Below are 144179 nucleotides of genomic sequence, written 5' to 3'. Positions count from 1 at the left end.
CCTCCAGAAGAAAGGGGAGCATCCAAGGGGAGCAATGCAGATACAGGTAAGCAACTCTTTTCATGTTCTCTCCACAGGTACTAATGCAGAGAGTGGACTAGATGATACATCTGAGGGAAGGGAACAGAAGGAGACTCTGCCAATGGGAAGGCATGAGATGTCCTGTCCTAGGGATGGGGGTTCCACGACCACCGCTCCCAAGAGAAGGAGGGGGGTGGTAGTGGTCGGGGACACCCTCCTCAGGGGGACTGGAGTCATCTATCTGCCGCTCAGACTGGCAAATCTGCTGCTTGCCAGGAGCTAGGATTCACGATGTGACGGAGAGACTGCTGAGACTCATCAAGCCCTTGAATAGCTACCCCTTCCTGCTTCTCCACGTGGGCACCAATGATACTGCCAAGAATGACCTTGAGTGGATCACTGCAAACTACGTGGCTCTGGGAAGAAGGATAATGGAGTTTGAGGTGCAAGTAGTGTTCTCGTCCATCCTCCCTGTGGAAGGAAAAGGCCTGGGTAGAGACAGTTGAATCATGGAAGTCAACGAATGGCTACACAGGTGATGTCAGAGAGAAGGCTTTGGATTCTTTGACCATGGGATGGTGTTCCAAGAAGGAGGAGTGCTACGCAGAGATGGGCTCCACCTAACAAAGAGAGGGAAAAGCATCTTCGCAAGCACGCTGGCTAAGTGAGGAGGGCTTTAAACTAGGTTCACCAGGGGAAGGAGACCAAAGCCCTGAGGTAAGAGGGGAAGTGAGATACCGGGAGGAAGCATGAGCAGGAGAGCGTGAGGGGAGGGCTCCTCCCTCATACTGAGAAAGAGGGACGATCAGCGAGTTGTCTTAAGTGCCTATACACAAATGCAAGAAGCCTGGGAAACAAGTAGGGAGAACTGGAAGTCCTGGCACAGTCAAGGAATTATGATGTGTTTGGAATAATAGAGACTTGGTTGGATAACTCACATGACTGGAGTACTGTCATGGATGGATATAAACTGTTCAGGAAGGACAGGCAGGGCAGAAAAGGTGGGGGGAGTTGCATTGTATGTAAGAGAGCAGTATGACTGGTCAGAGTTCTGGTATGAACCTGAAGAAAAACCTGAGAGTCTCTGGATTAAGTTTAGAAGTGTGAGCAACAAGGGTGAAGTTGTGGTGGGAGTCTGCTATAGACCACCAGACCAGGGGGATGAGTGGACGAGGCTTTCTTCCGGCAACTCATGGAAGTTACTAGATCGCAGGCCCTGGTTCTCATGGGAGATTTCAATCACCCTGATATCTGCTGGGAGAGCAATACAGTGGTGCACAGACAATCCAGGAAGTTTTTGGAAAGTGTAGGGGACAATTTCCTGGTGCAAGTGCTGGAGGAACCAACTAGGGGCAGAGCTCTTCTAGACCTGCTGCTCACAAACTGGGAAGAATTAGTAGGGGAAGCAAAAGTGGATGGGAACCTGGGAGGCAGTGACCATGAAATGGTCGAGCTCAGGATCCTGACACAAGAAAGAAAGGAGAGCAGCAGAATATGGACCCTGATAAGTCTCAGAAATGCAAACTTTGACTCCCTCAAGGAACCGATGGGCGGGATCCCCTGGGAGAACAACACAAGGGGGAAAGGAGTCCAGAAGAGCTGGCTGTATTTTAAAGAATCCTTATTGAGGTTACAGGGACAAACCATCCCGATGCATAGAAAGAATAGTAAAAATGGCAGGCAACCACTTGGCTTAACAGTGAAATCCTTGCTGATCTTAAACACAAAAAAGAAGCTTACAAGATGTGTAAGATTGGACAAATGACCAGGCAGAGCATAAAAATATTGCTCAGGCATGCAGAAGTGAAATCAGGAAGACCAAATCACACCTGGAGTTGCAGATAGCAAGAGATGTTAAGAGTAACAAGAAGGGTTTCTTCAGGTATGTTAGCAACAAGAAGAAAGTCAAGAAAAGTGTTGGCCCTTACTGAACGAGGGAGGCAACCTAGTGACAGAGGATGTGGAAAAAGCTAATGTACTCAATGCTTTTTTTGCCTCTGTCTTCACGAGCAAGATCAGCTCCCAGACTACTGCACTGGGCAGCATAGCATGGGGAGGAGGTGACCAGCCCTCTGTGGAGAAAGAAGTGGTTTGGGACTGTTTAGAAAAGCTGGACAAGCACAAGTCCATGGGGCCGGATGTGCTGCATCCGAGAGTGCTAAAGGAGTTGGCGGATGTGATTGCAGAGCCATTGGCCATTATCTTTGAAAACTCATGGCGATCAGGGGAGGTCCTGGATGACTGGAAAAAGGCTAATGTAGTGCCCATCTTTAAAAAAGGGAAGAAGGAGGATCCAAGGAACTACAGGCCAATCAGCCTCACCTCAGTCCCTGGAAAAATCATGGAGCAGGTCCTCAAGGAAACAATTCTGAAGCACTTAGAGGAGAGGAAAGTGATCAGGAACAGTCAGCATGGATTCATCAAGGGCAAGTCATGCCTGACGAATCTAGTTGCCTTCTATGATGAGATAACTGGCTCTGTGGATGAGGGGAAAGCAGTGGACGTGTTATTCTTTGACTTTAGCAAAGCTTTTGACACGGTCTCCCACAGTATTCTTGCCACAAGTTAAAGTAGTATGGGTTGGATGAATGGACTATAAGGTGGATAGAAAGCTGGCTAGACGTCAGGCTCCACGGGTAGCGATCAATGGCTCCATGTCTAGTTGGTAGCCAGTATCAAGCAGAGTGCCCCAAGGATCAATCCTGGGGATGGTTTTGTTCAATATCTTCATTAATGATCTGGAGGATGGCATGGATTGCACCCTCAGCATATTTGCAGATGACACTAAACTGGGAGGAGTGGTAGATATGCTGGAGGATAGGGATAGGATACAGAGGGACCTAGACAAATTAGAGGATTGGGCCAAAAGAAATCTGATGAGGTTCAACAAGGACAAGTGCAGAGTCTTGTACTTAGGAAGGAAGAATCCCATGCACCGCTACAGACTAGGGACCGAATGGCTAGGCAGCAGTTCTGCAGAAAAGGACCTAGGGGTTACAGTGGACAAGAAGCTGGATATGAGTCAACAGTTGCCAAGAAGGCCAATGGCATTTTGGGCTGTATAAGTAGGGGCATTGCCAGCAGATCGAGAGACATGATCTTTCCCCTCTATTCAACATTGGTGAGGCCTCATCTGGAGTACTGTGTCCAGTTTTGGGCCCCACACTACAGGAAGGATGTGAAAAAATTGAAAAGCATCCAGCGGAGGGCAACAAAAATGATTAGGGGACTGGAACACATGACTTATGAGGAGAGGTTGAGGGAACTGGGATTGTTTAGTCTGCGGAAGAGAAGAATGAGGTGGGATTTGATAACTGCTTTCAACTACCTGAAAGGGGGTTCCAAAGAGGATGGATCTAGACTGTTCTCAGTGGTAGCAGATGACAGAACAAGGAGTAATGGTCTCAAGTTGCAGTGGGGAGGTTTAGGTTGGATGTTAGGAAAAACTTTTTCATTAAGAGGGTGGTGAAACACTGGAATGCATTACCTAGGGAGGTGGTGGAATCTCCTTCCTTTGAAGTTTTTAAGATCAGGTTTGACAAAGCCCCGACAGGGATGATTTAGTTGGGGATTGGTCCTGCTTTGAGCAGGGGGTTGGACTAGATGACCTCCTAAGGTCCCTTCCAGCCCTGATATTCTATGATTCTAAGAGACCACTGATATTATTTTAAAGGCAATGTATCAGGAACCATTCAGGATAAAGATGAACACTGTACATGTTGGAAGCCTGAAAATCCCCGTTTCTAATGGGAAATCCCTCTTGAGAATCCCAGTACAATAGTTCTTTCTAGTCTTGGTCAGGTCATCTGTAAAACCAGGGGAAGTGCGGGAGGGAATCACATAATTCTGATTACCGTCTTGCTTTCCTCTCTCTCAATTACTTCAAATTCAGTCTGATTGTAGTGGCCTTCATATAAAAACTTTAGAATCAATGCTTTATTCTACCAAAAGTTTGTAATTCTACCTGGCAAATAGTATAGAGCATTAATCTCTAATTTTAGCAATTCATATTGAGAATATTGGCTGTTAAAAATCACGCTGGAATGGAAAGAGAACGTAGAATGGAGAGGAAAGCAAGATAGTGATCATAATCATCTGATTTTCATGTATAGGTGGCATAATTTATTAGTCCCTCTCCTCCATGTTTCTGATGTTATTGAAGCCAATAGGAGCTACGAGCACTTAGCATCTTTGAAAAAAATCACATCACTTATTTAGGTGCCAAAATATGGATTTAAATTGCCAAAAGTTAGGCACCTACATGTGAAAATTTTGGTTATAATTTCTATTTTGCACAGCATTTCATGTGGAAGACTAAAAGATAGACTTATTGCTACTTTTCATTCCTTCCTGTCATGTCACAGGTTACACATAGAACTGGAGAAGAATATATTTCAATATCTGCATAACAGGTGATCTTAACAAACCTACCTCAAAGATTCAGCAGCCCTCAGACACCCAATTGATATTCTAGCCCACACTTCAAACAAGAAGATTTTCAACCATATGTGTTAAATTAGCACAATCAGTTTCTTTTATTCCAGCAAGAATATGCAGACATGCTTTAGCCTCAAAAACATTTGTAAAATACTTAAAATTGAATCAAAAGTATACCTCTAATAAATATTAGAGAGCAATTATTTAAAATTCCTAGCTAAAGGGAATATTTTTTTTTTAAATCTGAATGCTATCCTGGTATTATAACTTAAAATTCAATTATATACTAAAATTGAGATTTACATTGCACAGAAACAATATTTCTTCACATTAGTGCAAAAACTAAAATGCTTTCAAAGGGAGAAGAGATTTGGGAGGAACTTAACTGAGGTATTTAAGAGAAGGGTATAATATGAATTAATGAGGATGACATATGACTTTAAATTTCCATTTCCTCGCTTCTGTCATAAACATAGGCCCTGATTCACCACCACTTTGTATGCTGTATAGTCATTTACACCTGTGTAAATGCTATTAAATCAGAATGGTAGCATTTTGCAGCCACTTTGCACTTAGTTTTTACAATTTTAGGGCCCCTTATAATAAAGGTACAAAAATATTATTCAGCTGTATTCTACTTTGTTATTTTTATGGTGGATACTGAAGAGTTTTTTGTTTTGTTTTTTAAATAAATCCACATTGTAAACTCAGGTCTGTCTTCCCTTGAAGGCCCTGTAGCAACTGGAGAGCTATGAAATGATCACATTACAAGAGACTGACAGCTGAGCAATGGAGACCTTATTTTCAGTTGCTTATGACTTTGCCACACTTTTACCATTTAGACTACGATTTTCAATGCCATATGCCAACTTCAGGTTAAATTTTTCTGGAAAGCTTCAGCTGAAATGATTGAACTATTTCTGAGAATGAGGTAATGGTAACACTTTTTTTGCCCATGCTAAAAAATTGTTTTAACTATTTCACTGAGAAGCTCTAGTGCCTCCATGCTTTGGAACAGAGACTTGAACCATGGTATTGGGTCACCCTGGCATCAGGGATGTGCCTTTTTTAGTCCCTGTGAAAATACACCTAAACTTCACCTAGTTATAATCCTCAAAAGGACTTTGAAGGGATCTCACTTTAAGAAAGAGAATCATTATGAGCAGAAACTGAGCATGGAAAAACCTACAGCACCAGATTATAGTCTTTCAAAAAATTATTAGCATGTGAAAAAAAGAGACTTATAATTGAAATTATTTCTCAGCCCTAACTATGGGACACATTAACAAGTACCCAAAAACCTAAAGGACTAGAATAAATCCTTCATAACCATTCCAGCCTATTAGACAATTAAGTAATTAGAGTCAAAAAATAAAATCCTGCATTAAGTATCTGATAGACTAGGAGAGCCCTTTCAAAACATAGTAGGTCGTTTTTAAGGCAGAATATCATTATGCCCATCTGAATTATATTTTAACGCCATAAGTAATTGCATTTCATGATGGGATTTTTTTTTAAACTTTGTTTTGTTCTCAAAAAACCAGCATGTATGGCCTGATCCTGCAACATTCCATTGGAGCAAAGGCGGGTGAGAGACATGAAGACTGAGCAAATATATATCTTTTTCACTGTAGTTCAAAAGCTTTCTGTGCTGCACTTCCATCATAAAACAAATGGCTGTGCTATGTAAATCCCTAACCATTCATACACGGACATAAAACTCACTTCTTGTAATCAGAGTTGTATTAAGCTGGTTTTAAATTTTCACTGACATAGAGCGGTAACTTTGTGAAAGCGGATAAAGCTTGATGCCTGATATCAGCTATTTTAACACAGGCTTCAGTAGTTACTTCATAACTTGACAATCCACTGGTCACAAAAGTCTAAATTCAAAAGGAGCATGTAGGCACATGAGTCCAACTGAGGGGTAACTGAGAGACCCACTTCAGACCTTTCCTGTTGAAGCTGTTCCACTTTTTATGAAATGCTTCAATATTCATTGAGCCAGAGAGAGTGCAAGATTGACTCTATAGGGACTCCTCTAGGAGGTGGGAGACCTGGGTTCAAGTTTTGTTGGCAAAGGAAGAGTTTGAATCCTGGTCTCATACTTTCTGCAGGAGTGCTCTCACCACTACGCTATTGGATAAAAGAGCAAAAACGCTTCCTCCTTGCTTTAGCTTTTTGCGAGAGGATTCCTGGCTGTGAATCCCAAGTGGAAAGAGGTGCTTCTCTCTGCCAAGTTAGGGGCCTAAATACCTTTGAGGGATGGGACCTAAACCCCACTCCGTTCCTTGGCATTTCCAGCTGGCTACCCTAGGCACGCTACTCAGCATACCAGCTTCTGTAAATTCCTCTTTTAGGTGCCTAACTTACCTCATGCATTGTATAGGAAGCCTGGGAGCCTAATTCAGGGTGGTGAATTCTACTAGCACGAAAGCTTATGCTCAAATAAATTTGTTAGTCTCTAAGGTGCCACAAGTACTCCTTTTCTTCAAGCCTACCTTGTGTATCTAACCCAAATATCCATGGCCCCTTGTGACATATCAGAGTACAATCCAGACTAACGAGTAGCTGTGTCACCCCTGCTCTGTAACTTGGGGTGCCCTTTACAACGCTTTTCTGCTGTAACTTCCAACCTGAACTGCTCACAGACTTCTGCATGTAAATTACTCACAACCTTGTGTGCGCTGCACCCAGTGAGCTACATCTTAGTTCTTACAAGCCTTGAAGACTACCACAGGGTGACTTCACCACACTCCCAGTCCCAGATTTTTCCCAGAAGTGTATGTCCTGTACTGCCCAGCCTTCTCCCAGGCAGTATGAATATATTAAATCACTTATTTCTTTAAGGGGATAATATGCACACAACTCCAAATGGAGTTAGATGACTTGAACACACTGGAGTAGATAAAACAATAAAACAACTTTAAAAAATCTCTCTTCATAATTAATAAGTGAATATTAGTAATGAGGCATAAAAGTCAGAAATGGTTAAGAGAAAAATAAAGGTAAAATGCTTACTGGTGCCTAACTTAAACTACATTAAATTCAAAGCAAAATTTTTTCACCACATGCTCTCATCAGTCTTACTGACCAAACTCTTTAGGTCAGGACTCCTCCCCCAGAGTCCAACGGTTGCTTCCTTTCTCTCCTCTGGTGCAGTAAATGCAATGGGGAGAGAGATAGGGTGCCTTGGAGTGTTCCTCCCTCCTTTTATAGTTTCAGTCCCCCTTTTGAAAAACATTTCCAGCTGAGACCCAAGAGACAAAGGGCACGTCTTCACTGGCAAAGTTAAAGCGCTGCCATGGCATAGCGCTGGGAGAGAGCTCCCCCAGCTCTCTAAAAAACCCACCTCCACAAGGGGAATAGCTCCCAGCACTGGTGCACTGTCTACACTGGCACTTTACAGCCCTGAAACTTTCAGTGCTCCGGGGGTTGTTTTTTCAGTGCTGTAAAGTGCCAGTGTAGACAAGCCCAAAGAGTATATGTGAAACGACATTCCCTGCTGTTTTTTTTTCACCTGTTTGAACTTCCTTTATCTTCCCTTCCTGCTTGATGACTCTGTTTACTGCTTAAATGCAAATTAAGCAGAGCACACATTCCTTCCTTTGTTTAGGACAAACCTGACTTCTGCCTGGGCAAGACTGCAGGATTTGAAACATGTATTAATAACATCATAGAGGGGAATCTTATAACTTCACATACAACATTAATATACATATTTTACCAGGACAATACTGCCCAGCAAAGTATGAGTTTTCAAATGATACCTTAATATATACATATTCTGTACAAATATTACTACAATAGTATGTATGGTGTGAATACAGAGGTCTATTCCATCCTATATTTCTATCCTATACCCCTATATTTCTCCTGCTGTGAGACAGAGAAGAAAGTAAAATGGGGTATGTGAGAATATTCGTTCTCAGGAACCAGAAAGAGGAAAAACAACCATAGTCAGCAATACTTACCAGCTGGCAGAGAGAGACATAGCCACTAGTTGCAAAATAGCCACCTTAGCACGCTGCCAAATGTGAAAGGCCAGGATCCCTTACCCCAAAAGGAGTCTCTAAGGTGCCACAAGTACTCCTTTTCTTTTTGCGAATACAGACTAACACGGCTGCTACTCTGAAACCTGGGAAAACATGTTTCTTTAAGATGGAAACATTTGGAGGAGGTGGTCAGTAGCCTCAACACAGTCCAGGGCAGGGAAAGGTTGTGTTTCTGTGTGTTGTCACTATGACAAACAGTGTTGTCACTATGACAAACACAAAAGCATTAGAAGGGGGAAGGAATAAGGGTCACAGCCAATGAAAATGGGTTCAGCTATTATACTGATCAGTGCAGTATAAAAGCTGATTCTGTAGACAAATAGATACATTCTCCACCATAGCCCAAAGTAAACTCTGTTTTGCCAGGGATGTATGGCTCCGGGATGGGTGAGTGGAGAAGCAACAATTGTTTTATTTGGCATGGTAGTCTCACAAGCTGTTGTCAATAAGGAGTTAATTCTGCTCTGAGTGGCACAAACTCCCACCCAGAGAAAGAGTATAAAATTAGCATGATTAATGGCAGTCTAGTTCTTTTGGGAACCCCACTTCTCAGAAAGAAGTGAGTACTGGAAAGCAATGTAGAAGAGAATCCCTCTTATAGGGCTGAAGCTTTCATTCCCCCATGATCCTTGGAAGTATCAAACCCTGCCTTCTCTATAAGAAAAGGAGTACTTGTGGCACCTTAGAGACTAACAAATTTATTAGAGCATAAGCTTTTGTGAGCTACAGCTCACTTCATCGGATGCATTTGGTGGAAAAAAAAAATTTTTCCACCAAATGCATCCGATGAAGTGAGCGGTAGCTCACGAAAGCTTATGCTCTAATAAATTTGTTAGTCTCTAAGGTGCCACAAGTACTCCTTTTCTTTTTGCGAACACAGACTAACACGGCTGCTACTCTGAAACCTGCCTTCTCTATGACTTCCATGAGACTCTGTCCCCTAGTTGAAGCATGCACTGAGAACTCCAAGAGTAGAACCTCTGCCTTAAGTTTGACCTTAGGCCTGTATCTCTTCTGCCCATGGAAATTAAGGCCATCTCAACATCCATTCCTAGTACAGTGTGTTTGTGTTTTAAGTTTATGTCATTTTGGCAGGTGTTCCCCCCCCCCCTTTTTCTAACCTATTAATCATTTAAACTTGATACTGCGTTTTATTATACCACATTCAATTTCTAAATGCTTTCTAATAGATAGTCCAAGCAAGCCAAAAATACTGCTTTATCAGATTGCCACCAAGTCATTGAGAGCTGTTTTATCTATCATATTACATTAAACCTGTCATAAATATGAACAACAGATCACATCATAAATTCAGTCAGAATAAATATTGTCTAAAAACATTTAGTGTTTTCTCTGATGCATGATGCCAAAACTGATTCATGTAAAAGTACCAAAATGTGCAAAGCAGTATTCAACTGGTGAAGTAAATTTACCATTAGGGTTCCAAGTGAAACACACTTTTTAAAAACACTGTATAATAGAAAGCCAGCTCTTTGACATGGTATATTATAGCAAGTAAGAGAGCTTGGCTAAGCTCCCAGACAAAAAACAAACTATTGGATTTTCCCTCAAATGAGTGCTCTCCCAAATTGTCACTTAATGTTTTAACCTTTCATAGTACCTTTAAAAGAGCTGGGCAAGGGAGGGGGAAATTACAGTACCGACACCCCTATCTTCTCAGTTCAGTGTCATCAGTTTTAAAAATAATCTACGTAACTTGGTCCAAATTCTGCTCACGTCAGTCAAACAAGTCCCAAAGAATTTAACAGAATACTCACAGTAAGGCAAGCAGAATTCAATCTGTTAGACTGTTGATATCAATAAGATGAACAAGATATGTCCTTTTGACCCAGATCCACAAAGAGACAGAAGCATTGTGATGCTGAGCAGTTGCAGCACCTAACTTTTTAAGTGCCAAGAAAATCACAGGAACAACACTGCAATCACCCAAGCCTGAGTTAACAGAGAGGCTGTTGTACAATGCATGGGAGAGACAGGCCCCTCAATCCACAGAGCCAGCATGCCAGGTGAGGAGCCATTAAAGGTAGCCAATGGGAGACACCAACCAAAGGTGTGTGTACGAAGCCCTGCCCCACTCACAGAGCTAGGAGCCTAAGCCTGAGCTGCAGAGAAGCTGCTTATCTCTGCTTGCAATCCACAAACTGGGGGAAGATAAAAGATAGAGGAGTACTTGTGTCACCATAGAGACTAAAGAAAAGGAGTACTTGTGGCACGTAGGAGACTAACACATTTATTTGAGCATAAGCTTTCGAAGCTACAGCTCACTTCATCGGATGCATTCAGTGGAAAATACAGTGGGGAGATTTATATACATACACAGAGAATATGAAACAATGGGTGTTACCATACACACTGTAACCAGAGGGATCACTTAAGGTGAGCTATTACCAGCAGGAGAGCAGGGGGGAGAACCTTTTGTAGTGATAATCAAGGTGGGCCATTTCCAGCAATTGACAAGAACAGCTGAGGAACAGTGGAGGGTGGAGGGGGGGAATAAACATGGGGAAATAGTTTTACTTTGTGTAATAACCCATCCACTCCCAGTCTCTATTCAAGCCTAAATTAATTGTATCCAGTTTGCAAATTAATTCCAATTCAGCAGTCTCTCGTTGGAGTCTGTTTTTGAAGTTTTTTTTGTTGAAGAATTGCAACTTTTAGGTGATGTGACTCACGAAAGCTTATGCTCAAATAAATTTGTTAGTCTCTAAGGTGCCACAAGTACTCCTTTTCTTTTTGCGAACTTTTAGCTCTGTAATCAAGTGACCAAAAAGATTGAAGTGTTCTCCAACTGGTTTTTGAATGTTATAATTTTTGACGTCTGATTTGTGTCACTTTATTCTTTTATGTAGAGACTGTCCAGTTTGACCAATGTATGTGGCAGAGGGGCATTGCTGGCACATGATGGCATATATCACATTGGTAGACGTGCAGGTGAACGAGCCTCTGATGGTGTGACACACCCCTGGAACCCTGACCTGGTGTATTCTATCTGCTACCCAAGATCCATAAACCTGGAAATCCTGGATGCCCCATCATCTCAGGCATTGGCACCCTGACAGCAGGATTGTCTGGCTATGTAGACTCCCTCCTCAGGCCCTACGCTACCAGCACTCCCAGCTATCTTCGAGACACCACTGACTTCCTGAGGAAACTACAATCCATCGGTGATCTTCCTGAAAACACCATCCTGGTAGTGGTATGGATGTAGAAGCCCTCTACACCGACATTCCACACAAAGATGGATTACAAGCTGTCAGGAACAGTATCCCCAATAATGTCATGGCAAACCTGATGGCTGAACTTTGTGACTTTGTCCTCACCCATAACTATTTCACATTTGGGGACAATGTACACGTTCAAATCAGCGGCACTGCTATGGGTACCCGCATGGCCCCACAGTATGCCAACATTTTTATGGATAACTTAGAACACTTCCTCAGCACTCGTCCCCTAATGCCCCTACTCTACTTGCATTACATTGATGACATGTTCATCATCTGGACCCATGGAAAAGAAGCCCTTGAGGAATTCCACCATGATTTCAACAATTTCCATCCCACCATCAACCTCAGCCTGGACCAGTCCACACAAGAGATCCACTTCCTGGACACTATGGTGCTAATAAGCGATGGTCACATAAACACCACCCTATACCGGAAACCTGTTGACCGCTATTCCTACATACATGCCTCCAGCTTTCATCCAGACCACACCACACAATCCATTGTCTACAGCCAAGCTCTACGATACAACCGCATTTTCTCCAACCCCTCGGAAAGAGACAAACACTTACAAGATCTCTATCAAGCATTCTTACAACTACAATACCCACCTGCTGAAGTGAAGAAACAGATTGACAGAGCCAGAAGAGTACCCAGAACTCACCTACTACAGGACAGGATCAACCAAGAAAATAACAGAACACCACTAGCCATCACCTTCAGCCCCCAACTAAAACCTCTCCAACGCATCATCAAGGATCTACAACCTATCCGGAAGGATGACCCATCATTCTCACAGATTTTGGGAGACAGGCCTGTCCTTGCTTACAGACAGCCCCCCAACCTGAAGCAAATACTCACCAGCAACCACACACCACACAACAGAACCACTAACCCAGGAACCTATCCTTACAACAAAGCCTGTTGCCAACTGTGTCCACATATCTATTCAGGGGCCACCATCATAGGGCCTAATCACATAGCCACACTATCAGAGGCTTGTTCACTTGCACATCTACCAATGTGATGTATGCCATCATGTGCCAGCAATGCCCCTCTGCCATGTACATTGGTCAAACTGGACAGTCTCTACGTAAAAGAATAAATGGACACAAATCAGACGTCAAGAATTATAACATTCAAAAACCAGTTGGAAAACACTTCAATCTCTCTGGTCACTCGATTACAGACCTAAAATTTGCAATTCTGCAACAAAAAAACTTCAAAAACAGATTCCAACAAGAGACTGCTAAATTGGAATTAATTTGCAAACTGGATACAATTAACTAAGGCTTGAATAGAAACTGGGAGTGGATGGGTTATTACACAAAGTAAAACTATTTCCCCATGTTTATTCCCCCCCTCCACCCTCCACTGTTCCTCAGACGTTCTTGTCAACTGCTGGAAATGGCCCACCTTGATTATCACTACAAAAGCCCGCCCCCCCCCCGCTCTCCTGCTGGTAATAGCTCATCTTAAGTGATCCCTCTGGTTACAGTGTGTATGGTAACACCCATTGTTTCATGTTCTCTGTGTGTGTATATAAATCTCCCCACTGTATTTTCCACTGAATGCATCCGATGAAGTGAGCTGTAGCTCACGAAAACTAATAAATTTGTTCGTCTCTAAGGTGCCACAAGTACTCCTTTTCTTTTTGTGAATACAGATTAACATGGCTGCTACTCTGAAACCTTAGAGACGAACAAATTTATCTGGGCATAAGCTTTTGTGGGCTAAAACCCACTTCATCCGATGCATTCTGTGGAAAATACAGTAGGAAGATGTATATATATACATACAGAGAACATGAAAAAATGGGTGTTAATAAGATAAGATAGACATCCAGCCACCCTATCTTGTATGTGGGTCCCAATTTGATAGGTGTGCTCAGAAGCCACCTAACTCACAAAACAGCTAGAGGAGGAGGAGGATAACCTTTAGCCTAGTGATTAGGATACTTGCCCATGGTGTAAAACTTCCCCACTTCAAGTCCCTCCTCCTCCTCAGGGAGAAGAAGGGATTTTAACAGGGATCTGCCACATCTCAGGTGAGTACCCTGATCACTGGGATAATCTGAAGTGGGTTTCCCTCAATCTCTCCTATTAAAGTTGTTCTATTTTAATTAAAATAATTGAATATTAACTGGGCCAGGAAAAGTAGTAGAATGACTTTATAGGTTAACTGGAGCACTGACAGGTAGCTGACGCTTGCTCAAATCTTCTCTCCCACTCAGGAGGATGGGGGACTTGAACTAGGAGTGGTGACTGGCATCCTGAGTGAGTACTCTGTCCGAAGTGGGCTAAAATTACAGGGAAGTGCATCCTCTTTCCCCACCCACCTCTTTGCTGTTGTGTGTGAACTTGCCTGAGGATCCAGTTGGTGGCCCTTGAGCACACCTACCAGATCAGTCCCCCACATGCAACTCTAAGGCAGTCAAATGCCTGTTTTCCCCAATTTTTTAATCACTCTCAGGCTTAGGCAAGAGATGGGAATCCAGCTGCCTACAATGAGGCTGCAGCATGCATGCCCAGAAGCAAAAACTTAAGCACCTACAGGGTTAGGTAGAAGCTGAGTGGGAGTTTTCTGGCTCCCAGTGGTGCCCAAAAATAGGACTTCGGGGCCTAAGTAGCTTTGTGGATCACACCTTTTGTAATGATGAGTGACTACCATGAAGGCATTGTTGGAAAACTCTTATTCCGACTCATTGCCCTACTGCCAAATGAACTTGACTCCCAGGGAATGTAAACCTGCCTTTTGTCTATGTTGTTGTTCTATATTTGTACAGCCCTGAGCACAGTGGGTTCCTAGAGTTTAGATGCTTTGGTAGTACAAATAAGAATACCAATAATAATAAATAAATAATAAAATTAGCAGTTGGTCCTTTATGGTTACAATAGATGGTGAGATTTTATTAGTTAAATCACTCCTCTCAATCAAGAGAATGTATCCACGATGTTAGAAGTGGGTCATTGACTCCTTTCCAATCAATTGAGCACTTTAGGAATCTCATACACAGTAAAGGACTTTTTTTCATAGTGACAGGTGTCCAGAATTAAACAGCCATTCCATTTTTAAGCTAGTTGATATCTTCACCCTTCAATTCAACCCATTCTTAAGACACCAGGAGCCTTGCTTTTCCACAGACAGGCTCCTTTCACTCTTTCCCAGTCAGACAATTTATAATCCTTCCCTGAGCAAGGGTATGGGACAGTTGTCCTGAGGTTAATCCCTTGTTCACATAAAGCCAGGTAAGTGCTCTTACATCTTGTCAGAAATAAGATTTCCAGAAATCAGTTGTTTATCCAATATCTCTTATGGTCTGGAGAGTAGGTAGATTATTTACCACACTAAATCATGAACAGGAAAGAATTGTCCTTAAAACTATATTTTGAATTTTAGCTTCTAATTCCCCCCTTTTATATTCCTCACATGTGTTGTGTTTCCATATCTATGGACAGAGTTCACAATGTTCATCAATTCTTTTAAAAAATATGGATTGAGGCATGTAATTTATCAAGATATTTTAAAGGATTAGGGGATTTTATAAACATTAATAACATTTCCATCCATAGGTTTCAGAGTAGCAGCTGTGTTACTCTGTATTTGCAAAAAGAAAAGGAGTACTTGTGGCACCTTAGAGACTAACAAATTTATTTGAGCATAAGCTGTAGCTCACGAAAGCTTATGCTCAAATAAATTTGTTAGTCTCTAAGGTGCCACAAGTACTCCTTTTCTATTTCCATCCATGTGATCTAATACAAAAAAGACACAAGGGAAACAGCCTCGTGCAGCAGTGAGTAAGCTAATCAACTGCAATTGTTGGAAAGGAATTTTAAAAAGTCTGGGGCAAGAAAAGTTCATGAGATTCTCCTCAAATGTTTCCTTCAAAGGGGTTGCGTATCCCCCCCACACCCACCCATGAGTGGGAAGTGCTGCCCTGGAATTCACAGATCTACGGAATGCACAGGATTTCATAGGGATCCACCAGAGACACAAATCTCATCTGCATGCCAGCTCTGTACTTCTGCACTGACTCCCCAACCCCAGCACCTTGGGAACACGAATTCAATGGCGACTCTTCACACCTGCTGACTTTCTTAGCATCCCCATCTCCTCACCACAGGAGGGACTCCCCCCAGAATTAAAGAAGCTTTAGGGCATGAACTTTTCTACAGATTCTCCATAAGGATGGTAGGGGGCTAGTTAGTGCCTGTTGATAACAAAAAGCTCCCACTGTATTTTAGAGTAATGGTTCAAAAGGCTGCTTTGTTATTGCAGTGTTCTGGGTGATCACTGTAAACTACTATAGAATATTTCATATAGACTCACAATGGGATTGGTTTTTTGGAGTGAGGGAAAAGTATCTCCCATTTAATTAATGTATTCTTTATAGAGGACTCTATTTTCCCTGCATTTGCATGAATTCAACTCCCCTTTCTATGGGAGTTACACTCAGGAAACCGAACAGAGAATTGAGCCAAGAGATGGAAAGAATTTTGACTTCATATTCCCCTACCCTGAGTCATTGTTCACAACAACCATGAACTAGTGGCAACTTTATGATCTTCAGAATTCAGATGGTCTAAGAGGTGGGCAAACTACAGCCCACGGGACCGTCCTGCCCAGCCCCTGAGCTCCCGGCCAGGGAAGCTCATTCCTGGCCTCTCTCCTGCTGTTCCCCCTCCCCCACAGCCTCAGCTCACCACACCACCAGTGCTCTGGCCAGCCACTCCTGCTGGGCAGTGCGGTGGCATGGCTGCGAGCTCCTGCTGCTCTGAGCAGCTTGATGGGGGGGGGTGTGGATAAGGGTCAGGAGGTCCTGGGGGGCAGTCAGGGGACAGGGGGCAGAGGTTCTGTGCGGGGCTCAGGGGACTGAGAACGGGGGGATTGGATAGGAGTGGGAGTCCTGGTGGGGTCTATCAGGGGACAGGGATGTGGATAGGGGTCGGGGCAGTCAGGGGATGGGGGAGGGTTGGATAGGGGGTGAGGTCCCAGGAGACAGTTTGGAATGGGGGGTCCCAGGAGGGGGACAGTCAGGGGACAAGGAGCAGGGAGCCTTGGATGGGTCAGGGGTTCTCAGGGGGGTGGGAAGTGGGAGGGGACGTATAGGGGGTGGGGGCCAGGCTGTTTGGGGAGGCACAGCCTTCCCTACCTGGCCCTCCATACAGTTTTGCAACTCCTCTGTGGCCCACGGGCTAAAAAGTTTGCCCACCCCAGTCTAAGAGGCAGAAGGGAGAGAGATTTGCCACCACAAGGAATGCTGTGAAGGCAGTAGCTAAAACTTGCTACCCTGACAGATACACCCTTCCCAATGGCGGCAGCAGCAGAGAGTAGGTCAGCAAAGACATAGAAAAAAACCAAGGTTTCAGAGTAGCAGCCGTGTTCGTCTGTATTCGCAAAAAGAAAAGGAGTACTTGTGGCACCTTAGAGACTAACAAATTTATTTGAGCATAAGCTTTCGTGAGCTACAGCTCACTTCATCTAATGCATCGGATGTAGCTCACGAAAGCTTATGCTCAAATAAATTTGCTAGTCTCTAAGGTGCCACATGTACTCCTTTTCTTTTTGAGAAAAAACTAACAGGCCCAAAACACTTCACAACAAATACACAATGCTCTGAGTTAATTGCATTTTGGGAAAGGGGGACAATTTTTGGAGAAAAGGACTCTTCTTCCTCATCGCAAACAAACATAACTCAGTCTGTTCTTTGAGGGTTGTGGAAATTTTGTTTGTACTTTTTGGTCTGAAAAGTCACCAAATGTAGATATAAGGGAGAAGCACCCACAGACATCAAAAAATCAAAACACAGTTGTTTCTGGGTCATTCTAGTATAAAACTCTTTCTTCCCCCTTTCCTTCAGGAAATGTTCAGAGAGTCACAGCCTGTGTTTGGGCTTGGGAATCTTACACCAAATATTTTTGTGTCTGGTAAAATGAATTTTCACAAAAAAGGCAAGCAAGATACAGGAGAAGCACTTAATTGACAGAAGCTCCCTGAAGAGTGTGAGCACAAATAGTGAAATTACTCATAGCATGAGGAATGATTCCACACACACCCATGACAGATAGAAGGTGTGACATGCATGTTTTCCACACATGAGTGATAGACAAAGCTGTAAGCTGCATCTCTCTAGCATCAGCAGCACTGTTTTGCTATTCCTGTTTGAAAATATATCCCTTTCAGCCTACACCTGTAGCACTCACTATCTACTATAAATTTTGATAACCGTTTATCAAAAGACTAGAAAGAGAGAACACCTCCAGGTTCTGTACATTTAGCAAAAGGGGATCAAAGTAATATGAAACAGGAAACTCAGAAGGGCTGATGGTGCTTGTTCTAGAGCTTCTGTGCTAATCTTTCACTTCCAAAAATCTGGGTTCAACTACTATGAGATAATAAGGGGTGGTTTCATCCTTCTTGCCATTTGGCCACAGCACCACACTACTCTGGAGGACCAGGAATTAAAGTACTGCAAGGAATTAGATGGGTAGAGAGAAGAGACATGCTGCTGAACAGATTGTGTTTGAAATGGGATATAAAACAACCTATCCTGCACCAGGATGTAGGCAGTCAGATCTAGTGGGGGGTCAGACCTAGTGATAAGAACAGGAGTCAGAACTGGAGACAGAGTCAGGAATCAAGCCAAGGATCAGAGCCAGAGTCAGTAGCTAGGCATGCAAAGGCTAGGCTAGGCTAGCAAAGAAGCAGGTATACAGAACAAGGCAGGAGGGCTGGAACAGGACAGGAAGGCAGGCACCATGAGTCAGGCAAAAAGGCATAGTCCAATATAGCAGCCAGCCAGGGATTCACTTAACTGCTCATAAATCTTCCTGAGGCACCTTCTGTCTTAAATAGTGAGTCTGAGCCAATCAGAGAAGCTAGAGGTCTCCTCCAATCAGGAGCTTTCTGGGCCATGCCTCTGGTGAGCTAGGGTCCACCAGACAAACCTCTTTGTTGGTACCAGCAAGCTGCCCTGTGGTGTCTGCAGGCTGGGGACCCACAGACTCTCACACGACCTAGGGCTGGAAAACTTGAGATAATTAACTACAGTGATGCAAAGAGGGCTGAAAAATACTGCAGGTTCATCAGTGCTTTATAGAGAAGTACCACTGTTTTAAAAACAGAGTATTGGAGAACTGGAAGTCAATACAGAGTGTAATGCAGATGAGGTGTAATCAGACAATTCAGATAAGTCATAGCCATGAGTCTGTCTGATAAGGTTTGGCTCTGCAGAAATGTGTAAAATACATTCATAGGGAAAGATAGTCATGGACAGCAAGGAAATTGACCAGCCTGTTTACAATGAAGACATGAACTGATGACTCAGCATTGGTAAGAGAGGCCTGGCAAAGTTTCTAAGATGCTAAAAAGCTGAACAAGCGATGTTGAAATGTGAGAAAAAGCAAGATTACCACCCAGATTCTGCACAGCTATAACTAACAAGAGAATGGAGAGACTCAAACTGCAAAAGGTAGTGTCTGTGTAGTTAGTGGGTCTTTCAGGCCCACTAACTACACGGGCTCTTGAGAGGTAGGTACCAACCCTGTTTTTCTCCATTCTCAGCTGAACTGCTGTGCTGACACCCTAATAAACACTCCCCTCTCAGAGTCAAAGGATCTGAGAATAGTTTGCTATACAGTTAAAAGAGAGCAATTAGATGATGGTTATTTATCCACACTACCAAGATGAAAAACAATACTCATAAAAGGAAGATCCAGGTTTTTGTGTGTGTTTTAATCTACCAAGTGAGACAAAGGTATTTTGTGATGCTGTCATTTTTCAATTTTATCTCCTTCAGTGTACTGAAACTGATGTAAAAGAAATACAATTTGCATTCTAGTTGCTGGCTTTTATAATAGATTTTCCATGTTGATTTTTCTGTACGAATTTTCCTTTTTGTCTCTGTTCAAACTGTATATATCTAAAGAAAGAAAGAAAAGCTTTATTTTCACTAGGTTAAAACATTTTTCATATTTACTGTCCTTTGCAGAAATTCTGGCTTGTTTTTATTTTATTAAAAGTGTCACAAGATCTAAAGGTATCAGAAGGTTAGTGATATACACCCCAAAGATCAGACTGATTGATAAACAGGCCTACTAATGGAGAGTGAAAATTTAATATGAAATTGCACATATAGTAATGGGAGTGAGAGACAAAAGAGTTTCTGAATAATTTAAAAAGTTCAGAATAAGCAAACTCTTGCTGTCAAAGTGTGGGGTTTTTTTTCCCCAAACAGTTGACGTGGTAATTAAGAATTTGGTGAGAGCCAGGTCAGTTACCTCGTTCCTGAGATCAGAGCCCCATCAGAAATTCTTTCAAGTGTCCTTCTGCGTCGCCAAAGATGACAATAGCAAATCAATAAATGCTTGAAATGAAAGGGGTTGTTGGCCAGCCCCCGAGGCTACAGATTTTCACACCGCCAGCCTGTTACTGAACTTCTAGATTCCTTTGCACTGTCTCTCATAAGAAGAGAGACCTTTTATTCCTATTCTCATGCGAAGGTAAGTGCTCAGTTAGCATATCTATTACATTATGGTCTCACATGCTTTGCTTTGCTTCCCTGCTCCTGGCTCTGGCTTGGGCTTTCTTTCTAGGAAGGTGAAAGTATAACGCAGTCTCTGCTAAGGACATCCTGGTTAAGGAGCTGCTGCCGTACTTTCGCCTGTGAAAACTACAGATAGATCGCTCTGGATATTAGAAATACTAGAACAAACTGGGCAATATTTGCACTTCCTCTTCTTTTCTTCCTTTTTTTTCAAGAATTAATAGAAGGGGTAAGAGCTCAAAGCATAGAAAAATAAATACAGGAATCATTGTGTGAAGCTTAGATTACTTTGTGTTAACAGAGATTGCTCTGCACTGATTCACACTGTCATCCTTACCCCTATGTGCCCTGATTTAACAATCTTTCTAACGACCAACATCCTCAGGACGTTTTAATTAGGTAATTCATTAGTGAGTCAATACAGACATTTATATATTCTTTTAGCTCAAGTGGTTAAGCACTAATTTCGCAATGATTATAAACCCCTGGAATATGCAAGGCATAGTCATTTTAATTTATATGCAAATCAATTGGTCTATTTGAAATGCTTATTTTTTTTAACAATTATTGTATTGTAGCATCGGGATCAACGGCCTGAATGAACAATTTGGAAACAAGATCTGGATAGGAAAGAAAATTTCGAGCCGCCAACAAATCAATAATGTTTGAGGCTGTTAAACACAGCTAGCCATTGGTATTTACATACTCGCTTGTTGTCAGATGGGGGGGGGAGGGAGGGCGGAGGACGCTGGGAGGGGGCGATTGCTTGCGAGGGTTGAGATCGCAATCCAAGAGAGAAGAAAGTGGATGGTAGTGAATAGCCCTATCACCACACTGTCTCAAATAATAATACTGTACCTCTCTCAAACCCCGCACTGGTGGGGATTGGCGCAGGGCACAGAACCTTTGCCTTGAGTATTGTTCTCTATTTGATCATGGGTTGGGTTGGGTTGGATTTTCCTGTCCGTGGGAGAAGCTCCATCAGTTTGACAGTATCAAAGCATCTTAATTCCAGTTTTGGTTTGTCCAACAGCTGACTTTAAGAATTAAAATACTACCATTAGCAATCCTCGAACACTTTTTAACCGGCGTGCCCTCACTACTTGCTATGCCAGGTGACTGGAAATGGATCCTATTAATAATAATGTATTAAAACGGCTTTTCTGCATGTTGGAAGATGAATACGTTTAGGCGTTTTCAAATCATTGCAAAGGGAAAATGTATGTCTGTGGGACTGTTGTGAGGCTAGGGGCGTTATCGATCCGGAATTATGGAGTAATCCGAGCCAAAGGTGTTTATGTCAAACTGTGCCAGGCTTGAAATGCAGAATTAGGATCATGTCAGACTCCTGCTACAAAACTGCGGTAGCCCAACTGGTTACTGGTCCCGCGGATGGTGAAATGTTGCTTATAGCTGCCGTTCGTTTGTTTGTTTCTTTAAATTGTTGACATTGTCTGAGGCAAATTGGAATACAAATACAATCACCAAGGCCTTTACCTCGTCCAGAATTCTAATATTACATTTACTGCCTTGGCAGAAAGGGGGGGAAATGGAAATCCATGTATTAAGTCAGCTCCACAGTTTCCAGACACCCTGGAACCCCTATTCCACAGCAGCATGTCTAATGTATTCCCTGGTGATTCTGGGCATTAATTAGTTGTTTAATAGGAGTATGACTAAAAATGTAAAAGAAGGATTAGGAGCGTGAAACGTATGTCCAGCTCCTTCCACACACTCGAGGAGGGAATGAAAATCACCCTGTATCTTATGTTTCTCTAGGAGCCATTTGCATTTCCCACCAGCTGCTCACTTCAGCTGTACCGATTCTGGGCCAGTAAAAGTGCCCAGCTCATCTCCTGATCCTGCTGCAGCCCCGACCTGGGGGCAGCAGCGGCACACGGCCAGGCGAGAGCCCAGACAGAAACGGGACAGCTTCAGCAAGCGGCGGCTGCTTTCAAACCTCTGAATCGGGAAAGTGGGGGGACTTGCGCACGCACAGCTGTGTGTGTCTCTCTGTACAGAGTTCTCTCGCGCATTCTTCGGAGGCTTCAAAGCAAACCCAGTCACCGCCCTGGGTATTTATTTACCTTCGTTATTATATCCAGTGCCTATATGAATTAAGACACACAAATACGCATTTATTTCACCGAAAAAAAAACCGACTGAAGGTTGTGAGGACCGATCCGAGTATTTTTCATCGACAGCACAATTTTAGGTGAACTCTGGTGGATTTTCCTCTCTTCTGTTTCTTCTTCAGATTGGCTGGAAAACATTGTCTTAACTTAGCATTACCAGTCCCAAGGACAGAAATCCAGAGTGCCAAGAACAGATGTGTTTATTTTTTTAAAGAAAACTCATACACATGCATTTTGATTTCTTTCAAGTAAATCAATTTGTTTGCGGGCGTGTTTCAATGGACAACACTTCGTGTTTAAATAGATTTTCTACTCACGTCATCAATTCTTGATGATGTTAGAATGCAGTTCAGTTTCTTTCGTAGCTGAAGAGGATAACACTTTCCATACAATTACTTTGTCAGCTCTTAGCCATTTTCAGAGTAATTTGCTTTCATCCTCAAAAATTACTACCACATTTACTACTAACTAAAACTAATTCAAAACATGAAATACTTCAAGACAAACGTATTATATGCCTCATCAAAAGTAATGAAAAAAATAAGTATATTTTTCAAGTAGTGCAGCTATATACCCGAAGTCACTAAAAAATTTTCAGCAGGAAAGTAAATCATTTGTTCGGTTTAAATACCTACTTTCCGCGTCGTGCTTTTTTTACAATGCAGAAAATTTAATAAAATCGAATTTCAGTGGATGGTAATACAAATTCAATTTAATGTTTCGGATATTATATTGTTTCCTTAAACGATGTATTACGAATATCAAAGATTAGCGGGAGAATTCAAATAACGTTAGTTGTTTCTCATAAGTTTATCTGTGTGTGTGTGTGTGTGTGTGTGTGTGTGTGTGTGTGTGTGTGTGTGTGTGTGTGTGTGAAAAAACCTAGGGATTTAAAAAATATCGCACACGATGTTTGTTTGTAATCACCTTTCACACCTAGTAGTAAATATGTCCGATTTTATACTTTACTAGCGAGCCTATAAAAATAAATCGCTATAAAGTTTACAAATACCTATGTTCTTTTTCTAACGACAAACAAAACATAATATTTAAATGGTCAGGCAGTTGTTCGTGCCCTATATCTATAGCTTCCTACAGTAGCACACATTTTCAGAAGCAAATGTAAATATATAGATAAGCACAATATTGCGGGGGTAATACCGTTCTTGCAGAACCCTTAACCTCGTCATTTTAAAAAATGAGTTATCAGCGACCCTATGTGAACTTGGGTCCGTCTACAGCGAAGGAAATTCTAGACTTAAATAAGCTTCTGAGACTTGTACATCGCAATCCCTTCATTAAAACTAGCCAGTGCCTCCCCTTTCCAGCTGCACACTGGGATCTGCAATATATTTTTCAGTCTGGACCGAGTTGACTTTGAACTAGTGGAACAGTCCTGAGCGGGAGCAAAATGACCTGGCCCTTTGCACAGACTTCACCAGCGCTGCGTTTATCGTCCCATCTCTCTCTCTCTCTCTCTCTCTCTCTTTCTCGAGCAAGCACACACAGACCTCTCTGTCTCTCTCATCTCGGTTTTCTTCTTTATCTCTATCTATTCTTCTTCCTTTGCTTCTTTCTTCTTCCCCTTTTCTGTTTTTTTCTTTTCTTTTCTTTTTCCCACTCCCCCAAACACACACACACACACACACACACACTTTCAGGTTTTTTTCTCAGAATTTCTATTGCTCTTCATCCTTTCCTGCCTCATCATTCCGATTTTCGCGTGTGTGTGTAACATATTAATGCTAATATACCATAGAGGTAATGTAGATCCTACTCTTAATTGCCCTGCCTTCACCCTGGTTTCTTATTGGTGTCTGTCTCTGTTCTGCTGCCTGACTCTATTTTATTATCTCCCTTCTTCCCGCTTCTCTTGTCTATGTATCCCTCTGCCTGGCTCTTTCTTTGCAGATTTTACCCCCCCCCCCTTTTTTTTCCCCCCGCGCAGTTCGCCTCTGTCTATCGCTGTCTCTGCCTCCCCTTCCCCAGCAAATCCACTGCCCCTGCACTCCCCCTCTGCTCTGCTCCTCGCCGGAGTTAGTTTGGTGGAATCTCTGCTGACGTCACGTCGCTCCCAATGCAGAGAGGGGGCGAGAGAGAGGGAGCCGGAGAGTAAAAGAAAGAGCGAGTCAGACACAGGAAGATCTCCGATCCCACAGCGAATACACTAGCCCCCCGCTTCCTCCCCCCCCCCCCAGCCCCAACCCCCTCCACGGAACCCTGCGCTCTTGTTTGGATCCTTTATTACTTCTGCCCCTGCGTTGCTGGCGCTGCAGTCAAGCCAGCCCCCAGGATTTGCTAAATCTCGAGGAGGAGAAGAAAGAATAACGGGGTGGAAAGCTCAACTAGTAGCCGGTAAGTGGAGGCCCATCCTTCCCCGGGATGTGAGATAATGCGAGTCTGAGAATTGGTTCCACTTTGCGGGGATCTTCCCGCTAGGTGATTTGTGTGACTCTCTGATGTCTCTTTTCGCTAGCGAGGGCCGTGCCAAACAGACACCGAGTCGAGCCGTTCTGGGGACTTTACACTGGTTTTCAGTCCTGGCAATAATGATCTATGGGGGCAGTTCAATGGCAATCGAGAGGATCGTGAGTTGTCTCGGAAAACGGTGGCATCTCCCTGAACCCTCCTCTACCTACTTCACGTTAATACTCTGGAGGGATTGGCGTTCAAGAGATAAAAGGAGTCAAGTCACTGAGGGTGGAGTTGTTGTTGTTTTTTTTTTTTTTTTAAGGCTTCTAATGTTTTGCCTAGGAAAAAAAAATCCAGCTATTAAATGAGGCCTTGAGAATACTACCTGCGAGACAGGCCCTTTTGCAGAAGAGAGTTTTATTTAGGTCAGCTCGAATTGGTCACAATTTTAAATTGTGTCTTTCTAAAAAATGCTTTAAAATTAGTGCGATTTGTTAATTTTTTTTACTGTTAATTAGTTAGATTATTAATTGTACGTTATTTGTGGAGGGAAAATATTGTCTCGATTACATTCCTCACAGTGCTTTTTTCCCTCTCCCCCTCCAAAATAAAACGAAAATGGTGTGGATCGCTTCCTCTCTAACTATGCGCATCTTAATTTCTTTCCTAAAGGCAGCATTACAGAACATAATTTTTTAAATTAAGGATATAATTTACTGTAAGGAAATTTAAATTAAGTTAGGAAAAGAAGTCACCTAAAGCTTTAAGATTTTTACCTAATTTCAGACAATTGCGTATCTGGGAAGTAAAAGAGTGTTATGCACAAAGGAATTGCATATGCTTTACATGAGAAAGTGTAATGTGTGTGCCGATAAATTAATAGCCTTACGTGTAGCCTCCAAGAAATATTAATACAATAGAATTAATCTAAATCGTTGTCCTGTGTTCACTAGATTGTAACTAGTAAGGCTTGTTTGTATTTTCAATATAAGGAAACATCCTTTATTTACTCAAGTAACCCTTACTCACGAGAGCAGTCACTGGGACTAACAACGGATTACTCGGATGAATAAAGATTACAGGATTAGTCTTTAAATTAAGCACCGATTTCGTTTATGAACCACCTACAATAACATCTACCATATTACAAAAACTACTAACTCCAAATTATGACTGGTGGTTCTGTGATACTAAAATGTTTTGCAAGATATTTGCCAGGGCCTCGGATTAATTTGTTTCTAAAATAACATCAGTGTGTAAAATCACCTGATATTGCTTATTACTAGGTCAACTGTAGTTTAAGTGCTTGGAGCAGATTATTAATTAACTGAATTTCCTCAGCAATCCAAGAAAAGAAAATACTTCAACAGTCTATGAATTTGCTATTTGTTTCATTTATAAAAATAATTAAATAGTTTGAAAGTGACAAAGTGGACAGGAGAAATTAAAATAAAAAACAAAGGGGAGAGCAGCCCCCTACTAAATGATTCAGCATTTTCATTTCTGTAGTCAACAGAAAATTGCCTCTTCTTTATGCCTATTCCCTTGTTGAGATGTTCTTATAAAAATTAAAGAGAGAAATAAAGATCAGCGGTGTAATTGGGATTTGAGCGGCTGAAACCAGGAGAGTAATAATCCTGTCTAACAAGATATATTCATCCCAGAACAGCAGCATTGAGGTGAGAGTAAAACTTCCCATTCCGGAAAAAAAAAAGTTGTGCGTCTCAATTTGTTAGATAAATTAGCCATCAAGGAAAGCGAAGAGGCAAGGCAACTGAATTTGTCATGCAAGGCTTGTCTTGACAGAACCGGTTTAAGGACTATCAGAGAGGAATTAAGGTTTTCTTAATTGCCTTCCCCAAAAATTTAGCCACAGCTCATATAGTAGGCCCAGTTATTGGAAGGAGATTTAATACAGATCAGAGTTCTTCCTAAATCCTTTTTTGGCTTTGAATATCAATTCCTGTGTCGTAATACGACTCAGAAATGTCCTGAGAAACATACCTTGACTTTTTTTAAAAAAAATTCTCACTTCCTAGGAGAAAATCCGTGTTATTTACAGAGCTGCAGACTGCGTTGGAAAATGTGACTGTTGGTTGGTTCAGCCATACTCATGTCGATTATTAATTATTATTATTATTATTATTAATAATTATTATTTTGTTATTGTATTATTATTTATTTCATCAAAATGTTTGTAAACTCCAGTCTGCGGCATTTTAGGCACTAGCTAATACTGCACCCAGTTCAGACACTAAAAGAAGAAGAAGAAGAAGAAGAAGAAGAAAGAGAAGAAGAAGAAGAAGAAGAAGAAACGAAAGAAAAGATTACCGAAAATGATGGTGACATGCAATTTTCCCAGAAATTATCATAAGTAAACATTTGAAGCCTGGACTAATAAAATCCCATCTGTGTTACTTCATATCGAGTTAGCAGAGAGCTGTGATAATGAATTTTGTAATATCTCACGAACAGACATCTCAATCAGGCACTAATCCTGTGATTTTACTGCAGAATCACTAAATCTGGAGCAGCCAAACTGCTGCTCTTTGACACAGGGATAGTGAAGGCGCACCTCCTGCCGCGATCAGCGAGGGCTCCCAGGCTGGGGATCCTAAACTGTCACAGACCGGGTTCCCACTGCCTGGCCAGCTAGATTAGAAAGCGGACGCTCAGGGCTCTCATTGTCAGGTTTACACAGAACAGGGAAGCAGCACGAGTAATCAGCGGCGTATCCTTAATGAATACAAACGATTTTCTCCCTAGGATACACTGCTGCAATCTGCTTGTGCTATAGTTTACCTCCTCTGAACTACAGCTATTCCATTGGTGCTTGGTTTACTATTGAACCTCGCTGAACAGACAGCAGACCACAATGGGGTATGAGGGTTTCCTAGACCAAAGGAGGCCGTGGTAGCCTTTAGAAGGTAATACAGAAAAAGATACAATGAAATGAAATTAAGCCTAGCTCAGGGTTGTATTACCCCTTAGTAACCTTACATGATTTTAAAGTAGATGATTATTTAAAAGTGCGAAGCGTAGGAAGCCCCTTTTGTACTACTTATAGGAAAGCTAAATCTACAGCATCAACTGTGATGACAGTCTAATTTAAACTCAGTTGTACAAAGAAAAAATGACATGTATTCTATCATCTGAGAAAATTATGAATCCATAAACAACAGGATTAAAATGTGCTAAGGAAAAGTTTGGTTGCAAAGTTTTAAAATATTAGATAAGTGCCTACCAAAGTCCGTTCGCCATTCACCAATAAACAATGCGACTCTTCAAAGGGAGTAAAGGCAGAAATGTTTGATCGCCTTGATCACTGTGATCGTTATTACTGCCTTTTAATACCAGTGTGTCCCTTTCTGAGCGAAAAGTAGGTGAACTTGATTCTGATTTTTTTAAAATGTATTTTGTAAAAATCGTTACGAAAATATGTGAGCAACATGCTGCACACTGACTACTACAGCACGTCTCCTCTGAGGTTTAATTTTTCTTAAGTAAGCGTTTTTAAAATAAAATCCAATACATTTGATGTTTTACAGATAACGGGTGATGGAGTCCAACTGTCGTAAGCTAGTATCGGCTTGTGTTCAATTAGGTAAGAAAAATATTTCCGATCGATTCATATGAAATTCTTTATGTGTGCAGAAGAGTAGTTTATTCGAATGTAAATGTTTGTGTATTATCCGTGAGAGAGAGCGAGAGCGCGCAAAATATGCACGCATATTTTAATAATCACATATTACATTTACAAATAGTGATGTGCCGATTGACCAAATACTATTTTCTCTCTACGCAGAGAGCGGATACTTTAATGGTCAACAAAATGGAAGAGCAATATTTTCTGGACTTTTAAATGATTTGAACTGCGGTGAAATTCACGCGGACTGTAATGTTCACAATGATGGTGATTTGGCAGAGTTCTACGTTTGACAACCTCTCCTCTCTGTCTGTCTGTCTCTCTCTCGTCCTCTCTCTCTAGTAGGGGCGCAACCTTCTACAGTTGAATGTCTTTTCTCCAAAGACTCTGATATTAAAAAGGGGGAATTCAGTGACCTTCCAGAGAGCAGGAAAGAGGCAACCAGCAGCAAGCTCTTCGGGAGGCAGCATCCCAGCGCCAACGGTAAGCGAGAGCCCTCCCCCCCCAGACCGCCTCCCTTCAGTCCCACTCACCTTCCTATCACTCGTGAGTGAGAGAAGGGGGAGAGAGAGTCCAATGTGTTGGACGCTTAATTGTTCCCTCTTTATTTATTCCTCTTTTTAAAAAAAAAAAAAAAAGTAAAAGGGCTTGTCTCAGGTGTGCAGTGACCTGTCCTGGTAGGATTCTGGCGCAAGTGTGTGGTTGTTATTTGGATAGGGACTTGCAGAGGAAGTTTTCCCAGACTCCTTTTCTCAGCATCCTTTCTCGTCTCTCTAGCTCTGTGTTTGGGAAGGAGGCCGGTCCTGAGCTAAAACGTGGTCCAACAGCGACCTCTGCTGCTGTACATCTGCGCCGTCTGCACAGAGAAGCACACAAACGGGGGAAACTGGACAATGCTGCCACTTGCCAAAAAGTAACTGGGTCCAGGTTTTTTTTGCTGCGGGGCGTGCAACTCAATTAAAAATGGATATCTCGGCGACGTTCTTTCCCCGTGCAAAGAGCAGCGTGCAACGTTGTGAATAACAACTTTCAGGGCCCAGCTCGTGCGCTTCTTCTTTCTTTCTTTTTTTTTTTTGCTAAGGCAACACTTCCACGGAGTTCAAAAGGGGGAGGGGAGAGGGGTTGCCTGAGAAAGGAGTGCAGGCGGGATCTGTCGAGTGGACTGTCTGGATGTATCCTCATCCTTTTGATGCGACCCTTTCATACTCTTTCACTGCACATTTTTGCTCTGCTTTAAAACGTTCTCTTTGTGCACCTAATCGGAAGTGTCTGCGTCAGTATTTTTTTTAATTAAAGTTCACAATAAAAATTTTTGCTAAAAGTTCAAAATAAGAATAATTTTTGGTAACTATCTGCGCTAAACATCGGAAATGGCTTTTTTCTTTAAAAAAATAATAATAATAAAGAGGCACAGGAAACTGTTTAGCTTCCACTGATAGGAGGGTCTCTCCACTCCCTTTTTGATTCAAGTTTAGTGGCTTCTAATATGTGAATACAAAATGTAATAAAGAAAAACATCAATGCAACATATTACAAAGAAGAAAACAATCTATCTAGTTCACGTTCCTATTTAATTCAAGAGAAGCATAATTTTGTTTAAATAAAATATATTAAAGTGAATAAATAGTACAGGAAACTGGACTGCACCAAGAATGTAAATAGTCCTGGTCTTGTGGTTAAACACTTACTTGTAAGAATATAGTATTAACCCAATTTGGCTAAATAGCTTAATATTTCTCAGATAACATCCAGTGATTTGCAATTGTTCGTTCCACCCTTTCCCGTTTGGAAGTTTTGATCACTGTTTGACAGCTCCTTTTAAAAATAAATGATTAGACCAGAGAATGGTTAAAAATCAAGCTTAGAGACAATTCCAAACCCTAAAGTATTATGACCCAATAATTTGTCATCCCGAAAAAATACATGATATTAAATTTTGCACAAATAAGGTTTATCAATGTTTGCACTTTTTAATCCACAAGTAATAGCTGTTAAATAATGTGGAGAGGAAGGGTGACATTGGTTTATATATGGTTTGAGAATAACAAAGGCCTTTTTACCCTTCACCTTTTTTCCCCCAATGAACAGGTGGTCTTAATCAAAGACTACAGCAGGAGCTAATGGGAAAGTGGGGACCTTTCTGCTATAATAAATTTATGAGTCCTTACAAGCCAGTTTTATTCTTCTAAGTATTTATAAAAGTAATATCCACATATGCTCTATGACATGTAGTTTTACTTCCTTTGCTGAGAAACAAATGGTTATGTTCTTAACCATTAATTATGAGTTCCGGATATTGTATTACATGTAAAATTTCCTGCCTAGTGCAATATCGATAAGTCCATTTTTTACCCTTCACACTGAAGGGGAAATTGCTATCCAAACATATTAATACCATTAATAAATATACCTCTGTGTTGAAGTAATGCTGAAAAACCTTGAGTTTGTTGGCAATTTTTTGGAATTTTTAAATGGTAATATTTCATGAATTTGTTCTATATAGAGCTATGTATAAATGCAGACCGTTTTGTTGAAACCTAATGAATAATTATAATCCCGGAATGTCCTCAGTTGTTAGGATGATTTATTTGAAAGTAATACAAACAGTATATTTCCTTATTTACTTTAAATTATTTTGTTTTCTTTTTCTGTTTTAATCTTTTAATCCACTTTGTTTTTGTATCGCGTGGTTAGAAGGAATGCAACGATTTCATCTTTTATGTCATTTACTTCTGACAAATCTTTCCCCTTCTGTCAAGGCTTTTAAGTTGCTGTGTTAGAAAGTCAGGTATCAGAGACACAAACAATTATTCTTTAGGAGCATATCCCGCCATAGTTCCTTTTGTCAAATACAGTGGGGGTCACTGTGACTTGGAGAAAAAAAAAATATGTAAGAAGTGGAAATCAGAGGAAGAGAGCTTACAAAATACAAAGGATTGTTGAGTTTCTGCAAGTCCTGAACATTTTCATAGCTCAGCAGAAAATAAAGGCTTTATTAGAATAAATGGGAATGTCATATTAATATCTACATGAAATATTCTTGCTACAATAATTTCAAATGCAAATTTACTATCTTATATTTAGCCATAAAATGAAATTTAGGAAAAGTGTTTCTTAGTACAAACCACATAAAACTACTTACACTGTGTAGTGGGGGAGCGGGTCAGGAGGGATTCACATTTTATAAGTACTGTTTATTATTATTTTATTTTAACTTTCTGTGCAGTGCCCCTGGCCTTTTTGATAGGGCATGCTGAGTATATGCAATTATTATATCTTTTTGTAAATTCCACATTAGAAATCATGTTATGTAATTAATAACCCAGTCATGGAATAGTAGGCTCATAATATATAATGTTGAAATAACATATTGCCTTATTCCATCTCTCTCAACATCGCAAATTGATTATTTCAACTTGTTAAACTAATTATTTGCGGCTGAATATTCAGTAATTTAACATCACTTTTAGAAAAGCCCCCACTCATTCAGCTTTATGTACATATTCCCCTGCAAAGTTAGGTACTTTAAAGAAGACATTTATCACTTATTTTTACAAAAGTTAAAAGCTAACTATGCAAGTTTGGTAACCCTCTGTCGCCCCTCCACTCATAGTCTAGTTTCTTATAAGAACCCAATATCAACAGTTACCCTAGAGTAGGTGTGTAAGTGGAGAGAGAGAGAGATTCAACCGGATCCCAGCCTAACTGAAAATCTCTGTATCCTATCAGTTCAGCGAGATACAAATTTCCCTGGCACAGCCAGTGCAGATATTGTGGAAAAGCCACATGAGTCCACCAAAATGTCACCGTAGCTAAGTATGCATGCCAGGAAGTACAGTGTGCTGCTTGAACAGTGTCATACCAAAATGTAATTTAGGATGGCAACCATGTTCAAAAAGGGGTAGAGAAACCATTGGCATTTGGCTTCCTAACAGCAGCCTGGTCAGTTGGAGGAAATCAGAGAAAATAACCTCGAGAAGAAAGAAAGAGGGAAACCTGAAGAAAGAAAGGCCCGAGTAAGATAAGAGAAAAGAAACTGGCCTGGGAAAGAAAGAGAGTCCTAAGAGCAAAGAAGGGCCTAGGACTAAGAGAGAGACTGGGAGCTGAACAGTGAAGGTGGGAGCCTTTGAAGGAAAAGAAACGCGGTTTCCCGTTTCTAAATCAGCAACACACTCTGGTCTTACACTACATTTCAGTGTTTCCGCAATTGATTGGGACTGATTCTCTCTCCAGGGGCAATGCGATTATAGCAGTTACTACCCCAAATTTTAGTTTCCCTTCAAATATTCTCTGCAAAATGAAAATTAAAAGTTACTTATTGTTCCTTTGATTTTTTTTTCCGTCCTCGTCTGACAATAATAGATGCAGCAGTTGTTAGACTGACCCCAGGGAAAGCTAAATGTATAACGAAAGCTTATTCGTGAGGAGGAATATACTAATGGAACAATCTGATGTCTTCTTAATCCTATGTAAAAAGCTTTGTCGTCTTCCTAATATTGACTGAATGGGTAATTAATGGCTCTTCATCTAGGAGAATACCCGGTAATCCAAGATAGGCGAAAGACAACAAGCCAAAGGTAAAAGACAACAGGACTAGCTGGAGACTCTACATAAGAACCAATTTATCTATTTAGGAGAGTATTACGTCTAGAAACAATGATCTTATAGTAGATGAAGGCAAAAGTGAGAAAATAAATACCTGCAGTATGTCTTGCAAACACAGCAATATCCAGTTAAGCAGGTCAGCTGAGCTCCTGTTTCAAGATCTCGCTCTCTCTTTCCCTCTCTCTTTCTCTCATTCAGAGATCAATTTAAATATGTGCAGAATTTGTAGGGTTCTGGGCACTGGCCCGTTGAAGTTGGACTAAGGCCTCCCCCCTCCCCCGTCCGCCTAACGGTTACAAATGATCAGGAAACATAGGATTTACCATAATGGATCAGACCAGTGGTCTGATATCTATTCCGGTATCCTGTCCTCACAGTGGATCGCACTAGCTGTTTCAGTGGAAAGTGCAAGAAACCTTGCAGAAGGAAATCTGCCCACAATCAAAGGAGTTGGGTTTTTGTTTTGCTTCTTTGTTTGTTTTCCCCCTTCTGAAATCCCTATTCCACAGAGGCTGTGAGGATCTGGAATCTAAAGAGAACCAATGATTCTACCAGAATTAAAAAATAAAACAACTTCTGACATTTTAATTTAAACCTTTAGCAATAATGTATTACTTGGGTTACTACAATTAGGTTGGGTTTTTTTTCTTGTCAGCTGACAGCTTTTAAAATACTATTTCGCTAGGGAATAAAAACTTCATATCAGATTAAAGGTGGGTATTTTTGGATTTATCTGATTTATGGTCACCATGACAACTAATGCCGAATATTAGCTACCCTCCTGGCTGGCGGGGGCGGGCGAGGGGGAGAGGACAGGGGGCGAAGCAATGGTGGAGTTTTAATCACAGTATTGTAAATAAGTGAGTGCAGCCTTCCCTTCTGACTATACCAGAATATGTCTCTATTCCTACTTCCCCCCACTCCAACCCTCCACTACACACATGTTCAGGTAGAAATGGGCCTAAAATAGCCCATTAGGTTCCCGGAGATGCTTCATAACTGAGACCATTCTATTCAAATTCTTTAGGACGGTTCTATATTTAAAAAAATCTCTCGTGATTCTTAACATAATCCAGATTTTTACAAGGGGAGGGGACCCATTTGATCTATTATCTAGAACCCAGATAGGAGAAGAAAGAGTTGGAGCCAGTTAGAGCCACTAGAGCAAAGGAACCCAAAGGGAGTCCAGGGTTTGTCAAAAAAATCTTGACAGAGCTCAGGTTTTTTCTTCCATCAGCGCCTAATATTCAAACAACCAAGGGATTCTGCAAACTATAAATCGCCTAATCCTTCAACTCGGAATTTCAGTCACTAAAACTGCGTGCTGTGCAGTAGATAGAAAAGCATGGTTCTGCAGTCACTTACATGTGTAATTATTCTTGACATACTAATAGAAACAGGAAAGAGCTGACAATAAAGACGTCAAAGCAGGGTGGGGTGGGGTGGGCGCTTGTTCTTTGATTAAGAAGCTGGACCAGAATGTGGGAAGTGAGAGAGCCACTAAAGAGACAAACATACAGACAGAGTTTCCAATTTATAATCTTTTAAAAATGCCTATTAAAAACGAGTGTGGTTGGCCATGCATCCTCATATTTTTCCATTGTTAAAGTCCGTAGCTGAGTAGCTGTTGAGAACTGACAGTTTCTTTTCATTCTAAGCTAAAGAACAATCCCTAGGACTCTGTTGAAGGGCGTTTTCAAACGGGTTTGAACAGTAAAATCTAACAACTTTGGAACTAAATAAGACTAAAATGCATAATCGGTTGCTTAATACAGTGACAAAACAGCATGGCTCTATGTCAGATCCAAAAAAACCGCCAAACCATTTGTCTGGAAGAGGGGAAAAGAAACCGAATTCAATCTCTTATCTAAGAACATTAAATCCCCTCTCTGACTACGAGTTACACCGTGCATTTGCGCATATGGAGTCTTGTGTACAAATTTGACCAACGTTAAGCTTTATGACAGAGGCAAAAAGTCATAATGATTTATGACCAAACAAGTAAAAATTCAACATAGCATCCCATTACAGAGTAACCCACAAAGTGCATAATAAGTGCCTTGCAGTTTCCAAACCATACATATGTCTTTTCGTTAAATCCCAGGATCCCAGGAAAGGTTTGCATGTCTAAACTAAAAAGCCCCGTCTTCAAAAATATAAATGAAGAATAGCTCTTCACCCTTAACACACACACACACACACTTTGCCCGTACTCCACGTATAAAAGTGGAAGCCCTAGATAAAAATAGAAGCCTTGCAATCTTTTTCCTCCAACCCCTCTCCCAGATCGCTTCTGTTCTTTAACCAGAGAGAGATTTATTCCATTACAAATCGTTTAAAGGTAATAAGGGTCTCATGTTTCTCTAATTTTCCCCGTTATTTGCAACATAATATTGAAATACAGATTTAGAAAATAACAATTGTTATATTAGCCTTGTCCACCCACCCATCTCCCGGGCTTCCTTTAAAATGCTGCTCAGACAGAACATATTTTGCTGAAGTTCTGAACCTACAAATCTAACGCGCAGGAATGTCCCAACCTTGCGTTTAAAATAATGACACTGGGAGGCATTGGTTTCGCCCTGATGGAGTCCTTTCATTAACAAGGGCTTCGGGGTTTATGAGTACAGGACAACAGTAGTACAGCGAGGTTAAGAAGAAACTGGAATATGATTAGTAAACAAATTGTGCAGAATGGAGCTGGATTCATATTGACTTAGTTATAGGTCATCTGCTGCCTGTGCAAAGGGAGGAAATATTTACTTTGCACATATACTTTATGATCTTGGGGGAATTAGAGGAAATTCAATAAGAAAACGGCTAGAATCATTTAAAAAACCCCTATTTAAAAGACTTAAGCAAATTAGAGTCTTATCAGATTAAAATCCACTACAAATGTAAGAGCATTGTCTCCATCGAAACGCTGTGGGGTCTGAGGAAAGAGATTCTTTGCCAAATCTCAGGGATAAAACACGTCATTTAAACACCAGATAATGAGCAGAATGTAAATTAATTTAACCTTCTTTACCAACAGGCTGCTAAAGTAATTTGTATAATTTAGCGATAAGTAAGACTGCAAGATATAATACTGAGAGAAAGAGCATCCACTAATAAGAAAGACCTGTCAAAAAATGAATAAAGGAAAGGGAATCTTGGAAGTTGTGTTGGCTTAAGAAAGTTCACATCTGTGGGAAACTCCCAGACATCTAGAATTGTGAAGAGTAATTATAAGTATCGGAACAATATTATTGCACATACATCTGCAGTGTCTGGATTAGTTCGTGCCGTTAAGTAGAACTCTTCCAATCAACAGGGGTGCTACTTAAAACCCCATGCTATGGCCCACTCCCGAGTCTATTGCAAATATTTGGGATAAGGTGTTTTCTTGCAACTAGGTTCAAAGGAGAAAAACGGATATGTTCAAATATATTTGCCTCTTGCTTTATCTGCGGGACAAGCCCATCTTCTGATTGAAGAACCTTCCAGTCATGTGGCAACATGGAAGGACACACAATCTCCACAATGTGAGATTTGCTGAAGAACTCCCCATATTACTATCTCACACCAACAACTACTGCAGTAATATAGCAGGACACGTAAACAAAATCAGAATGTAGGACGGAGATTAGGTCTTGGTTTGTGCTCTGAGACGCAGCCTATGGTAGGGTTTCATACTGCCGTCCATCACCGTAATATCTCGGCGTTAGCGGTGTCTGATTCATTGTAGTCACATTGTTGCTCTAGATTTCTCCGTTCTCTTTCCTTTAGATAATTTTAGTTTTACTTAGTAATTTGTTCAAGACGGGGGGGGGAAGAAATGGTCTCTAAAAATAAAAGGAATTTAGAAAATGTCCTTTTGATCGGTTGTTTGAAATCTCCTTGAAATAATGGATGGATTGCAAAAAAATGAAATGTTCGTGGTTTTATTTTCTTTGAAATTATCACAAGAAAATAAACAAGATAGTAAACGAAAAGTGAGAAATTTAAAGGTTTCCAAATACAGTGTAAGGATCAGCTAGAGAGAATCTCGTTTATTGCTTTCCAATACAATATAAAAGATTGCTATAATTCGAAAACTACCCATTTTTCGGCAAAAAAAATCCTTTAGTCAAACTGGTATAACGCTGTATAATTATCTATTTGATTTATTAATGGCTATTTACACTTGCGTGGTATTTTTAGTGTTGTCGTTTCTATCCAAGAAATCTGTAAAACGAGACTATAGTACTAAACACTTGCTAGGATCAGGCTTAAAAGAATGATTTCTCTTTGACAAGCTAGGTTTTGTTTGTTTGTACATCGGATTGATAAGGCGCCATTTGTCTTGTTCGCAGTTATAGACAAGCTGTTTAAGACTAGGGTAATATCCGTGCCAGTTTGGGTTGAAATTTTAAGATTAGTTCGGTTTTATTTGTTTCCTCTTCTTTCCCTCTGCAGCCTGCTTTTCAATGTAGAAAACTGTGAAGCCGGCAAAGTATGTTGTTTCCCCATATCCCTGTGGAATGGCAATCAGTGTTATTTATCACAATGCGTGGGTATATACAGACCTACTCCCCGACACACACATATGCCTTCACCCGCGTTTGGAATCACCTCCTTTAAATACCCAATCTCTTGCAATTTAGGCACGGCAGGTTTCACAAGCCTCTGGTCCCGCAGAGTGAATTACTTAGCCCAGCCCTGCTTCTCTGATAGGTCGCGGTTATGCTAGTCGGCCTTCCGCCTAGCGCTTCCTGATTGGTCCGGAGCGACATCATTCCTGCCCTGAGCCGCGGGTCCCGGGCGGGGGAGGGAAGGGGTCGGGTGACATCACTGCCCGGGGAAGGCCTCCTCTGGTTTTAAGATGTTGGGCAAACAGGGAAGCGGCTGAGCTGATCGGGTCCCTTGCTCGCCTGGGTGCTGCGTGTACATGTGTGCACGAGAGAGTGGCTGAGCTGGGGAGGGCTGCTGCTGCTGCCTTGGATATAATATCACCTACCTGCCCCTGTCACTCTGACACTTACTGACACTGCCATCGCCTTAGCGTGTCAGTCAGGAGACTTGGTTCCTATGGTTATTCATTATTATTAGGAATATTATTATTATTATAGAGTCGAATTTTCCTTCTTTTTAATCATCTTTTTTTTTTTTTTGCGTGCTGCCTTCACGCCACAAAGAAAACCCCGTGTGCCTCTGTGTGTATTTTCCTTGAGACTGTAGCTAAGGCTGGCTGGACTTGCACATTAGACTTCCTAGGGCTCTTTCAGTAGAAAAAGTAACAAGTTGCTTCTTGAACGCCGGCCGCCGCTGCTGCTTTTCTTTCTCCCACTGGACCAGGGAGCCATACAGGGAGTGGAGCCTGCACCTTCTGTAACGCTGCGCCTTGGAGAGGGGGTGCAGTGTCTATATATCTCTATATACATCGCTGTACGTGTATATATAGAGAGAGAGAGAGACATAGCGAGAAATATTTGGCTTTCTTTTGCCGATGAACTTCATGAAAGATCCCTTAAGCCTGGAGCGCCTGGGAGCCGGGAATAAACTGTGCTCCACTTCACCTTCCTCCTCCTCCTCTTCATCCTCTTGCCATCATCACCAGTCGCCGCTGGGCATGGCTTCAGCTGTAGCGCCGGGGCAGCCTCGCTCTTCCCTGGACTCCTCCAAACACCGGCTGGAGGTGCACACCATCTCGGACACCTCCAGCCCCGAGGCCGCAGGTAAGACAGAGTCCATCCCGGGGTGAGGCTACACCCACCCCCCGCCTTACAAAAGCCCCCTGGTAACATCTCCATCACCCTGTGCCCCAGCTCAGTCTCGCTGCCGACCCCCCCCCCCCCCCGCAGTCTCTTCCTATGTTCTCTTGAGTGAAGGAAGGTGAATTGGAGCCACACTGAGGTTCCTCTGAGTGTCTCTCCTGGCAGCAGAGCCCGGCTGATTGCCTTCGGTCTGTGTGTTCATTGGGAGCATAGGGAAAACCCTCCCCCCGTATAATGAATTGCTTCTGCAGGGACTCTCCGGCGGGTTTGCATTGGGATTCACTGCGGCTCCCATTTGGCTATGGATGCCCCAGCATCCCGCTGCGGAGAAAGGGAGAGGGTCCACAAGGCGAGAGCAAGGATATTCAACTGGGACAATTATTTAGTCAGATCCTCAGTGAACCTTAATGCGAGAGATACAACACGTGCAACGACTATGATTTACTTTGGTATTTGGAAGTGTATTTGAATCAAGGTCTGTTCATTACCTCCGTGAAATACTACGTGTGTGTTTATTATAAATACATATGTACGGACAAGGTAACGATATTTATCTGGATACATAACTATGTACATACAGATAAATATTCTATCTATATCTTCTAGCTGTATTTGTATCGTCTGTACGTAGTCTCTCTCTGTCATCTATAGAAATGGATGAATATATCGATCCAAACGGTAGAGTGTGTGTGTGTGTGGTGGTGGGGGGTGTATACACATACAGAGCTGTAAATATAAGGTTAACAAAATCCAATCAAATGAGCCTTCTCTCTGTAGGGCAATACTTGCCACCTTTTCTCGTAGCATTAAGGAGCAGCCTTTTGAACGCGGGGTGCCCTTATTTTACAGAGAAAGAGAAAGGCCAGCAGAGTAAAAACGAGGATGCCGGGGTTGAGGATCCCTCCAAGAAAAAGAGGCAACGACGGCAGAGGACTCATTTCACTAGCCAGCAGCTGCAAGAGCTGGAGGCCACTTTCCAGAGGAATCGCTACCCGGACATGTCCACCCGAGAAGAAATCGCCGTCTGGACCAACCTCACCGAAGCCAGAGTCAGGGTAGGTACAGACGCCGAAAGCCCGATGCTGCCTAGCGGTGGGGGAAGCGTTGGACCGAGTGCAGCTGCTTTCGATTTCAGTTTGCGTTCAAAACTTCAGAGCCTTTGCACAAAAGCATCAGGGAGCAAGACATTTATGTCAAAGCGAGACAGATTACGATCTCCCTTCTTGGAATATGGTGCATTGCACGTTTCGCCCTTACTGTGCAATGTGTTCTCTTCCTTTTGATCGAAATGCGAATGAAAACATTAGCCAAGAAAACAACTTGAAACAGGCTTCAACCTGTGCTGCCTCTAATGAGAAAAAGATACAACATACACAAGGGCTTTTATTTCCTCATAGGCATTCAGGACATGCCTTTCCTTGCATTTTCTCTTTCTTTTGGTTTCATAACTACCCTAGCGCTTCCCCCACCCTTTCCCTCTCAGATTTATGGTACTATCACAGTGCTAAAAATTATCAAGATTATGGGCCAAATCCTGATCCTATACAATCCCATTACTGTGAGGCCCTCGCTCAAAAATAGACCCCCAAAATGAATCTCGAGATCCTTGCTATTTTCAGATATGGTTCATGTATTGCTCTACTTGTACAAGGATACTATTAAAAATACAGTAAATAGAAAAAACATGTTTTATTTGTGGGAAAAGACTTTTTAGTCTTAAACGCTTTAGAATTAGAGTAGACCTGTAAAATAAATTAATAAAGGCCTCTGATTTAAATTAGAAACTAGCTTAATCTACAGAAATTTAGAAGTAAAAATATATTTTAATTAAAAATAGGCGAGCTGTAGACTTCAGTCTAAACTGAATAGTAGAAATATACAGTGAGTAATTAAGAAATATAAAAAAGGGAGAGGAAAAAATCAGGCTAAATGTGTTGTTGATTAATTCAAGCAGAATATAATTGCAAACTGTTTGAATCTGTCTAGTGTCAACCTCATTGCATTGTTATTTTAAAAAGTAGTCTCCTTCATTTAGGCTGTTTGTTGTTGAAAACAGTCACTTTGCATTCTTTGTCTGTGGTTAGTAAACTGGTGGGTAAAATATCGGATTATAAAATGTTAAGGTAATTTTAGCAACCATTTCACGCTCTATATTTTTATTCATGAGCTGCAATATAACTGATGGGTGTTTTGTGAAGATAGCTGGAGAAACATTTGCTGCTTTACGTTGACAATATTTTGTGAATGTGAGTGGGGCATGATATTGGTTTATAGCTGTGTGTAAAGCTGTGTCAAGGATTAATTGTACAGTTAGAGATTTGTAATGTAAAACATCGTTTGTGTAAACAAAGAGGAGCCCGGGAAGGCCTCTAGTACGCAAAATAACTTTGCAGGAGACTGGCTGACAAATCAGACACCAAGATGTGGATTGGAAAGATTTGCAGAAAGGCACACGTTTTCGCCATTGTCTGGAGGGAGGGACCTTAGCTCTCACTTAGCACGTTGTTAAAAGGCAAACTTTGCCAAAAAGCGGTAGAACACGTTTGTTTATAAGTGTTTGGGGGTTCTTGAAGATTAGCACACGGGGAGCTTGCAGTTTAAACAAGCTGCTGAGTCAAGATTTATTAGTATTTCCCCTCTATCTTTAATAGGAAATATATTTTTTTCTCCCCTGGCAAAACTCTGCAGGTTTTCTACGCGTTTTGCATTCGATTTGCAGTTCGTTTTGTTCGGTTTTTTTTCACTTAATGTCTCCCATTTGTAAAATGACAGGGAGCAAATGTGAACGCACTGTCTTTTGTGGAGCGAATGTGTGTTTCGGAATCACGAAAGAAAAACTCATTTGCAAAATGTGTGCTCTAAAACAAATATTTTATGTGATGATCTGCAGCTGATACAATCTGAATGTGATGGAACAAAAAATCGCTAACGTATATACTGCAGTTCCCGGAGAGTTTCTTTGGCGATTTTGCGAACTTCAGGGTGTTGTAGATTTGAATAACCATTTTAAATACAAACGTCTGTTAATAGTGAAAAATGCAATCCCGTTTTACACTGGTCAATTCTCTTGTCAGAAGAACGCGTTTTATCTTTTGTATTACCGGCACCGTTAGCAAAGTGCTGTAATTTTAGTTTTTGCATAACTACACCGCGCATGACCTTTCCCATTTATTTATTTATTTGTTTATTTTAAAGGTTTGGTTCAAGAACCGCAGAGCCAAATGGAGAAAGAGAGAAAGAAACCAGCAGGCTGAGCTTTGCAAAAATGGCTTTGGTCCACAATTTAACGGTCTAATGCAGCCCTACGATGATATGTACCCCGGCTATTCTTACAACAACTGGGCAGCCAAAGGCCTGACCTCTGCCTCCCTTTCCACCAAAAGCTTTCCTTTCTTCAACTCTATGAATGTCAACCCTCTGTCTTCTCAGAGCATGTTCTCCCCTCCAAATTCCATCTCCTCCATGAGTATGTCTTCAAGCATGGTGCCCTCTGCAGTCACTGGGGTCCCTGGTTCCAGCCTCAACAGCCTGAATAACTTGAACAACTTGAGCAATCCCTCTCTGAATTCTGCAGTGCCAACGCCAGCCTGTCCTTATGCTCCTCCAACACCTCCTTATGTTTATAGGGACACATGTAACTCTAGCTTGGCTAGTCTGAGACTTAAAGCCAAGCAGCACTCCAGCTTTGGATACGCCAGTGTTCAGAACCCAGCTTCCAACCTGAGCGCATGCCAATACGCTGTGGACAGACCCGTGTGAGATATTAAAGTATAAAATACTGAATGGGAATCCCTCCCCCTTCTCACAAAGACTGAGAATTATACTAGAAAGTAATGGGCACTATAGAGAAAGAGGAGGAAAGAAAGAAAAGGAGAGAAAAAACAGAGAGAAAATGAAACCACTGAAATAAGATAGTCCCTTTGTTTTCAAAGGACCTCCTGCAGATTCTGACATCTTTCACTAAGAGTATTTCCAACAGTTACAAGAACATATATATATATATTTACACACACACACACACACACACACATATATATATATATATGGACAAATGGTTGACTGGATATGATATGACATTTTAATGTTACTATAAGCTTGTTATTTTTTAAGTTTAGCATTGTTAACATAAAAATGACTGAAAGGATGTATATATATGGAAATGTCAAATTAATTTTATAAAAGCAGTTGTTAGTAATATCACAACAGTGTTTTTAAAGGTTAGGCTTTAAAATAAAGCATGTTACACAGAAGCGATTAGGATTTTTCGCTTGCGAGCAAGGGAATGTATATACTAAATGCAACACTGTATGTTTCTAACATATTATTATTAAAAACATTGTGTGAATATCAGTTTTAGAATAGTATCTCTGGTGGATGCAATGATGTTTCTGAAATTGCAATGTAAAACATGCCCTGTGTATAACATTTCGTACAATATTATTGTTTTACTTTTCAGCAAACATGAAAAAATGTGTTTTATTTCATGGGAGTAAAATATACAGCATACAGTTTTGTCTGGATTTTTTTTTATGAATTAACTGCTTAGCGGTAATTACTTCACACTGATCAACTGATAGATGACACTGGATCCCCTTCTTTGGAAACACGGTGCAGTAATTTTTACTGTAATACATATAAATTACAGTTCTACCCCAACAAAAAAAATCCTTACACTAAAGTTACATGCTAAATAAACTCTGGCCTTGGAACGATTGGCTTCTGCAAAGTAGACAGGATTCCACTATTCCCATGAATAGCTCAGCAGAAAATGGATCATTTGAGATTGCTGGACTCAAGCATTTCCAACAAAAAACAAAGTTGCTGCGTCCATGTAGGGAGTGAACGGCTCCCGCTGTGAAGGAAGCTTTTATTAAATACTAAAAGAAAGTTTGGCAACAAACACCTCCTAGTCAAATCCCACTGTCACCTTTTTTCTTAAGTAGAGAGATCTTTCATGTAATATTACATTTCTATTCCCAAATTCCTTTTCAGACATTAGCAGAAGCAAAGACCACTCCAAATAACCGCAACCTCTGAGAGCCCAAGAGGTTGAGAGGTTAGCGTGAAGTTTCCTGAGTCTTGTACTGCAATATGTAGTTGAGAGAAAAGGTCGTGCTCTCTGTGTTTTGTTTTAAATAATATTGACCCATTAATTCTAAACCTGCTTGTTCGTGAAATTATACAGGATTATAGTTTGCCATCTCCAGGACAATGAAGTAAATCAAGATGAATTACAGTTTGAACCTCCCATCCGATGACATGAGAAGGAGGAATGAATGTGTCCGAATGTTAAGAGTCTTGTGGGGAACGGGGACGGGGAAGAATGGAAGGTTGAGAGAGAACTTTTGGGATGGGGCTTTTGTTTTTTTTTAAAAAAAAAAATCAAGAATTAATTAAAATATAAAACGCTGATCAAACTGCAAAACATTCGGCGGCTTGCTGTGTAGGGGGCATAAACAGAGTAGCTGGGACCTAAGACGGGAAAGCCCTCGAGTGCCTGTCCCTGGAGAAGCTGAACCTGTGTGTGTTTGTGTGCGTTTCTTTGCGGCTGGGTGTGTTTTGGCTGCTGTAACTTTACCTATAGGCCGAGCAGACACTGCGCCTTTGTTCTGCACGGAATCGCTGCCACTTAAAAAGAGATCGCAGATAATGCCCCTGCTTTATGATCGGCGCTCGCTGCACATTAACTTTTCTGTCTTTATTTTTGGAGGAGTCGCGGCCAGACCTGCCGGCAGGGATCACGCGGCGGAGGGAGAGCAAACAAAAAACCCTTTGGACAACGGGTCACCTTCCCCTTGTATTCCTTGGCGGTGGGTGAGAGGCAGGGGCAGCCAGACGATTTGTTCAGTCTGCAGCGTCCTGACAGTTCAACGGGCCTGGGCAGGAGTTGGTTTAGCCTCCATAGTCACGAGTGGCTGGGGGAAGAAGCCAGGGGAATGGGATTCTGCTAAGAGTGACCCCCACCCCCAAGCAGGATAAGGGCGCGTAGTGTGTCTTGGGGGGGGAGGGCTCGGCGGGGGGAAGAGCAGGGCCACTTCTAGCTGTGTTAATTAATTAACCGGGTCAATGGATCCCCTAAAATGGGAGGCTGGGGTGGGGAGGGGTCCGTTTCCCCACCATCGTGGGGCTGGCCAGTGCAGCTCCCGGGACAGAGCCGGGGGAGCAGATGGCGCCTCTTTGGAGCCCAGAGGCAGACTGGCCACTCCGGACCCCAATTTTCCCCCTTTCCTCCCCAGGCCAAACCGGTTCCACAATCGATTTGCTGCGCCATGTCAACACTTAAATGCTGGTGAGTGCGAGGGGGAGTTGTTGGGTTTTTCCCACACCAGCGTCATGATTTCGGGGCTAGTGGCGTGTTAAAGTGCTAGAAACCCAACCCTTTTAAACTGATGGGTCGCACTGGAGCTCATAGTTTCCTGTGTAAGTGCTAAAACATGGCGAGTTCAGAGCCATGCTTATCTGCCTTTACTTTCTTCCACACTCGCTCCATGGGACAGTCTCATGTTATTAGAAATCCCCGAGAAGATTTACCCTCTCTCTGTCTCCTTCCTACCACTGTTTTCCTTCGGGGGGCTATAGTTATTACCATTATTCCTTTGCTTTTTAAAAAATCAAACACAAAGTATTGGATCTGAGCTTTCACTGTGCTACCTAAATTGTTAAAACGATGAAAAATCAGCTTGCCCACTCACACAGGACATAAATCACCCCGAGTGTATTCTGAATTTCTCCTCCCCCCCTCCCAGTTGAAACCTGGAGGCTCATCATTTCTCTGCGCCACTTGACCAAAGATACAATGTTTTGATTAGGTCGTAAATCAAAATTTTTTTGGGCTTCCCTTCTCCTTGTTAGCGATGGAAGTTTAAACATGAAAAATAATAATAATGGCGAGAAGTGGGGGGAAAACCCAGAGTCTTAAAATTCCAGTTCTTAACCAAATATAATAAAGTAACTATCTGATGTGTGGCTGCTCTTTTGAAGACTCTAAACTGTAGCGCTAATGGCTGACCCAAAGCACTCTGAGTGTGAACAAACAATGCTGTCTGGGTCCCAATCCACATCTCAATCCACAATGGGATGGGAGTCCTAATCCCTCCCCCACTTCCCGCAAAAGCAAGGATTCACTCTGCAGTCTACCCAGCCCTTCACTCCACTTCTCGTGTGCGGATTAGGACGGGGAGAAGTGTGGCCTGTAATCAGATCTGGTGTTTTGAAACATTTATGAATATAGACGGGCTATTGATTGACTTCAGAAATGGCAAGGCGCATTAATCTAAACACACAACGTAAGTAAAGTCACTGAGTGGGAATATACCTGAATAAAAGCGAAAGATTTCGAGTATTTCTCTGTGGTTATGAGTTTAGATGTTGTGAAACTTTGCCCTACGCGTTTGGCGATAATAGTTTAACTGAACCCAACCCCAAAACGTGAATGCAATTCAAAATGCAATTTTATGCCACAGCGGGTTAGCTGGAGGCACTTTTTATGAAGGTACCTTCTTTAAAAAATTTATATTTTTAAACCAAGAAAAATAATGAATCTATCCATTTTTATCCAAAGTCTCTTTAAGAAACAGCCACAGCTTTATTTCCCTTTGTTTTATGATTACAGGATCTCCAACCTCCCGCCCCCCCCCCCCCTTAAGCCTCCCATTTCTACCTTTGTAACTCAGTGGATAAAATGTGCGTCTATTTTACTTTTGCATACATAATTTACATTCTTCTTTTATTCAGGGTTTGCTGTGCATTTTATTTAACTATTGATTTTGGATCGCTTAAAGGGTTAAATAAAATAAGAAAGAAGCAAAGCCACACAGCTGAATCCAAATGTGGTTATTTATTCATAAGAAACAAATAAACACGCGGTAATACCACTAAAAGCGTCTCAGGGGAGAAATTACTCTTTTGAAAATAGGTGACGTTTGAGATTAAATGTCTAAGGAATGTCTAAGAGAAGCGTTGCAGTTTTATACAGGGGAATATGAAATGGGTACGTTACGATGTTTAAAATGTGGACCTCAATGTTGCTTTATTTTAAACACTTTTTCATATACTAACCCCAAACTTTCCTTAAATAAATGGAAGGGGAAAACAATAAAGTTGTTAGGTTTTAGTAATGGAGAATATAAACTCCAGTTTGCTTTAAAGTATATTAATTGTAATAATGTGGTGTATATAATTTGTGTGTATAATTCAAAGAAATTACTCACTCGTGTGTGTGTGTGTGTTTCAGACAAACTGGCAAAAGCAAACACATTCAAACTGAAACTGTCCTTAATCCTCCCCACTGTGCTTTTTTAGGCATCGCTGCGGTTCTCTAGTGTGCTGGCTGATTTTACATATAACATTCTCAATAATACCTAAGCATTTTAAGGGCACATAATTTACCTTGCTAAATGCCTATTTTGGTACGCATATTATGCATGTGTAGGTCTGAATATTCGGCATCCAATAGACCGTAACAGTCAATAATCCATAAACGACGAAGGATTTACGCCTTCAGAGCTCCATAAAATGCTGGACTAATTGATTGCTAAACCTTAGTTTTCTAAATCAAAACATTTTGAATGAATTTCTTCAAATATCTCCAACCGCCACTCTCTTTCACTTGTTCATTTGTTTCACATCCCTATCATTTCATAGCGGCAAGGTCATTTTTTTAACGAAGAAAAGGACTTTAGGACTGAGATTTTGTATCATATGAGCCAAGTTCCACCCCAGATAACTGTGGATACTTAGCAGAGTCGCAAACTCTTGAATAACAGCCAACTGATGACACAATTAGCAATACTTCCAGTCTGTGTGGCTCACTAAACTTGCATTTTCAATGTGCAATATGCATTGCCTGGAGTACTTCTGTTATGTAGGAAATCTGATGTCGCATTATCGGTATGATCGCAGTTTCTCCTTTGCGCGACTGGAAAATCATTCTGCGAATAGGACCCTCATTACACCAAAAAGAAACAGCAACTTTGAGTTTTGCATTTTCATTTTTAAAATTATTATTATTTTCAGCTCTACCCCCAAACCGATCTGTTCTTGTGGACTCTGCAGTGCGAGAACTTTCGCGCTCGGTGTCAAAATAAAAATGTCCGGGTAGCTTGACCGCTTTCTCAGTCAGGGTGTCCTAACTTGTGTGCAAATACCAATCGTTTGTACAGGTCACTTTACTATTGTAGACATTTGACAAAATATGAGAACTATTGACGGGTTTATATCATTAAGTCACTAACAAAGACTGGGTTAAGCGTTTGGAGGGGGCCTGCCCTGAGGAACAAAGCAATCTTATGTAAATAAAGCTGCGATCTTATTTATTGAAATCACATTTGGAGGGAGGGAAAGGTGATCTGTGATCTAATTGAGACGTGTTACCTACCGGGAATAAATCACGTGCATTTACCAAATAACATGATCTAAAACCACAGTAGGAGAGTGCAGCTGAGGGGCTTTATCAGATAAGAGTCCTGTTTATCTGCGCCTTTACAAAATAAACGCCCTGAAATGTTTGAGCTGAATTTGGCTTCAGCCGGGGCTGGCTTTGCTGTTCGGTGTCTGTTCTGGTGTAAAGTCGATTTTCTTCATATATCAGCGCTCGCTGAGATGTTAGGCGTGCAGATTGGATTATGGACATTTCTGACCCCTATCCGAAAGAGAGAAAAAAGAAAGGTGACATGCTGTGCCTTAAAGTACACAACAGCTCAGCCAGTTTACCTGACAACACTGGATTCGAACCCTAAGCAGCTCCAGCAGAGGGTTAGCACCAAACAGACTTTCGCCTCAACTTACGACCGGGCAGGGCCCTTGCCACCCGCGCTATCTAATGGTGTATTTAAAAAGCACAGGGACATAGCTCGGTGGAACATATGGGCTACTAGCCTGTGTGGGCGCGCGCCTAGATAGAAAGCTGGAAATACATGGGCCAGGTTCTGCGCTCAATAACAGCAGTGCAAATCCGGAGTGACTCCAGTGCAGTGAAGACGGAAGTCAATGGAGTTACTCCAGATTTACATTGACGTAACTGAGATTAAAATTATGCACATGCACAATATTATATCTAGGATATGTTGGGTATACGACACCCTCTATAGATCATGTATTCTTTAAAACAGAAATAAATATATATTATGGACAGAGCTAGAAATATATATTATATATGCATATCCATGTTGGAAAAAAAGTACGATAACTTCCTCTGTAATTGCACAGAGATGTTTTCTCTCCATCCTATTTTTTTTAGCTCTTGCAAAGAGCTATGCATACTGAAAACCCGTAGGATACACTCGTGAAGTCCAGTTGCTCTGTTGTACTCTATGGCTGCTGTCCTGGCACTCATTGCCAGCGCATTGCTTTCTTCGGCATCTTCCGCTGCTCTGCAGGGAAACCAGAGAGAACCCCGCCCCCGCCCCCATAACACCCTTGGAGCCCTCTTCATTCCTCCCCCCAGATTCCAGGAAGGAACCTGCAACAGCCCAGGGGGTGAACAAATAAACAATGTAGGGGGATGACAGCCAGCAAGTAAGCGGTGCGGGTTTTTTCCTCCGCACGGTCTGTTTAGATCTGGCCTTTTATAAACTTTTGTATTATTGTCTGGCGATCATAAAATTGCGCAGAAAAGCTGCCTCGAATAAAAAGGCTTAGACGGATAAAAATTAGTCCTACCTACATTTAATCACTTCCCGAGCCGTGTGTTTGTGTTTAATGCAAAGTCTCACACACAGATTCCCCAAACCAAACCCTGTTGAACATTAACAGACTGCAGCTATATTGCAGTGTAAAATGTAACATATAAAAATGAATCATCTATCAGATTCTTGTAAAACGTCCTGTAAAGTGAATCTATAAATCTTGGTATGCACTTAATCCTTTCGACCTGACTTCCTCTGTTTCTCCAAAATATTTGCGCTCCCCTCCCGAAAAACAAGAAGCCCTGCTGCTATTAAATGACGATGGGAGGCCATTTTTTCCAAATACCACAATAACTTTGTTTTCCCCAAGGTGGGCTTTAAAATAATCTCACTCCAAGGAGGTGAGCGGCTTCCATTCAGCTCCAAAGCAAAATATAACAGATCGTGATAGAAAAATTACTTCGATGGAAGGTTTCCCCCCTAGGCAGTGGTGCTGGAAGGAACTAGGGGTGCTGGGGGTGCAGCCGTACCCTCCCGCTTGCCGTAGTAACAACAAACACCAAATACATGGCACCCCCATAATAAACAATTGTTCCAGCACCCCTGCCCCAGGAGATACAATGTACAAACTGGGAACATTTAGGCAGGAGAAGGGTAAAGTATATGGATTCCCGGAGCACACGGGCAGGGAGGGGAGACTGGAAGAGAAAGGAAATGCCGCTGCCTGCGTAGGGTGCCATCTGAAGAATGAGACGAGTCCACTCTGCCTTGACGTGCAGGTGGGCGAGACTGGAGCCAGGGGTTTCTGCTTTCGCTGGTGCGTGCGCGGGAAATGCATGCAAAGCTCACTCGCAACGGTCTCTCTCAATGCCGGGGGCCCTCTCCCATCGCCGCCCTGGGAACAAGGGCCGAGCTGTCAACGGGGCGTGGGGCTCTAAGACGCCAAAGGCCTTTCTTTCGGCGAGCCCCCGCATCAGCTGGTGGCGGGGCAGAGCGCCGGAGCCGGCGGCCCGAAAGGTCGGCGGGCTGCGGAGGGCAGGGCGCTCCTTGAAAGGGGCGTCGGGAGGCTCGCACGTGGCCTGGCGATCGCTGGGCAGTTGCCGCGTTTCCCCTTCGGAGCGCAGGGTCCAGTTCAGGCGGCCTGACTGACGGCCGCATCCTCCCAGCCCCGGGCGGGGCTCGGCAAGGCAAGGGGAGCCCGGCTACCGCTGCTCCGTGTTGCACGTGAAACCAGAGCCCGAGTTGTGGGGCGACCCGGCCAGCCTGCGGTAAGGGAACGGGCACCTTCCCCGGGCTGCAGCGTTTGCCAGCAGAGTGGTGCTGGAAAAGCAAGGTCCTGCCTTTCACGGGGAGGGCGCAGCGGGAGCGGGTGTCGTTATTTATCACCCACAGGACCCGGCTTGGCCACTGGGCTGCTGAGCCCCACGCAGGGGGAGCAGCCCCCGCGCCCAGGGCTTTGTAGCAATCTGCTGGCTGCCTCGCTTGCTGGATAAACACAACACCTAGGGCTGGCCCATTTGCTGCACCCGCGGTCGGTTGTTAGGCGGGTCAGTAAGCCAGGCCGCAGGCTGATAACCACACATAAGTCATTAGCAGACACGCAAGTTAAGTCATCGGAAGCAAGAAATGCCCCTGTGTGATCCACACGCGTTGCTAAGAGGCAGCGTCTCTCCATAGCTAAGGAAGAAGCCCGGCTCCTGTTATAAGATTTTATTTTGACCCTCTCCCTTGGGGTTTTTTTTTTTTTTTGGTTTTTTGTTTTTTAAAAAAGCAACCAGACCCTTTCAAGCTTCTTATATCCCGTGCTGCCGTGACAAAGACACCTGACATCCACGCTTGAGTAAATCAGAAAACTGCCTGAGGTTTTAAGAGGTGAAATACTGTCGCCATTACTCTGTGTGTGTATATCAATCTCCCCTCTGTTTTTTCCACCAAATGCATCCGATGAAGTGAGCTGTAGCTCACGAAAGCTTATGCTCTAATAAATTTGTTAGTCTCTAAGGTGCCACAAGTCCTCCTTTTCTTGTCGCCATTACAGGCTATGACAATACTCCCATTGATTTCAGTGAGGTGAAGATTTCACTCCTAGTGTCCAACATTTTCAAGTGTTATGTCCTTTAAAAAAAGAAATCCTTCCAGTGTTTTTGCCTCCCTCTTATTCTTCCGAGACTTGTCTACTCACCCTTGCTAAAGTCCAGCACTGCCGCTGGTTGCATCACTTTTGGGTTCTCTAGTGTATGCTGGCCACTGTTTTAAGCACTGATTGGAATCAACAAGGGACCAAGAAATTTGGTGGCCCTTTCTGTGCTAGAACTCCCAATCTTATTAAGGCTGATGGAGTTGGATAATTGTTAGTAAAGGGGGGAAATCATTGCAAAATGTGCCTGCTCTAGACCAGGCTTTTGACTCCATGAGCAGTGTAGCTATGTTTTTGGGTTTTGCCTCTTTTTTTCCCCCCCAGTTTTAATAGATACCCGAAGAGATATTTACATGTGCTCAAAGTCATATAGAACTCAGCATGTCTCATTCATACAAATATGATATGTATTATTTTATATAAATTTTAAAAATCCTATTCAAATGATTGCACTATGTGACATCCTCATCTATCTATCTATCTATCTATCCACAAGAATCAATAGTGTGAATATTTTAAATCCAGTATCAAATGAACAAGTGCATGGACTCATGTGTAAATGCAAAGAAATAAAACTGTTTACAAATAGGTCCTGACTGAGCAAAGTTCTTGTCATGTGCATAACTTTAAGTACATGAGTAGTCACATTGACTTAAATGTTGCTAGTAGAATGCTTAAAGTTACATATTGCTTGGGGGCTTCACTGGATTGGGGCCATATATAAAACAAGTTAATATAAAAGGTCACATATATGCAAACAGATATATTCCTATGCTATGAATATTCACATATGTTTATAAGAAAATAATTATAGTGTATATTTCAAACCCCTCAGCAGTCCTGTGTTGTATGTGTGTGTATATTTATTACATAAACATATCTCTCTACCCCCATTAAGGGCCCAGTTTCACCTCTACAAGGCAATACTCATGTGGAAGCCAGGAAACACCATAAAGAGTCCCTTGTAGAATTTCTTCGTTTTTCAATCAGAGCGGGGTGCTCCCTCCTATGCCCCATGGAAGAAAGCAAGGGTCTGATCCTCAAACCCAGCAAATCCACCAGGGACACAGGGTTATCCATGCAGATGCCCTGAGCCACTGCATCAAAGTTGCATTCCCAGCAGCTCTCCATTACTAACTGACATTGAGACATCATTAGCAACCCTCTAGCTGGGCATCTGGTGGCTTACTCCCGGACTTCTTTTAATGGGGTGCTCCCCAACATTGGGACAGAAGAGGTGGGACATGAAAGATAATACAGCAACAGGTTGCTAGAAGACTTTATGGTCACTGGAGAACTAGTGGAATTATGACATCATGACCTCCAAATGGACTAAAAGATGAACATATAGGGTTTGTCTGCATTGGAGTTGTTTACACTAGTGCAGCCAACTACACCCATGCAATCTTCCTCCCTTTCCCCAATACTGACATGCTCTTTAAAGAGAAAGGACTTTTACATAAAGGGGTTGGTGTTTTGTTTTTATTAATGTCTTTTTAACTCCCGTGTCTAATGTCCAATGTCTAATGAATACTTCAGAGACAGTAAATCTCACAGATACAATGCCCCTTTGATTAATCTGAGAGCTCACAACACACATCTCTAAAGATCCCCAAGGAGTTTTCCAGAAAACCTGTTTTGGCATCTAAGGTAAAAAATAAGCAGACTGCTCCGGCCCCTTTTTCGTTTTTTATTTTATTTTTTAAACGATTCAGGTCTTCTTCATATAGCGTAACAAAGCAAGTAAAGAAATAAGTGCACACACCCATTCTTTCTAAAGTTCTTTGAAGGACACTTTTAAGGCTGCACTCTTATCACAGAAGACAAGGTTTCCATGCCTTGACTTTGTTTTTAATTCCCTGCCTGATCGTTGACTTTTAGGATTTTTGCATGTAGTTAGGAGGATGCAATGTTAAGAAAGGAACCAGTTTCTTTTCCAGTACTGAGAGCTACTGAGACAAAACCTATGCCACACTGAAGGCTATGACTTGTATCCTTGCACTAGATGCTTGTTTGGAGTCAATGATACCCTGCAAGGATGCAAGAGTTTGTGCTAGCAGATCTGGTTGCAAGATCAGACCCTAGGAGCGCAGGAACTCTCACCATTAGGCCTAGTAGTCTCTCTTCCCTGTGTCTGGTTTTTTTGGGGTGGGGAACTACCATAAAGTAGCATTTCTCCCACTGCCTCTGCTGAGTCTGAAGGCAGACATGTACCTCTTCTGCCTATCTTCCTGCACTGCTGTTTCTATGGGGCTGGACTTTCTGATACCAGAATTGCAGTTTAACTTATTTTACTGCAAATTAGAATATATTTTGATTAAAATAATGTGGCCTCTGGCTTTTGGCAATATCTATTATGCATTCATGACTTTAGCCTTCCCCCATCTCCTGACCAGAATAGGACTTTTCATATCATTTACCATGACAAATCTCTAGTCCTAATTACCAGCCCTTAAATACATTTGCTTCATAGCTTACATCCAGTTGGCACAAAAATCACACCCAATATGTAACTTTGGTATTCCCTCCCCTGACAGAAATTCCTACCACAAGCCTCATTCGTCTAAAAGAAATCTTTAATAATCACACTAGAAAGATAAAAATAAGGCACATGAACAATAATGCTCTAATATGAGTAATATTAACTGAATAGTTGGAATCAGATTAATTAAGTACTGTGTTACAAATAGGAAAAGGTTATATAGAGATAAAACACACACTATGGATTTTACTCATACCAAAATTCAGTCAAGCTTTATTCTTTTTGGTCTATTTTGATGTTACCTGACACCCCCATTCTGTTCATGTACTTGTGACTTGTGGTTGGGCCAAGAGGTCAGAGACTTTAGCTTGGAGTTACTGGGTTACTGGCAACAAATCTGACAAATATTCTTGGTGTGATGCAATTAGGGATGATAGAACCATTCTTGCATGTCAGTTGCTATCACCCAATAAGTAGAGGCAAGAGAAGGTAAGAGTGGGTTTTCATAGCAGAAGGCCTTTTTAAATTCACACAGACCATGCAGCTGAGGGGCAGGCCCATCCTTCCCTTCAACCTATTTACAGGAACAGTGATTACTGAAAATGACTGTTGTTAGCTAATTCATATATGTTAGGCATAGGGCATACCATATTAATATTGTATTATTCCCAGTTTGCAGTAAATTACATTAACCAAATTATGTTATGTCTTTCCCACAATTCTGTTCGCTTTTCTCCTTTTTGTCAAGAGAGAGAGATGTCCCACAATACTCTGCAAAGCTAAATGTACCATTTGGCTTTAACGAATATAAAACCTGTCCAAAGAAATATATATTTGTTGTATATCCTAGTACAGGTATCTTCCCAGGCAACTGGTTTGAAATGTAGTATCCCAAACAGAGATAAGGAAAGGTACAGAACAATTTAAGGAACTGGTGAGTTAGATCTTAAATTATGAATAAAGTGCTTTCTAAATTATAAGCAACCGTGCTATAAATACAAGTAGTTCCAAGAACACTTTCTGTATAAAGTGAACATGCTGCAAGATAGGAATTGCTTCCTGGAAAAGGATAAGTTCACACTCTACTACATTGTCTTAGACAATAAAATTGGCTATATTTGATCTCTTAAGCATGTTTTGTGACAAACCACAAATGTAGCCAATCAATTGACTATGCCGTTAGCAACGCTGTCAATGAATGAATAAATGATCTTTTAAATAAAAGAGAAAATAGTGTTTCTCTTCTAAGCCTTCTCTGTCGTATTGACTCAGTGGCAGCTGAGGGCACTCAGCATCTCATAGGGTTGGGCACATCACTAGTAGCACAGGTTCAGCTGTCTCCTTTTAGCTGTATCAGGATGTGTGGAATCTTCATATTCTGTTTCTTCCCTTTTGCATAATAAAAGGCTTCTAATATAAAGATGAAGCTTAGTTTTAGCAACACTGTTATTAGATACGTTCCACAGATCACATAACATGGGCCAGATCCTGCATTCTTTGCTCACTCAGACTCCTGCTGATGTCAGTGGCAGTTTTGAGCATGCCAATAATGCAGCCTGGGCCCCAAATGTGTATTTGATATCCTACGTTATTATAGGACCAGCTTATCCCCATGTTTTTTCTGTAGATGGGGTGAAAAGAGCAGAAACATGCTCATTTGTGCCCTAATTCAGCAAAACACATAAGCATATTTAACTTCAACTTGAAGTCAGTGTAATTTAAGCACATACTCAATTACTTTGCTGAATCAGGGCTTTGGCTCAAATTCTGTTGTTGGAGGAAGGGGCCTCACTAAAAAGGTTCATCTCCCACCCTCAGTTTCACAGCAGCTCATAGGTGTGGTCTTTGTCAGTACAGAACTTCACAGTTTGTAGAGGGGAGCCTGACTGGGCAGGGAAGGAGAATAGCGAGCAACAGATGTGAACCCCTGCCATACTTGCAAAGATATCCCAATCTCCCACAATGCTATCTGTTATCTACTCTCATTGAGGGCCCTCAGCTGCATTGGGACCAGTGTGTTTCTACTGACTGGAGGATAGAGAAAGTAGGATTTGAGGAGCCTGTGCCATTCAGCTCAGCTTTGTCCGGGCTCTTTGTGCACAGCTGCAGAGGGAGCTCAGAGGTGAGAAGGGAAGGGTCTGGAGAGTAGATCTGTGATTATGCTGATTCACTCATCATGTACATCTGCAGAAGGGGCTTGTGATGAGGTTTACACACACCCCTACCTAGAAGGGTTACTGTGCTGCTATGACCCCAATCAGCCCTGCCTGCTGTTCCTGGGGTGGGTGGCAGGCCAAAAGCAAGGGTCTAAATGGGAAGGTCCTACTTAGTGGACTCCTGCTTAGAAAAGAATAAAGACCAGCACCTATTAGGTGATGAGAGTTGTTGGGCTAGGACTTAGCAGTAGTCCTGAGTGACTCTCCCTGACAGATAAGGTAGGCCTCAATGTGAAACTACTTGGAAGTAACTGGGGACCTCCTGAAGATTCTTACCCTAGGCCCTAGCAGTGGAGTGTCTGTCTCTCTCCTGACCCTTCAGGTGAGAGAGCTGAGTCCAGAGAGTGGAAGGATAAATAACCATAAAGGGGCTAAGAACTAAGTCCAGCTCTGACAAAGAATTCTTTCTTTTGTATTTGTTTGGGCTGTGACTTTGGACTTTGCTACCCTGGAAGAGGATTGAAGTTTTGTAGTGATCCATCTGGAGGAGGAGCAGTGAGGGTGGTGACTTTCTTACAGGGCTGTAGAAGAACAGCTTGAGCATAGGTGACTGCAGCAATAGCTATCTAGTACCTCTGCTACTCTGATCTGGCAGGGGGAGGAGGGGAGGGGATGGGAATACTTACTTTTAATCTCTGTAGGATCCTTTACATCAAGCTTAGCTACTTCAGCTTGTTTTGTGGAGGAATGCTTGCTGAATAGTATGATAGCTTGCCCAAAGTGTGATCATGTAATGAAAGACCCATTTAATGTAGTAAGTTCTGTCCCAGCTACACAAGTTGTTGTAGGAAGCATAACTCTGAAGTCCATTGCTTTGGTGCAAATACCATTTTTTAGTATTTATGCTTTAATGATAGTGGTCATATGGATAGTTTATCATAGGGCTAAACTTCCCTTTTTCTTAAAAAAAAAAAAAAAAAGTTCCAAGTAAATATGCAAAATTCTAATAGAGACAATTGTAGAGAACTATAATGGAAAGTGCATTTTGATCATTATTGCCATAGTAGAATTGTATTACCAACAGTTATACATTTGTATCCATCCTAGTATCCAGCTAGCTTAATCCTTTATTATTACTATTCATCTTAGTAGCTACATGCTTATAAATGTTTGTGCGTGCATACACACACATGAAAATGGCTCTGGTATGGGGACAGAGACTCTGTCACCATACAAGTTTTACCATTGACTTCAGTGGGTGCAGGATTAGGATCTAAGTGCATTCTGGTAAGGCTATTGTAGATAACATTGTGATGCCTGTTGTAGGATACAAGAAGCAAACTCTGTGTATGCACAACTCCCACGGAAGCCAATGGGAATTGTGTATAAATCATATGGCAGGGGTTGGGGAGTGGCAGAATTTGCCCACAAGACAGTAATTATCAAATGAAGCAAGTCTGATAATATGCTTGCTTGTTTGAATGGATCCCAATCATCATCAATGCAGAGGCTTTATAAAGAGATAAAAAAGGGTCTGCTTTATCTATCCAGAGACAACCTCTTTGACTACTGTAAACCTAGACTACCACCAAATAAGTGAAAATTGTATAAAATCACTAACAGCAGTAATTGATATAATTGATAGTAATTGATTGGGAAAACAAGATTGCAGCATCAGGCACTCTCAGATGAGTAGCCATCTAAGGACTATATTAATCAGGCCCAACCCTTCTTGGCTTGAGATGAGATGATGAAATCAGATCCTGGCTCTGGAAGCCTGCTGGAGCAAGTTATTGGTGCCTACAGATTACTAGCCATCTCTTGAGTTAATTCCTATCTATCCAGAGGCATTTTTTAGCTGCTGGGCATCTTAGATTCCACCCCCTGGATTTTTGGGAGAGCGGGTGGGGGCTAGAGAAAATGTATTTTCTTTTCCCTCTTCTGATTGCTCTGAGGAGATCTACTTTTGATAGGGCCCATCATTTCTCTGACAAGGAATATCACTGAGGAGCTCTATCTTAAGGTGTGTTGTCTCTTTTGGGCTCTCCAAATTGTCAGTCTTCCACAGAGTTCTTCCCCCCTCGGAAATAAGGAGAGAGTGTGAATGCATCATTCCCAAGGGACCTAGGGATGAAGTCTGATTACTTCAGTAGCTAGATTGGAATGGTTAATCTTTCATACTTCTGAAATCGGCTACTAAGTTAGGTGCCAAGATAGTTGAGTGTAGAGGGATTATGGACCAGGATGCAGAAGTCCTGAGTTCAGATCCTAGATCAGCCACAGATGTCCTGTGTGAACTGGGGCAAGTCAACTAATCTATCTTCTCTTCCCCATCTGTAGAATTCAGATAACACTTTCTTTCCTCAGAGAGGTGTTGGGAGGTAATGATGGTGAGGTATTCATATGATCCTCACCACTGTAGAATTTAAGTATCTGGACAGGCAGAAACATCTGCATCCTTTTTTTTCCCCCTGTCTTTAGGCACTCAAGTTTGAAAACATTGCCATAGTGCACATGTTCAGCATGTTTGCTTTTTCAGCATGCATAAACTTTGCTGTTTCAAACTCAAATTTCTTCACAAAGGCTAAGCATACAGTCCTCATTGAGGACTATAAACATGAAGTGTTAAATCAAAGCCAGCTTTTAAATATGGGGGTAAAAGCATCTGAAAAATTTCTTAGCAGCTGAAACTTGTTTGATGTCCAGAAAATTTTAACTAACTACCCAACAACCATGAAATATCTCTGCCAAGAGAATAATGAAACTGCTAAGTAACTGTAGATGGTCATTTCATTCTAAATGCCTATCTCAACCACAACTACAGCATAATTACTGAGACACTAATACATAGAGACAGATTTATGTTAATTCATCTCACTCATTATCTAAAACATTGAGTATGAGTATAGCATAATTCTCCTTGAAATGCTAGATTTATTTGGACAAGTGTGTGCTGATTGCATTACATGTAAGTAGCCGAGTGAAGCAGGCCAGTTGGCCCAAATAAATGTAAATAGGGTAACTCATAGTTTAAAGAAAGTAATGCCATGTGTGACTTCATCCCTTTGTCAAATGGTGTTGGCCAGGTTAGAAATTTTCATTAACATTTTAGTTTCCACAGGAAAACCATCACAGTAATTTAGAGGATGTTCTTAAGAACTGCCACATTGGCAGAGGTGCCAACTTTTCACTTTCCGAGTGGGTGGTCTGCTGCAAAATTCCCCAAAGGCTAAGGATCCAGAGCTGGCTTGGGCATCCCTTTTAAACTGAAGTGTTTCAAAGATTTTTATATGTAAACTAAGATGTTTCCAATAAATATAGGTTCATATTTAACTATCACAGTTTAGTGGGTTTTTTCCATAAAAAAAAAATCTTAAGGGGTAATCAGCACATTCCATATTCAACAACCACATAATCGCACTCCCTTCCCTCCCCCCCCCCCCCCCGACCCTACTGCAACATAAGAGTCTCCTTGGATTCCAATCCCTTCTCCTCTCATTTGCTTTGCTTTTATGTGGAAATTGCCAGAGGCCAGACTTTGCCATCATTACTCTCAATGAACAGAACCTATCTCCATGATCAGTGCCATTGATTTCTTTGGGACTACTTGCATAGCAAAGATACATCTCAATATAAGTAAGGATGGCAGAATCGGGTCCTAGGTTATCTTTAAACACAGTATTAAAAATACTAAGGGTTCTATTCTGCTTATTCTATGTACACAGGTTCCTGATCAATATCAATGGGAGTTCAGACAGAACTAATGATCTCCATATCAATTGGACATGTCGGGTAACATGAAAAATGTATTCCTTTGGTGTGATTTTTTTTCTTATTATACAACATTGAGACCTATGGAAAGAAAGGGGTGGCAAACATTTAAGTCCCACAACAAAAGCATGTTCTAAGTTCTGTTTGCACATAAATTCTGGGGAGGTACACTGCTAAACAGAATTATGGGGTTGTGCATGGCAAATCTATGTACATCTGACTTATTCATGTGCATACCTAATCATCGTAGTTAGCCAATCATAATGATCCGTGGTTTTCCATGTTGGAAAAACTATGGAAAGCTGTAGATCTCCGCTTCAGAGCGGAAACGTCCAGTCTGTATTGAGTTCCTCAGTTGTTCTCACAGAATGGCCTGGGGATTCAACCCCTCAAGCCCATAGAACTTAGGGAGATGCTAGAAGACAGAGCCATCAGGGCTTACCTCCTTGAAAGAGAATCCCCCAAATGCTGGCTGCCTTCACAATGCTCTCTGGGCAGGGTGTCTGTATTGCTGAGAGAAAAGGAGTACTTGTGGCACCTTAGAGACTAACAAATTTATTAGAGCATAAGCTTTCGTGAGCTACAGCTCACTTCATCGGATGCAAGTAAGCTGTAGCTCACGAAAGCTTATGCTCTAATAAATTTGTTAGTCTAAGGTGCCACAAGTCCTCCTTTTCTTTTTGCGAATACAGACTAACACGGCTGCTACTCTGAAACCTGTATTGCTGAGGAAAGAGGTGAATGAGTAATTGCAGACTGTGTTTGCAATAACTTATGCTCTTTGCCCTGTGGCCTTTGGCTTTGTATATGTAGAATGTGCTCAAGAGCCTCTTGCCTCATTCTCGAACTTCAAATTGGGAGTCCTTTTTTGAGACTTGCCTTCACAAATCCTTTGTTCAAAATCTTGATCAGTAGGGATGGAGCTGGTAATGCAGCACCTGAATTGTTTTTACAACTCCTGAGCTGGAGAGGAGGAGCTCTTGAGCTGCAGTGGTGCTCCATGGTAGGAAAAGAAGATTCTACTCTCTTGACCGCTACAGAGAACCCCTGTGCAAGGCCTGTTTATTTTTTATTATCATTAGTGTGGTAATTGTGCCTAAAGAGCCCAGTAGAGGCTGGTTCTCCATTGTGCTAAGCAATCTACAAACACAAGGTCAGAGAGCTCTACCTGGAATAGATCATAGTCTAAACAGGCAATACTGATTGTTGGAGGAGAAACAGGCACTAAGAGAAAGTGACTTGCCCAAGGTCACACAGAAAATCAGTGGCAGAACTAGGTCTAGACCTCAGTTCTCTAATCTGCTGGTATTTGTAAAGGGCTCTAGGATCTGGTCTTTAGAAACGTGTATGCTACTAGCTGCAATACAATTATAAAAATAATACATGTAATACCCTGATTCAATTAATAGAATAAACATGAACATTCTGATATTGGGGCCGATTCTACAGTACTACTGATTTGGAATGGGACTATTTCTGTGATGAAAGTTTGCTGGACTGGGCCCTTGTTTTAAAAATATTTGTTTAAATAAAGCATAACTATTATGAAGCCCATGTTTTTGCACTCAAAAGGATGGTTAATGAACATAATCTTGGATATAACAACGAATAAAGAACTAACTCTTTGAAAGTTTGTGTGTGTATATAGAGTAACATTTTGTCACAGCTGCTACGTTTGAAAGAGAAAACTTGAGAGAACCATTAACTCTATGGCACATCAGCAATCTGAGATATCTTTGTCCTCTGCTAAATGATTAGCTCAAAGCAATGCCTATTCTTGCATTTCCATCCCAAGCAAATCCTACAGACAAACACTCTAATAGCTATTATAAAATAAAGAATCCTTTCATATATAACAATTTTACAACAGTGGAAAATCAGACTCATCTTTATTACCCACAAGGACAATGTTTATTTTTCATTCATTTTTAAAATGTTTTTATGGCAACATTTACCAAACAGTTGAAAGTAGCAGTGGAATAGAGCATAAATCACAGGAGAAAGGGAGTCCAGATACCTGAATTCTATTTTTGCTCTTCCACTTATTTGCTTTATGAACTTAGGCATGAGGCTTAACAGCTCTGGGCCTCAGCTTACCCATATGTAAAATGGCTATAATTCTTAACTCTTAGGAATGGACTCCCCCTCCCCCCCCACCATAGAAACCACATTGGGAGGGGCTCATGGGAAGGAATCTCCTTGTGATGACCTTACCATGTGGTTCCACTGTGGGGCTTTTCCCCATCTATGATGCAGAATTAGACTTTGGGTTCCTACAAACCTGGAGAAAACCAAGGGATCCATAAAAATCACAGGGTCATCCACTTGCAGATCTGTTCCTTCACAGATGTGTGGTCCCTGCAGGGCCCTTGCTCTTGACAGCACGGCTAGATTGGAACTGCATTCCCAGGGCCTCTCCCGCTCATGGCTGCCCACAGGTACTCTGTAAAAATCAGTTCCTAAGTGTCTTGAATTGCACACCCAAAATTAGTGGAAACTTTTGACCTTAATCTCTTTCTGCCTTATTTCTCCATCTGATAATGAGACTATTACCCCCTTCCTTGACAGGGGTGTTGAGAAAATCAATTTAGTCTTTGTGAAATACTCTGATATGGCAGTGTGCAGTAAAGAAGGTTTAAGGCCATGCAAGGATATTATCCATGCAAGCAAGGATATTATCCATGCAAGCAAGGATAATAAGCAGTTATTCAATATTTTGCTTTAAGTGAGCACCATCCTTTGTGGGCACTGAATGAGGCAGGGGTCCTGTAGGAAAAAAAAATAGTAATTAAAGACTGTATCCTAATGCATATGCACAAGGGGCCTGAATTAAGATTGCACAGGCACCTTTAATTCTGGAATTTCCTAACTTTGAGTGTTTGACTTTGTAACAATGTTCTTGTAACAGTTTTTTTTTTTAAATGTAATGCATATGGGCTTTGAGAGCTTTGATGATGATGATGATTTATGAAGTGCCAAAAGTGTGGTTGGCACCTCATAGGAAAATATAGTTGCTGACCAAAGGCGTTGATATTTTAGTTCAGATTAGAACTGGTCAAAATAAACTTCATTTTTCTTCAATTTTTGTATTGAAATTTTCATTCCACAGGTTTTGGAAACAAAGGATTTGTTTGTTAGGCATTTTTATGCGATTAAAACATTCCTAAACCAAAATCTCCCAGTTCTTATATTTTCTCTCTTCTTATCTCCCCCAACCTCTGCCGTACTTTCCCCATTTCTCCTTATTCATTCTCTTTCCCACCAATTTTGCCACTGAAAAGAGGAGGGAAAACCTCCCAAAATCTTGGAAAAAAAATCAATTTTTTCCTAAGTTTTTAATATAAAATGTGATTTTTTTTTTAAGAAGTGGCTTTTTAATAATTTTTTTTTTGACCAGCTCTTGTTCAGTTTCAGACATGAGTACTACAAGTTGTATCAAACAGAGCTGTTGGTCAAGCAAGAATATAATAATGGTTATTTAAAAAAAAAAAAAAAAGCTTTGTAGAGGTAGTGTGATTGAAGTAGCAGAGGTAGGTTGCTTGATCCATGAGAAGGGAAATGATAAATAAAGTACAACCCCACTTACTTGAATTGTTTCTGGATATCCAAAATATCCAGGTGAGCAGGAGAGAGATTCAATAAGTGGTGCACATCAGATGTAACTAAGATTCAGATGAGATGGACTTCCATATACATGGGGTTTTATAATATAACATGTTTCAAATGAATACATTCAAGAAGGCACAAGCGTGTTAGCTTGGGCACTTGACTTATTTTTAAACACTTATCTAGTCAGCCTGCCAAGTTTTCAGACATGAGCTCAAGCAAAATTCTTAAGCCCTGTACTTTATAACTGCAAAATGTCTGTCTTTCTTGGGAAACATATTACTTAAACCGTGCCCACACACAACAGTAGTATTGCTTTAACAATGCTATTAAAGTGGTACAACCTCTCTAATGTGAATGCAGTTGTATTAGGATCACTAATTCATCTATTGGAAGAGGAATAACTTCTATTGTTATAAGAAAAGGAGTACTTGTGGCACCTTAGAGACTAACAAATTTATTTGAGCATAAACCTTCGTGAGCTACGGCTCATTTCATCGGATGCATTCAGTGGAAAATACAGTGGGGAGATTTATATACATAGAGAACATGAAACAATGGGTGTTACCATACACACTGTAACCAGAGTGATCACTTAAGGTGAGCTATTACCAGCAGGAGAGCCGGGGGGGAAACCTTTTGTAGTGATAATAAAGGTTGGCTCAGCTCTCATCCACTAATGCCCCTACTCTACTTGTGCTACATTGATTTCATCTTCATCATTTGGACCCATGGAAAAGCAGCCCTTGAGGAATTCCACCATGATTTCAACAATTTTCATCCTACCATCAACCTCAGCCTGGGACCAGTCCACACAAGAGATCTACTTCCTGGACACTACAGTGCTGATAAGCGATGGTCACATAAACACCACCCTATACCGGAAACCTACTGACCGCTATTCCTACCTATATGCCTCCAGCTTTCATCCAGACCACACCACACCACACGATCCATTGTCTACAGCCAAGCTCTACGACACAACCGCATTTTCTCCAACCCCTCAGACAGAGACAAACACCTACAAGATCTCTATCAAGCATTCTTACAACTATAATACCCACCTGCCGAAGTGAAGAAACAGAATGACAGAGCCAGAAGAGTACCCAGAAGTCACCTACTACAGGACAGGCCCAAGAAAGAAAACAACAGAACGCCACTAGCCATCACCTTCAGCCCCCAACTAAAACCTCTCGAATGCATCATCAAGGATCTACAACCTATCCTGAAGGACGACCCATCACTCTCACAGATCTTGGGAGACAGGCCTGTCCTTGCTTACAGACAGTCCCCCAACCTGAAGCAAATACTCACCAGCAACCACACAACAGAACCACTAACCCAGGAACCTATCCTTGCCACAAAGCCCGTTGCCAACTGTGTCCACATATCTATTCAGGGGACACCATCATAGGGCCTAATCACATAGCCACACTATCAGAGGCTCGTTTACCTGCACATCTACCAATGTGATGTATGCCATCATGGGCCAGCAATGCCCCTCTGCCATGTACATTGGTCAAACTGGACAGTCTCTACGTAAAAGAATAAATGGACACAAATCAGACGTCAAGAATTATAACATTCAAAAACCCGTTGGAAAACGCTTCAATCTCTCTGGTCACTCGATTACAGACCTAAAATTTGCAATTCTGCAACAAAAAAACTTCAAAAACAGACTCCAACAAGAGACTGCTGAATTGGAATTAATTTGCAAACTGGATACAATTAACTTAGGCTTGAATAGAGACTGGGAGTGGATGGGTTATTACACAAAGTAAAACTATTTCCCCATGTTTATTTCCACCTTCCACTGTTCCTCAGCTGTTCTTGTCAACTGCTGGAAATGGCCCACCTTGATTATCACTACAAAAGGTCCCCCCCCCCCCCGCTCTCCTGCTGGTAATAGCTCACCTTAAGTGATCCCTCTGGTTACAGTGTGTATGGTAACACCCATTGATTTATGTTCTCTATGTATATAAATCTCCCCGCTATATTTTCCACTAAATGCATCCGATGAAGTGAGCTGTAGCTCACGAAAGCTTATGCTCAAAGAAATTTGTTCGTCTCTAAGGTGCCACAAGTACTCCTTTTCTTTTTGCGAATACAGGCTAACATGGCTGCTACTCTGAAATCTTGTATTGTTATAAATGTCTTTATACTGGGATCACTGCATCCACACTAGGGGTTGTGCTAGTATAACTATTTCAGGAAAAGTATTATACCCCTGACCAACATAATTATATACATACAAAAACTATGTGCCATCCATGCTAAAGTGGTCTATGGGTCTTAGCCCTTTTTTTAATCCAGGGGGATTAATACTTGTAAACTGCAAATACATGTAGCTAAGGCCAAAGGAGTCTCTCAACAGCCCTCTGCTCATAGAGAGTCTGAATACTTCAGACCTGCACTATAGGCTTCCTATAAATACAAGCTGGTTGTTCGATTAGATGCATTTTTAATGCAAATTAGATGCATTTTTATATGGTGAAGGTGAAAGATTTTTTTTATGTGTACTTTTGAAGGGAGGAGAGAGAGGCCATAAAGAAAAAAGTGGCTATGATTTTATAAATACATTATCTGGACATACTGAACATCTTAAAGCAACTGAAACAAGGATTCTGTTAGCTTTTGTATAATCTCTAGGATGCAGGAGGCACTTCTAAAAACTCTAGCTGACATGTTTTAACAAGATGGGGTGGGGTGGGGTGGGTGGGTAAAACTGTCCTGTAAGCTTTTTGGGTCAGGGATTGTCTTTTTGGTCTGTTGTACAGCACCTAGCAAGATGCACCCAGGTATTGATGGGGGATCCTACTCATTACTGCAATAATAACCACAATTTAAATGCTAACATTACTTTGCCAATGGTGTATCTTGCCAACTAAATACAAAACTAGATCAGATCAACTTCCCCGGTTTGATTTGAACTGACAAATTTGGAATCAGGCTGTTTCTATTCTCTTACTTTACCTTGTTGTGCCACAGTACTGAAGCAGCTAATGTACCGTGCTACTGTTCTATGTGCTGGCATTTAGGGCCTGTTCCAAATCCCATTCAAGTCAAGGGGATTCTTTTCATTGACTTCAGTGTGCTTTGGGTCAAGCCCATAGATAATACAGGAATTGACGCCACAAAAATTCTAAAATAGAAAGATGTACATGAGACAGGCTGGTACAGCAAGTGCAGCTGAAAGTGACCTGAAGAGGAAAGAGTGGGTTTGCTCCCTTTTTTTGATTCTTAATGATGCACAGAGAGCAGCTGAAAGAGTTTTTATGTTTAAAAAAAGAAAAAAAAAATCTCCCTTACTATTTGGTGTTCTCTATCTTGCTGGCTGTATTTCTTGGAGCAACCCAGAGATATGGATAGGGAGCTTTCTTAGCACTTAACTGAAGGGGAAAATGTTTTGAATTTGTAACCAGCCCCTGATTCAGCAAGGTACTTAAGTGTGTGCTTAACTATAAGCACACAAATCATTCCATTGAAATCAATAGCACTCCTCGTGTATTTTAAGTTACGCTTGTACTTCATTATCTTGCTCAAATGGGGGCTCCAAAGAGCTTTTCTTCCAACTATTTGTTCAGCAAAAGAATTACGCAGGTGTTAACAAAATTTTATGTGGTCTGAATAAAAATTACATCCCCTCAATTTACTAGTTTCAGAGTAGCAGCAGTGAGGTGCCACAAGTACTCCTTTTCTTTCAATTTACTAGGTTTCAGTTCCTTGGTCTCTGTTGTCACAAACCTATTACTGTAATTCTTCAGCCTCCATAGAGTCATCCAGGAAAAATTGGGTAGCCAGTACCTCAACTTCATATATAAAATACAAACAATCTCAGGCCTTCTTTGTATACAACAGGCAGCAGAGGGCACCAGTCCATTCCCTCCCCCTTTGCAGGTTACCTTTAAGAACAGAGTGGATGCCTTAAATCTGCATTTCCTTGGGTTTGGCCACACTTCTAAAATTCTTCCAAAGTAGCAAAGAAAATACATTCACTCTAATCTTTAACAGAGTTAACTACTGCACTGCTGTGCTTTTCTTCTTTCCTTCCAGATGATAATATTTCAGTCTACGTCCACCTGTGATTAATGGCACCAAGGCCCAAGACACTGACCCCACAGCTATGTACCTGTGAAGTATAATTTCCTAGATCTGACACAGTATATTGAAGGAGCCCAGAAACAAGAAACATTATGGCCATTCATACAATGAGTGTAATAGGGGTAACAGGCATTTTGTACCAGTCCATCCTGTGGAGATGTAATATCAAAAAGTTCAATAACATTAAAAGGCTCTGATTGCTGTTCATACAGAGTATGGAGGCAACAAAAAAACCAAAATCTGCTATGATTGCTACCACCAATTATAAGTTAGCTCTTCTATAATACCACATACTCTGATGAAATTATGATGTTCATATGTGTATAAAACATTAAAATTTTTTTGGGCTCTGATCCTGCAAGCTGTTGCACATGTGCGGCCACATGGAGACTCACTGACATTAGTGGGGCTCTGTGCGAATATAAGGGTCTGCCTGTATGAATTAGATTGCAGGGCTGGGGCCTTGCAGCCTTATCCAAACCCCGTTGAAGTAAATGGAAAGACTCCCTTTGACTTCAATGGGCTTTGGCTCAGGCCTCTAATGAGCATATGAAATATTAATGTTCAGATAACCTGACAATTTCAGTTCTTTAAAGGGCCTGGTTCACAATAATATTATTTGTAAGGTGTTAGCGCCTAGAGTCCTAGGTCTGGATCAGGACCCCACTATGCCAGGTGCTGTACACAGAACAAAATAGTGCTGAATGTCTCTTTGAATAAAAGTTTCCATGTACTGTTTTGAATCATAATAGTTTTAAAAGCCACATTTCTTTTTTAATTTTGAGAAGTAAACAACCCTTCTTTTGAGGTGGGACCTTATGTGTCAAGGGGCAATCTCAAATGAATGTTTACTGTTGAGTCATAAACTCTTATGGTTAAATAGAGAGTTTATAATGAAAATGTTGACAGACCCTGAGCTCTGGTATCACTTCTAAGAATCCTGCCTGATACATCTTGGAATTTATTTCCATTTACAACCTAGACAAAAAAACCCCAAACAAATAAAGAGTGTGTATATGCATGTGTGCACTTGTGTACATTAACCTATGTTTCAAATAAAGATGAAACTTCCTGTCAAATTTCAGCAGGGTGATTTTTTTGCATCAGAATTGCTGGAAAAGCGGGAGTTTCTAAGGGAAATGAGGATACATCTATGAACTGCGTAAGTCTTAACAAGCCAGGAACACACACAATTTTTATATTTTGTGAATTCCTTTTCTGTTTATAAGCAATTGTTTTAAAAGCTCTGAAATCTTTCAAATTAATGCTGCATTCTCACTGAGATATTCCCTGTGTGCAGTTTGTCTTCAGAAATGTCTTCTGATGTTTGACCCATCGGTCCCCTTGCTAAGTGTTGAGCTAAAACTGATTAATATTTCAGAATAAATTGCTCCCTCTAGTGAGATCACAACAGTACTGATGTCTGGCAGCCATGATTAAATTGCTTGTGTTTTGCTATATGACCTGATTATATATTTTACTTGTTATGGATACAATCTGCATACCTTATTCAGACAAAACTCACAGTGATCTTAATAAGAGTTTTGCTCAAGCAAGGAGTGCATAATAGGGCTTTATATATTTAAGATTATGCTATTTACAAAGGTTTATTCCTCTCACCTCATCTAAATACATTAGGGCTTGTTTGAAATACCACTAAAACCTTCCCTTAAATAACATGTAAATTAACTAGCAGATCTTTGAAGAACTACAATAGCCAACACCCTGCTAATGGCTTTGCTATGGATAAACTTCATAGTTGATACAAACAGCACAGTCATTAATATCCACTTCATTTCTTTTATCACAGAGAAGTTTTTTTAAAAAACCCAATGAGTTAGAATCTGGTCAAATTTTAAAAACATATAGTCTATGCTTCACATGACTTTCCCTCAATTTTTTTTTTACATAGAAAACTAATCTAGAATAATTATTTAAAAAACATCAGAGCAAGACATTAAATTAACCAGAACAACAACAACAAAACAATTCTGTTTAGGTTTTTATTCCATGCTCACCATTGTGATACAAGAATGACTTCAGAATTAGGACACTTAACAAGGCAACTAACCTCTATTATAACTTTACTAGTGTGTTGCCCTTTTGATTGGGCAGCACTAATCTGGAAATGCTCAGCAGCAGCTCTTCAATGCAAGATGGGGGTGCTAGGCCTTTTTGTCTGCCAATTCTTGTAAATTAATAATTAGCAGCGTTATCATAAAGTTGGGCGTACGGTCAGTTATGGATGACATATAATCCCCTTCTCAGAATTGTTGCATCATGCAACCCTAACATAAGAGGCTATCTGGAGAGGGCCCCTTGAGCAGGTGTCCTGTGAGTTATCTGCATGTTCTCTTAGCAAAGAACTCCAGACTGTAAAGTGCAGGGCTCCACCAGAGAAGGAGGACAGTAATCATAAACTCATTGGTAGTGATAACACCTCCCACTCCCTTTTAATAGATCAGCTGCTCCATGACTCTGGGTTCAGCAGGTTCTCCTTGCTTTCTAATTTAGGGCTTGAATGTGCACCATTTAAGTGAATGCTGAGCACAACCAAACCCTTGGTTTTCTTCTCCCTGGCTAAAGTTTCTGTTTTTTCTCCTTGATTTCACTTCCTCTCTGTGGCGCCAGCCAGCTAGCACTGACCATTCTCAGCACTCAGGGGGAGGAGGGCACAGCTTTGTGAAGGTATTTAGGTATTGTTCTGCTTAGCACTTTAAGGCCTGAATCTCATTTTTCCAAAAGTGATCTAAGCCTCAGGTGTGGACCAGGGAAAAGGGAGCCTGCTCTTCTGAGGGAGAGGTAGCAATAAAGAGCACAATAAGGGAAGTGGACTTAGGGAGATACTAGGAAAAGAGAGAGGGAAGGCAGGGAGGAACCAGGAGAACTAAGGAGACAAAGGGGGGAAATGGATCTGGGGTGGGTGGGAAAGATGAGGGGACATTTGGAACAAGAAATAATTCTACTTACATGTGTTTCTGGCAGGATAAACCTGTCTTTTTTTTTTTCTTTTCAACCTTAAAAAAAAGAATAGCTCACCAAGAGCAACTCATTTGATTTTACTGGGGAAAGGTCTCCCTCCTGTGTCACTCTCTACATCCGATGTCTGTCAATGTGATGACAGTTGTGAAGCCCCACCTCTAAAGACAATATGTGAAGAGCTGAAAATCAAAACTACCACCCTGTATTTTATCTGGGTACCATTTAAGGTTAGTGAGCATCCTTGTAACCGTCTTTCTGCATATGCTTTAAAATCCTAGCTTGAAATGAGAGTGCTAAACAAGCTCCGGTCACCTTTTAATGTCTTACACAATATATTCAGGATTCAATTATGTTATGTCCACCTTACTGCAGCTGGGCTAAAGCTGACACCAGAAACTGTTGCTTCTTCCCTCCCCCCCCCCCAGTTATTACCGTCATCTCCATGGATGTTAGGAGAAGGATAGTGCAACATAAAGGGGTTTCCCCAAATGGACTGTGATCTGCTAGTGTGCCTCAAAGCTCCATTTAAACGCTAATTGTAAAATTAAAATAATAACATTAGAGTTTGTTATGCGTCTGGATCCCGCATCGGCTTATGCATGTGCTTAACATTGCTTAGGTGAGTAGTCCTTTTAAGGAAAATCATGTGTGTGTTTGCAGGATAGAGGCCATGATTGGCAATGGGCTCAATTGCCTGCCTACCTGATTGGGTGCTGCAGGCAAAGTAGACACTTCTCTGCCTATCTTCTCCGTGTTTTTGGATCACATGGAGGGTTAGGTGAGGACACCTGCAGTAAGACAGCAGCATGCATGCTAGAGGCAGAAACATAGGCCTCTAGGGAACTTTTATCGTGAAAATTTAGTTGTTTGAGTGCGGTTAGGCACCTACAGGTTTTGGTGAAAGCCAAGCAGGAGTTTTGTGGCTCATAGTGAAGCCCAAAACTGGGACTTAAGTGCCTAAGTACCTTTGTGGATATGGGCCTCAGATGCTGTTTATAAAACCCACAAAACATTTTTATCCTAAACATTTCAAGAAATATTAATATATAAATACAGGCAGTGTTAGCAAAGCCAAGTATAATTAACTGTAATGACTTCTACCTGTCACTAGAGGCTGCTCTTAATACACAATGATGAAACATTAATAGGAGACAGTTCATTCTGCTTTTTTCACCACAAATATAAATTCATTTACAATTTACTGAACAAATGCTGATAAGAAGTTAGCAAAGTTAATTTGTATTTCCAAGGTGTGCTTATGTGGTTATCTCTACTTATTTCCATTCCTCAAATCAGGTGCTAAGTACAGATCCATTCAGTCTGTCTGTTGTAACTCTCTTAAAAATTCCGATGGGACTATCAGTATCATAGGAAGTGATCCCATTTTCCAGACTAAAATCCACACTTTTCTATAAGGTTCAAAATAAAATGGATCCTAAAGTTCAAAATGCTGTGTAAGTAGTGGCTTCTACTGATAAAACGGAGTAGGATGATATTTCCTCTAATTTAGGGTGGACAACACATCTACAATCTATAAAAATACACTGCATTAAGTTACTGGGAACTTAAATATACCAGTAAAATAATTCAATTATTTTGTCATCATCTTCTTCCATGCCACCCCCTGTGCTTGGAATCCTTTCCAAAATCTATTCAGTCCTCCACTCTAACATTTTGCAAGGAACGCCAGAGGATCACTTTTGTAACATTGTTGACAAGAAAAGGTGTGTTTATTTTTTAACTGTGACTATTTGAGGTGATTGCTATGCATCTCTTTCCCCTGGCAATCTGATTTTTTTTTTTGAGTTAACTGGCCTTTCCTCTCATTGTAGTGTTAGGTTATGTTAGATGTTTCACTTTTATTTTACTTCAATCCCACTGCAAAGTCATGTTGTTGTCTCTGTGTTTCACCCCTGTGTCTATGGGGAGCCACAAAGGCATAGCCTCAGCTCCCTGCACTAAGTCTGGCTTTCCCCTGTGCCTACAGCCTGCAGAGGGACCCCCTCTGCTGCCTTCTCTTGTGTGCAGCCAACAGTTTTCTTCAGTTTCCCACAGTTCACTGCCCACCTCTCTCTCGAGCATACTATCACCATCACTCGTTTGACTTAAAATGAGTTGTTACCAATTTTAAGCACAGTCCTGCACCTCTTGCAATTTACACCAGAACAAATGACTAATCTTAGTGTCTTCAAGAAAAGGACACTCACACAATATGCAACCACCTGCAGCTTCTGGGTCTTGTGCTCCCCTGCCCACCCAAGCTACTGAGAACATACAACTCACATGTTCCAGAGTCCTGGGGCATTACAGTTGGGGTGAGACCTGCCCACTTCAGAACATAACCTCTTTCTATCCTGGGAGGCTGCTTCACTGGGCTCAACGGTTCCCTGAGTAAAGTGTGAGAGCAGCTGCCAGCATGAAATACACGAGAGGAACTCTGCAGACAGACTGACCTCCGCCTTGCTTTGGGTGATGCTCATCCTGGAGAAAACTATTCTGATGACTAGCCCTCCAGCCAATGACAATCGAAGTCCTTTGTGCAAGTGGTAGAGTGGCTTCTAGTCCCTGTGGGAGGTTCCCTGGCTGCAGGTGACAGTAATATACATAATTGTAACATGCCTTCCAAATTGACTTATAACAAGTAGAGCTGTGTGAATTTTTTTTCCAAACAAACCTTTTTTTGGGGGGGGGGGGAGAAGAATGATGACAAAAAAAGAAGATTCAGCAACACCAACATATTTTGTGAATTGTGTTGATTTTTGCCAAATGATTTTAGTCAAAAACACTTTAAAATTCAGAAAAAATCAACGCATTTCATTTCAAGACACTTGCAAAAGTTTCACACTTTTTTATGCTGAATGGCTTTTTGTTCAGAAATTTCCTTTACTTTTATTTGAAAACTTCTAAAAAAGTAAAAATGCTCAAAATTAAAATGCAACCTTTTGTTTGACCCAGAACAACTATTTGACTTTTTGATTCACTAAACATTTTTTTAAAATTGTTTTCAGTTTGAGCTGAAATTTTGTTTTATTGGGGGGCAGTTGTTAGCAAACAGAAAAGCTGTTATTCACCCAGCTCTGCTTATGTGTGTTAAGGAGAATTCTGCTGTGCGCTATAAATCCTGTTGTGGGGATGTGATCACTTTTCTCACAGCCCTGAGACCAGTGGACCTTTTATCGTCTGTCCTGAGCTTGATATTGTCCCCAGTGTTTATGCAGACCTATTGCAATAGCAATTAGCCATAAACTGCTGTCAGGGGAATCTCTGTCTCTGGCATCTATCTGCAAATAAATGCGTGGGCAATGAAGAAGGGGAAGGTGATGTAGGGCAATTTTCTGGGGGTGAAGCATTATCAGCAGCAGTTTGTAGGTGCTACCTGTACACAGGGTTGCTGCCCTTTTGGATATTTCATGGTGGGCATATTTTGCAAGCCACCCACCTCCCCTGCAACTTTTGGGCTAGAAACTAGCACTTCAGTGATGGTTACAGCCTCTTGTGTTTTTATTTCTTTGTTTTTAAAATTGGGTAAATTTCAGACACTTTTTTTTAAATATAAATTAAGCTGCAGTAACCCAGGGAGATTTATCTCCAGACCAGCTCCCACAAAGGCTCAGACACATCAACAGCAATGTGCTCTTGTGGCTGCTTCAGTGCTATTTTTAGGGGGGGGGGGAAATGTTTTTACACTTGTATCATATTTTTCTATACCAATTTTTTACCTCTTGGGACAGTTTCTTATCTTATGTGTGTGGATGTAAACCTGGAGTAACTCCAGTGGAGAATATAAAGTGGGGCCCCGTTACAATGTTTCCCAATTAAAATATAACCTTAGCTTGGTTAATGTTTTCATAACCCAAAATATACAAGGGCTTTAAAGCCAAGACATAAACTTAGGGTGAGATCTTGATCCCTCTATACTTAACAGGAATTTTGCCATTGATTTCAGTAGGGGTAGATTTAATCCTTAGTACCTCTTTCCAATATATCTAGTACAACATGTTGATATCTGTACCAATCACTGGTTAGCTTCTTCCATTTCACCCTGATGCCAATGAGCTGTTACTGTACTGTTAGAAGACACAATACTTTAGGATAGAGGCAATTGCCAGTAAAGTTTTCATTCATGACCTATTTTACCATTGGGATCCTCCACTGGTGCGGTTTTTAACTGCTTTATAGTCCACTTCTCCATTGCTGTTTCTGTTGTTTCAGCCACTAACTCAAGAATACTTACACAGCTGCAACATCTAGGGCGCTGCAGAGGTGCTATTCATTTCTTGTTCTCTTCTTCAGAGTAATATTTCCAATTGGCCCTTTAATAAGAGCAGCAAGAGACAGCATCTTCATATTCCTATAATTTCTGCAGCCTTCTGGGCCCGAAGTGTTCTCATTCTGTAAGCACTCGCATCTGTGATTAATATGAAAATTTCTCAAGCCAGAGTAAGGCAACATTGAAACAGTCCCAAGTGCCTGTTTTAACTCTGCAAATGCCAAAGTACACTGTGGTGATTACTCCAGGCATTTCTCTTACTCACTGTATGCAATAGTTTTTGCTCTATTGGCAACCCAGAAAATGAACCTGGTGTAATAGGAACAGCAGAGTCCTAAAGAGCTGCATAGAGCTAAAAAGCCAGCCAGTTCTGCACTCCTTCACTTTATCAGTGGAAATTCCTTCCTCGCTGATCCAAATGACCAAGGGAAAATTATCTCTTTTTAAAACAGCTCACATTTCTTTGGATTCAGTTTCAAATTGTCATTCTTAACCTTATCGCAGACCATTTATAAATGCACCAGTTCCTGACCAAAAGATTTAGCATGTACCAGATTTGTTATCCATGTATGACGAAGAGTCTGAAAGAGGTGCATGCCACAGAGTACATTCTCCATGAGCCATTTAAAGGTTCCAAGAGCACTGCATAATCTAAAGGACATTACTTGAAATTGCCAGAGCCTTTAGCGTGCTGTAAAAGCAGCCTTCTTCCTGGTTTTTTGGATCCATTTCCGCCTTTGCAGAGCCAATTAAGATCAACGTGGAAACCAAACTTATCCTATTAGAGCACCAAATGTATCTCGTTCTGACAAAGGACAGAAATCCTCTGTGACTGTAACAGAGTAGCTGGCCCTTTTAAATGAAATTCGGCTCAGCACTCCTCGTCCAGTCCAGGTGTACCCTCGTGTGGTGTAATGAGCAGGGTTGATCCGCCCTTGAGCATTATAAATGAGAGTTGAGAAAGGGCAGTTCAGAACTCAAGTCGTCACAGAGAGCCTAGAGGGAGTGTTCAGAAAGGGCGAGCCCCCCAGCACTGACAATAAAGAGAGCTCAAAGGAAGAGCAGAGCTGAACTGAGAGCTTAAGGGAGAGTTCCCACTGAAGGACAGGGTGGTGAGAGGTCCTGGCTGAGCTCTGGAGCCACAGCAGGCTGGTGAAAGCAGAAGCTAGGAAGGCAGTCAGAGAGTCGCCTACAAAGTTCTCCAGTCTGGAGAGCCTAAGCATGGCCAGAAATGAGTGGAGAGGGAGATGCCCTCCAGCTCAGAGAGCCAGCAGGTCAGAGAAGGCTGAAGGCTGGGGAATGGATAGGGCTGAGCCCTTTGATGTCTCCAGGCAATAACTAGAACCATACCTGGGAAGGAAATAATGCAAAGAAACACTCCAGCAAGAGGAGCTGGCTTAGGCATGGTGAGAGATGCCAGAGCTATAGCTGGGAGCTGAGCTGGGGCATGGTGAGAGATGGCGGAGCCATACTTGGGGTTGGATGGTTGGGGACGAACGTACTGTTTGGACTGCTCGGGGGGGGATTTGGGGTAATAAATTAAAACCACAAAAAAGGCTATTTATATACTCTGAAGAGTGCAGTGAGTTTATCTGAGGAATCGAGAAGGAAACTGAGGCAAGGTACCACTTGTTGGGCTGCCCCGAGGCCATGACAGGGGGCTCCCAGTGACCATTTAATTTTCTATCGTCCACACAGAATCTGTTATCCATCATCTTTTTTCCCAACCAGAAACTATGGCTGATGCTAAAGATTCAATTATCTCTTACAGACTAGTAATGAAATGGCAGGAAAACTCTTCCCTATCAGAAAATGAGTCAATGAGGTACTTGCCTGAAAAACGTGCTTCTCCTGGTATCTGGTCTTGCTGTATCTACTAATGCAATGAAACACTTTATCTTGGCTGATTGAGGGAATAAATTCAACCGGAAACTCTTGTCAAACCTTTCTGCTGCTGCTTGTATCTGTGTCCAGCATTGCACTGGATCAAATCTACTTTAGAAACTCCTCTTCCCCCACACTTCCTACTAGATGAGCTGCCTCATGTTTTCTCATTGTTTAATTAATAAGAACATAAAAATCTGTATTTTTCAGACAGACTTCACAAACTAACTGGAACGCCTGTCTTGAAGCTAATAGAGCGAAACCATCTTGTAAAACTAATTCTCTTCCCTTTTTGATAAGTGTGAATGTAACCCATTGCTCAGTGTATGAAATGGGTTTCCTTCTATGGCTGATCCACAGAGGATATGGATCTATTGCAATTCTCAGATGAGAGGTTGACCCTTTCTCAGGCTTTTCATGGTAGCTGTCTCTGGTTCAGTTCCAGATGAGACTTCATTTATGATAGCTGACACACCAGGGATTGAACTGAGGACCTCCAGAGCTAAAAGAACCAGGTGAAGCTAAAATGCTCAGCTCTTAAGATGACTGCTATAATAGATCTCTCTCTCCTTTGGCTCAGCTACAGAGGGGAATACACAATACATACTGTCCAGTTAAGATCAGAAACATTTGGCTAAAAATAGGCAGTGTGACTGTGGGGGCGGGGACAGCCTGTGCCATTGAGTATTACTATGTATTCTATATTGCAGCGTGCTAACTTTAAATCAGCCCACAGGAGAAAAGCCACCATATTTATTTGTTTTATTCACCATATTGATTTGCTTTATTCAATCATAAAAATATTTAAAGGTACAGACATAAGATGATAGGGTCTAAGACAAAGACTCCATTATAAATATGAAATTTTTTCATATTTGGGGGCGGGAGTGAAAGTTTTCCTTCATGTTCTGCGGATATTTTGGTTCTGTACAATTGCCTCACTTTCATTGCTGGGCAAAGGCAAGAGCACTGAAGAAGTCACTTGGCTCTTTGCCATGTTCCCATCACAATTGGAAGCATATAACAGCAGTGGGTTGTAGCCATTGTAGGTTAAAATCCTTAAATGTTTATTTGTGGAATGCTGGCTGACACTTTCCTTTCACATAGCAATTGACTAACAATCACTAGAATTCTCTGACCTCAATGGAAGTTACCTGCACAGCCTAGGGTGAATTTGGCCTGAAACATGAGTAAGGGGTCAATAGAGCATGAGGAAGTTCTGCTTCTCAAATCTTTGAAAGTGAAGAAACTGCTTATTCTTTCACAGCTGGATCCAGATTCACAGTTGTTCTGCACCCTCTTTTTGCACCAGCTAAGGTGGAACAAATGGGCTGGAGGGGTGGCATAAGGCAGTAGTAGCCCCACAGGGGCCCCCTGCTCCTAGGGTATTTCTATATTCCTGGTGCACAGCCAGATCTGCGCCATCTCTTCAGCAGCCTCACATACCCTCCCTCCTGCCGGGGGCTTTCCAGGGTGAAAGGAGGTATGCTTTTACTCCCCCTTGATTCTGCCCTCCTTCAGTGGCCCATTGAAATAGTGGATATGTTTGGCCAACTTTCAGGCCTACTCAGTAGCCTGCATTGGGAGACAAACTGGCCTCCAGTTGTTCCTGGATAGAGGAGGCACAATCTGTTTCCCCCCATGTTCCTGGGCCAGCCCTAGCTCCAGCACAGGGATGGATTTGCCCCTCCTTGGGCTGCAGGTCTCAAAGTGATTGCCAAATCTGAAATTCTTAAGAAGCAGTGATTGATGTTTTTCAAAAAGGCAGTGGTGGCCAGTCTTATTTCCTAGGAAACGCTCACTCTTAACTAGTTGTTCTTGTTTGTTTTGGCTCTTCTTATGGAAAGAGAGGTAACAGGTAGCCATTTCCTTGTCTAAAACTTATAGTGACTTCTATCCCAGGTGCTGGTTACTTTGGCAGGATTTAGAGAGAAAAAAAAAATAAAAATTACAGAATCCCAAATAATAAACTTAAACAGTAGGTTGGTAATATTGATCCCTTGAATACCAATAATTAAACTTTTAGGACAAGAATCAATTGAGAAACAAAATTAACTGACAAAGAGTCCTGTGGCACCTTAAGCCACAGGTCTCTTTGCCGCTTTTACAGATCCAGACTAACATGGCTACCCTCTGAAAATTAACTGACATTTCTTTAGTACTAAGAATGCAAAGCTAAATCCCACATGATGTGTCTTTTCTACAAGTATAAATATATAAAATGATTTTAAAACAAGTTCAAATTATTGTTGGAATAAACCACCTGTAAAATACACTTGGAAAGGTATCCCTGAGTGTTTTAAATACTCTTAAATGGGTTTCTTTCTACATAAACAAAGGGATGCTTTTTTCAAAGCAGTAGGTAGGAGGTACAAACAGGAGTCCAATCCTGCAATTGCTTATAACATGAGTAACTTTACTCTTACAAGTAGTCTTATTTATCTTACATGAGTAAAGTTATTCAAGTGCATAAGTGTTTGTAGGATTCAGAGACAGCATTTGTAAATGGATTCCCAAATGTTCATGTAAGAAACAATAAGTGCATAAAATTAAGACGATATGTTTTTAATTCTTCGCAACTTTGGAAGTAAAACATTAAATTGTTAGCCATGCTTCTATCTCTCCCTTGTTTTGTTTTAGCCATTCAATATTGTTCTTTACTGTTTCGAGAGCCTGTTTCCTGGGTGCTTCTCCTGCTCCAGCATTAGGGTATTTTTCAAAGAAATTTTCCATCTTGAAAAGAGAAAACAAAATGAATTCACAGGCAGCAAGTACTTCTGTTGTATTTAACACCAAGTAATTTTTATAAAGCCCAATTCTATGCTCTTGAAATCATGGAAAGTTTTACTTGAGAAAGGAGTTCAGGATTGGACTGGTAGTACTTGAATAATAATTTTATAGCATCCAAAATTGTGCTAGGCATCTTAGAGAATAAAAGGACAAGTTTCCTGCTGAGGAAGATCTTACAACTTAGTGGCTTAAAATGACTATAGGCATCATCTCCATACCTGCCAAAGCTGAAGGTCAGTGTTGAATGTTTGGGTTATTGATACTATTCGACCAAGATTTCTATCGTTGATAGTGTACCTGAAAAAAATAAATAGTATTTGATATAAAAATAAGATTGCTTTTTTGGAGTGTTTGTTCTTTTATTGTTAATAAATTCTTTTAGTTCTTAATCTTTTAGCATCATGAAATAAATGTTTCCCCAAATTTCTAGATGTTACCAGAAATATCTGAAAAAACGTATATGATTTTTGTACTATTCTGTAGTTTAGCTATACCTGGCAAGATCTCTGATGTAAACATATTCAAAGAACGGTGCCTTCTGCCTGGAATCGAGCCAACCCTTGAGAGAAATTTCCATTACAACACCCTCACATGTCTTTATCCCTCTGTGGAGCTAAAATTGTGTATGGCCAGAGGACCTCTGTAAATTGGCAGGCTGATTATGATTCTATGCCCTCATGTGAGTTTCAATTAGATTCCCTTTCTAATGTCCTACTCTATTAGTAGGAGTGAAAGAGCACCTCAGAAATCAGTGTGAATAGACAGGAGCAAAGCTGGAAGCTGATTTCATTGTTAGTACAAGAGGGAATAAGAAAAGTACAAGACCCCCTCATTGTAGATTGCTGTGAATAAAGAGAATATTCTGTATTAGGCCAGATTGGGGATTGACTGCTGCAGAGTCCATAGAAGAACACTCCCATAACTCTGTGGAACTTGCTACAGTTTTCTCCTGGCATTGGCTGCTAGTGATCATTTGGGGATAGAAATATACCTTGTAGAATAAGTCTTAACTGCTTTTATCTACGTCCTTTTATTCCTCAAATTCATATTACAATTATTTACCACACAGATACATGGTTCAAAAAGCCCAAACCATAATACAGCACACCTCTAGGAAACTGTCGTGTATTTTCTCTCTCCTTTTCCTTGAAAAATACTTGGCTTTTTATGAGTAAATATTAAAGCAAAAAGCTTCCTGACTGATTCTTCTGGTGCTGTTGCAACTTAGTGTGGGAGAGATCACAATTCACTAAAGGTGATAATCAGTATTCCTGCAGAAAACCAGAATGGGCAGTGTCTATGTGGGTGAAATGACTGGAAATTCTTCTTTTTTTTTTTGCGGGGGGGGGGATGCAAAATCTACCTAAGACCCTGGGCTACAATGCATTTCTTCTGTAGCTGTTGCACAAACCTATTGGTTGTCCTAGCAGGTGCAGCCCTTTCACACCACTTGCATGGGTGTTAGTCACTGAATCCGTGGAATTATTGCTAGCCTCTGCAACATTTTATGATGAGCTGGTGTGATAACTCCCTCTGAAGTTTGTTTAGTTATTCCACTAGTAGCCTAAATGGTGTGGAGGGCCTTATACAGCCTTTTAGTCTGCAAGGATCTGAGTATTGTGAAAGCTGTGGCAGATTAGGGTGCTCAATATCTCACAGGACCAAACGTTAATGGCTGGATTCTCAGAAAAACTGGTCTCCCATAAACCAATGGGATTCTTCACATGCTTAGTCAGGCAGGTTTTTAAGTAACTTGCTGAACTAGGGTCTTAAATGTGCTTCCTATGTTATGCAGTGTTTAAAAGATCGGACAGCTAGTTACTTTGTCCAAAAGAGAGAGAGGTAACTAACAATCAAACCAATTCCTGTGTTGTGCTACTCAGTTCTCAAGTTTTGATTCAGACTGGAAATTTAGTGTAGGATTTTCAAGTTGGTAGTAATTCTTCTTTTTCCCCACAGGCTGCAGTAATATTTAAAATATTTTCAGCTCTCTGTCCAAAGGAGTTGTTTCTTAGAGCCATTTGCTTCCACAGAAATGGGTAAACCCAAAGATATTTGCAAATTTTGTTTCACATTAAGAGAAATGGATTGATGTGTTCCTGCACCTAATGGTGACTGTGTGGAGAGACTTAAGTAAGGTGAGATAAGAAAATAAAGAGCAGGAGACTTAGAATTAAGTGTAAAATGTTCAAAAGATGTTAACATACCTGCTGACTAAGTATTCCCAGTTGAGCCGTATCCAGTCCCAAGCCATGGTTTTGCCGTAGCTGTTATAGGAGATGTATCTCAGGACTGTGAACACATCCTGACTTTTAATAAGACTGGTGTTGTAAATATATTTTAGATACCTAGGAAAAACCAGATGGGGAAACAATTAAACAGATTTTAAAATCTTTCATTAAAGATTGTGAAAAGTGAGTTGTAAAGAAACTACTCAAGTTGTTGAGACCAATCTACCATCTACAGAACTATTTATATTTTACTATGGAAAATCTAACACTAGAGACTTATTTTTCCTAGACCATTTTAAGGATGAAATAGACTTGTCTAAAATGTGATTACCTATTAAGGATAAGATTTTTTTTCAAAAGCGACAGGCATGTAGACATCACCCGTGTTTTAATTTTTTTTTCAAGGTGCCGGGGCTCAAGCAATAACAATGCATCTTCCACATATTGTGACCTTGCATGCACTATATGTGCAAGCTTATGCCTGGCACACTACTGACAGAAGAGGTGCTGGAGCTGAGCCCCAGCACAAAGTAAGTTCTGGGCATCTCATTGAAAATTAACAGGGCTTAGGGCCTAGATCATTAAAGATATTCCTGTATCTGGTTCCCATTGATTTCCTATTTCACTTGAAAATTTTACCCTAAATCTATCCGTTTTCTATCCCAGTGAGTGAGCTCAAAGTCCATTTGTCTAATGGGATGAAATCTTGGGAACTATAGAAGGTTTATAATGCAGTAGGTCAGGGGAGTGACCAATAGGTCCATAAAATGGGTGGACTCACTGTCTCACAGACTCGTATTTAAGGACAATATTAGGAAGCTACTCCTAGCTACAATGTACAGTAGCAGCTGCAAAGAGGTTCCTCTTCAGCTATTGTAACTTGGGGCTGAGGGTTCTGTTCTTCAGCTCCATAAACAAGTGGCTGAGTGCACAGCCAGCTTTTCTCAGTTCTTTTTTTCCTTTACTTCATTAAAAAGGTTGATTTTAGGAAGGGCCAAATTCCACCTGTCAGTTACCTCAGTGTGGATTTGTTGTTTGTTGTTTTTGCTCTGCAAATTTGGGTTTGTCTGAATAATTCATGTTTTAGTCATAGATGTGATGACGGTGTAGGGGTTAGTTATGAAATAACCTTAAATGATGATGTGCACCTGTGAAATTGTACACAATGCTAACCTCAGTCACCACATATCCATATTACCGTTATCCTTGTCTCCACTCTCCTAGTTCTTCCTGTTATTAGGTATGCTCATTTATTTAATCTTGTCTTCAGTTGTAAACTCTTTGGGGCAGGGACTGTCATTTTATGTGCTAGCACAATGGTGCCCAGATCCCAACTGGGACCTTGGAGGATACTGTCCTGATAGTAGTAGTAGTAATTAGGGTAGTTCTATGCTTGCAAGAGATGAAGGGTTATAAAAACCATTACCTGAGCATATTCTTTCAAACAAGGGAACAATGATTTTGCCTAGTTACTGGCAGTATAATCTCAGGGAGGACTACTCAATAGTGACAGCATTTGACAATCTGCTGTGTTCTATATCATACTTTATATATGACAAAAATGGTAATGCACGTGAGTGGGTGGGTAGATGGGAGAAGGAAAATAACTCTTTCAGCATATTTTCAGCAACCTGTCCAAAAGGGTGATGTTCTTCACTGATGCCAGACCATAGAGCAACTTTTCTTTTTCTTGAGCTAATGAAGTAATTTGGTATTTCTGAAACATATAATTCCATGATGTCTCATTGCCGGAGTTCTGCATCCCATAGCGATATACCAAGAGCCGGAGATTTACAGATGGACTAAAAAACATAAAGCAATATATTATGGTTGCCACCTTTTTTTGAGTTGCATTATAATACCATACACAGTACTCTTAACTAAATGCAAAAACCATGAATATTCACCTTGAGCCATCTAACCAGGAATAAAATAAGCTAGATGCATTATTCAAAGCATCCGGGTCGTCCATTCTGCATGCAAATCCTAAAACATCTGCACGAAGAAGCCTTTAAAAAAAAACAGAGAGAGGGAGATTTTCCAAGTGTTCAACAATCTGAGTCTATATATAATATTAATGTATACAGTAAATTCTTAACCTCATCACATGGCTTCCAGTTTCATCATCGTTCCAACCCAGCTTACTTGCAATGGGTTTAACCAAACTGCGAAAGTATGCCTGAAATAAAGAGGTTTTCTGATTACCCTTATGGATTTCATGGTGTAACAAGGTTTTCATATTTATAGTTTGCCATCTTAAAAATACCAGTAATAACAACAACAAACCCCTTAATCATACCCTGGAAAAAAACCTTTCAACAAAGTCACCATGTCATGAAAGAATGTGAACATCATACTGCACCTTTGCTTTGTACTGCTATGATGTGCTGACACAACATGAAGATGTCCCATCAGCCTCAAACCTTGTCTACACTATGATTACATAACAACTAGTGTAAACTAGTACACTCTCTGCTCAGCTTGGTTCCCTGACATAATGCTGACTACAATTTGTGCTGATCATTGAAGTATGTTCAACCCCAGGTCAGCTATCTAGATTGCTGACAACCTCATTGAGAATGCATCCGATGAAGTGAGCTGTAGCTCACGAAAGCTTATGCTCTAATAAATGTGTTAGTCTCTAAGGTGCCACAAGTACTCCTTTTCTTACTGAGACACAGTTACCTTTCATGGTGTAGGTCAGACATTAGAAGTTTTGCTATCTTGAACAATCTTGCTTGTAATACACAAGACAGCCCTGGCACAAAAACAACTGTACGGTGAACAATCAAATAGGTGGCAACCATAATTGGGAACACTCCAATTTTATTTCCAGTATATAGTCCCAGACTGGATTTTATAATTCATGGGCCTATATAAATCAGCTCGCAAAATATATGCTAAGAGTACAATAAATAATATACATCTTTTAATGTCGAAATTATACATAAAACAGCTTCAGCAACTTTGAAAATCACTCAGCTTTCAATACTATTGTTATTATAGCTCTGAACTGTAAGATTAATAGATTATAAGCATGATTTTCATTGATTGCATCACCTTAAACTTGGGGTAGAGCTCTGTATCATCTCTAAGCATGTCTCTGAGGTAAGATACAGCTGATATAACTCTATGCCAAGGTAAATAGTCCTCTTCATTTTGTAGATATTTTGTTAGATTCAGTGGAACAGCATAATTCAAAAGTTCAGCCCTGAGGAAGGAAGAGAGACAATTGACACAACCTTACAAATCCTGCCTCGTTTGTAACTGGAACACACAGAGAAGTCTAGTGTACTGTGTGTTAATTGTAACCACGTTCCATGGCTGCATCATTCTTGTGAGGAGGAGCTCTTTTCGGAAGGAATTCATTGTATACAATTTGAAAACTTGCTTGCCTATTTTGGAAACAGTCTAATATTTTTGAGGATGACAATGTATTGATCCTATTGTACAATCTGTAGGAAGCAGAGGGACTTGCCTCAGGAGCATGTGCCTCTCTAGAAGCAAATCTGTTCAAATCCAAATTTCAGAAAAGTCAAGTTATAAATCGGCCTTCTACTTTTTTTCAGTGTCTGTTTGCCTTAGGTTTAATTTCTTCTTCCCTCTCTATCTAATCACTGTCCCTTTTTCTCTCTGTCCTCCAAATCACTCATCATTTCTTCCTCAATTGTGTACTACACCCAGTCTATCTCTTCTCTAATAGGAAGAGAGAAGGACAGAGTGGGCCCCCAAACAAGCAGTGTCCTCTTTTTCAGTTTTTGCGAACCTGGTCGGGATGGGAAGTTTTCTTGTCTCCCTCATTTTCCCCCCACTGCCACGAGATAGGACTGATTAGAGATTCTGGAGAGCCAACAAACTGTCTCCTCTGGGACGGAATAGGGGCAACATCTTCCTTTCCTCTCCCCAGACAGTAGAGGTGGGGGCTGCTGTGGCTTTCTTATTCCTTTCCTCCATGGGAATGTGCTATATTATGGAACAGGCACTCATAAGGATTCAACTTACCGTCTGGTCTAAAAATAGACTAGGCAGAGCAATCACACCAGCATCCAGCACAGTGCTCTTGGGAGAGCAGCAATAAGTAAAACTGGGCAAATAGCTGATTGTTCAGTTCATTGGCGGGGGTGGGGCGGAGGGGGAATCGGACAAAAATTCATTTCCGATCAACCAGCTTGATGCTTCAGATATTTTTTCAATCAAAACAATTTCACAAAATGTTTGTTCACCTGAATCTTTATTTTTTTCCCACCTGAAAAAGTTTCTGTGAAAAAATAATTTCGCTCAGTTTTAGTGATAACCTGATTGACTTCACAGCCTATTCTGGAGAATCCTCTCTTCCCTGCCTATTACATGGTGAAACGCTCCAGGTCTGTATAAAAGTTGGCTTCTGTACACCTGCTTTTAATGTAGACTCTCGACCCTTACCACCCCACTTACGTGTATTGGAGATTTTGTCCTATGATGGGACAGCTGAAAATAACACACTTTTAATTGTGTTGCAGTCATGGAAGTGTTGTAAATTTAATCCACAATGCTGTGGTGAATATGTCCCAATGGGACTATGGATACATGGCTCATCTAAGGATTGGTTTTCTCTTTTAGTTTTGAAACCTGTATATTACATCAGTGACTAAAAGTATTTGGGTACAGGTTTATCAACTCATAGTAAAATCCAGAAAATCTGCCCATACTATTCTGAGTATCTATTAATAGAGGAGGTTGTTTCAAATCAGTAAGCAATTACAATAATATCTAGCGCTAACGTAGTGCTTTTCATCAGTAAATCTCAAAGCACTTTGAAAAGGGTCAGTATCATTATCTCCATATTGCAGCTGGAGACACTGAGATATAGAGTAGTTAAAGTGACTTGCCCAAGGTCAATCAGCAGGCCAATGGCAGATCCAGGAATACAAACTGGCTTGCAAATCTTTTTATGACCCGAAAATAAACACTGAAGATCTAAACATGGGGAAATAATTTTAATGTTGGGGGGGAAATCCAATGAATTCAGTGGGACTGCTTTTGTAACTGTTCACCAGTGGGAATAATGGATTCATACTCTGGCTGTGAGTTTGTATTTCCACAAAACAATGGGTATCTAGTGGTCTGATCACATGACTGAGAGCCAGAAAGCCATACATTCCAATACCGCCAATTCACTGTTTGGTCTTTGGCAAATCACTTAACACTTGTGTATCTCAGTTTCCTTATCGGCGAAATGGTGATGTTAATCCTTACCCATTTTAAAGGGTTGTTGTGAAGATTAACTAGTATTTGTAATGCAGAATATTAGTGACATAGAATATTTGTTAATGTGAGTCCCACAGAAGGGACAAACTAGCTCTAAATATTTAACTAATATGTTTAATAATCATGGAATCTTGTATATTGTTGGGTTTTTTTTGTATTGTACCTGGTATTGAACATAAAGGCTTTGATTTGAAACCGATAGGTGTACAATTCGTGCACACACTTGCTCTGATTGTGTGTGAAATTCAGTCATGTGGGAACAAATGATCATAATTAATCCTTTGCATGCACAACTGTAATAATTACAATTAAATTGGATGCAAAATTGTGTATATATTTTGCTTATGCAATTGCATTCTTAACGGGTCTAGTAACCAGGCCCAAACCATCTTTATTTTCCTGACTTTTTATGGAACTCTGTTATCAACAGTCCTTCCAGTTCTCACAGTGTTTATCTCTTTTATACACAGCTACTCAACTGCACTCCCACAAGAGCCCTTCACTTCATCCCAAGGCAAAAGGAATTGTCTGTATTGTGTGATAACAGCAATTAAAGTGCTAAAGAGATTATTATAGCACCGTGCTCTTTAAAGGGCTCTGATAATAAACTTGGGAAAAAGTTATGGAACATACACAGGAGGCACTTTCCAAAGAAAGTTCTGAAGGATTATTATGATTAGATGTCATGTACAAGAGCAGAGCAGCTCTGAAGGAGCTCTCATTACCATTCTAGGGCAATCAACATTGTGTAGTTACCTGCTTTTATTCACCAAACAAACCTTGAAAAGGTACACACAGTTGTGTGACCAACGAAGAAGTTATGTCTCATTAACTGTCCTAATGTCTCAAGATTCAGAAAGAAATCTGGTGGATTTTGGGATATATATTGAGACATATACACAGAGGGACAGACCTCTCTGACTCTCTTTAGACACCTGGTTTCTTCTGGGAACACTTCATCTGAAACATTTGTCATGGCCTTGCCATCCACACCAGGCTCAAAAAACCAAGAGTTCTGCAGGCAGAGGTAGGAAATAAATCCTTCTCCCATTGAAGTGAATGGCAAAACTCCCATTAACTTCAGTGATTTAAGATCACACCCTAATACTGGACAGGTAAGGCCAACTCTAACTGATATCAATAAGAGTTGTACGCACATTTGAATTTTCTCCTTATGGAGGAAAATGTAAGAAAAGAAACAGCTGCTGAAGACAAACCAAGGCTTGATTCTTCCTGTAGTTACAATAAAATAATAGTTTAAAAATTCTCATTACCACCATTCAAACCAAGAGAATGTCAATATAATAACCATGGGAAGGTATGAAAGCTATTTTGAAATGTCTATAATGTGCTAGTTTCATTATAAAACCTACCTTGCCAAAGAAAACACATCATCCACAAGCCCGGCACGATCAGCAGAAGAGAAATACTGCACGAGGGGAGGAAGAAGAAGAAGCAAAAAGATGTTTATATTTTGTAGAAGAAACGGTAATTATCAATAGATCCCAGAAACCAACCAGTTTGTAACCAAATCCAGTTAATTTAATCAGACTCACCTGATGGTTGATAAACAGATTATTGGCTATGTTGTTCCAAGTTTGTGTTTCATAATTTACACGATAAAATCCAATGTGGTCTTGATTTATTTTCAGTAAAGAATCAGGGTTGCTGGGTGTTATAGTAATTCCGGTGGCTGTAAACAAATAATAATGAAATTTTACATGTATATAAATACATGGCTGGGGGGGGACTCATTGGAAATATATTCATTCCAAAAGTCATGTTTGATTTTTAACCCATATCCACAAAGGACCCAAAGCTTAATTCTAGGTTGGTTGCTCTAAAATGGCAGAGAGTAAAGGTATTGATGCTACCTGTTAGCTTACAATAGGAAATAACTGTGAAATCTGTAGGCAAATGTTCATTATTAAATGGAGACTGCTGAATTTAGAATAAGCATAAAGAAAATTAAGTGTTTATTGCAAAAAGAATAACCACAAAAATTATTCCTATTAATATTTATTCCAAAAGCCTCTATCAGTTCTCAGTGTTATGGTTTGTATTAATCTGATTTTTATATTTTACCTATTTATCCTCTGCATGTTTTTCCATTTTATGTCTATGCATCTCTTTTTTTAATTCCTCTTCCTTGACTCAGGTCCTATAACTACAAATTAATTCAACTATAAAATAAACCAAGCCCTTACTCAAGTCTTGAGGTTCATGGAAACTCGGAATGAAGCCTAACCCTTGAGGAGGATGATCCATTCTCAAAAGTTAAACTGCTCCCACTGTGGTCAGCAGTTTTTTAAAATTCACCCAGTGTCTGAAGTCAGAAGCCTTTTACTCCAATGCGTATTAACTCAGTAAATAGTATTTTTCACTTTTGGATGAGCCATGCAAGGTATTTCAAGTGACTCTTCTAATTCATTGGGACAACTCTCAGTCTCCAGTGTTGTGTTGGAGAGAGTGGTGAGAGAAAATTCTTTCATGCACTTTTCTGTTATGCATCATAACATAATGGGTAGGCTTAATTTTCATCCTAGACTCTGAATGCAAGTAAGTTAAACACAAACTTTAAAGTAATTTTAAAAAAAGCAAAACAAAAACTCAACTGCAAGAGGGGAGATGGTGCTTAATACAAAAAGAGAATAGAAAAGCTGGTAATATATTTTAGAAATTTGGAATTTTGTTGCGCAGTAGAAACTTTTCAAATTTTGAAATGTAGAATTTTGGGGAAAAAACCTAAAACTTTCATGGATATCTCCTTGGTTTTTTTGAGCAGAAAATAGCTTCAGTCAATTCCAAATATAACACAGTACTGCAGCTCCCTCCACCGAAACTAAGTGACTCTAGACTGCCACCTATTACTGCAAGAGATGTATTTATCACCATCCAGATCCAGCTTCTCCCTGAGATTCAGCTGAGATTCAGGAAAGCACATACTTAAGTCCCATTGCTGTCAATGGGACAGCACACTTATAGCTAAGCAGTGTGTAGGTGCTTTTATGAGTAGGGATGGATTTAAGCATGTCTTAAATGTTTGAATATGCAGACCTCGCGCACACACACACGCAATTATTAAAATTAAACTGAAATCTTTGTTTTAATGTGTAAATTCCTCTAAACCAAATGACCAGTTTTATAATAGGCTGAGTGTCATATTGTTTGAATAAATAAGAACAGATTTTAATTATTGGACGTAATTAGCATAATCCATTTTATGGGAGGGGCTTATTCTCTTTCTAGGGAAGGATCTTAACTCCTTTATTCCCAAGCAGTGTGTTTCAAGCACTGAAGAGCATAAAAGTTAGTTGTTACTTTTAGTTCTTACTAAGGATATTTTTAAAGCTTTGCATGATTGTCACATTGAACCTACTGTTATTCAGAAATGAAACATTACTGAAGTTTACCTGCAGATTCTGACTTATTGTAGAATGTAACGTCTGTTTCGTTTCCAGCATACCATTTCACTGGGATATTCCATGTGTAACTGAAATTATTTTAAATGAAAAAATAAACAATTTTTGAAAGAGAACCTAAAATAACACATTTAAACATGTTATCTATTATTATTATGATTAATAAATAATACACTTATTGTAGCACCTGTAGGATCCAGTTTTATTGTGCTAGGGACTGCATAAACTTACTTCTTCATGGTCAATTTCTAAATATGTACATACCGGTGTATCTAGATATAGATATCCACTAATATATGACTAATTACCACAGATAACAATTTTTTTACCAACAGCTTGATTATTTAAATATAATATAAACTGCTTTATCTTTCTGGCAAAAGCAGTTTATAAAAATCTTGGATACAGCCAAGCTAATATAGATACTTGGTTATTTTTATTGAGCAAACCCTGCATAATTAGGACAATATTCTATTTCTAAGTTAAAATAAAAGGGAGTCTGAAGTATCTGATAGTATTCCTCTTTTAGATATGGAGAATAGAAATAGTTTAGTCCCTAAAATTATGAAATATGCATAATTGCTGCCAGGCCTCTGACAGACTGAGCACAGGACTGGGAGCTATGGACTACCAAGTTTTAGTCCAAAATCTGGCATTGACTATGTGTGGTATTAAGCAAGTAACTTTTATGTCTTGATTTAGCAAGGTATTTAGTCACATGCCTAACTTTAGCCATATGAGTAGTTCCATTGATCAAACCATTTTTCTGAAATCCATGGAAGGATTCACATGCTTAAATACCTTTCTGCATGAGGGCCTTAATGTCTCTGTGCCTCAGTTTCCCCATCTATAAAATGGGAATGATATTTACGCAATATCAGAGGGGTGTTGTGTGGACCAGCTAATTTCTGTACCATTATATACTGTAAATGTGTTTGTTATAATTATACACAGTTGGAAATAGTCTTGTCAATTAGCATTTCTGTATCATATCATGCTAATTTAGTAGATCACAAGGCATTTAGTTTCATGAAGTATGATTATATGCAGATGGGTGACCTTAGCATTAATATAGAGGTTTACATGTTCAAAGTTTTGTACAGGTTTCAGAGTAGCAGCCGTGTTAGTCTGTATTTGCAAAAAGAAAAGGAGTACTTGTGGCACCTTAGAGACTAACAAATTTATTTGAGCATAAGCTTTCGTGAGCTACAGCTCACTTCATCGGATGTAATGCATAGACATTAATTAATTAACCTTCACAACACCCCTGTGTGGTAAGTTGCTAAGTATTACTATACCTGTTTTACAGATAAGAAAACAGAAGGTGATTCTTTGAGCGCTAGACAACAAATCTGTGTCAGAGGCAGAATTACAACTCAGGACCTCTTGATTGTTCCAATCCTGTGTTTCTTCTTTTAGACCACATTGATCCCTCCCTCCCTCCCTCCCTCACTGAGCACCAGATTGTGATACATCTTTACCCACATTAAGTCGTATCTTACTCCTTGATAAGTCTCATTGAAATCAATGGAGCAGTTGGGAAGTAAGGTACTATATAAAGTAAGGGTATCAATATCCAGCCCAGAGATGTTTTTCTATCATCTTAGATACCATGGGGACAAACACCATACAAAAATTTGTGTCATTCTTCTGAGTTTACTGCATTAGAACCCAGGATCAAAGGAATGATAGCTTCATTCTGGCAAGTAAGAAAATGAAGGAAGTCATGTCTCTTTGCTACCTACCAGGAGAAAGGTCAGCTCTTGTGTTACATTTTTAAATACAAAATATTTTAACAGATTTATACATATTTAACTTTTATTAGCTGTCTTTTGGAGAATTATTGCCATGGAGTTTAAAAGAGTTATTGCTTGGCCAAAAGCCTGGCTGTTGCATTTCTCCAGGAGAAAGCCGATAAAAGAGTTCTTAATACTTGTTTTGTAAATGCACTTAGTGGAGTGATTTTCCTTCAGTGTTTTAATATGTTCCTGAGATCATGTACATAAATACTTCTCTTGGGCATTAAGTACAATATCCATATCCTGTTAAGTATGTGTATTGAGGATGTGTTCCTGACATTCTGTATTGCAGCCATATACTTGCCTAGCAGCACTATTTAAAGAACATGAGTTCTTGAAGTTGTATTTCTCTTTTGAGTATTAATATCCAGAACAGGATTTTGTCAGGACAGAGGCACTGTAGCCAGCTAGGGAGACCACCCCTGCAGGCTTCAGAGAACAAAATTTTATTAGACTCTGTTTCACAGCTTAGTCACAAACCCAGACCTGGAGCTGAGCTGTCATAATTCCACTGGGGGGCACAAGGCCCCAGTAGTCTCCTCTCCCACATCAGCGCTGGCTGAGGGAGGGAGTAAAGTTTTCCAGTGCACTTGGATCCTGTGCAAGGGATGAAACCTATTCCAATGAAGATAATATCAGGACTTTATTATAATAATAATTAATTATATATAATAGTGCATTTTATCGCTAAACACTTGATTAAACTTTACTTATCTAGAACTAATTTCCCCCACCACTGAGATGCAGCTGTTTCTGGAATGACTGGAGCAGTGCACAATCTACATGACTGATTAGGGCAGGACTCGCATTGGAATTTACATTAAAAGCATGATGAACACCAAGAACCTGGTGCTCTAATTCCTTTGATTATGAGGGATTCGCCCTCTTCTGAGCATAATGCAATGAGCCAACTTTGTGAACAGTAAGGAGCTGTTAATCTTCCATATGGCACAGAGGGAGAATGTGCAATAATGAATTTTTTTTTGGTTCAAGTCTGCGCATTTTTGCCCCTCTTCCCCCCATTCAAATCTAGACCAGGTCACTAGTGACCAGAAGTGGTTTTTCTGGCTGATGGCTCTTTGATCTGTTTGAAATTAGTTGTTGTCCAACGTCAAGCCCCGCAAAACCACCACTACAGTTGACACAGTTTGGCAGGCTTGTTGGCAGTCTGAAGCAGAAAAGGCAAGAATTGTATCAACATGGGGACAGAACTACGCTTTTGCCTTTACAGATGGTGCTCTGTGGATTATTGCTGAGGCACACTTGCTGGGCAGCCTGGGGAAGGCTGCATTGATCTGTCCATGGCCGTATCTGTTTTGGTGGATAAAGTCTCCAAGGCTATAAATACAGCATTTTCCACCATCATGAAATTCACTCCGAAATATTAAAAAAAGAAAAAATATCCATATGTAACTGAAACTGCTGTGTGACCTCCATTTTGCCCAGTCCTCCATACCATTTGTCCTCCCTTCCTTTTCTTCCTTTTGGATTTAGATATTTGGTGTTCTACACTGAGAAACAAAGAGCTGATGCAGTAGTTGTCCTGGGTGTTGGGAGGTATTATACAGCATCTTAAGTTTTCTTGTAATTTTACTGGTTGTTGGGTTTCCCCCAAGACCTCTTCCACTTGGTCTCCCAAGAACTCAGTTCACCTCCAGTCTTGTCCAGGTTCCTTTATTTGGCATAAGGCAAAGTTATGTGGAGTTGATTAGACTCAAGCAAAGGGGGTGGGTGGTGTATACCACATATCCAAAGTTATACAGCATACCTGTTCCTTTAGACATTACATTTACTATACATTGCATTACATGTTTTGGGAGGTAACTGTACACTGAAGGTAGGGAGAACTCTGTGTGTGTGTGTGTGTGTGTGTGTGTGTGTGTGTGTGTGTGTGTGTGTAAGAGAGCGAATGAATCCACATGAGCATATCTATCTACAGCATCTCTCTTTCTGCTGTTCATCTACACGACAGGCATATACAGTAAAACCTTACCCTAGTGCAGAAGTCGGTTCAGAAGTGTTTGCTGAGGGGTCCAACAGAAAACGTCTCTGTGTGACCTTCGAATTAGCGTCCACACTCAATACAGGGTATCCCATCTGCCTGGTCCAGGTGTCCATCACTTCCTTCACTGGCTTACCACTTGCCTAAGAATAACAGCAGATGGTCTGACTGAGAAAGCTAAATCAGACTGAAGAGGGAATAAAACTCTCATCCTGACTGGATGGGAGACCAGAAAGGGAACAGGTTTCCCTCATTAATGTTAGGGCTTTGTTCCTAACAATTCATCAAATAAGACGGTAAGATTAGCTCAAAAATATTTTATTTGTTAGACTGTTTCATGGTGCATGTAACAAAAGAAAACTAATGAGCTGTCAACCAAGACATTTTAAATACTCTTAAAGAAAATGGGGTAAAACTAGGTCAGGCTTCAGGCAGTAGGAGGGGCAAAGAATATTCCCTGCCCTTGTGGCTTGCTCCTCTCTGCACGCTTCAAGCTCAAATGATTTTCCTCTTCTGCTGCCTTCTGAGGAGGGAGTAGAACATAGGAAGGACTAACTGAAACTCTAGCACTATTGGCAAATCTCCTCTATAGCAGAATTCCCAAACTATGGTCTGCAAGCCAGTCCTTCCAGGTTCTCTGAAGAGAGCTGAGCTGCTGGTTCCATCCTCCAGATAATTTCAGGTAGGTGCTGGTGGAAGGAAGGAGGAGCAGCCAGCACTAGGGACTGCTGTTATAATGATGGAGCTGCCCCCTCCTTTCCTCTTTACCCACAAACTCAAGTACAGCTGCCTCTCCGACTGAGGCCATGGGGCTTTACCAGTGCCCCTCCAACCCACCATGTGCTGGATGGAAAGGAACCAGGTTTAAGGTGTTGTTCTCCAGGGCTAGAAGGTACTGTGAGAGCAGAGAGGGAGAAGAGAACAAGGAGAGAGCCAGGCTGAGCAGACGAGAGCCTGGGACTAGAGGGAGGGCAGGAGGAGACACTAATGCAGAACTTGGGTCCAATGGCTATCAGGAACCTGGGTGAGGGAGGGGGAGAGGAAGGCATGTGGTGTCTGAGAAAGGAGCTGGGAACTTGGAGACACAGAAAACAGGTGGGCCTCAGGAGGCAACTGGGGAGCAGGGTAGGAGGAAAGCGCCAAAACCTGGGGAGAAGGACGGAACCAAGGCCTGGTGGGAAATGAAGGAGCAGAAGGGATCCAGGGTAGTAAACTGGCAGTCATACTAAGTGTTTAGATCAGTGGTTCTCAACCAGGGGTATACGTGCCCTTGGGAGTATGCAGAGGTCTTCCAGGGGGTACATCAACTCATATTTGCCTAGTTTTACAACAGGCTACATAAAAAGCACTGATGAAATCAGTACAAACTAAAATTTCATAGTGACAATGACTTTTTTTTATACTGCTCTATAAACTATACACTGAAATGTAAGTACAATATTTATATTCCAATTGACTTATAATTATATGGTAAAAATGAGGAAGTCAGCAATTTTTCAGTAATAGTCTGCTGTGATACGTTTGTATTTTTATGTCTGATTTTGTAAGTAATCAGTTTTAAGTGAGATGAAAGTTGGGGGTATGCAAGACAATCAGACTCCTGAAAGGGATACAGTAGTCTGGAAAGGTTGAGACCCACTGATTTAAATACCGTTGTGATGAACGCTATAGCAAACCCTACTATAGAAAGAATCATGTTAGGGGAGTGTATGTGTGCATTTAAGTGAGACTGATGTGGGCAGATAGGTTGGAAGGGTTTAAATTTCTTGTATACGTGGGTAAAGAATTGCTTTGCTTGATCAGTTTCCCCTCACTTGCTCCCAGTTCCAACCCACACCCAAGCAATTTTCCCATGCAAAAAATGAGTATTGTATTTACTAGAGGGATGAGATTTGGAGTTTGTGCAGGGGGAGGCTGACTGGGATATGATCTCTCTACTAATCAGATTCACAATATGAAAAAGTTTGGGAAACCCTGCTCTGTAGGATGAGTACAGAAACCTTTAATAGCAAGGGTATTAATTGTTACAGACCATACCTGTGCCAGGGATTCCCAGAAATCATCTGTCTTTGCATTCTGAAAATGGTATTTCTTTAGGTAGTTCTAGAAAAAGAGAGAAGAAAGTGTTTTAAATATTTGCATGTCCTTCCTCACCTGTCAAAACAATACACATATTGTAATGTTATCTGTAGTACTAATCACAGAATTCCTTCCTAAGAGTGGTGTTGTTCCTAACCAGCAAATGCTTTGAGATATATGTACATTTGTTTTTCACTGCTTTCTGCACAGATGGAAAGTAGAAACACTTTCCAAATGCAGAGTTCACAGGTTGTTCTAAAAAGGAGATCTCAGAGATATCTACTCCTCCCTGTATAAATGCGGGTGGGAGCAGTTGTTCCCACTCTTCTGCCTTTGGGAAAGCCAGAAATATTGAGAAATGATTGCACACTGAATTATAAGTGTCCAAAATATTAGTCCATATGACTTACAAACACCATTTACTAGAGAAAATTTGGAGGGCATGAAAGATCTTAATGTCAGCCAGGATTAAGTATGATTTAATTTCTACACGGTCCAAAGAGAACCAGCCTCTTCTTCCTTCTGGAAACTAAGTTTGAGTCCATTGTTTTTATAAAAGTTTTATTAATTTATATGTCTCAATTTAAAAACAAACCGAATTAGCAAAAACACAGCTGGTCACAGATGAGACATTTGAAAGGGTAGAATAAAGTTTCCCCATCATCCCTGTCGTGTGTGTCTGCAATAAATCAAATGGAACCATATTAATCCAAAAGCATTTCAGTACTTCCCAAAGGACAGGCCTAGTCTTAAGACAGGGACTCAATATTTTCCAACATGATACATTAATGGGCAATGTATTAATCCTTGGAGAGGGCCCTAGACTTTTTCTTTGTTTACTTGAGTGGACAAAATGTAGCTTATTGTAAATTTCTGTCTTATTAAATAGGTCACAAAAAGAGTTATTTTAGGGGTGTCTAAAAGTGGAAATCAAAGTTGAACTCTGATAATTTGGACAATTGCATTCTGTGATCAAAATTTTCTTAAAGGCTTAACTGATAACTAATAATTAGCTATTTAATGATTTGCTCTTATGCTTAAATATTGAATGCTAGAATATGCTATCCCCCAGATCAGTGCTACTCTGAGACTGTGACACATCAAGTAGTACGTGATATTTTCTTTCCTAGCCTGCCTACAGAAAGTTAGGTAGGTGGTGCTGTTTGTTTCAATCTTAGCCACAGCTATTCCTGTGCTTTTATAGGGAAGTGGTTAAACAGGAAGTATTTATTACGGCAGCTTGTGCCTATAATGTGGAGTGTGATTGAATATTCTTGTCTATGTAGGACTGTCCTTACTGATTGTATGGAAATGTTTTTGCTGTGGTTTCAATATAATCAGTCAGCTGGCAAGCCAGGATGTTCTCCCAGCCCCTTTGTATCTTAGCCCTGTCAATTCTAGCTTGGGAGCAGTGACGAGAGCACTAGTGTAAACGGGGCTCAAGCATCTGGCATCAGGCATAACCATATTCTGAAGATTCACTTTGAGGACTAGCTCAATTGTGAGAGATTTCTTGAAAAATGCCAGTGTAGCAGCTCAGAATCCTTGGTGAAAGAGGAGGAGGTAGGTTGTTTTGTGTGTGTGGGATAAGAACATATTTAATAATCCAGGAAACAAAGGCATCATGATTAATTTAATTATTTAAAGATTTCAGAGAACAGCAGTTATTCTCTCTATTTTTGGAGAGGATCCCAAGTTCTCCAATTTTCTCTTTTGTGTGTATGGTAGTTGTCATATATCCTAACAATGTATCCTAGCCTCTTGGTAGGGTTAAAGTAAAAGAGGGCTGTGGGGTTATTTATTTATTTTTCCCAGGGCAAATTAGCACCATGCATCTGGATTGACAGATGTGGAGTAACTCGGTTTTCAGGCTCTGGCTTCCCTAATTGCTCTGAAAGAGGAATTTGTAATGGCCTTCAACTTTTTGCAGGTGCCAAGTGAATCGAGATTTGTAAAGCCTTCAGATAGATTTCTGTAAACGGCATAGCACAACTGAGTGGTCTAGGGGTACTTGGTGTTAGGAGGATGCAGGAGTGCTTTGGTAGCTGGGTGACTAGGTTCTAATTATTACAGATAAGAGCATGGGGATAGAGTATTAAGGAGGAATCAGGAGGGTATTGTTAGATATCATATGCCTAGGGCAGGGGTTCTCAAACTGGGGGTCAGAACCCCTCGGGGTCATGTGGTTATTATATGGGGCAGTCGGGAGCTGTCAGCCTCCACCCCAAACACCGCTTTGCATCCAGCATTTATAATGGGGTTAAATATATAAAAATGTTTTTAATTTATAAAGAGTGGGGGGGGTCACATTGAGATGCTTGCTGTTTGAAAGGAACAGGAATACTTGTGGCACCTTAAAGACTAACAAATTTATTTGAGCATAACCTTTCGTGGGCTACAGCCCACTTCATCAGATGCTGTAGCCCACAAAAGCTTATGCTCATATACATTTGTTAGTCTCTAAGGTGACACAAGTACTCCTGTTCTTTTTGCAGATACAGACTAACACAGCTGCTACTCTGAAACCTGTCATTAAGCAAAGTATTTGAAAGGGGTCACCAGTACAAAAGTTTGAGAACCACTGGCCTAGAGTCAGCACTGGCTGGCCTTCAAACACACATAAACCCTACAGTTCAAATTCTAATTCATTGTGAGTATGAATTTCCACTTAACATTGCTACCTAGTCCCATTGCAAAAGGTTCCATAACTTCTATATCATTACCAAGCTGTACCATCATGCTGGAAATTTGTTTAACCTAGCTTTTATTGTCTACACAGCTTTTTCAGATGTAGTTGAAGGAGTTAATGTATCTACATCCTGAAAAAATTAAAATTTATATTTATTGGAGTAAACGGTAGTATAGAAATGTTAGGAATAAATGTTTTAGTACAGAAATAGTTATCTAAAATTTTAATGAGAACACCAAAAGATAATGTATCACATTCATTTTTCTGAGTAAAATCTTTCCTTTGCCACATATGGTTTATTTGTGTTTCTGGCATGTTTTACTGTCATTCATACCTGACATCCTTTTTGAAAATTTGCTGGTGTAATCCAATCTTGAAGCATTCTGAGAATTGATGCTCCCTACATACAAAAAGAAAGGGAATAAGATCATTTCACACCTTTTTAAAACTAGATTCTCATTACTTTAAAAGACTTCACTAGAGTGAATATTTCATTGAGCAAAAATAGAAGTAATTTACATGGATAAAAATTTAGTTCCTTATTTCTGCAGAGCATTCTCTCTCTCACGCTCACACACCCGCTCCTGCCATGATTTCAGATCCTGTTGTGAGACTTTGACTAAGAAATTAGAAGCCTTTAAAATGCTGAAAATCTGCAGTTTTAGAATGTACATTGATTCTACTCAAGGTTTAAATTATGCTGTGATGATGACCTGGCATAAAAATACCAGCCTCTGAAGCAGATTGACAGGCTTTGTGATACTTACTCCAAAGAAAAGATCTTGGTGGGCAGGAGGAGACAAAGTGAGATAGGGACCTTGGAAAAGGAAGAGGGTGGGGGAAGACACCAACGTAGAAGAGAGAAATAAAAACGGACAGAGGAAATAACAGACAGGTGGAAGAGAGAGAATGGGACAGCCACAAAAAGAAGGAAAGGAAAATAAACAAGACCCAGCATACCACTTCAAGGTTAGTAAATTTTATTTCCCCGACAGAGAAAAAGGTTAGCTGAAAAAATATTTTGAACTTTAAAAAAAACAACTCGCTGTCCTGTGAGATTAGCACTTATATCAGTCCTCAGTAAGCCTTGGCTCCATTCTTTATATTACTAGGGATGACAATTTGGACATACCAGTGTCACTGGAGGGGTCATTAACATTGAGTAGACTTATGCAATCGTTAGGACTTGTCTATACTAAGACTTAGTGCACAGCAACCCGGGGTATGAATATACAGTGCACTAGCCTGCTGCATGCTGACTGGCTGGCTGTGTGGACCATGCTACCATGCACTAAAAGTTCCATAGCATGCTTTGATGTAGAGCAGTGGTTTCAAACAGCAATAGACAAGCCCTGAATTTGGAGACTCTCTTTTCCAATTCATTGTTGCAGTTCTCAATCTGGCCAGCAGATGACTCTTTCCCAATGCAAAAATAGCTTTATTTGTTATATAAATTGGAGAGGTTGACAAGCATCAGAACTGGTTTACTTATACAAGGTCACTTTTATAAACAATGTAGAACAGTGTTTCTGATCCTCATAACCCTCCTGATTGCCTTTTGCAATCCCCTTGAGGTTGTAACAATGGAGAAAAATAACACAAGTTATATAACCCAGTTGTTTGCATAACTTCTCTCTTATTTGGGCCAGATCTTCAATTTACACTAAATGGAATAGCTCAGATGAAGTCAATAAAGAGACACTGATTTATACCAGCTGAGTAGCTGACCCTTTTTTATTTTTTTGTAAACATACATGCTACCAGCATATTTTTATAATTGCTACCCTATGCCAGAGATATTGTGCGGTTGCACATGAGTAAATTGGGAAGTTTTGATGCCTATAGTTCGTTAGCCACAGGGCTAAGAAATCCTGAGACTCTCAAGCTCTTTCTGAAGTAGTCTTATTTAAAATATTTCCTCTGAAATTTTTTTTAATCAATATTAGAGCTAAAAATATTATGGAAAATTCAGTTATCTGAAGACAATGTATTAGGCTGTTAAATTAAACTCAGAGAGATGAAGTGTAATAATTCAAGTGCAAATCTCAAAACAACTTTAACTGTGGAGTCACTAATATCAGCTCTATCATATGGTCAAACTATCTTTTACCTAACTAGAGACAAGTGGGCGAGTTAATACCTTTTATTGGACCAACTTCTGTTAGTGAGAGAGACAAGCTTTTGAGCTTCCACAGAGCTATTCTTCAGGAGCCAGGGATATAATTTATCTTGAATCTGAGTATCCTCACTTTGTAGATTTAACTTGGACTATTCTTATTGTCTGTAGGTAAATCTCTGATGATAAGATTAGTTGGCTTCCTTTCAGGTAACACTCAAAATAATTAAGAAAACCTCTTATGAAAGAGTGTGTGATAGTTGACAACCCACCATTTGGAACTCAATGTCAATTTAATCAGAACACATAAATATGACATGAAGAAGAACTTTGTGGAAGCTCAAGAGCATCTGTCTCTCACCAAAGGCACTGACTTTTGTTTTTGCCAGTAGGTGCTCCTCTCTACCCCTTTCCCCCCAAACAAGTGGGGGCGGGTCCTTGGGGTGGAGTGGGGGGCAGGGCCATGGTCCTGGCACCAGGGCCCACAAAAGATTAATCTGGCCCTGCGAGTGCTCCCTGGTTTTTTTTCGGTAGATACTTGAGCACACAGAGTCGGCACCAATGTCTCTCACCAACAGAAGTTAGTCCAGTAAAAGATATTACCTCACCCACCTTATCTCTCTGATACCCTGCAACTGACACGGCTACATCCACACTGCATTTTACCTAATTTGACTTTTCTACCTATGTTGTGCCCTATCAATCAGATACTGACCAGGTATGTAATTACAGAGTGTGCTGTGATGACTCCATAGACCCTAAAAAATTCATTGCATCTTTAGATTATATAAACATTTATACTGTTCTGATTAAGTTGACATTAAGTTCCAAATTGCCCGTTGTCAACTGTCATACAATTTCATAAGAGGCTTTCTTAGTTTTAATATTTAAAATATATCCTTGTCTCACTGTTCCCAAACATGGCAGGTGTCTCCAAAATAGTGATTTATCTTAAAACATTCAGTTTTGTTGCAACTATGTAGGGACAAAGGGGAGGGTGAATTAAAGATGGGAGTTTTCTATTCATTTTTTTTATACAGTACAGTACCATCTGGGTACCTTTAAAAGTTGTAGAAAACAAGAATGTGTCTCTTACTCACTGCACTGGTGAAACTTAAATCAGCTTTAGGTCCAGAGTGTCTGATTTTACTCTACATATCTTGGTTATTGTTGGTTTGACTGAGACCTTCAGGGGTGCTAGAATGCAATTTACCTAATGGTTTATGGTTTGGCTACTGGACATTTATGATGCAATAAATACTGATTTATATTGTTGGGTACAGGCACTAACAATTGGAAAAAAACTATAAAAGAAGTAGCCTACTTGGGTGTAGGGCTAGCTAATAAAAAGAGATACCTAACACTCAAGAGGATTTTGTTCTAGACATAGCTGAGGCTAAAATCAGTGACAGATACATTTTTGCTTAGCATAATAATGGAAGTCTTGAGGCAAGGAATAGGCTGGATGTAACATTAGCAGACGCTATGTTAGAATTTCTGCATACAGGGTTCTGAAAGAAAGATACAAAAGCACAGTCTATAGTTTGTTCACTAAGGATTTAATGAATTCAGGGCAAAATCTTAAGCCTACTAAATTATGGGTGAAATCAGATTTTCAAATACAATTAATTATTGAGAATCTCTGAATTCTTTAAGTAACTTCTCTCTTGGAGTGCAGTGTCCAACGGAGAATTTGAATGATTAGAGGAAACCGTATCTATAGCATCAAATAGGAAAGACCTGTAGAGTTGTACAAGAAGTTGTTAACCTAAACGAATTAAGTATACTAAAAACAGTAAATGGCAGGAATCTTTTGCAGTAAGAAGCCACTGGGTCAAATCCTTGCCTTGTCCTACAAGTACTCCCACTAAAGCAGTGGCCCTGTCTAAAAAGTTCCGCACTGTCATTAACAGTGTTTCAGCAACATTACATGTTTCAGAGTAGCAGCCGTGTTAGTCTGTATTCGCAAAAAGAAAAGGAGTACTTGTGGCACCTTAGAGACTAACAAATTTATTAGAGCATAGAGCATAATGCATCCGATGAAGTGAGCTGTAGCTCACGAAAGCTTATGCTCTAATAAATTTGTTAGTCTCTAAGGTGCCACAAGTACTCCTTTTCTTTCAGCAACATTAGGTACCCTAGCTTAGAGGAGAAGTGCTCTCCTACAGACTTTGGGAAACAGGCCAGTCCTAGCTTACAGACAGCTCCCCAACCTGAAGCAAATACTCGCCAGCAACTACACACCACACAACAGAACCACTAACCCAGGAACCAATCCCTGCAACAAACCCCAGTGCCAACTCTGTCCATATATCTATTCAAGGGACACCATCATAGGACCTAATCATATCAGCCACACCATCAGGGGCTCGTTCACCTGCACATCTACCAATGTGATATATGCCATCATGTGCCAGCAATGCCCCTCTCCCACGTACATTGGCCAAACCGGACAGTCCGTACGCAAAAGAATAAATGGACACAAATCAGACATCAAGAATTGTAACATTGAAAAACCAGTAGGAGAGTACTTCAATCTCCCTGAACACTCAATAACAGACTTAGAGGTGGCCATTCTTCAACAAAAAAAAACCCTTCAAAAATAGACTTCAACGAGAAACTAAAGAACTGGAATTAATTTGCAAACCTGACACCGTCAAATTAGGCTTGAATAAAGATTGGGAGGGGCTGGGTCACTACAAAAAATAATTTCCCTTCTGTTGACACTCGCACCTTTTTGTCAACTGTTGGGAATGGGCCACATCCACCATGATTGAATTGGCCTCATTAGCACTGACCCCCCACTTGGTAAGGCAACTCCCATCTTTTCATGTGCTGTACATTTATATCTGCCTACTGTATTTTTCATTGCATGCGTCTGATAAAGTGAGTTATAGCCCATGAAAGCTTATGCCCAAATACATTTGTTAGTCTCTAAGGTGCCACAAGGACTCCTCCTTGTTTTTGCTGATGCAGACTAACACAGCTACCCCTCTGAAACCTGTCACAGTATTAATAAGGGTGGGGAACTTTTCAGAAAAAGGTTAGTGCAGACACAGACTGATTGTTTGTGATCCCCATTGTCTTTTGTCTCCTCAAACCCCCTTTATTATAGTTAAGTTTATAATGTGAGGCCTCTCTTACCTTGCTGTATGATATGCCATCAAATACAGATGTTATTTCAGCTGGAGATGACACACTGACCACAATAGGGTGAGAAGATAACAAGGAGTCGTCTTTCAGCACAGGCAGCACGTCGTCAATTAACACCTGATCAAGCTGGTAAACAGAAACAAAACCAGGAATATAATTCTTACTCAAAGAACAAATAGTTTATAACTTTAAATGGAAGCTTCCGATCTGCCTTTGGTATATGGGATGTGGATGGAGGAGGCATGCAGAATGTAATTTCACTTCTTCTACAGAACGACTTGTGCATTAGCACTATATTTCTAAGATGGGGACCTCTTTCCTCTGCTATGATAAATTACCTCTTACAGAATCCTGTTTGAACATGTGCATCTCACAACACAAAAAGCTCAGCAAGGCAAAAAAGGGAGACTGTTACCAATTTCAATTTTGAGACATAGCACAGATGGCTATATAGAGGTTGGGTTGAGGAGTATGTAGGGTTTCTTCAGGAATTGTCCCTGTTTTTTGGGTTTTTTTCTTCCTTTGTCAGATCCAGTAACTTGTCATCCATATTCGCTTAATTCCTGATTAATAGATGAATGAGACTAAAGTTCTGTATAACTTTCTGTTATACCATTCACTGGTATACAGCTCTATGCCTTAGTTAAATACTGTGTCTAGATTTAAAAAGGGTTATATAACTTCATGATCAACAATAACATGTAGTTATGTGTGTTAAAGTAAGAGTAATGGAATTGCATACTTCAGGTTGTAAAGAGATTAATCCAGGGTGAGGAAGGATTTCTCCCTTCCCTCCCCCCGCATGTACAGCACAGGATTGCACAAATGAAACGGTGAATAATGTTTTTTGGCTTTGCTTTGGAGTATCAGATATGCTCTGGTCACTGCTAACGTAAATGTGCCAGTGATCAGTATTTTGCTAAAAAGGATTTAACGTAATAAAAATCTAACAAACAAATAATCTCCCCCCACTCTCTATATAAATAAAAGTAGGAATGCATATGATAGCTAGAGTCTCATATTAATTTGATAGATATGGGCCACGGCATCTGTTTTTGATGGACAACACAATCACCTAATTCATACAAGCAGTTATTAATCCTCAGTGTGTAAAATAAGCACCTGCTTTCCTTTTCTTGTGTAATGTCGACAGACCCTGCTCGTTGGGGGGCAAGATCGAACGTGGGACCTCTGGAGCTTAGTGAATGAGCCAAAAGCCAGCCATCTGTTATCTAAGGCTGTAGAGCAAACTCATTAATATCTCTCTGTCTCTGTCTCTCTCGTAGTGTCAGTGCCACTAGATGGGACAGAACACCACACTCAGGAGGTATGTGAGTTACACTTGCAGAATCATAAAGTGAACTAATTAGTTCAGCATCACTGTTAGCAATGTTGGGAGCTTTAGGATAGACTGGCCACCTGCAGTCACTACTGTTTTAAGCATTTTTTTTATTAGACTTGCTCTGAGTATGGTTCTATGTCATAGTGCTTAAAACATTTACAGGAGCTGGAGAACTGATTCCCCCCCCCCCCCCCCGGACCAAAGCTGTAGAAAAAGGTTCGGATCTGAATAAATTCACCCTAAATCCCCTCTTGCCAATCCACCAGACTTCAAAGGGATTCACATTCCAGGTTGAATTGTGGTTGTGTAACCACACACACACACATACTCTTCAGCTCTTCTGAATCAATAAAAGGAGATGCTCCATCTTTCAGGAGTAGGACTTATAGCCACTTTGCAAAATTACCATGACCAGGCTCAGAATCTACTTAGGATTCTTTACTATGATAATAAGCTAATATTTTACTCACTCATCAAAACATTACTCTCCTCAGGTGAGCAGAACTTTGCAAGTCTTATAGACTAGTTTCAGACCAAAACCTAGTTAGCAGGACAATTTAGAAACCCAGCAAGTCCTTTCACAGTCCAGCCAGTAGAGGCCTGTGGTATACAATCACACAAGTCAATTTGTTCAGGTATCTCCTTTCTCTACATAGCTGCATGCCACAATAATGAAGTGTATGTGTATCCACTACATGTCCTTGTTTTCAGTGTCTGTGACATGACTCTTCTTTTCATTCTATTCCAAAATAAAAAATATAATGTAGAAATAATTACCATTTGCCAATCGGTTTCTGCAGCATTTACTCCCAGGAACTCAAAGTAACTGGCAAATCCTTCATTTAGCCACAAGTCGTCCCACCAGTCCATGGTCACAATGTTTCCAAACCACTATAATTATAAACATTAAATATGAAGTGTTAGCCACCGTGATAATTGTAAATTATAGTTTTGCAAATCTTCATGCAGTATCTTCATTTGTTTACATTTCTTCCTGTTGCCAGGAAGAAGAATTTGTCATAAAGCTAGGTTTTTAATGGGAATTCAGATGATGACTCATATTAATCATTTGTATTATGAAATTACATATTACAGTGGTGATTTGGTACTGATTCATATACCACTGGAAGTATTTTTAGTTTCTTCCTCTTGATTTGATTTACCTTTATAGGGACCAAATTTTCAAGCAGCTTCCAGAGTTTAGTTGGATCCGTTTGCAAACTTAAATCACATATCTGCACGTGTAAATGATGTGGGTGGGTGGATGTGAGAGAGATGTTGTTTCAGGCAGATATTTCAGAGGCTGGCTGAAAATCTGGTCCTAAGCATCTAATTTTCTGAGAAGAGTCCATTTGCAATCATTCCAGTACTGTAAAACTCTAACAATAGAATTGCCTTTGTGCACTTATTTTAAAGTGAGGTTTAAACATACTTAGAAGATCTGGAACCAAATGTATGGCTGATTATTTTCATAAATGAGGTATGGATACTGTGCGCTTCTAGTGCTTTAAAAACATTAAACATTTAATAAAATCTACCTGGTGAACGAGCTCATGGGCAATCACAGCTGCTACTCTCTGTTTGTTGGATGAAGCAGATTCTTTGGGATCGTAAAGTAGGTTTGTTTCTCTGTAAGTGATCAGACCCCAGTTTTCCATAGCACCAGTACCAAAATCTGGAATAGCTATTTTATCTATTTGAAAGAAAGAGAGCTGGGTAAACATTGTTTTCTCTAAGATTCTTAAGTGATATTTCCTTTTTAGGTAGGAAGACATCCATCTGCTTATTCACAACATAAGATAACAGCTTGTTTTGTTGTTCACCATTTGACAGTCTTCTATATCACATGCTGCAATGACAGAGTGCGTAGGATGCTCAGTGATACCACGGGGCAGATCCTCAACTGAATGTAAATTGTCATAGCTCCATTGACTTCAATGTAGCTCTGACAGTTTACACTAGTCAAAGATCTGTCCCCAGATAAAGTGCTGTTCAAACACTGGAAAAAAACATGTGATCCAACACTTAAATTTGGCTCCAGAAATTATTAGTATTTTCTAGGGATATGCTGTAGGCAATAAAGCATCTGAAACTGTCTCTAACATAATGAATCATGTCATTGTTTGTCACTCTCTGGAATAAGAAATAGTTATTGACTTATTAACTGAAGTTAATCCCCCATATGGTGAACAACACTTGCTTCTCATTGCAATCTGTGGAATCACTTCTTCATGATCCATAATCAGTACAAGTTAAAATGAGAATTATGGACTCTCAGATGACCGAACAAGAAGCAGTGGTCTCAAGTCGCAGTGGGGGAGGTCTCGGTTGGATATTAGGAAAAACTATTTCACTAGGAGGGTGGTGAAGCACTGGAATGGGTGGTGGAATCTCCATCCTTAGATGTTTTTAAGGCCCGACTTGACAAAGCCCTGGCTGAGATGATTTAGTTGGGGTTGGTCCCGCTTTGAGCAGGGAGTTGGACTAGATGATCTCCTGAGGTCTCTTCCAACCCTAATCTTTTATGATTCTATGATTGGCCATGCATTCTGTTCTGTGAGGTTTCAGAGTAGCAGCCGTGTTAGTCTGTATTCGCAAAAAGAAAAGGAGTACTTGTGGCACCTTAGAGACTAACAAATTTATTAGAGCATAAGCTTTCGTGAGCTACAGCTAGTGAGCTGTAGCTCACGAAAGCTTATGCTCTAATAAATTTGTTAGTCTCTAAGGTGCCACAAGTACTCCTTTTCTTTTTGTTCTGTGAGGGTAAGGGTAAAATACAAATCGATTCAAAATTGGACAGAAAGCCTTACACACATCTCTAATTGCAAATTACAGGTGTTTATTCTAGCCAGCTCGGTCACTGGTCAAAGCTGTCAACCTGGCAAGGTCTGTGGGACACATTATACAGTCTGTCAAAAGATCCAAAATGAGGAACACAAGAAAAATAGTGATGCCAGAAGCTTTGATGTGATAGTAAATTAATTTATTTAAAATAATAATTTTGTTAAAACCCTCTTTGATTCATTCATTTCTGATTTAATCAATTTATAAAATGAATGGACAATATCATATAGATAAGAAGGAAAGATGGAATTTTGGTTTTGAACTGGAGAGTTGAGATATTTATCTCCTACAACTTGGCCCTTTGAGGATCATAATATAAAATCTATAAGCTGGTCTACTTTACAAATATTATTAATCCAGGGAACAGAGTTTGACTTTGCAATGTAGATAGAACCTTATCAGTGTCCTTTAACTTGGCATCAGACATGTTACAGAAATATGCACTTGGTTATAGATCATTAAGATCCAGTCTAAATGGATCCACAAATTGGAGCCAGCTTGTAACCAGGTAAAGGGACAACTTTATTCTAGCTAGGTCTCCTGACTTAGGGTATGTCTATACTACTGCTGGATCGGCGGGCAGCGATCGATCCCGTGGGGGTCGATTTATCGTGTTTAGTCTAGACATTGTGGTGAGTAGGTCGAAGTACATCAACTCCTGCTACAGAATTCACGTAGCTGAAGTTGCATAACTTAGATTGATCCCTCCCCCAGTGTTGACCAGGCCTTAGTTGTAATTTGAAGTGTAGATGGACATTTATAGTGACTCAGTTGATATTTAGGGGTGAGGAGAAGAGGAAGGTCAAAACCTTCAGAGAATTTAGTATGTCGGTGGCTTTACATGGGTAATCCATTAGACAATGCATAGCATGATTTAAAAAAAAAATTCCTCTGGCTACCTTAACTTTTTTTTATTTAAATTTCCATCCTTTTCAGTTAAGTTTATAAACCTTAATAAACTATACCTTTGGATTTTATAGCAGAGGCTGCTTTTTCACAGCTCTAATTATATCCCCAATTAGTTCTAATTTCACAAATAGGATCCAGATTTCAAACATCCAAATTTAGGGATGCTCAGATCCAACGTTTTGCTTTGGGACCTTAAAATATAGGGGTTACAGGCAAAATTTGGTTCCCTATTAAGGTTGGTTTTGTTTGAATCTGGGCTCTTCATTCAACCCATCTATAGAAACTAAATTATAGTCATGGGTCCAAACTCTGCCCTGGTGGAAATGGGTGCACACAAATTGGAGCAAGTCACATGACTTGCATCATTTATGTCACCGGTGACTCTGGTCGAGAAGTGTCCTTGGGAGCTGAACCATTTTATCTCAAGCTGCATCTGGCTGTTTCTCTGTTGAATGTCACCAATATTTCTTGTTGTTTAAAATTGGACAGTCTAAAATAGCAGTGTTAGTGCCAGTGTTTGGATTCAAGCTGCCAGAATGAAGGGAGGAGAATGTCCTAACTGGGTCTGAGCCTCCCATCTTGACATACGAGAGCATCTTGAACTATAAAGTCTTAATCTCAGCAGATTCTGGCATAGCTAACAGCAACATTTCTATATTCTCAACCTCCCATGAAATAACGATGACTCAGAGCAGAAAACAAAACCGTGATAGTAAATTAAGAGAATGAAGAATATAAATGGTAACAATCACCTAATTTTGGAAGAGAATACTTCATATCAAAATACTTTTCAAAGTAGTCAAATACAACTTTAGTAACATTTACTGCATATTCTGCTGTGTGTAATTGCTGTGGCTGTGCATATATCCGGAGCTGTAAAACAAAGCAGAGAAATACAGTTAGAGCAGATCCCAGTTGGACAAAACAAATCAAATTATATTTAGCACTGAGGAATCATTTAGCAAAGAGAAGGATAATATGGTTGACTTTTCTTATCTGGAAGATTAAACCGAACACTAAGACCCTTGTCTAAACCACTTATATGAGGAGGTTTATGAAATGTCAACTTTATATATAGATTAAATCCATGTGTAACCTCCCCCCCAAAATCTGTGCACTATTCATTCTTGAAACATTATGAACTTATTTTCTTCATTCCTCCCAGCCACTTTCACTCTATCATTTCCTTTTTTTGTCCAATCTTAGATTACAAGGCCTTTGGGTGGGAACTCTGTCTTTACTTGTTTTGTAAGGTACCATTCACATCTATAGTGTTATACTGTATAAGTAAAAAGTAACACTAAGGGACAAACCTAGCCTATATTTTGCTAAACCATATTTCTGTCTGGTCCTCTGCTTTCAACAAATTCTATCTGGACTTTTGACCATGGCTTAAATTAATTAGGATTTGACCTTTGACCTCATTTCCTTGTAATTAGTGGAAGCCACCACATCAAATTTGAATAGATTTAGAAAACTTATTTGTTGGAAGATCAGCTATACTTTTCAGTTTTTTTAAAGGGATAGCTTCCCCAAATTAACACTCTTAAGCTTTGCTGCTGTTACTGATAGACACCCTCTAAGAAAGAATAAGCATGCATGCTCTCCTAAGACTAGTGATGAGATGAGAAGTACTGCAACCCACTATCAACGAAACAGTGCAACTGACCATATAAACATACAAAGAAAACCAGCTGGCAAAAAGGGTGTTTTTTTCCCCTCTAGTCTTTTGATATCTTCAGAGTTTCCTTGTAACAAAAGTAGGTACACAATTGTATTCCCCAACTCTCTGCCATAGAAGTGCACTGTACAGGGAAGAGGAGGTAGGGAACGCCTTCCCCACACAGACGTACCAGTGCAGGATTGAAACCTAGCATTCCAGGGCATTGGATCAAGGAGCTGGCACATTCTGGGCCTAGGAGGGTATGGTCAAATGGTTATACTTCTGGAGCCAGCAGAGAAGGAGACCGAGACAGACTGACAGATGCAGAGGGAGCTGATAGACATACACTCTCTACTGTGGTCGCTTTATTGTTCTGGCAGCAAAAGCTTTGCACTTGGGGATGGAGACAGTGGAAGGGAACAGAGTCCACTGAAGATTTAAAGGGACAGGACATCACACAGTCGTTGGTCTCTCTCTATATATGCATGTTTCATTTAGTGGACAGATATTGTTCCTTTTTGAAGTGATAGTAAAGTGTGCTCTGTTTCCTTCACTTTCCTCCCCAGCTCTGGTTACCCCTAGCTCTCCTGTTCTGCACTGGCAGTTTCTCAACTTTTCATGATTAGAAGAATATCAGGGTTGGAAGGGACCTCAGGAGGTCATCTAGTCCAACCCCCTGCTCAAAGCAGGTCCACTCCCCCATTTTTGCGCCAAATCCCTAAATAGCCCCCTCAAGGATTGAACTCACAACCCTGGGTTTAGCAGGCCAATGCTCAAACCGCTGAGCTATCCTTCTCCCCGGTTCAGGTAAGTGTAGGAAACTGCCTTTAGTAGACTAAACTCTGTCTGACTGTTGATATTAATATTATAAAAATAGAATAGCAGTGTAGTAAGGTAGGCATAGGCCTGCGTGATAGCTGCTAAGCCATCTGCAAAGTATCATGCTTAGAGCTTGGCTTGCAAGGGTGATATTTGAATAGAAAATTCCAAAGCTGGTATGATGAGGATAGGCTCTTGGCTTTATGCGTGTTCTGTGATATTTCTTACTTGGATTTGTTTATTATAACCTGCAAACTACAGACTAGTCAATTAACTGAGCAGTATGGTTGGATATTAAGGTGTATGCATGCACATTTTAAATCTATAATTACATTTTTTTATGAAGAGGAGAAAAGTGATATGTCAAGCGCTGATTTTTCATGCCCCCACCATCTGTGATCAGGAACTGCTGCTGCCACATGGTAATTAATTTTATATTACTATTTAGCAATGGAATATCCCTCAGGCTTAAGAGACCAGGGACCTTTTCCTTCAAAAATGGACAATTAGAGCTGGATGGGCATTTTTTGGTGAAACAGTTTTCTTCAGAAAATGCAAATTTGTCAAAATCAAAACTTTTCTGAGAAAAGTATTTGTGCTGACAAAGCTTTCATCTGGAAGGTTTCTTGGGTCCAGGATGGAATTTATGGTCAAAGCTAAAAGAGAGAGAACCCAGAATAGGCAATAGTCCAGTGATGAGGACACTCACCTGGGATGTGAAAAAACCTAGCTTCAACTTCCTGCTCTGAATCAGGCAGGGATTTGAACCTGGATCTTTCATATCCCAGGGGGGTGCCCTGACCATTGGGCTTATTATTTATTCTGGTGTCTGCCCCCTCTCTCTTTTGCACTCTCATACACATACCATAAATTCCATCCTGGATCCAAGAAACCTTCCAGCTGAAAGTTAGTCAAAAATGATAGGTGTCCACAAAAACATTCACTTTCGATGAGCCTGAATCTTCTGATGGAAAAAATATTCCTTTGAAAAAAATCCTGACCAAGTCTAGGCTTTGAACTGGACAAAGCAGTTGGCCTGCGGTGAGGAGCCGTGGTTGGCAGTTGACAGGCTTCAGTACAATGAAATTAAGCTTTCTCCAAGAAAAAGTGGTGAGGAATACAACTGAAAGGAAAAAAACTTCTAAAATTTAACTGGGTTTTCATCAAGACCAGGGGATTTCCATGAGGGTTGGTTTGCAATTACTGTCTGTAACTTCCCCTTCAGTAATCTCTTAACTCAATTTAGTGTGCTTCATTCCCCTAGCTGATCCTTACTCAAAAATCTCTTGCACCCATCAGAACCGACTTTTACGTTTGATTTGTGTAATCTCCCTTTATGAAACTCAAAACACAGATTTAACACCTGACGTGAAGTAGTAATAGATTCTTTATGATCATTTAAAGCTGCATGCATTTTATTCATTATCTCTGACAGATCAACAACTCAGAAGGGATCCCAAAGGAGTTTTGAGAGCATTTATTGTGTATTGCGAGACTTCTGTGTAATTGCATTGCTTTGTTTTGATAAAAAGCAATATATTGTCTTACAGATCCTCACTATCTTATGCTGCTATATAGTTAGTAGAGCTGGTCAAACAATTTATTGCCAATAATTAATCCAATAAGCACTGGGATGTTCTTTGGAATAAATTATTTGTCTGTCGATTTGTCCCATTGTTTGACTAGCAGTGCTGATCACTATGGTAAGGCCTGGTCTACATTTCAAAGTTTTACCAGGATAACTATTTGCTTAGGGGTGTTTTCATTCCCCCCCCACCCCAAACTGGAATAGTTTTATACTGGTGAAAGGCCTAGGGTGGGCAAAATGATATTGGGAAAAAGGTACATTATATTTGTATAATTTATTCTGCTTCCAGAACTGAAATAAGCTATACTGGTATTGGCACTTTTTTTTTTTACCGGTATAATTGCATCCACACTAAGAGGGTGCTGCTGCTTTAACTACATCTAAGCAGCAAAACTTTTTAGTATAGCCAAAACCTTTAGGCATTTTTATTGACTAACATAAATAAAATGTGTAAGAACTATAGCCCAAACTAGATGGGGATTCTTCATGCAAACTCTGTGCTGGTATTAACATCCCCTCCCCTAATATACACTTTAAAGTACTATATAAGAGTGAGGTATGTATTTATTTATAACTTGTAGATATTCACTTTTATTCACAAAAGCTACTATACTATAACTTTTCTGCCTTTAATATTCCCTTTTGAAACAACCAAGGTCAATTCCTAACTCACAGTCTTGAGTGTGGTAGCTGAACGTAGAATGGGAGGGCTTTTGTGTCTACAAAACAATGACTTTGTGTGCGGTTGCAGCATTCCATTTCTTTTTCCCTGAATAAATTTTGCAAAAGACCCATGCAAATTCTGATCGTGTAGATGATTAAGCTCTAGAGGATGTGTGTCTAGGCTAGATAAACATAGTCCTGACACTGAAAACAAGTGGAGCAGCCTATCTGAGAACCACAGTAGCACCTTGTTCTAAAGGTTTGGAGGCCCCTTGCTGATCATCACAGTTTATGACTTAGATTTGCAACCAAACAAAGAAACACAAATTTAAAAAAAATCAAGGATACTGCATCACATCACAAAATGTACTCTGGTTACATATTTAGACAAACGTAGTGCAGTTTTAATTTGTGATCCAACACTGCATGCGCAAAGATAGACAAATACATAAAGTTTTAGAGCAAGGAGACCTCAACACAGCACTGTGCTATTAGATCTTTGCTAAGAAGTGGGGTGATTGTGAAAACCCTAAAATGTAGGAAAGATTGATTTGCAGATTGGGACACTGAGGCAAAGTACTGACTTACCCACAGAAGGTCACATAGTGAGTCAATGGCAGTGTTGGGAATATAATCCAGAAATTTGGATTTCCAGTCATTAGACAATATTTTCTCTCGAACAGTAATAAATTAGCCCGAGCAAATCGTTAAAACATCCTTACTGCAAAGCGCGTTCTCTGATTCTTAAGAGAAGGGAACTAGCAACAGCACCACACTGGAAGAATTTTTGAATTCTGAATTGTCTCACATTGAAAAACTTGGACAAATAACTAGTTAACAGGGGTTGAACATTCCAGATTAAGTTCAGGCTCAATAAGGAGGTTGAGTGAAAGGCTAACTCATGGCTAGGATTTCACCTTAGATTCAACAACTCTGGTAAAATCTTGTGAACTCTTCCCACAAGTTTTCGAATAGTAAAAATCTCATGAGACTAGCCATTCTTGTAAGATTTTGGCTGAATCCAAATCAAAACTGGAAAACAGACTCCTTACTCTTTTGGATACAATCTAGAACCAAAATTGTAGGAGCCAGTTCAGATTTGTGGATTCAAATCCAAACATACTCAGTTCAGAGGACTGAGGTTCCAGCCCTTCAGGGCAGGGATTGTCTCTTTTTAACATGCAACATTCCTACTCTGATTGGGGGCATAGAGGCACTACTGTAATATAATTAATAACTGTACGCTATGCATTTTTATATAACAATGCATTTCTATGACTCAAGTTTTTCAATGTTGTTGATTAATAAGCAAGAGAGACATGAGGTCCACATAGATTCACAGCTTTTAAGGCCAGAAGGGACTATTTTGATCATCCAGTTTGACTTCCTGCAGAACACAGGCCATAAGAATGGGAAGATTAAGCAATACAATATGAAAAGCTGATTTATGTTTTTAAAACTCGTATCTGGAATGTGTTCAGAATGAAAATTGGACTTACAGGAATTCCACTGGCAGACTTTCTTTCTACCCAATCAAACTGGTGCACAGCAAAGCACACCAAATACGTGCTCATTGGGACAGATTTCTGAAAAGTTGTCCTGATCCAGCCATCATGCAGTTGAACTGTTTGCTGAAGAAGGAGAAAAATAATTCTTACCTTGTGAAACTGCAAACATGTGCATAAAAGAGTAAAATATTCATATATAAACTAGAGCTATAGGAATGATGAATTGTATCTCTGGCTTTACACAGCTCATGGAATGGGAACATGCAAAGTGATTTTTTTTCTTAAAGGCGGAATGCATATGATGGGGCTTTGTTTTTATGCACTAAGAATGAGTTTTCTTATTTCTAGCTGTTTGCATTAAGAAATCAAACCGTGCATGTCTGTGCTTATGTAGTCTTGTTAGGATGAGTTTTTCCAATATGCTTGAGCCCTGGTTAATGTGTTTTCTAGCTAGACTTCTTAAAACCAAAATGTTGGAGAAATTAAAGAATGGGTCAAACTATGCCCTCCTTTAAATCTGTGCAACGTTCCTGAATCTAGTGAGGTAGTACAGATGTAACTGAGGGCAGAATTTAGTCCACTGAATCTAGTCAAATTTCTTTCAGTAGTAATTAGCGCTGAAAACCTTGCTGGCTTTGCTTTGCAAGGGGTTGTTCAAACACCCTTTTGTTTTTAGAGCTGGCCATATTTTTGGTTTGTTAATCCATTGCAAGCCTGTCCTGATTTTAGCAAATGTACTTGGTATTCTTAAATATTTGCTGAATAGTTTGGACAAATTTCTTCAACTGTTCATTATTTGTTACTGGTCATGTGGTATATATATCCCTGGTTGGATGACTCTCTATAAAAGTAAAATAGCCAATGACAAATAATAGATACTATACCTATAGTACAGTGGTTCTCAACTGTGGTCCACTGCTTGTTCAGGGAAAGCCCCTGGTGCGCCAGGACGGTTTGTTTACCTGCTGCATCCACAGGTTCGGCTGATCATGGCTCTCTCTGGCTGTGGTTCACCGCTCCAGGCCAATGGGGGCTGTAGGAGGGAGCGGTGAACCGCGGCCAATGGGAGCTGCGATCAGCCGAACCTAGGGACGCGGCAGGTAAACAAACTGACCCAGTGCGCCAGGGGCTTTCCCTGAACAAGCAGTGAACCACAGTTGAGAACCACTGCTATAATAAACTTCTGAGATTTTTGTGAATAGCAGCCTTTACATGAACAACAGATGTTTTGAGACCATAAGCAAGAGTGAAACAAATTAAAGTAAATTATTTATATAGTCACAAATCTGTTTTTTCCCATTATTCGAGCAGCTCTGTTCTGATATCCCCAGTCCCCAATATCCCTTTGAGTTTTTAAGACTGAATACACCAATAATCTCAAAGAAACATTCAAATGAAATCACCGTTTCCCCTGTTCTTTCAAAAGTAAATTTCACACAATTTCAGTGCAAAATAATTGACCAGTCAAATCCTTTTGTAGAACCTTCCATTCAGTCTTTTATGCTTTGAACACCTTTCCAAAATATGTTAACTGTGCTTCTACTTTCACCTTACTCAAATTGTTCCTAGAAACTCCATCAGCATTTCCTACAAAAATGGAATAGTCCATGAAAAACATCAGTAAGTTTCTAAGCCATGTCTACACTCAGAAAAAAAGGTGTATTTTTAGCATATAAAAACACAAGAGCTACCATACTGGGTAAACCATGGTCCATTTTGTCCAGTTGCCCGTGTCTGCCAGTAGTCCATACCAGAGCTTCAGGGAGAGTGTACAGAACAGGGCAGTTAAGGGTGGATCACTCAATATCTTCCACTCATGGCTTCTGGGAGTCAGAAGTTTAGGGTCACCCTGAAGTATGAGGTTGTGTCCCTGTCCATTCTGGTTAATAGCCATTGATGGACCTATACTCCATGAATTTATTTATTTCTTTTCTGAACCCAGTTATACTTTTGGCCATCAAAACATCCTATGGCAATGGAATTCCACAAGTTAGTTGTGTGTGTATGAAAAAATACTTCCTCTAGTTTGTATAAAATCTGCCACCTATTAATTTTATCAGGTGACCGCTGGTTCTTGTACTGTAGGAAAGAGTAAATAACATTCTCTATTCACTTTTCTACATCATTCATGATTTTATATACTGCTATCATATCCCCACTTAGTTGTCTCCTTTCTCAGATCAACAGTCCTAATCTTTTTAGTCTCTCCTCACATAGAAGTAGTCCAAACCCTTGCTCATCTTTGTTTCCCTTCTCTGAACCTTTTCCAGTTCCACTATATCCTTTCTGAGATAGGGCTAACAGAACCGACACAGTATTCAAAGTGTGCATCATGGATTTATATAGTGGCATTATCATATTTTCTGTCTTAATTTCTATCCCTTTCCTAATGGTTCTTAACATTCTGTTAGCCTTTTTGACTGCTGCTGCACACTGAGTAGAAGTTTTCTGAGAATTATCCACGGTGACTCCAAGATTTTTCTTGAGTGATAATAGCTAATTTAGAACCCATCATTAAATATGTACATTACTTTGTACTTATCAACACTGAATTTCATCTGCCATTTTGTTGCCCAGTCACCATTTCTGTGAGATCCCTCTGTAGCTCTTTGTCAGCTCTGTGTAAGCTTGAAAGCTTTCTCTCTCTCTCACCGACAGCAGTTGGTCTAATAAAAGATATTATCCTTCCCACCTTGTGTCTTGAATATTCTGGAACCAACACGGCTACAACACCACTGTGTATAATTTAGATATGTCCAGCAGGGGAGGCAAGTCTACAATATCTGTGCATGTGGAAGCTCAGGGATAGGCAGCCAACGAGAAAATGTGATTCTCTCCTGCATTGGGATTGGCATTGCTGTGTTGTATTCTACTGTTAAGCCTTGGTGGCCAGTAATACACAACTAGGAATGTTAACTAAACACCCAATCCTATTTTATATAAATCTTATTTAACTTAAAGCTGTATAACTTCTGAGATGACAAATGATCTGTTAACACACAAGGGTGTTTAGATTTGAATTACTCTTATGTTTGTTTTACAGAATCATTCTACTTATGTAGTACATGTGTGAAATACATACCTCTACTGGCATGTTTGCAAGTGCTTTGTATGGTTCTTTATGGATGATAGATATGGTGTAAGTTGCCTTTTTGTTCGGCTCATCAAAGCAAGGAAACGATTTCCGTGCATCTGTTGGCTCATGATCAGTAGCTGCAATGCTCCTTTAAAATAAACAAAAAGATTGTTGCATTGTCCTAAGCCTTCATGATAGCCATTCTTTGTTATTTCCATGTATGAGCATAATCGTTTGTTAATACTGCAAACTGTAGTAGAACTAGTAAGTTTTATTGTCAGTGGTCTTTTTATAAAGATACAACTTAAATATTTATAACCCTCAAATATTCTAAGGCTCCTAGAAGTCACAACAAAAAACAAGTAAAACTGCTAATCACAAATGGAGGACGCGCTCAAATATTTTTTAAGAGCAGGAAAAGTAAAACAAGTAGTTCCTCCCATAGTAAGGAGAAATCCTGCTCACCCTACCGATGTGAGTAATCCCATTGACTTCATATTAGTAAACATTAGTAATGTCATCAACTAAAAGGAAACTCAGGCCCTAATCTAGCGATGAGCTCTGAATGAATGGACTGCTCTGCCTATAGGAAACTCCACTGATTGGGTCTTCTTGGAGCTCATTACAGGAGCGGGACCTGAGCTACTCCTGGAAAGACATCTTCAAAAGCTTCTGAGTGATTGCTTAATCCCACCCCCACAAAATACTGAAGCTGCCTGCTCAGCACTTTCTTGTTGTAGGCATTTATCACTTGGAGGTTACCTTGTACACCTGTCTGCCAGTGCTGCTAAACTTTACTGACTCCACTAATGAATTATTCACTGACATGAAATGTTTGAAATCGGGTAGAACATCTAAGACAAATCAGTGCCACAGTGTGTTTGCATGTTTTAGCTTGGAAGTGAAGTGGGCTCTCTTAGGTAGAAATGACTAAGGGAATTGTTGCAAATTGGGATCATTTAGAAAACATTGCCAAGGCTTGTATGAAACATCCTGCTACATGAAATCAAGTTTTCTCCTACCAGCATGCTGTTCAGGGATGGAGCATGCTCTCTGTTCTGATTGGTGGGGGAATGCATCTCTGATATCTCTTCAATTAATTTGGAATGTGGTGCATTTTCTGACAGCATTTCTACAGCTGCTCAAGCTACATTAGGGTAAGGAATGGATTTTTTTGTTTGTTCTTTCCCAAAAAAGTAATCAAAAATATGCATAATAAATGATAGATCTTTACCACCATCACAAGTTCACTTGACAGCCAATTTCTCAGTATTTCTGTTGCCTTTGGCTTTCCCCTGTGATGGTTAAATACTAAAATGGTCATTAAGAAACTGTAGTAGCAGCAAGGTTCATGTAGAAGTCTGAGGAGATAATACATCTCGATTTTTACTATTCATATTAATTTGGACAGTCACTTAAATGCCTTGAATTCATGGTCTTGGGGGAGGAAGTGTCATGAACATCACCTTATATAAACCTCTCAAAATAGCTTAGACTTAATATAGTTTCTTCTGCTTTGTAAGATGTTTGATGTCCTGTTCTCCTCTTTGTAGGGTTTAGAAGATATTTCACAACCAAGTTAACTTCAATTCTCTGGGCAATGTTTTACAGTTGTTGCTTTAAAAAATTGCTGTAAATTTAGACACACTTCTATCCATGTTCCTCAAGACTGATAACACAAGAACTTTTACACTGATTTATAAGGTGATAAACCATATATCCTCATGCAGTTGTGGTGGGCAAACAAGCACCAGTGATGCAATGTCTCAATGCCACAGTTCATGGGGATTGATTCAGAGACCTCTAGACCAGGGCATCCTCCTGTGCAGACAGGTGATAATTTAAAGAAAAAATGAAATATTGTATAACTTTGTTTTGAGATAAAAACCTTCCCTTTTTTATAAGGTGGATTCTGCCCCTGCAATTTCCATTGATCGCCAGGTTTTAAAAACATGAACCAGAAGCGACAAAGTTGTACACATACCAGGAACATTAAGAGATCTGTCCGTGACCACATGCAGCTGTTGTTCCCAAAATAAAACATTGCTACGTTTAGAGCGATGATAAATTACCATTTTTTGCCTAGCATACACAAATTTTCATTAAAAAGAGAGAAATTTTTGTCTCTCTCAGTTAAGTAATGGATTTTCATCCTTTTTTTTGCAAACATAGATTCATCACTTTCCCAGGGAAATTTTGGCACTTTAGCAAGGGATCCACAGTCATGGCAAAATGTATTTTCTGCCTGCAGCAACTGCCTTGGCTTCCTTTTTAAATAGTTTTCCATTCTCTCCTTGAATTTTCTCTATTTCACATCTGTGCAACCAACAAAACCAGGAATACCAGCTTCCTTATCAGCTGGAGATGTGCCCAAACTAGCACCATTTGAGCCCCTTCCACACAATGCTTCACTTCAGTGGTTTGAATAAAAGGGAACTCACATATGAGCCAGATTTTAGTTATGCAAAGCCAAGATACAGCTGTCTTGCCCATCTGTATCCTCAGTAATACCAGAAGAAAAGAAACTGGAGTTATTTTACATCTCTTGATGGCAGCTGAGGACTGAAAAATCTGTCACGCTCTAGTCTGATGCTTAATTGGTACTTTTATGGACCTCGTTATCCTCATATCTGAGCACCTCACAATCTGTTTGTTGTACTTATCCTCACCACAACCCTGTGAGGTATGGAAGCGCTATTATCCCCATTTTACAGATGATGTGCAGAGAAGCTGAGTGTCATAGTGGAAGTCCGTGACAAAGAAGAGCATTAAACCCTGGTTTCCCAAGTCCACAGGCTAGTCCCCAAACTACTGAATCATCCTTCTTCTGGGACTTAACATTGCCCTCCAGTGAATGTATAAAACCAGAGGTGGATCCCAGGGACAGTAAAGTCTGGACCCATGCCCAGTGTATAAAGAAAAGGGGCTGCAGCAATGCTTAAGCAATCCTTTGCCCTGGCAGAAGCAGCTCTTCGGATGGCTTTTTCCACTCCACCTCCTCCTCCCTGCCATTCTTCCTCTTCTCCATCAGCAACCAGGTCCCACAGCTTCTGAGGCTGTTCAAGAGGGAAGCTAATTGCCAGCTGGCTCAGTCCCCACCCCTCTCTCTCATAATAGGCCGGGCTGGTAGCACTGCCTATTATTAATGTTGCCTAATTCTTCCCATGATAAGAGGTGTTTTCACTTGCTTCTAACATTGCCAAACTTTTATCATTTGGGCTAAAATCTTCCACAACAGGTGTCTACCTCAGGCTGAAGTTTACTGAAAAATTTCAGTCAAAATAGTTCAGTTACTTGCTTCTGAGAACAAGGTGAGGGGCAAATAAGTTGTTTGCCCATGTTAAACAATTCTGGTACTTTTTCCTTTGTGAATCTTTAGTGCCCGCATTCTCTGGAGGAGGGATTTGAAATTTTGGTAGGGGGTATCTGGACTATGTCTGGACAAATTTTTTGTCTGGACTGTGCCATGCACATGAAAATCTTCCCAAATTTGGTCAAGTTTATAAGCCTTTGAATATCATAGTTTGCCTATGTTCCACAGTGGCTTGTTAGAGTTTGGCCACTAAATTCACTGAAGATTTCATCTGCATTGGGCATGCTGTAGCCAAGGGCTGAGCAGAACTTGCCCTGCAATTACAGATCTGGGCTACTGAGGCCCATGTGGAGGTTGGGTACCTGAACTTAGAGCAGGAAGCCTGTCTTTTGTGTGCTCTCAATACCCACCCAAACCCTTGACCCCACCCCTGGACACAGTTGACACGGAAGAGGAAGCAGCCTGATTTGAATGCAGAGGGGACAAGAGCTGGACCTGAATGGAAATCTGGAGATTATATTGGGCCAAGGAACCTTTTGTGGTGAGACTGAAACTGTAGGCTGATGGTGAGGGGAGAAGAAAAAGAAACTGGGAGTTGGGTAGTTAGACTGGGACTGGCTGGGCCGGGGTGGGGGGATTGGGACTGGCAAGCAGTGAAGCTAGTGGGAGAAAGTCAGGGTGAGGAAAGGCAGATCTGACTAGAAATCAGGATGTGGGGGAATGACTGGGGCAAGGATAAAGGGGGATATGAGTGGAGGGACACTGAGATTGAACTAGGAGCCCAGGAAGAGAGACTGGGACTGAGAGTTTATGGAGATAGAGAAAATGGATCAGATGAGGAACCAGAAGGGAGAAATGGGGAATTGTTGGGTCAGGAGACTGGAACTGTTCATGCTGTGGGGAAGACTGGGAGTGGAGGTGGAGAGACTAGGATGGGGAGTGCAGAGAGAAACTAGGACTAGCTTGGCAAGGAGACTGGGACTGTATAGGTGAAGAGAATGAGACTGGTACAAGAGGCCATGGAGAGGGGGAGAGACAGCACTGGGACAGGGACAAATTGAAGAGGACAGAAAAAAATCCAACCAGGGAGAGATAAACAAAAGACTGTGTACCCACGTGAGCACGCTTCCCTCCAGAGCCTGGAATGAAACCCAAGATTCCTGAGCCTCACCATTCCTCTGCCATCAGCAAATATCTGTGAAAGCCACTGGTAGAATGTGTCTCATCCCCCTCTAGTAAAGGAGGACAATCTACTACTGCTATCAGTTATTCGGCCTAAGTGGCAGACATCTGTGTGGTGGATCTAAAGCTTCTAACCCTGCTGATGAACCATGTGAGTGTCAATATGATTCCACGTGTTGGAATTTCTGTTCACTTGCTTTTCAGTTTGCTTTTTAAAAATTTAGGAGATTACACACACAAAGCTACATTAAAGAAATATTATTAAGGTTGCAAAGTCAAGTACTCAAAAGTTAGGAAATGCCAGAATTAAGATTGCCTGTGCAACCTTAATTTGGATGTCTTGTTCATATGCATTATGATCATCTTAAATTACATGCTCAGAGACTATTTTTTCCAGAGGACCTCTGCCTCATTCAGTACACAGAACAGATCTGTTTGTGGAATGAACCAGGGTTGTGTAATGAAGGAGACTTGTCTGTAGGATCCCTGCCTGATTTATTGCCGATGTCGGATGGTGTGTAATGATTGAGGCAGGGAGATTGTAAGAAGAGAATGGATGGTCTTGTGGTTAAGGCATGCTGTCCTGAAGAATGGAAATGTATCCCTTCCTCTGCCACAAAGTTTCTGGTCATACTAGGAAAATCAGTTAAACCAAACTTTTCACAGGAGGTCAATAATAGTGCTTCACTTGAAACCCTGGTATCTAATGTGCAGAAGTGCTGAGAACTCCCAGCTGCAACTGAGGTCACAGGGAGCTGTGCTTAAATATATATAAAATGCAATGTAATGCTACATACACTGCAAAAAATCAGATACTGGTATCACCTCAAAGTAGTGGGTACTTTTGACCTTAATTTCTCTGTGCCTCAGTACTCCATCTGTAAAATTAGAATAGCAATATCCCTTCATTTACAGGAGTGTTGTGAAAGTAAACTCATTAATGTTTGTGAAGCATGTGGATACAATAGTGATGAGTGCCATAGAAATACCCAGGAGGAAATTTAATAATTCCATCTCTAGAGCAGGGTTTGAATAGTGTGCAATAAATAAAGCCTAGGGCAACACCTGGAATGATGAGAAGACGACAAAATAATGAATGAGCACCATCTCCACTGTCTACTGAATGAGGCAGTGGTCCTGTGGAAAAATAGTATGCAATGCTTTAATTAAAGACTATCCTAGTGTATAAAAACAAGGGCTAGAATTAAGGTTACGCAGGCATCTTTAGTTTAGGCATTTCCGAACATGTTAGTGTTTGACTTTGCAACCTTAATAATGTCCTTTTAAGTCTTTTGTCTCTAATATCTACACACATATCCCCTTCCCACCATTTGCTACACACACTTGCTATGAAGACAGGATGCCTCCTGCTTTCATGTTTGAGCTGCTGTTCCACCTTTCCCTCCTATTTCTAAAACTGAGGCCTGGTGGCTGACAGAGGGGTGGGATGAAAGATGAGCTTGTGGTTAAGTCCCTAAACTGGGCTTTAGGAAATCTGGGTTCTGTCTCTGATTCTCTGACAGATTTCTTGTGTTACCTTGGGCAAGTAATTTCTCTCTCTCAATAAACTAGAAATAACAATGCCCTACTTTATAGGGGTGCTGTGAGACTAAATGTGTTAATGATTATGAGGCTGTTAGATGCTAGGGCCATGAGAACCGTATCTAGATTGATAACAGAGGAGCTGCATATGGTTGGTAGCGAGGGAATAGAGCTGAAGAGCCAACTGGGCGCTCAGATGCTCCCCATATGGCTTCCTCTTAGATCAAATTGCTGCTGCAACCCATTTATATAGGTATGGGGCAGGGATCCAGTTGACCTTTGCTCTTCTCTCTGCCTTTGCATCCTCCCTTGCCAGTGCCTGCCTCTGCTTTTGCTCATGGTATTGCCAGTCAGCAGCAGAGTGAAGTTGACATAACTCTTGCCTGTTGCACCACAGGGTTCTGAATAGCAACAATGAAAACTGACTAGAGTGGTTAATTTCACTCCGCTGCTGTTCAGGAAAGCTAGGAGGTATTCCAACAGCCTGTCTGCAGTTTACAGGTTATCTTCTTTGTATCAGGGCTGGAAATGTCACTTTTAAAAAATTAAGTCATAAATGTAGAAGAAAGTGATGGTTTTAGTGCCCCTCTCCTAACACATACTCACCAGGGAAAGTTTGCCACTTAGCACTGGCTAGCAGATTTTTCAAGCCCTACCTTTGAAGTAGTGGAGATCTGAGGCAGGGAAAGGGTTAATTGAACCATCAAAAGTACACATCTTTCGGTTCTTTAATTGTGGCTAAACCTTTGCAACCACTGATCTGATTACAAGGGATGAGCTGGAGCAGAAATATGTCAAATCATAGCTATCCTCCAAATTTCAAACCTGCATATGTGTAATTTAAACCAGCCAGGGAAGGAAAAGTGGAGCTCTGATTCTGACATTCCTTTTCCTTACAACATCAAAGCAGTTATGTCAAAAAAGCTACCACAATGCTAGTTGGTTAGCATTTCACTGAAAGGCTCTTACTTTGGGGAATGATAGAAAACAACATACAGAGCTGCATGTTATGTACCAGACTACACATATAAAGCAATAGATCGGACTCAATCCCTGCATAAAACTCCCATATATGAGTTTGCAAAGATCAGGGATAGACTATGGGCAATAGAGTTCCAAAATGTTTTTCAGAATAAAAACTCTAACCCATATTTCTTTGTAAGTAGCTGCCCAGAGACTGCTTTGACATTCTTAATGCATATACCTTCCTGGGGGAACAAGGAAAATTAAAAGAAAGCCCAGAAATGCAGCAATTTGGTGACAGAGAGAACGTGAGAGAGGAAGAGAGAGAAGATCTGAGCAAGTAGAATAGATGTGCAAGTCAACATTTGAAAAAAATGGGTTTACTTGGTCACTCCATTCTCAGTGTAGGTGGTTCTATAAAATCCAACCAGGGAGCCATTCAGCCAGCCTTGGAACTTCAGGGTTAGTAGATAGGTGTCATTTTTAGTAGTAGCAGAGAGCATCTCTTTTGACTCCATCACCACATATTCGTGTTGTTCATATTCAAAACACTCTGTCAGTGCAATCTGCTGCCCTGAGGCTTTCCAGAGCATGGGCATCTCTGTGATCTTGATCACTCGGAGGTGAAGCCACAAGTACTTGGTAGGTGTATCTAACTTGATGGAGATGTTGACTGTCCCTGTGTAGATATCTGCATCCATTTCAGGCTTCATTTCCAGTTCGTAGTGTTCTGGGTTAATGTAAGTGGGTAGCCTGAAATTTGTCCATTCTCCACTCGCATCATTTTTGGGAGGGCAGTAGTGTGGCTCCACTGTCCCAGGGATAGTGGTTGCTGGCTGTTCTGTGCCTCCGGAAGGTTGGCAAGGCTCAGGTCTGCTTAATCCCACGCCAAGTCCCACAGCTAAACCTATTGCAACCACTACTGCACAGATGATGGCCACATGCTTTTTCTTCATGCAATACCTCTTGGACTTCTTATCCTCAAAATCCATTCCCTGCATCTTTGCTCCCCTGTCTTCTTTCAAAGCTAAACATTAGCTGTAAAAAGGCTTATTAAGCTCCTCTGCGCTGCTTGTTTTTAGTAAGCCCAACAGATTGGGTTTGTATTTTAATGGTGTATTTATAGCCTTTCAGTATGTTTCTCCCACCTCTTCTTCCACCATGCAATCAATTAAAGGTAGCACTCATCTGAACCAGAGGAAAAGTGGCTGATCCAGAGGAGTGTAGCTGTGGAGGAAGACAGAGGAAACTGACACAGAAGAACACTGTTACTACTCTACTCTCCTTATAAGCAGTTCAGCCCCACCCCCTACTCCTCTTGCTCTGCTCTGAGTTAAATATAAAACAGCACTGTATTAATCAGCAGTTAGGAGATGATCATATGCCAAAGCTCTGTCAGCAGCTTTCAGAAAGTTCACAGATAATGGTGTAACTGCTAGGAAGCCTCAACTTTTGCCATTACCTCTTATTTTTTCCTCTTGTTGTTGTTTGTTTGTTTGTTTTACCAACCAAGGATTTCCTTGAACTTCCACCACAGATTTTGTGTAATAAAATTTCCAAGGTTTTTAAAAAAATCTTTGTAGTTTCTTTCAGTTGTTTTCCCTCAGTTATAGAGTCATTGTTTTACTGTGTAACTCCATGTGGTTATAGGCAGAAGAATTGGCAATACAATTATATATCTTCACTTTTGTTTCAAAGTTTATACCTTTAAAATTTTGCTATTTTCACACATACAGGACCAGTTTTCCAAGAGATCTTTTAGAACTGCACATACAAACTGGTAGCCAGGGATGTATTTACTTCCTTAGCCAATGCAATTAGTGTTTTGTGTTGTATGAGCCATTTGAGATACTTCTAAAAATGTGGCTTACAATATGATTTAGACACTAGAGAACTTTCATTTCCATAACCAAACATCAGGTAATGTGAATCAAATAGAACCTGCTCCTGCAAGGGCAACTTTTGTGAGTAAGGTCTACTTCTGTGAGTAAGGATTCCAGTTTCAGGCTCAATGTATAATCTATTTTTTGATATTAAAGTAGATGAGAACTGAACACAGAAATCTCCAATTTGTTTTACACTCATAATGGAGAAATTTAAAGGGTGGAACAGAAGCATTCAGTTTTCAGCTGCTGTGACTTATCTGTTTTTCACTTGGTCCAGAGGCAGAACTTGTGTCTCCTGTGTTTATTTATTTCATCATGGCAGTGTCTGTATTCAGAATAAGGTGCAACAGTTTGGCTGCACGGCTCCTGTTTAAATTGATGAGGAGCTGTATGGCTTAACTCTTGCTTGTTACACTGGATACACTTCAGTGTTTTTTTAAACAGAATTGGATACAATTTCACCTGGATGGCTAGCCCTCAGACCTAAATGCAGCTGTTACATGCTCCGAAAGATATACACACAGTGCTGTGCAAGAGGTTCTTCTGGGGTAATCTTTCCCCACCCTGTTTAGAGATTGCTCTGACCACAGCTTTACAAATCACTTTTGTCTGCTCACTTTCAAATGTCACAACCTCCACTCAGACACAATCTTGTGTGACATTCCTAGGTACAAGATCAACAAAACTGGCTGGTATTGAAGTAACTTAATATCTTGTGTCCAAATCAAAGATTTCAAATAGAAGCCAAAGAAAGAGGAAGTTTGTGTGTTGGCAAGCTCCAAGTTAACTCTTATTCAGATGTTTTCACGCAGCTCTAAAAAAAAGAAACCAATGTAATAATCAAATGTACAACTGGAATCTGTTTTGCATTATGTCTGGTTTTCTTTCTTTTCTTTTCTTTTTTGTCTATAGATCAAAATTAGACATGATTTGGGAAAATCAGTGCCTTTGAATGAACTTGGTCAGAGATAAGCTCTGGTTATAGGGGCCAACATTGCATATCATCATGTTCTTAACACTTACAATTTACTTTTTCTTTTTGATCTGGTTTAAAGATACAAGGAGAGAGAGAGAGCAGATATAAAATAAGATGCCTTGAAACAGAGTGGCTTGTTAAACACTTATAAAGTGAAATATTAAATGTGTCTGGCTTTTTCTTTGCTTCTTTAACCAAAAAAAGTGTTATGATTTCAGCCCACTCTGAGTGAGTGTTTTTTTATTTAAAGGTAAAAAGTGCTATCAGTTGAATCTATTGAAGATTAGTTATTGTAATTATGAGAAGATTTGCAGATTTCTCTATGGGAAGTGAAAGTATGAGTATTTGTACCTTTTCAGGGAAGGGCGGGAAAGCATATCTGGGTGAGATGGTTCCAAAAAAATGATTTGTGCTAAGTCTTAAAAACAACAGCAGCAGCAAATACCATAAAAAAACAAACAAGCAATGACATATTTATTAACATGGCACATAGCATAGATTGTTGCTTTCTATAAAGCAAATACGGTAAAGCTGTTACGCTCAATTATGCTTGAGCATTGCTATGTCACTGATCATCTCTTTACTGAAAAGTGAGTGTTAGGTGTAGTTATGGCCCAATATGGGTGTACATTTTTTTGATGGGGGGATTTAGGGCTTCTGGGCAGAGCCATCCTTCCCATCCCAAAAATAAGCTTTGTGCCCTGTTGAGATCTGAGGGGGGAATCTATGGTAGAAATAGCAGGAGTTGGCACCAGGAGGCAACTAGGCTGCTGAGCTAGCTAGGGACAAAAAACCAGAGGCCTCTCCACCAGTCTGAGGCAGAGAGGGGTGTTACAGGATGACCTCTGGCCACTCTGAATAAAGTAGGTCCCATTCCTGTGTGCTGGAGCTCCCATTTGACCAATGAAGGAGCCAAGGCAATACCTGGGGCTACAAAGAGACTCAGTAACCTGAGCAAGAGACATGGGGAGTCAGAGTTGCCTGGGTCATTCAGGAGAAGGGCAGGAGATGAGAGCTGCCAGAACCAGGAGATTGATTGTGGTTCCAGGCAGAAGGCTGAAGGTAGGAAAGCAGCAAGAGATATTTGCCAGTTGGCATCCCCAAGCCAGAGAGCCAGGGCTGGAGAGGGCTGAAGGCCAGTGAGCAGTAGAGGGAGATGCCTGCTGGCTGTAATCTAGAGAGCCAAAGCCAAGGGCCAGAGAGAGCTGAAGCAGGAGGATCAGTGGAGGAGCTTGATGTCTGCTGATGTTTCCAGGACTGGAGAGCTGGACCCCAAGGAACTGTGAGAGGGCAAGGAGGAAGTGAGGGATGCTTCCCTGGTAAAGATGATCTCCCAGTAGAGAGGCTTTTGGGGTTCATGCAGGGAAGACCAAGGTTTTAAGGACTACATGCACTGGGTGTTGATATGGACTGTGTTTGGGGACTTTGGTTATGGGTTGATATGCAGTATGTTTTGTAATAACCTGGCTCCCAGGTGATGTATTATTCAAGCAAGAGAGCCTGGTGTACAGTCTTTAGTTATCTGAATTGGGAAACTGAGGCAGGCATGCTCTGGGCAGGGGATGCTTCCAGGAGAGGCAGCCTTATGACAAGGAGGTAGTGTAACAAACAATTCCTACCAAACAGTCCCATAATTGGGTGTGGAGGACACAAAGGCACCTGGATGCCCTCACTGCCAAAGTGAGTCAGACGGGAGGACAGGGATACCAACGCCACCATCCCCACACCAAAAGGCCCTGTCCTCCATCTCTCCCTGACCTAAGGGAGATGGGTCTCCATAGAAATTAAGTGGGAAGGGAAGGAAGTGCCCACGTAGCTCTCTTTCACACCTGGTAGCTGCACCTCTAAAAGGCCACCCTTGAACTCCAGGGAAGATCTGAGCACCAGACCAGTTTGGGAGGGGAAGGGGAAAATGCATGTCAGATTTTTGTAGTATGATCAGTTTTAATTTTAGAAACCTAAAAAGGAATGAAAACTGATGAACCAATTATTTCCCTATAATCATAGAAATGTAGGAGTAGAAGGGACCTTGAAAGTTCATCTAGTCCAGTCCCCCACACTGATGCAGGACTAACAACATCAGGCACCCACAAAATGATGCCATTTGCCAAAGATCTATGCAGTGTAACAAGCAAGGATTAGATGGAAAAGGAGCATAGAAGGGCAACAAAAATTATTAGGGGTATGGAACAGCTTCTGTATGGGGAGAGATTAAAAAAGTCTGGATCTGTTCATCTTAGAAAAGAGATGGCTGATGGGGGATATGAATTAATAGGCAGCAGGTTTAAAACAAAGAAAAAAAAGTTGTTGCTTCACACATTGCACAGACAACCTGTGCAACTCATTCCCAGGCAATGTTGTAAAAGCCCAAAGTAAAACTGAGTTAAAGGAATTAGATAAATTGGGTAGGTCCATCAATGGCTATTACCAAGATGGGCAGGGATGCAACCCCATGATCCAAATGTCCCTAAACCTCTGTCTGCCAAATGCTGGGACTGGATGACAGTGATGGATCGTCAAAATTACCCTGTTCTGTTCATTCCCTCTGAAGCATATGACACTGACCACCGTCAGAAGGCAGAATGCTGGGATAGACAATTGGTCTGACCCAATATGGCTATTCTCATATTCTAAGATTTACTTTTTATTTCACCTTAATTTGGGATTTAATCTACACTGAGAAGCAGTGCAATAGCACCAGCGCTAGTTAGCCATCCCGCCTTTCCAACTGCCCTAATGTGGTGGGGCAGAATGTCACAATGCTATAGTGTTGGTGTTGGGTGGCATACACATGTGAGGGCCAGGCTTGTGCTTCATAGAGTCATAATGCTACTGATAAGGGCTAGCTTCTGTGCATGGATGGTAGGGCTGTTCTATCCGTATTCAGTGCTGCTCACATAATACTACAACAAATATAAACGCTTCAAACTGTTTATTGATATGCAAGGATTTCAGAACAGTTGATCACATTTTGCCCACAGCTTCTAATTTTACTTAAAAATTCAAAAAGAAATGAATTGCAGTGAGTAGCTGAGCTGTAATGCTGGTCAGAGCTGGATGGAAAGGCCTGCTGAGCTTATTCAATATGAAAAGAAATACTTCCATAAGATCCTTAATTGAAGCTGATAATAAACAAGTGTTGTTCTGAGAAACGTCAAAGACATGGAAATAAAGTGTAAAAAAAGGAAAGTGTATAGCTAAACACAACAGACACAAACTTAGTGAGCCAAAGTCATACCTGGTGTAACTCTACTGAACTCACTAGAGTCAGACCAGGGATGTATTTGGCTTCCTGTTCTTAAAATATAAGAGCACCAAGGGATCATAGAAGCAGCAGAGTCAATGGGCCCAACATTCTTACTCTTTTGTTAAAAAGAAAAGGAGTACTTGTGGCACCTTAGCGACTAACAAATTTATTTGAGCATAAGCTTTCGTGAGCTATAGCTCACTTCATCGGAGTGTAGCTCACGAAACCTTATGCTCAAATAAATTTGTTAGTCTCTAAGATGCCACAAGTCCTCCTTTTCTTTTTTGCGAATACAGACTAACACGGCTGCTACTCTGAAACTTACTCTTTTGTTATTCCTCAGATTCCTGTATGTTCTCTGTGCTATCTATATAATGAGATTTGGGGGTATCTCACAGTGAATTCAATCCTTGAACATCTATCAGGCTGAGTTTGGTCTCTAGTCTCTGAATCACTGTTAGAGAGCTTTGGTTACAAGAGGAAGACCCTAAGTAGCTGTTGTAGTGACTACTTTTTGGTAGACCTTTAGTTGCAGGAGTCTTCTACATGTTTGTCCTTGTGGCACTCTGCAGGAAAGACTCCTTAACTTGAAAAATGTGAAACTGATTGTAGTGCTCACTGGAGACCCAAATGAATTATATTAGAAATAATTCCTCTCACCCCCATATTTCTTATGGAATTAATGATTGACCTTGACTTCATCTCAGGTTTTGAACACTCTCACATGATTGTTAATCACCTAGAAATGCTGTGGGCCTTAACAGTTATTGTTTATACAGTAAGCCCTGTTTCATTTTAAATCTTTTCTATTATCATAATTTTTAGTTTATAAATCACGCCCTCTTGAATTTGTGTGCTTTGGAAGTGCAAAGATTTTGGATTGAATTGATTTAATTAAGGACATTCAGGATTTCTTCAACAGTACTTGTGTTTCCTGAGTAAAATATTTGAAAGTTGACCTCATCTATCTAGGGGTAGCTGTTTACTGCACTGCCTCAGGATCATTCTATTTTCTAAAGTAGGTTGACCAACTCTGGATACAGTGCCCTAGATGAGGTAAAATAGTATCTCTGCCTTCTGCAGCAATAATATCACCTCTTTTTGAATGCAGTTGTGTTTTATCTGCCACATCAGCACTGCATTTCAATTTTATTCTTCACTGAAGATGTACACTGAGATAAAGCCTTGAGAGAATTTTTGCACTAGGAAATATGTAGCTTTACCCTTTGTTAGAGGATTTCTTGATTTGATTCCTTGCTTCAGACTCCTCACTTAAAGTTTATGCACAATGAAGTGAATGCCATCTATTAGCCTATTTATGTAAACAATGCAAGTCCTACTGTACTAATTTCCATTGTTTCTTGTGCAGCTGCCTTTAGTTTGATATTAACTTTTGACTTGAAGATCTTGCTTAGAGTTCTTTCATTCAGCTCATTAATGAATAATAAAAAGAGGGGTTCAGAACTCTGACTCCTGCAGATATTGTCATTCTTTTCCAGCTTTAAGAGGTTCCATTTATATATAGTTACATTTTATTTCCTGTCTCTTCAAAAATGGTCCCTACAGTAAATCAACTGCTTTTATAGTTAATGACTCTACACTTTAGACACTAACCTCTGGTATGCAACGTCAATTACTTCAGTTTTTTAAAATGTGCCCAAAAGGAGCTCTGGTGCATCTACAAAATGTAAATAAAACATATGCATTTTTTTTGAAACCCAGCCAAGCTGCGATTTTTCCCAGCACCCAATACAACTTGTTCAGCCCACTTTCCAAGGCAGAAGTCTTGGAGAAATGATGAGCTTTGTAGAATGACTAAAGGTCAACAAATCTGGGCTCTGATGGGCCAATAGGAGAAGCAGGCTCCTGGGTTGTGAAGCTTTGAGTGAAAGTGCCCAATTCAACTTGTATAGGCCTCTAGGAGTCATGTGAGATACTTCCCCTGCACTCCAACTCACCATATCCTTGAGGCTAGAGTGATGGGTCAGTGTCTTAGAAAGACCTCTCCCCCTACATGGAGGCAGCATCCTCCTCTAATCCCCTCCTTAACATCCCAAAGAGTATAACTCAACTGTGGATTATCACTTCCACTAGGTTGGATAAGTCTCAAACTCCCTGCCATAGGCTCCAGGGTCTTAGAAGGGGACAACAGGAAAAACTAAAACTCCTAAAGGCCATTCACCCTCATGGAATTAAAGCAAAACACTATCCTCTGCACAGCCCACCTGATCTCTCTCCTACACTGAGCTAGAAAGGAACTGAACCCTCAAACTACCACTGAGATCAATTCTTTAACAGGGGGCAACAAAATAACCAAACAAACTTCCTCAGCTAGATGTACCCCAGCACAACACACCTTTCCCTCCTCACCCCAATGACATAACCCTCTTCCTCATCCCTATCAAACCTTCATCCAATGCTTTCCCTCCACCAGCTTACCTCACATAAAAAGGAATTACTTTCTGAAAGGCATACAAAGATGTAACCTGAGGGTATGTCTACACTGCAATTAGACACCCACACGTGGCCCGGGCCTGCTGACTCAGGCTCGGGCTAAGGGGCTGTTTAATTGCAGTGTAGACATTTGGTCTTAGGCTGGAGCCAGAACTCTAGGACCATCCTATGCTGCTGGGTGTACTTCTGGGTCTGCAGCTGCTCCTGGAGTCCTTGGGAATTAAGTTCCCTTTTCCATCTGTGTTGAACTAGAATATAGTAAACTTTCTCTCCAGGTGGATCTTTCTATAGTTATCCATGCCCACGTGGCATGCAAACTGGATAACTGAAATGTGCAATGTAAGATGGTACACATGAGGACCTCTCAGACCCTTCAGCTAGTGCAGAATATGGCTTCCCACTTATTTGGTGAGGGAGTTAGCCAGAGGGGATATACAGTGTTTGCTCTCCAGAAATTATATTGACTTCCCAGAAGTTATATTGACTGTTTACTCCCATTGCAACTGAAGGCATTGATGTTGATCAATATAGTTTGCACCCTTGACTACTTGAGAGACCTCCTCCATCCTTGCGCACCTCTGTGACATGTAATATGCATTTATGCTGACAATCCCTAGATCTAACTATCTGGGTGTCATAGGCAAGGCATTCTCCATGTAAGGGAGGTCTAGAAGTCACTCCCCATATTGATCAGTCATAACCTGAGCCCACTGATCTTTAGGGCATGGAGTAATGCTCGTCTGTTCATGCGGCTTTCACATTTGGAAAAGAGGGGGAGCTTGGGGTGTGAATGGATGAATAAGTACATCAAAAGAAATTGCGAGGCAGCCCAATAATGATATCTGCTCCATGTGCAGCAGCAGGGCAAAGCCAAGTAAAATACTAGGCTTTATTGAGCAGGGAATAAAGTTTAATATGAAGACCATTACAATCACTTGATGGTATGTTTTTATCCTTGAATGCTGTATTCAGCTGTGAGCTCCTCATCTTATTTAAAAAAACAACAACACAGAAGTGAAGGAAGATAGAGGAATAATTGGAGACATGGGTGCAGAAGAGTAGAAGTAATCCATATTAAGATTAAAAACACTGAGCCAAATTCTGCTCTCCTACATTGGTGTGTATCTGGAGTGACTCCATGAAAGTGCTTTTAATTTGGAAAGAAGAGCAAGAGTATATAATCATGATATTAAAAATATTGGATGGCTTAGTAAATTCAGTTTTCCTTTCCCATGATACAAGAACAAGGAGACATACCAATTAAAAAGATAATACATTTGAAACAGAGTAAAGGAAACACTTTCATGCAACATATAATTCACCTGTGGCACTCGGAGTAAGATGGCTAGTGGAGGGGATTTTGCATCTTTCCCTGAAGCACGTAGTCACTGTTGAAAACAGAATAATGAACTAGACAGGCCATTGATCTCTTCTAGTATGTTGATTCTTGTATTCCAATGTTGTTAGGTGCACCAGAAATCAAGCAGAATTACAGAAAAATTATTGTGTCTATATGTGATTTTTGGCACTATAAAAAGCCCCATAGATAACCTTGCTCAAAAAGAAGAAGAAAGAGAAGTCCATTATACTTTTTTGAGCAGTTAGATATTAAATCACAGATACTTCCCTGTCAACATATTTCAGCTCATTTCCAAGTCTGTTATCTCCTGCATTGGCTTTTGTTTTCTTTTATAGGTCAGAATTTTAAAGCTGAGAAAATAAGAAACAAAGCAAAAAAAAAATTCAGAGGCAGAAACAATGCCACAACTATTATACAGAAAATCAGTGGTATTATATAAACTGAATCATAGTCATTTTAAGGTATTTAACAATGACTTTAGAGGTTGGGGGAGGAAAAAGTTGTAGAATTCACACTACAGGAAGACTTGAATCCATTTATCTACAATATGGAGACAGGATGAGCTGTGTATTTGAAAGTTCCCCACACTGCTCCATCAGTATGACTGGGCTTGGTAGAATTCGATTTTTTTTTTATCATTTCAACAGATAATATGAATGTTTTATTTTTAAGACTTTTATTTTTTATTGATTTTAAGATTTCACAATCGTGAAAAATTATGGAGGGTCAGACTATAGTGGGGATTAGACAGTGATTATTTAATGACAGTAAACATTGAGATTAAAAACATTAAAGCTTTATAACCATCAAAACACAAATTGTCATTATCGCATATCAAGATATACAAAACATCCTCAAATCAAACTCTGTTCATTCTCAAGCAGCATTTTTCTTGCTTTGCCTGTCTATACGTGTCTGTTGTTATTGATGGGAATATTTTTTGTTGGTTTGTGTGTGTATGGCGAATTCTATGTTTACCGACTTTACTGATAAAAATCTAATCCTTCCAAGTCTAATCCTTCCGTGTGCTTAGCTGTATTTAGGGTAGACTGCCCCTAAGGGCTGATAGGAGAGAACAAGTTTTATGCTGGTTCCATCCTTGTCCACTCCACTGAGACTACCAGTGAGAGTGCCAGCCATGCTGATTGGATTTTGTAATGTGGACGCCTTTTCAGGAGGAAATGGATTGAGGCCAACCAACTTCTTTCACATAGGCCAAACTGCTATCTAATGGTATAATGGAATATATAGACCCCAGCACGATGAAAGCAAAAAAGGGGCTAATACAGACACACTGAGAGGCAGGAAGTGAAGCAGCTTAGTTGCAGTTGTTTTTGAAAAAGACAAAGTGATGCTTGTGGTGAAGCAAGCTGTCCTTGAGGGACATGCTGATCTAGTTGTGACCATCTCGGCTGGAAGAGGTTGGTACCCACAACAGAAGATAAAAAGAAATAAACCCACACTGGCCATCCTTAACCAGAAAGGCTGACATGTGTTGTCTTGAGGGAAATGACTGCTGGTTTAGATGGCCACCTGCCATACCAGAAGAGGACTAGTGTTTGTTTTCTACTAGAACATCCTGTAGAAAAAGGGAACCATGGAGGAGATTTTGCAACTCTTGGTGCAACCGCAGGCAGCAGCACAAGAGAAGTGTGCTGTGAGGAGCAGCAAGACCAGACACACAGCATTATGCTCCAGATGTCACAGGCACAGCCAAACAGCAAGAGATGCAGACAGCAGCATAACAGGAGCACAAAGATGATTGGCCTGGTAATCCCCCCCAACAACAACTGGAAAAGCTAACCCAGGCCATAGGACTGAACCTAATTCACCAGTAGAGGCTGAAAATTATCAATGAAATATTTACTCCTAGGCCCCTTTTAAACCAAGATGAAACCAAAGGATGGCCCAAAGATCTTCCTGGAAATGTTCAAACATGTAACCATTATACCAGTGGGCTACTTGGCTGGCACAGGTCTTACCAGATGAAGAGCAAGCTGCTTGTAGTGGCACAGTCAGATAGATGGCTTGGGCTTACTACCAGGTGAAGACAGCTATCTTGGGTAGTTTGAAAATAAATGGGGAGAAGAATTGCTGCTAGTTCTGTGAAGAGAGGTTACAGGTCCTTTTGGGAACAAGACTTGGAGTTCCAGCATAAAGACTCAGGAATTTTTGCTATGGGAGGCTAAAACCAGAAATCAGCTTGGCAACACAGGTGGCAACCTGATTAGCTTCTAAGGTCTGGGAAAATGAGCGAAGGCTTACTGATCTCCCCACATTACTACAAACCTTAGCTGAAACCCAAAGCATTTCATTAAGGGAAAGAGGACGTAGGAGATGTGGATGAGCAACAAAAGCAAGCCTTCCACTGGATAATAGAATTGGCCCAATCAGGACAGATTAATCTAATGTTCAACTGTGAATTTTACCAGCTCCAAACTAATATTAAACACACAGTAGCTTTCTAGCATGCCTCTGGGTCATTTAATGATATTACATTTTTCTGAGCCTCAGGAATGTGGTGGTTATTTTTTAAATGAGTTGGTAAATGAGCCTATCTACTTTTTGCCATTCTTCGCTCCCAATTCCCTCAACAGTTTAGGCTCCACAATCCTTCAACAGGAACAGCAAAGACTCTATGTTGTCATTATTTAAATAGATGGAATTCCACAGCAACCCTCTTTATGTACAGTAGAACCTCATAATTACAAACACCAGAGTTCTGAACTGACTGGTCAATGACACACCTCATTTGAAACTGGAAGTATGCAATCAGGCAGCAGCAGAGACCAAAAAAAAAAAAAGCAAATACAGTATGATACTGTGTTAAAAGTAAACTACTAAAAATATAAAGAAAGTTTAAAAAAATTGACAAGAAAAGGAAACTGTTTCTGTGCTTGTTTCGTTTAAATTAAGATGGTTAAAAGCAGCAATTTTCTTCTGCATAGTAAAGTTTCAAAACTGTATTAAGTCAGTGCTCAGTTGTAAACTTTTGAAAGAACAACTATAACATTTTGTTCAGAGTTACAACTTTTCAGAGTTACAACCTCCCTTCCCAAGGTGTTCGTAACTCTGAGGTTCTACAGTAATGAGAATGTGGAAGTGGCCCACTAACAACTTTGTGTGTTGTTTGTTCCATGTGCTTTAGCAAATTTAAACTCCTCTAATCTCATAATACAGTTTTGTCCTGTGTACGCTTGTTAATCCCTCATCTTCCTCAGAGCTGCCAGGGTTTAATCAGTCAGAGCAGTGGCAGGTCAAAGTGTAAAAGTGTCATGTATTGCTGAAGTTCTGGAGCAGAAAGATGTCACAGTTTCCCTTCTCTACTACTGTAAGGCAAGAAGCACTCTAAAAAGAAGTTAAAAGATATAATTTGGGAGTGATGTGTTTATGCAGTCACATGCTGGTATATACTGCCTGGCTACGTTGTAATATTACTTTTATCATCAGCATGCTTCCAAACCTTTAGTAACCCTCAGTACCATGAGTTTGGTATTATGCCATTTCAAAGACTGGGAAGCTGGAGCCAGAGAGGTTAAGTGATTTGCCCAAGGCACAAAGGTAGTCAATTTCAGAACCATGAGGCTCTGTATGTATTTAAAGAATTATATTGTTCTGGCTTCTGCCTTTGAGTACCAGTTAAGAAAAATGGTCAGAATGTGGTGTCATAGTGGAGGAGGGAGGGAGCTGCTGGAAGCTGTATATGCTAGTATTTTTAGTTCTGTGTTACTTGGGCATCTGGTCCTTCAGGGTAAAATGCACACACACACACACACACACACACACACACAAATGATCCGCAGTGTGAATAGCAACCTATAATTCCATCAAATCCTAATGAATATTTAGTATGAGTGGAAGTGGTTTTATTGAGTAGGAATATTCCACGTAAGGAATAGACCATGTTTATTCAAATACTGCAAAAGCACCATTATTTACAATTCCTGGAGACCAAAATAGCTAACCATGTTACTCAACTCAGGAGCTCTCATCCTATTAGGCCAGAATAAACACACACTCTAAATTTGTGGTGATCTTGCTAGTAGCATAGACAGAGAGGTGATGGTACCCCAGCATCATTCTTGATAATACCTGGCCCATTTGTGCTTTCAGAATGTCCTATTACATTGAGGGCAATTTGTGTAGACACATGCCTTTAGTGGAAAATTGAGAAAAACATGAAGTCAGTGTTGTGTAAGATCAGCAACACCTCCAAAGGTGGCAAACTGCTGGCCATTTTCAAACTCTCAATAGTCTGGAAGGTTCTCAGAAAGCCATCACTCAACATGAATGACCCTGCAAACTACTCCAATCTACGTTACTTAGATGAGGTTATTGAGGAGGTTGTAGCAAAGCAACTCCAAGAATACCCACCCTTCACCAACATCCTTGATTGCTAATATATCGTATTTGTGTATCTTAGGGTGTTTTGAACTTCTGCTCATCACTGTAGTCTCTGAAAGCCTTCCTCCCAAAAGGAATTGGCAATAGTTAAGTTCCTGGTGGATTTTGTGGAATCTCTGTCTCTTCTCTATTTTTTGTGTTATCAAAAACTCTGTTGGAGGGGGGACTTTTGTGGGGTGTTGATATGACTGTCATTCTGGTTATTGTTATGGCTGAACAACTTTATCAGTGGAAAGCTTTCAAGCATTTTTTAAAGGTAGTCAGACTCTGAATTCATCTTCTCTCCTCTGGAAGTTCTTTCCATAGATAGACTTCCAATTTTTAAAAAGGGCTCCAGAGGTGACCCTGGCAACTACAGGCTAGTAAGCTTCACTTCAGTACCAGGCAAATTGGTTGAAACTATCGTAAAGAACAAAATTGTCAGACACATAGATGAACATAATTTGTTGAGAAATAGTCAACATGGTTTTTGTAAAGGGAAATCATGACTCACCAATCTACTAGAATTCTTTGAGGGGGTCAACAAGCATGTGGATAAAGAAGATACAGTGGATATAGCGTATTTAGATTTTCAAAAAGCCTTTGACAAGGTCCCTCACCAAAGGCTCTTTAGCAAAATAAGCAGTCATGGGATAAGAGGGAAGGTTATCTCATGGACTGGTAACTGGTTAAAAGATAGGAAACAAAGGGTAGGAATAAATGGTCAGTTTTCAGAATGGAGAGGGGTAAATAGTGGTGTCCCTCAGGGATCTGTAGTGGGCCCAGTCCTATTTAACATATTCATAAACGATCTGGAAAAAGGGGTACACAGTGAGGTGGCAAAATTTGCAGATGATACAAGCCCGTTGCCAACTCTGTCCACATATCTATTCAGGGGACACCATCATAGGGCCTAATCACATCAGCCACACTATCAGAGGCTCATTCACCTGCGCATCTACCAATGTGATATATGCCATCATGTGCCAGCAATGCCCCTCTGCCATGTACATTGGTCAAACTGGACAGTCTCTACGTAAAAGAATAAATGGACACAAATCAGACGTCAAGAATTATAACATTCAAAAACCAGTCGGAGAACACTTCAATCTCTCCGGTCACTCGATTACAGACCTGCAGGTGGCTATCCTTCTACAAAAAAAACTTCAAAAACTGACTCCAACGAGAGACTGCTGAATTGGAATTAATTTGCAAACTGGATACAATTAACTTAGGCTTGAATAGAGACTGGGAATGGAGGAGTCATTACACAAAGTAAAACTATTTCCCCATGTTATTTCTCCCCCCACCCCACCCCACTCCCCACTGTTCCTCAGATGTTCTTGCTAACTGCTGGAAATGGCCTACCTTGCTTGTCACCATGAAAGGTTTTCCTCCTCCCCACCCCCCAACCGCTGCTGGTGATGGCTCATTTTAAGGGATTACTCTCCTTACAGTTTGTATGATAAAACCCATTGGTTCATGTTCTCTGTGTGTGTATATAAATCTCCCCACTGTATTTTCCACCAAATGCATCCGATGAAGTGAGCTGTAGCTCACGAAAGCTTATGCTCAAATAAATTTGTTAGTCTCTAAGGTGCCACAAGTACTCCTTTTCTTTTTGCAAAAACTACTCAAGGTAGTTAAGTCCCTGGCAGACTGCGAAGAGCTACAAAAGGATCTCACCAAACTGCGTGACTGGGCAACAAAATGGCAGATGAAATTTAATGCTGATAAATGCAAAGTAATGCACATTGGAAAACACAATCCTAACTATACAATGATGGGGTCTAAATTAGCTGTTACCACTCAAGAAAGAGATCTTGGAGTCATTGTGGACAGTTTTCTGAAATCATCCACCCAATGTGCAGCGGCAATAAAAAAAAAAGCGAACAGAGTGTTGGGAATCATCAAGAAAGGGATAGATAATAGGACAGAAAATATATTGCCTCCATGGTACACTCACATCTTGAATACCGCATGCAGATGTGGTCGCCCCATCTCAGAAAAGATATATTGGAATTGGAAAATGTTCAGAAAAGGGCAACAAAAATGATTAGGGGTATAGAACGGTTCTGTATGAGGAGACTGAAACTTTCCAGCTTGGAAAAGACGCGACTAAGTGGGGATATGATAGAGGTCTGTAAAATCATGAGTGGTATAGAGAAAGTAAATAAGGAAGTGTTATTTACTCCTTCTCATAATACAAGAACAAGGGGCCACCAAATGAAATTAATAGGTAGCAGGTTTAAAACAAACACAAGAAAGTATTTTTTCACGCAACGCACTGTGAACCTCTAGAACTCCTTGCCAAAGGGTGTTGTGAAGGCCAGTACTATAACGGGGTTCAAAAGGGAGCTAGATAGATTCATGGATGATAGGTCCATCAATGGCTATTAGCCAGAATGGGCAGGAATGGTGTCCCTAGCCTCTGTTTGCCAGAAGCTGGGATTGGGTGACAGAGCATGGATCACTTGATGATAACCTGTCTGTTCATTCCCTTTGAGCACCTGCCATTGGCCACTGTCAGAGGACAGGGCTTGATGGATCTTTGATTTGACCCAGTATGGCCATTCTTATGTTCTTCGTTGACTGATAATATTTTATCCCTGGACTCTCATGCTTCGTTCAGTCTTTCTGGTCTCCATTGTTCCAGAGAAGTGCAACTGTCTTGGTGATTTATAGGTTAAAATGTAATCTCCAATGTAGCTTGGATCTGAGACATTATTTGCTTTGAACGTTGAGACCAAAATCTTAAACTGGCAACAGAAACGGGAGAAGAGTCAGTGGGGGTACTGCACATAGATTTCTCCTGGATGACTGGAGCCTTAGAAGTGCCTATTAGAATAGAAGATGCTGCGTGAAACACACACACCCCTTCATATTTTTAGCTTATATGCAGCACTTCAGGTTGCCAATTTCCTGAATATAAATTAACAAACTGAAATAAAATATAGTATTTGCTAAAGAAAAGACTATGGAAAAATAAACACAAAGAAAAAGTTAAAAGGTGCAAATCTTAAGGACAATCAGAATAACCTTTTATCTTTTGAAAAGGCCAGAGATAATTGGCTTTGGAGGAAAGTTACATCCATAATGTCCAACATCAAATGTTACTGAAAATCCTTAAACTTCAAAAAATAAGTCAAATAGTGTCTTGATCTAGATCCAGTTTGAAGTCTGAATCCTTTGTGGAAGTATGTCTGCTTATTTTGCCCAATAGCTTCTCCACGGATGTTGGTTCTCAAATGAGAGAGAGGATTTTATGCATCAAATACTTTCTTAATTTTGCAGAATCACTGCCTTTGTTCTCTCCATAGGGCTTGAACACCAGTAGTTAATGAATAAGGTTAGCTAGCATGCTGTCCTGAAACAAGCAAACACAAAGTTCAAAAGAAAGGCTAGTTGATGTCCTTCAAGAACTCATGTGGATCACTGCACCAGAACAATTCAGTTTCTTCTTTTATGAGACTAACAGCCAAATTCTGGTCCCTTTTTTGAAGTCAGGTAAAATTTGCATTGACTTCAAGAAGACCAAGTTTTGGCCCTGAGTGTTTCGGCAACTGAAAAAGCAGAGATGGTCCTACACTGCAAAGTTCAGACCCAGATTTCTTGCAAAGTTTGGGGATGTTCAGATCCAGCATTTTCTTGTACAGAAACTGTTTGTTATTATTATTGTCATTATTTTACTGTCTTTTTAGCTTCAGAGTATCGTAAACACTGTACACAAGAAAGACATGGATTCTGCCCCAAAGAGCTTATAATCTAATTTCAGACATGACAAAATAAGCAAAGATAATAACAAACAAAGAGGGGGGAAGGGAAGTAGTAGGACAAGGGTTACAATGATATCAGCATGGTCATTCTGTAAGGCATATTCACAACATACCTTGATGGTTCCACTAATTGAGGGGTTTTTCATTGTATTAACTTGCTTCTCATAAATGACACACAAATTACAGGTTTCTTTTAATGTTAATGATCTTCATTAAATTGCCCCATTAGCCAAGAATAAAGATTACTGACTCCTGAACCAGACCCACTTCCAAATGAATCCTCAGCATTCCTATCTGCCGTACAACAATG

At 40.6% G+C, this 144179-nt stretch overlaps 2 protein-coding genes and 1 long non-coding RNA gene across 4 annotated transcripts; 2 read left to right on the top strand and 1 right to left on the bottom strand.

Moving 5' to 3' along the window:
* Nucleotides 1-24565: 24565 nt before the first annotated feature.
* PITX2 (paired like homeodomain 2) lies at nucleotides 24566-43449 on the top strand. 2 transcript variants are annotated; one of them, XM_038399757.2, is made up of 5 exons: nucleotides 24566-24790; nucleotides 28396-28451; nucleotides 28836-28976; nucleotides 39683-39888; nucleotides 42029-43449. In XM_038399757.2, the coding sequence occupies exons 2-5, from the start codon at nucleotides 28406-28408 to the stop codon at nucleotides 42590-42592; spliced, it is 957 nt and encodes a 318-aa protein (XP_038255685.1). In that variant the 5' UTR covers nucleotides 24566-24790; nucleotides 28396-28405; the 3' UTR covers nucleotides 42593-43449. The 2 variants fall into 2 exon arrangements, with proteins under 2 accessions (XP_038255685.1, XP_038255684.1); XM_038399756.2 differs by lacking the exons at nucleotides 24566-24790; nucleotides 28396-28451; nucleotides 28836-28976 and adding an exon at nucleotides 38038-38794.
* Nucleotides 43450-70656: 27207 nt separating this feature from the next.
* Nucleotides 70657-93874, top strand: LOC122459932. The gene is made up of 3 exons (XR_006280920.1): nucleotides 70657-70920; nucleotides 92206-92292; nucleotides 93568-93874. It is a non-coding gene; the product is annotated as an uncharacterized LOC122459932 (long non-coding RNA).
* LOC119854559 (glutamyl aminopeptidase) lies at nucleotides 78394-127042 on the bottom strand. The gene is made up of 21 exons (XM_038399190.2): nucleotides 126887-127042; nucleotides 126172-126793; nucleotides 118794-118935; nucleotides 115703-115834; nucleotides 110223-110343; nucleotides 107256-107410; nucleotides 106495-106608; nucleotides 104367-104501; nucleotides 99441-99506; nucleotides 96376-96441; nucleotides 94330-94481; nucleotides 90529-90608; nucleotides 88672-88808; nucleotides 88489-88544; nucleotides 84929-85079; nucleotides 83968-84047; nucleotides 83776-83877; nucleotides 83500-83670; nucleotides 81845-81985; nucleotides 79856-79934; nucleotides 78394-79580 (listed from the first exon to the last, which is right to left on the bottom strand). Exons 2-21 carry the CDS (start codon nucleotides 126786-126788, stop codon nucleotides 79443-79445), a joined length of 2835 nt encoding a protein of 944 aa, XP_038255118.1. The 5' UTR covers nucleotides 126789-126793; nucleotides 126887-127042; the 3' UTR covers nucleotides 78394-79442.
* Nucleotides 127043-144179: the final 17137 nt, after the last annotated feature.

The sequence above is a fragment of the Dermochelys coriacea genome, chromosome 4 (genome assembly GCF_009764565.3).
Source record: "Dermochelys coriacea isolate rDerCor1 chromosome 4, rDerCor1.pri.v4, whole genome shotgun sequence".
Classification (NCBI taxonomy): Eukaryota; Metazoa; Chordata; order Testudines; family Dermochelyidae; genus Dermochelys; species Dermochelys coriacea.
This window is presented reverse-complemented; position numbering and strand designations above follow the sequence as displayed.

Excerpts from the sequence above, each read along its gene's own strand:
- PITX2 (XM_038399756.2), top strand. The coding sequence starts at position 38,566 with ATGAACTTCATGAAAGATCCCTTAAGCCTGGAGCGCCTGGGAGCCGGG. Across the intron at positions 38,795-39,682 it reads CTCCAGCCCCGAGGCCGCAG|AGAAAGAGAAAGGCCAGCAG; the intron begins GTAAGACAGAGT and ends CTTATTTTACAG. Across the intron at positions 39,889-42,028 it reads TCACCGAAGCCAGAGTCAGG|GTTTGGTTCAAGAACCGCAG; the intron begins GTAGGTACAGAC and ends TTTATTTTAAAG.
- LOC119854559 (XM_038399190.2), bottom strand. The coding sequence starts at position 126,788 with ATGCAGGGAATGGATTTTGAGGATAAGAAGTCCAAGAGGTATTGCATG. Across the intron at positions 88,809-90,528 it reads CAATAAGTCAGAATCTGCAG|CCACCGGAATTACTATAACA; the intron begins GTAAACTTCAGT and ends ATTTGTTTACAG. Across the intron at positions 79,935-81,844 it reads TGGGAATACTTAGTCAGCAG|GTACACTATCAACGATAGAA; the intron begins GTATGTTAACAT and ends TATTTTTTTCAG.